The sequence below is a fragment of the Crinia signifera genome, chromosome 6, assembly GCF_055691185.1.
Source record: "Crinia signifera chromosome 6, ASM5569118v1, whole genome shotgun sequence".
NCBI classification, from domain to species: Eukaryota; Metazoa; Chordata; class Amphibia; order Anura; family Myobatrachidae; genus Crinia; species Crinia signifera.
The window spans coordinates 126,034,774-126,178,952 of NC_139222.1; the positions used below are offsets into that span (position 1 = coordinate 126,034,774).

General features: G+C 44.4%; 1 protein-coding gene across 4 annotated transcripts; it reads right to left on the reverse strand.

The window, feature by feature from the left end:
- Window positions 1–7,873: 7,873 nt before the first annotated feature.
- On the reverse strand, window positions 7,874–96,132 carry CALCOCO2 (calcium binding and coiled-coil domain 2). Of its 4 annotated transcripts, none has more exons than XM_083147051.1 (23): window positions 96,065–96,132; window positions 71,356–71,572; window positions 69,430–69,508; window positions 67,158–67,300; window positions 55,228–55,269; window positions 49,171–49,308; window positions 46,027–46,164; window positions 45,235–45,296; window positions 44,694–44,784; window positions 43,692–43,787; window positions 40,936–41,004; window positions 39,650–39,757; window positions 38,077–38,145; window positions 36,416–36,505; window positions 33,818–33,886; window positions 33,192–33,290; window positions 31,083–31,145; window positions 21,347–21,445; window positions 18,579–18,674; window positions 15,877–15,972; window positions 12,683–12,779; window positions 11,069–11,094; window positions 7,874–9,175 (listed from the first exon to the last, which is right to left on the reverse strand). In XM_083147051.1, the coding sequence occupies exons 2-23, from the start codon at window positions 71,551–71,553 to the stop codon at window positions 9,059–9,061; spliced, it is 2,085 nt and encodes a 694-aa protein (XP_083003177.1). In that variant the 5' UTR covers window positions 71,554–71,572; window positions 96,065–96,132; the 3' UTR covers window positions 7,874–9,058. The 4 variants fall into 4 exon arrangements, with proteins under 4 accessions (XP_083003177.1, XP_083003176.1, XP_083003179.1 ...); XM_083147050.1 differs by having other exon boundaries at window positions 31,083–31,151; XM_083147053.1 differs by lacking the exon at window positions 71,356–71,572 and having other exon boundaries at window positions 31,083–31,151.
- Between the last annotated feature and the right edge of the window lie 48,047 nt (window positions 96,133–144,179).

The window sequence follows — 144,179 nt, forward strand, 5'->3', positions numbered from 1 at the left end:
AATTAAGGAAACAAAAATAATATAGCAATGTTTGCAAACCAAATTAAATAGAAATGGAAGATATGAATAAGCTGAAATCTTTAATTATGTGATTACAGTTCTCTTTTGTGTATTTTTTTCTCCAATGAAGCATAAAAGTCTAGCTAGAATTACATGTGGTTAACCATAGCACAGCACAGGTTCTCAAACCGGCTCCTCAGGACCTCACACAGTGCATGTTTTGCAGGTCTCCTCACAGAAGACCTTATTCTGGTCCGTTCGCAGCCAGCGTTCGTTCGCATGGGGAACAATGTTTGGCGTATGCACATGCGAAGCCGCATTTCTGCGCATGTGCATACGCCGGGTGTGTGCGGCCTCGGTGAATAGACTGTTCACTGGGGGAATGCACACAAGGCTGCGGCCGGGGAGCTTGGGGTGGTGGTGGATAGACGTGCCCATGGGAACACTCAGCATTTCATGGGCCTTCCCATGTAAAAGCTGGACGTTCCCATGGTAATTGGGCCGTGACGTTAAGGGTGGGCAGCTGACATTACCGGATGTCAGCTGCCCGCCCATTTCCTCCCGAGTGTGCACACAAATCAAAGTGACCTGAGAGTCACTTATATATGCGTGCACGTTCCACATCATTCGATAGTCGTGACCATGGAATGATGTGGGTGTTCACCCACAGGCTGTGAATGGAGGTTTATGTTAAACCTCCATGTTCAGGCCCTGCGTGCGAACACACGCTGCGAGGAGGGGCCAGGCAGCCCGGCATTCGTGGGACGGGGTATGGTGCACTCGTAAGGCTGCAAATGGATGTTGAATGAATGGATGGCCTGCGAGGGGGATCTTTTAAAATGTCTCAATGAGTATTGAATGCACCTGCTGGGTGACCTGGAAAATGTGAAATGTGTGGGGTCCTGAGGACTGAGTTTGAGAACCCCTGATATACAGCACCAAGTGACTATATAAGCAATCTCCAACCCGGCATCAGTGCAATGAATATGCATGATGGGCCTGATTCGGGTTCACTCACAAAAGCAAATTCTCTTTCTAATGGGAAAAACCATGTGCACTGCAGGTGGGGCAAATGTAATATGTGCAGAGAGAGTTAGATTTGAGTGTTATTTTGTTTCTATGCAGGGTAAATGCTGGCTGCTTTATATTTACACTGCAATATAGAGTTTGAAGTATAATCTAGCTGTCTCTGCACATGTCACATCTCCCCCCCCCCCCCCCATTAGAGAGATAATTTGCTTTTGCGAGTGAACCAGAATCAGGCCTGATATGCATTGATCTGGAAAAAGTCATGTGACTCATGGAAGATTCATCTATTGAACCCATAATCAATAGCATTTGGGGGCTGATTCAGACCTGTTTGTTTGGGTCCGAATTCAGCCCCTTGTCCAATGATTGAGGGTTTGCGCATGCGCATTTACGGCTTTGGGGAATGGGGGCAGATTTTTTCCAGAGGGGGGCAGACAGGAGGCTGGAGCAGGGGAATGGCCAGTGTTTAATGGGCATCCCCCGGAGAATGCAGGCGGGCCTGCTCGGGGCAGCTAATGCACATGATGTCAGCGCCCACCACCTTTTCGGCAATCTCCGCCTGAAAAAAAAAAGTCAGTTTAGACAGACTAATTTCCGAAGGGTAGAAAAAATAGGATTTTAAAAACCTACCGGTAAATCCATTTCTCTGAGTCCATAAGGGATACTGGGGATTTACTTAGTATTATGGGGTATAGAACGGGTCCAAAGGATCCTGTGCACATAAAACTTCAAACAGGATGTGCTGACTCCATCCCTCTATGCCCCCTCCCACAGCTCAGTCTAGGTAAAACTGTGCCCGTAGGAGGAAGACATACTTGAGAGAAGATAACTTAAGATACAAGTGGTGAGACAAACGAACCAACACACCATTCATAATAGAAATAGCAAACTGTTGTAATAACAACTTGCAAGGTATGTATCAACTCCACCTGCAGAATTGCGAACCACTGAGGAGGGAGCCCAGTATCCCTTATGGACTTTGAGAGGATTTACTGGTAGGAATTTGAAATCAATCCTACTTTCTCTATAAACCATAATGGATACTGGGGTTTCACTTAGTACTATGGGAAAGTCCCAAAGCTTCCATAATGAGCGGGAATGTGGTGAGATGGTTGCAGCACCACCTGCCCAAACTGGTTATCCTCATTGGCCAGGGTATCAAACCTGTAGAACTTAACAAAGTGTTCTTCCCAGACCAAGTTGCAGCCCGGCAAAGTTTCATGGCCGAGATTCCACGGGCAGCCACCCAGGAGGAGCCCACAGATCTAGTCGAGTGGGCCTTAACAGTTTGGAACAAGCAAAGACGCCGAAGAATAAGCTTCCTGAGTAGTCAACCATAACCAGCAAGCAATTGACTGCTTTGAAGCAGGATAACCCTTTTTGTGAGCATCATATAACACAAAAAGGGAATCAGACTTCCTAGTCCCAGCCATCCTTTTAAGATAAACCTTTAAAGCACGTACATAAAGATTTAGGAATGTCCAAGGAGCCAGAATGAGCTGAAACAACAATCGGCTGGTTAAGGGGAAAAGCTGAAACCACCTTCGACAAAAACTGCAGTCAAGTTCTGAGCTCCGCTCTGTCCTCAAAAACTTCACATAGGGAGACTTACATGACAATGCCCCCAATTAGGAGACCTGTCTAGACGAGGTCAGAGCCACAAGCATGACCACTTTCCAAGTGAGGAACTTATCCTCAACAGACTCCAACAGTTCAAACCAGGAGGACTGCAAAAAAGTCAATACCCCAACAGGTCCCACAGAGCTTTGGGCGGTATGAAATGAGGATGGATGTGCAGAACGCCTTGTAAAAACATCTAAACAAGTTGGAAAGGGCTGATATCTGCACCTTGATGGATCCAAAATGCAGCCCATATCCACTGTAGAAGATGGAGATGGAGTATTTTTTTGTCTCCCTTCACACCACGACACATACCTCTTCCAAATTCAATGATAGGGTCTGGACGTCACCGGCTTTCTAGCTTGAATCATGGTAGGGATCATGTTTCCAGGAATACCCTTCCTGGCTAAAAAAACAGCCGCCTAACCTCCAAGCCAACAAACTAAGCCACCGTAAGTCCAGATAAACAAATGGCCCTTGCTGAAGAAGATCTCTTCTCAGCGGAAGAGCCTAAGGATTATCCACCAACATGGCCAGAAGATCAGCGTACCACACCCTTCGTGGACAGTCCGGGGCAATCAGAATTGTTTGCACCCTCTCTCTACTGACCTTGCAAAGTACTCGGGACAGCAATGAAATTGGAGGGTATAAATGTATACCCTCCAATTTCCAAGGCATCCACAGTGCATTCACTGCCGCCGCTTGAGGGTCCCTGGTCCTGGCACAGTAAAGCTGCAGCTTCTTGTTGAGCCAGGATGCTATCAGATCTATGTCTGGACAACCCCACCGGTCTGTGATCAGCTGGAACACCTGTGGGTGGAGACTCCACTCCCTAGGTGTAGGTTGTGGCGACTGAGAGTCTGCCTCCTAGTTTTCCACACCTGGAATGAAAATGGACGATATTTCCTTTGTGTGCTTTTCTGGCCAGAGGATGATTTTGGAGACCTGCATGCAAGCCCTCCTTCCTGACAATTGCTGTAGCATTGTTGGACTGCACCTGAATCACCTGATTTAGGAGCAGATGGGAGGCCTGAATCAGAGCCTCATAAATCGCCCAAAGTTTGAGGATGTTGATAGGAAGGAAAGATTTGTGGCTTGACACCATGCCCTGAAATTGTACCCCTTGGGAGACAGCTCTACAGCCTCTTAGGCTCGCATCCTTCGTTAAAAGGACCTAATTTTGGACCCCGAACTGTTGTCCCTCCAACAGGTGGGACAACAGAAGCCAGCACGCCAGTGGAACTCTGGCCCGAGGGGAGCGTCGTATCAGCTGATTCATGTGCAGGTGGGAGCCCGACCATTTGTGCAGGAGATCCAATTGAAAACTCCTGATGAGGAAACGCCTTATTGGGTGGACTCATAGGGCGACCACAAACCTTTCCAACAGGTGAATACAGAGATGTACTGAGACCTCATTCGGCGTAAGAGAAGTCTCTGGGTAGGTAGCATGTGAGATTTCTGGTAATTTAGAAGCCACCCCTGCTGGGACAACAGCTAAGTGGTCCGAGAAATGCTGGCTGACAGCTGTACCCTGGACCCCGCCTTTATGAGGAGATCTTCCAGGTAAGGAATGATGTTGATCCCCTGCAGCAGCAGCATCTCCACCATCACCTTCATGAACACCCTCAGTGCTGTAGACAGCCCAAAAGACAGTGCATGTAACTGTTACTGTTCCTCCAAAAGGGCAAACTGCAGGCCAGATAGGGATGTGCAGGTATGCATCCCTGATATCTAGAGGCCAGAAACTCCCCTTTCCAGGCCGGAGATTACACCCTCAAAGACTCCATTCTGAACTTGAACACTCGCAGGTATGGGTTCAGTGATTTGAGGTTCAGAATTGGGCACACCGAGCCATCAGGCTTTGGTGCTACAAATAGGTTTGCATAATAACCCAGGGAAGGGGAGAAGGGACTGAGACAATAACCCTGGTCTGAATCAATTTTTGTAATGCCACTAGTAGCATATCCTGAGTAACCTGGGAAAGCGGCAGACCTGACTTGAAAAATCTGCAAGGCAGGCAAATGCTAATCTCCAGTTTGGACCACTGGAAAATGACATTCCATACCCTGGAATCCTGGCAGGAAAGACGCCAGACAGAGCAAAGAACAGCAACCGCGTCCCCACCTCTAGTTCCCCCAGTGACTGAGGCATGGTATCAGGCTGAAGATTTGGAAGAGGTAGAGCTCCTGGGAGGTGGGTTTATGTTTTTCTTCCCCTACTACCCCTGGCGGTATTTGGGGCGCCCCTGAGCTTAATCTAAAACGGCCCCCATGAAAGTACTGCAATGGGGGTTTGGAAAGGAGTTGCTAAGGGTAGTAAGGTGGACTTTCCAGACCGTGGCTTTAGATATCCAAGCATCCAGTTGCCCTCCAAACAACCACTCCCCAATAAAGGGAAGTGCCTATATGCTATGCCTCTATCGTCCGGATCCTTCAACGCCACCCCAGGAACTGACAGGACCATCTTTTTTTGACAGATGTGAGACCAATGAATCCACTGCTGGTGGGATTTCCCAGATCCATCTACCTTCTGGAGCAAAGGGGAAGGTGGACACTACATGCTTGGGAATCTGGAACTTTTTATCCAGGGATGCCCAAGCTTTTCTGAAAAGGTCTCCTAAATCCTTAGAATCAGTAACTGTGACACTAGCCCTTTTCTGTGTTAAGAAAAAAGGATTGCTGCGCCTCAGATTCCTCAGCAGGTATATGTAACATATCTCTGATGGCCACAATAAGAGGTTTGAGGCCCTGAGTTGGATAAACCTCTTCCACAACAGACTCTACCTCCTCACCTTCCTCAGAGCCAACCTCTAAAAGCCTGCGCTTTTGTGGTGCATTAACACTTAAAGGAAGAAGCAACCGGTCTGTCAGATAAGACACCTGTAACTGATTCGTTTGGTGCTGTGTGGCAGCTATTTGCAGAGACATTTTTGCTGCATTATAGCCTTCATTGAACTCAGCCTCTGTGGTTCAGGAAGTCCCCCCCTTCCCCCCAGAGGACTCACTACATACCTCCCAACTGTCCCACATTCAGCGGGAACGTCCTGGTATTTGGGGACATTCCCGCACCCCTCCTGGGGCCCGCAGTTGGGAGGCTGGCCAGCAGCTTACGGAGACACTAGTCAGGCCCCCACAGTGCCGGAAAAGGGGATATGGTCTCATGGCAATGACTCAATGTATATACCACGCCCCCTTGTCAATAAGCCACCCCCCCCCCCTATTTTCAGGTGCACGTCTTTGGCGCGCATGGTTGTCCTCGGTGCAGGTATGAAAAGGTGGGAGGTATGCACTATGCTGAGATAGCTGGTTGTACTGATCACATATGAGAGTGTCAGCGGGGGGAGGGGAAAACTTGGTGTTACATACAGTGCACTTTCTCCCCATGATGAGAGAAAACAGTCACACTTGTACACAGATATACACACATTGAAAACACAGGGGGGATAGCAGCAAGTCTGCTCCAGCTTAATATTGCATTTAGCTCCCTCTCCTTGAGGCGAACTTCATTGGTAGAATTAAATAGGTGGAAATAAACCTTATGTATGTGAAGAATTGTGTCTCTCCGCAAGAATCTGTACCTGCAGACAGCTCTAGCTACCCCGCTCAGCGGTCGCCGCCTGTTGACGAACCAACGATGTCAGAGTGGGCAGGGAGCGAGCGGTCCGCTACAAGCCATCAGCGGTGTAAACAATCTGCGCAGACTCGTTCCAAGCCATTGGCGATGGGAAAGTGGACATGATGAAGCTGTCTGTCCCAGGTGGCCGATGCAGGTATTAATACAAGCGTGCAGCAGACAATGTAGGCCGTCAGTGCGATTTCAGCCCAGCACAGTATGTCAAAGGAGTTTAAAACCCTTCTAAATTGCTCAAAAGGACCTGAACTTTAATGTTATAGTAATATTGATATTTTAGTCATGTATTTGAATGCTTTGCATGGTAAATGAACCACTTATTTGCAGCTGGAGTGATGACACTCAAACGACAAGATACCGATCTATAGTACTTTTGGGGGGACATGTCAATGTTCAGGGGGGTTTATTGGGGTTTCTGGCCCATTTACCATTCTTCCCTATGATGATTTGGGTAAATTGACCCATTTAACATTGTTTCCTATGGGAAATCGCGGTCATCGCGGGTAAATTGAGGCATTTAACATTGTTCTCTATGGGGAAATCGCGGGCATCGCACCCGATTTTTTAGTGCATGCGATGCCCGCGATGGCCCCGATTTTACCCCCGATGACCGCGATCATGATCGTTGTGGCCGTGCTAGGAAACAAGTACCAAGAAATTACCTGCACAGAAAGATCTGAGCTGATACTTAATTGAGTGTTACACCAACGGCAGATATTACTGCTGGATTGGATGTCATGATTAGACATTGTCATAGTAGACCATGTAAGACCTCCCTATTGTATATCCATCTCAAACGTCAGCTGAATATAGAAAACTTGGTCTGTAGATCTTCCCGGTGTCACCTTACCTGCCCTCTTCACCGCTTTTATTAGGTTAAACAAAATTTTTGTTTCAGCCTCCTATTTGGAGGTGCAATACAAACTATTACATCAAGCCTATTATACACCGAAACTTGGGATGGTCACGGGTTCAGCGTCTAACTCCCATTGTTTCAAATGCACAATGACAGATGCCGACTTACTACACTGTATGTGGAGCTTCCCAGAAGTCAATGCCTTCTGGCTCACAATTGTTAAATATGTAGAGACCCAATTTGGCATTCTATTCACTCCTACACCCGAATGGGCCCTTTGGGACATTTCTCCTACCCCTAACACTTCTCGTCTGTCCTCAGGACAGAGAATATTTTTATCAAACTTGGCTGCTGCGGCACGTAACAAAATCCTCTCACAGTGGATCTCATCCAACACTCTCATACCTCTACCAAATGGACTGGCTAGAAATGTCACTTAATAAAGAGTCCAAGGCAAAGAAATTATTTGCAATATGGCTCCCGTAAGTTAAATCCCTACTCCTCCCTATTAAAAACTCTCTCAGGAAAGCTGTACAATTAGCGTCCTGGTATAACCTCGTGACTCTTCAGTTATATACGCCTCCATTTTGATTAAACCTCTTCCCTCATATGTTCTCATTGTCTTCTATTGCCTTTTTGAATATGCTTTCTGACATGTTATTTTACGTAAGAATATCGTGAGTACAGTACACTAACAACCAACAACACGATTCTTGATTTGAACTTCTGTTTATTTCTATATTTCTGTTATGATGTATACCAGATATATTCATTTCTCACAATAGTCTCTTTTTCTGTATACAGTACATTGATGCAATTCTTTAATAAAAATATTTAAAGAAAAAACTTTTTTTTTGTTTAAATAAAACATTTGGTTTAAACAATGGTTTAAACTAGCACCAGCACAGGCTGCTTAATTATTACCTCAGTTTGATTGTAACCACCTATGCTGAAACAGGGATAGCCCTAATTTCAGTGGGTCATGATGACCAGGTTTGGCAATCAATGCAGTTTAGTTTATTGGCGCACTGTAAGTATAATGTAAATTACACAGGCAACTTCATACCTCCCAACATGACCCTCTCAAGGAGGGACACAATGCTCTGTTTCTGGACTTCTGTCTTAATTTATGATTTGCCATCACCTGTTTACAAGAGGTTAATTGATAAGATAGGTGTTTCACCACAGGTGATGGTAATTATAAATTAAGAGAGACGTCCAGAAACCAAGCATTTTGTCCCTCCTGGAGAGGGTCAGGTTTGAGCTATGCATCTTTAGGTTTCGTAGTAAAAGGTTTGACCTGAAGTTTCCACAACCAGTCATGTTTTGTGGATTTCTTTAATCATGCACAGGTGAGGTAATCTATTTTTGCTGGGCTAGTAATTATCCGACCTGTTTCATAGACACATCCTTAAAACATAACATGTTGGGAAAACTTGAGGGTTGAGGTTGAGAACCACTGTCTTAAAATAAAAACCTCTGATTCTATTAAATGGCAACTATTGCAGAATAGGAAGTAGACATATTGTGGCTAAGCACTACTTCACCAATAAATAATAAAGACCCAATACAATTATAGAAGTTCGGTATTCCAGTTGTGGTGCCAGATGTACTAAACCTTAAAAAAGTGATAAAGTGGAGAATAATAAAATACCAGCCAATCAGCTGCTAACTGCAATGTTACAGGCTGTGTTTGAATTAAGACAGGTAGGAGCTGATTGGTTGGTACAGTACATTATCACTTTTCAAGGCTTAATACATCTGACCCTTACTATGAGCAATCAAAGAAAATCTGATGTTTGCATATAGATTTTATTACCCCAAATCTCTGACATTATTTCTTGCAGTAAAAATCACAAGGCCACTCTTTTGATAATGCTAAGTGTGGTCAAAGATACAAGTGGATATAATAGTGTGAATGCACTAGCTCTCCGTTTCATGGCACATCACATGATCTTCATACACTTGAAATTCATTAGGCTGAAATACTTCAGAACATTGTGGACATATTAAAGGATTTATTTGCTGCAAGCGTTCATTCTGTAAAAAGGAAATGAATAGACATTAAATGTAATAAAGATGTTTTCGGTAGTGAACTTTCAGTTTTGCTTTGCTGTGTCATTTGAGGGTTGAAATATAAATGTGAGGAGCCAATGGTACCTGGGTTAGATGTGCTTGTGCTTCTCCTATTGGTAACTGGTCTGGATTGACATGCTGAGGGTCCAGAATGTGTGAATGATGGCTTAGTATAGGTGGTGCCTTAACATGTTTCAACAAGGATGGCTAATACTGGGATCAGGATGGGCAGGATCCCAGAAATTGGCCCTAAAATTTGCAGGATCTGAATCCCGGGATAGGAGTTTCCAACCCTGGGAATTGGTGATTAAACAGTGCATGCACAGTCTATTGCCAGGCAGTGCATGTGGTTGAAGGTAATGCTGCGCAGCCCACCGCCGCACCCCCACACCGCCGCTCTGCTGCTCCCGGCCGCACCGCCACCTTGTTGCCGCCCGCCCCTCTCCCGGCCGCACCTCTTGCCCATGTGAGTAAATGTGCTGTATGGCCGGTTTGGAGGGAGGGGTGCGTGTTTTTTTTTATTGGGGAGGCAATCCCGGGAAACCTGAGATTGAGCATTTTTCAATCCTGAATCCTGGGATTGAACAAATGCCACAGGATTGGAATCCCTAGTTTCAATGTGGAACTGCCCACGTCTTCGTCAGGATCTGAGCCATCATTCACACATTCTGGGCTCTCAGCATTTGTTCAATCTTGACTGGCTAAGAATAGAAGAAGAATACCCAACCCAGGTACCATTAACTGCTATACCAAGCAAGGGCATTCTCTAACTGCACTTCACAAGCTTTCCAGTGTGGGCATTTTGCTCAGTTGCCAGCAGTAATAACTTTAACAGACTTTAGTTTCCCTAGGTACCTCCTTAAGTGCTGGGTATTATTCCGGGATTCTCATTTCCTAGAAGAGCACATTTATCAAGTTTATTCTGAGGTGTGCCAATACATTAATATATGTGTGTGTGTGTGTGTGTGTGTGTGTGTGTGTGTGTGTGTGTGTGTGTGTGTGTGTGTGTGTGTGTGTGTGTGTGTGTGTGTGTGTGTGTGTGTGTGTGTAACTACATTTATATCAATCAAGGTTCTCTATAGTTGATACTTGCAATTTATGTATTTTAATAATATTTCATGTTTTAAATAGAATAAATTCAAATTACACTATGTGGCCATATTATTTTTACCTCAGTGCTGTCAGATCATTTTATTTGCCCTTCGATCGGGTCTGAATTAGGCCTTTCACTGCATTTGTTACATGTGAGAAATGTATGCATGTGAGACTATTTTTTACATTGATTTGAGTGTGCCTGAAAATGTTGTTTTTCTGTCAAAATGCAATATGGAGGAACACAACGAAGGAGGTGCCATTAAGAATATCAGAAAAAGAGAACCAATGACTGGCAGCTCTGAGGTTGACAAAACTGAACTCCTTTGTCAGTCTAGAAATGGAATATCCTCTGATTTCTGACCATGCTATTGCAGTTCTGCTCCCATTTTCTACAATATATGTCTATATATATAAGCAAAAGTTTTCGTCTCTAATTTTCTGTTGTGCTCGAAGGGACTTGACCAATAACTGAGTTGCTCTGTCAAATATTGAGCCGAATATACAATTATTGAGTTCAAGCACTGGTATTACAATAGTTATATTTAAGAGTTAATATTTGTTATAGTTATGACTTAATTATCTGAATTAAAAGTTTACTGTAATTCCTATATTTTTTGTGTGACGCAAAATTCTGAGAATGGCCTAGGTGCTCTGATGATAGGAAAAGGTTGAGGAGCACTGATGTAGTGGATACCAACAATGTAAATAAATATATTAGATTACATTTTTGTAGGAAGACTATTACATGCTAACTCCACTTACCCCTCTGGATGAACTCATACTAGGTCCTGAATAATATATAAAAATGTTTGATTAATAGCATGGCATGACTAGTGAACGTTATAATACAACAGATCTATGATATTGAAAAACTACCGTTCATGAAATATTGGCTTCTACAGTATAAATAAGTAACAAAAAGTGTCATTCATCCAAGTGATGAAATGCAAACTGGAGGTCAATTAATTTTAGGCCATGGCAGGGAAGAATTAAAGATGTATACGGTGGTTTTTCACAATATTGTCATTTTACTTTACGTTAATGTATCCCATAACCCTGGTCCATAAGTTCCTCAATAAAACTACCGTGTCACATTAAACTTTTTTTATTGAACCGTTCCCATCATTTTAGCCCCGCCCCCTCATGGAATTTGGAAGGAAAGGGGTGGGGCTTGATTAAGTCAGAGAGATAGAGAGAGTTAGATTTGGGTGAGTTATTTTGTTTCTGTGCAGGATAAATACTGGCTGCTTTATTACTACACTGCGATTCAGATTTCACGTTACACACAACTCACCTAAATATAACTCTCTCTGCACATGTTACACATCTGCCCCACCTGCAATACACATGTCTTTGCCCATTTAAAAAAAAATTGCCCTGCGATAAAGTATGAATTAGGCCCATTGTGTAGTGTATGTGCATTCTAAATGACCTGTGCTATTGTTTATCCTGGTTACTTCATCCTCTTTGTGCGCGTACATATGCAAATTGTGTTGTGCAATAAAAAAATTGTGAACTTTAAACAACAACAACAAAAACTTCGGGACTTTCCAGTGGCAGAAGAATCAGCCCATTTGTCAGTTTGACAAAAATAATCACAGTGTTTTCCTAGCCTTAGATCATTTGATTGAAGTTGCATTTGTTAAGTGTGTGCACAGCCTGGTAAAAGGTGGTAGCCCTGGGTGCTGCTCCAATTACACATTGTTCCTGTCCTCTGCTCTTCTTATAGCCCCAGTTAACTGAGTTAAGAAACGAAAGTGGGAGGACCAATTATAAATTCCGATGAAGAGATTGCAGCTTTTTTCTACTGCTCACACTTCCCATTCCACATTTATTTTTAAATAATAATTTAACAAAACAAATATTCTAGTTCTGAATCTTTGGAGGGTAAAGCATCTGTACACATCACAAACAGGACTTCAAAAATATTCAAACTGACATACAGCTGACCATAACTATTACTTTAGAAGTGCCATAGTTCACATTATGCCACAAAGTGCACTTAATTAATATTATGCCACACTGTAGTGCACGCCCATTCACATAGGCGGACTCCAGCTTACTGTGTACCTTGCTGACACCTTAGTATGGCAGATGCCAGTTAAATGCCACATTATCCCACTTTCTAGTGATCAACTGGTCTGTGAGCTGAGGTTACACTCAAAAACACACATAATGCCATCTGACCTCTTCATATGTCTCTTAAATGCCTTTCAGCACTCTCTCCATGCCATCACCTCTCCCCACATGCACCTTAAATATCCATCAAAACATTATAAGCACTCATATCTGCCCACATGCCTTAAATACAACTCAATCCCTCCACATGCCATCAAACCACCCAAATGTTAGCGACCTGAGCCTATACAAAGCTACCTTGATATGGGTTCCTGTATAGCAAGCCTGAGTGTGGATTGGACATATCCATCTGTAGAAGTTGACAGTGCAGCTCATCTTTTTCTGTCTGATGCTTCTATAAAATGAAGAAAACATTAATTATACTGGAAATAAGGATGCATGTAAATATTGCAGAAATGATTTAGGACTGAAAATTCTAGCACAATAAGGGGTATAAGATTATAGCATTGACATATAGGGGTCAATTCAGTTAGGTGCACCTTCGCTTGTGCAAGCCTTTCTTAATACAAATTCACAATGTAAATTGCATTTTCAATTGAATTCCAAATACAATCTTCAGTGTAAGGTAAAACTGTCAGGACTTGTTTCAGGACCCCTTGGCCATCCCTTTAATGACTAATTAGGCATTTGGAAGTTTTCACTCACAGCTCTCCTATACTCAAACACTCAGTGACCATCTTCGTCTGCATACTCATCTCCATCATTGGCCTCAAGCCTCTAGTTGTATGTTGATTGAGTCCTCACTACTTATATGTAAGCTGTAATGTGTATTAAACTGTGGCGCTCTTTATTTGTACTCTATTTTTGTCATGTATTCAATGTTATGCCAAGTTTTGTCTCCCTGTACTGTTCCTTTGTACGGCGCTGCGAAACACTTGTGGCGCCTTATAAATAAAATTATTATAATAATTGCACGTCATTTAATTGCACTGCTGTTTAGATTTTGTTTCTTTCTAGAATTGTATATTTATGTGACCCACACATTATATACAATTTGTAAAATGTGAGCTTAATTGTAAATTGTGAAAGTTTCATGGGAAAAAATAAAGAAAATAAATCCTAAAATGCCTCTCCTGTGGTCCCGCGCAATGTCTCCACTTGCTTCCACACAGTGAATGGCTGTCAGCATTCTGATTGATCTGATTGATCAACCAGTCAGCATGTTGACAGTCACTCAGCCATTCTCTGTTTGGCTTCAGACTGGGAAGCAGGAAGAGAGTGCGTGTAATTCACAATCAGAGTGACCAGGCAGCATTTTCTTCTGCCTCTCAAGAAGCTCAAGGAGGCAGGATGTCCACAACTCAATCCTCCCCAGTTCAAAGGCCCCTAGAATTAGGGGGCCCATGGGAATCTGCCCATTGAGCCCATACATTAAGATGTCACTGGGTCACACAGATTACGAATTGGATCATTGTCAAACCAATTTTCTTAACTTGGGTAGACACTTAATAATGTGTGTACCCAGTGACATCTGGCAAGAAGGGACACGGTCCATGGCTGGCACCTGCATGTGTACAAACACTTGCTGATACCGGCCGCGATGAGCATGTACAGGCGATGGTAGATGCCGCTGACAAGGTGCGTGAGCATGCACACACATTGGACAACATTCTGATTTGTCATTACGACCCGTCAGAGTCTGTAAAATCCCTAAGAATGAAGTTCAGCATGTATCCAGCTTTAGGATGAGCAAATTATGGTATAATTGATAATTAAATAACCGTATCTAAAGCAAATTCAGTAACGTGTGCAATGATCATTGATCTGATGTCCAACCGAGTTATCAGATAGTTTATAGTATTCTGAAGATGGTACTTGTTTCCTAGCACGGTGCCCGTCGTAGGTGATCGCAAACCTTAACTTAAGGTATGCGATGGACGCGACCGACGCGATTTTAGGGCTATTTTTAGACTTTTCCCCGACAATGAAAAAATCGCGTCCATCGCATGCCTTAAGTTAAGGCATGCGATGCGACCGATGTGATGGACCCGATTTTACATAGGGAACAATGTTAAATGGGCCAATGGACCAGATTTTTCATTGTATACCCACCCTTATGGGTATTGTACATGACAAATGCCCCCCCATTGTTAACGCCACCCCACGATGAACGCCAACCCGAAGCGTGGCGAGCGCAGCGAGCCCACGATGGGCGGCGGTAAGCATCCTCTGACCTTTTCATACCCCCACTATCCACGTCGGCGTGGAGTTGATTTTATATAGTGTGGCGAGTGCAGCAAGCCACCGAGCCCGAAGCGTGGCGAGCGGACGCGTAATATCTGTGAAGTAATGCGCGTCCGCTCGCCACACTATATAAAATCAACTCCACGCCAACGTGGATAGTGCGGGTATGAAAAGGTCGGAGGACGCGTATCGCTGCGCTCGCCACGCTTCGGGTTGGCGTTCATCGTGGGGTGGCGTTAACAATGGGGGGGGGCATTTGACCCATCAGGGTTGGGAAACAATGAAAATTGGGGTCTGGGGGGCATTTAACATTGGGGCCAATGTAAATTTGGGTCGCAGGGACCATTTTACATTGATTCCAATGTAAAAATCGTGTCGATCGCATCGCATGCGATTTGGTTGCATGCGATGGAAGCGATTTTTGGGGTCCCGTTGGATACAATTTTTATCGCTGGCGCCGTGCTAGGAAACAAGTACCCTGAAGATTTTGTCCAGTTCTAAATGGGTTGATTTTGCATATGACCAGTATCAGGTTGTAGGTGCTGGAAGTGGGCTTTGTTTGATGAGAGTGCCAACATTAGTGCAGAATAGTCCAGTTCTAGCCAGTGTGTTAAAGAAACTGAGGGGGTTATGTTGGCTCACTTCTTCTGACAAATTCCTTATTAGATGGACAAAACCATGTGCACTGCAGGGGGGGGGGGGGGGGGCAGATGTAAAATGTGCAGAGAATTAGATTTGGGTGAGTTATTTTGTTTCTGTGCAGGTAAATTCTGACTGCTTTATTTTTACACTGCAGCATAGATCTCACTTTGAAGTAAAAACCCACCCAAATCGAACACTCTCTGCACAAGTAACATCTGCCCCACCTGCAGTGCACATGGATTTGTCCATCTAAGAAGGAATTTGCCAGAAGGAGTGAACCAAAATAACCCCCTGAATTCACATAACTTAGCATATCAAACTATGGGGTAGATTTATTAAGCTCGGTGAAGTGATAAAGCGACCAGTCTTTATCACCAGCCAATCCGCTCCAACCTGTTATTTTTCAAACCAAGCCTGTAACACCACAGTTAGGAGCTGATTGGCCGGTGATAAATTACCAGCCACATTATCACTTCACCGAGCTTAATAAATCTGCCCCTATATAACAAAGCATCATCCTTATACCCCAAATATTTGTCCTCAAATATATATACTAATATGCAAGCAATTTATTTGGTACTGCAAACCTTGTGTAGATGTTTTACCTTTTCTATATCTTTTAATTGCTGAATCTCTAGATCCTGCACATCTACTGTGGTTCTTAACGCATCTATTGCCTCCCTCTGTCTCCTATTTTCATCCTGGAAACAAAAAATATGTAAAGTAAATGTGATGACAATATGAGGAGCACAGGTGTCCTTTCTGAAATGGGGCAGGAACACCAGCAAAAATAGATAAATGTTGCAGGACCAGGGCTAATGTTACTAACAAACACGCCAATATGGTTGAATAAAACCTGGATCTGGTGAATATTTCATAAATATATTTTATGTAGATAGATATTACAGTGACCCCTTTAAAAAGACACATTTCCCAGACACAATAAATATGAGCTCACTTGCAACTCTATATCTGTGCTATCCAGGCAGTCCAGCTGGGTCAGTCACTCGTAGGGTATACAATACCTGCCGCTAGCATTGCAGCTTGGCTTACCATCCTGGTATGATGATGCTTAGACCCGTTGCTTCCATTGCGGCTTTGCTTTTCTGTCGTGGATTGCTGGATCGGTGATGCTATGGCCCTAGCTGGTGTAGAAGATGTACTCTGGGTTACCTGCTAATGATGTGGCTTACTTGTCTTGTATGAGTTGAATTATGCTGGAGTGTCTGCTGATGTAAAATACGCACTCCGTGTTTTGGCTTGTAATTGCTGTTACACAAGCAGTATCTCCTCTCCCCTGGTGCTCCGATTGTGATTGTGTTTGGGCCAGGGGAGATGTGCAATTGAAAGTCCTTGTATTCACCAGGCCAAAGAATAAAATAAATAGAAATGGGCACCGTTACCATTAGACTGACACGTTTCGCCCCCATATAAGCAGGCTTTCTCAAAGAGAAAAGGGCATATTGGTGTGTTTATTACTAATATTAGCACAGGTTCTAGTATATTGTCTTATTTGGTTCTAGTATAGCAGATTATTGGCATCTAGATCGACATACACAGGGTCGAGCACTCTTGCACTCTTGGTCAAATGCGTTTAGTTAGACACCTATCTATAGTCAACAGAATCTAGACCAGTGGTAGGCAACTGGCGGACCGGGGTCCATCTCCGGAGCGCAAAGGACAGAGATGCGGACTGCCTACTCACTCCTGAAACTGCAGTGGTCCCAGGAATGCATTGTGGCGGGTGCGTGGGTAACATCACCGCACACCTGCGCACCGCTTGTAAGGAGCTCAGTCAGCTCCATGTGGCGAAGCTGAGGGCCCAGCGGTAGCAGCAGTGTCAGGAGGGCACAGTGACAGCAAGAGGGCCCAGTAGGAGCAGCTGCGTCCGGAGGGAGCAGCGGGGATCGTGACCGACAACTCCCTGTAAGTTTTAATATATGAAGGGAGTATTGGTTTTTTTTAATGGCTGCTATGCAGTGTGAGGGGAATTTTGCTATCTACGTTACCCCAAATTTGATAAAAGTATTTATTTCAACAAAAAATAATGGCTTTTGGTCATTTTGTTTAAACATTGAGTTGCAGCAAATTACCCCAAACCAACTATTTTCTATTTTTCTTTGTATTTAACAAAATTCTTAAGCTATCTTTTTTATGCACTTTTCCCAGATTGCACACCCTTGCTGCGAATACTGCAAATATGCATTTCTTGGGTGCACACATTTGTGTGAAGTCTGCAAGTTTAACAAAATACTGGCAGACTCTTCGAGTCTGAAAATACACATCTGCAGACTGGCGCCTTATTGGATTTACTCCATAGACTGCTGTTTAGATTTTGTTTCTTACTAGAATTGCATATTTATGGGACCCACACATTATATACAATTTGTAAATGTGAGCTTAATTGTAAATTGTGAAAGTTTCATGGGAAAAAATAAAGAAAATAAATCATAAAATGCCTTAAAATAACCGAATCTAAAGCAAATTCAGTAACGTGTGCAATGATCATTGATCTGATGTCCATCCGAGTTATCAGATAGTTTATATTATTCTGTAGATTTTGTCCAGTTTAAATGGGTTGATTTTGCATATGACCAGTATCAGGTTGTAGGTGCAGGAAGTGGCCCTTGTTTGCTGAGAGTGCCAACATTAGTGCAGAATAGTCCAGTTCTAGCCAGTGTGTTAAAGAAACTGAGGGGGTTATTTTGGCTCACTTCTTCTGACAAATTCCTTATTAGATGGACAAAACCATGTGCACTGCAGGGGGGGCAGATGTAAAATGTGCAGAGAATTAAATTTGGGTGAGTTATTTTGTTTCTGTGCAGGGAAAATACTGACTGCTTTATTTTTACACTGCAACATAGATCTCACTTTGAAGTAAAACCCCACCCAAATCTAACTCTCTCTGCACAAGTAACATCTGCCCCACCTGCAGTGCACATGGTTTTGTCCATCTAAGAAGGAATTTGCCAGGAGTGAACCAAAATAACCACCTGAATTCACATAACTTAGCATATCAAACTATGGGGAAGATTTATTAAGCTCGGTGAAGTGATAAAGTGTCCAGTCTTTATCACCAGCCAATCAGCTCCAACCTGTTATTTTTCAAACCAAGCCTGTAACATCAAAGTTAGGAGCTGCTTGCCCGGTGATAAATTACCAGCCACATTATCACTTCACCGAGCTTAATAAATCTGCCCCTATATAACAAAGCATTATCCTTATACCCCAAATATTTGTCCTCAAATATATATACTAATATGTAAGCAATTTATTTGGTACTGCAAACCTTGTGTAGATGTTTTACCTTTTCAATATTTTTTAATTGCTGAATCTCTAGATCCTGCACATCTACTGTGGTTCTAAACACATCTATTGCCTCCCTCTGTCTCCTATTTTCATCCTGGAAACAAAAAATATGTAAAGTAAATGTGATAACAATATGAGGAGTACAGGTGTCCTTTCTGAAATGGGGCAGGAACACCAGCAAAAATAGATAAATGTTGCAGGACCAGGGCTAATGTTACTAACAAACACGCCAATATGGTTGAATAAAACCTGGATCTGGTGAATATTTCATAAATATATTTTATGTAGATAGATATTACAGTGACCCCTTTAAAAGACACATTTCCCAGACACAATAAATATGAGCTCACTTGCAACTCTATATCCAGGCAGTCCAGCTGGGTCAGTCACTCATAGGGTATACAATACCTGCCGCTAGCATTGTGCTTTGCTTTTCTGTCCTGGATTGCTGGATCAGTGATGCTATGGCCCTAGCTGGTGTAGAAGATGTACTCTGGGTTACCTGCTAATGATGTGGCTTACTTGTCTTGTATGAGTTGAGTGTCTGCTGATGTAAAATACGCACTCCATGTTTTGGCTTGTAATTGCTGTTACACAAGCAGTATCTCCTCTCCCCTGGTGCTCCGATTGTGATTGTGTTTGGGCCAGGGGAGATGTGCAATTGAAAGTCCTTGTATTCACCAGGCCAAAGAATAAAATAAATAGAAATGGGCACCGTTACCATTAGACTGACACGTTTCGCCCCCATTTAAGCAGGCTTTCGCAAAGAGAAAAGGGCATATTGGTGTGTTTATTACTAATATTAGCACAGGTTCTAGTATATTGTCTTATTTGGTTCTAGTATAGCAGATTATTGGCATCTAGATCGACAATCACGGGGTCGAGCAATCTTGGTCAAATGCGTTTAGTTAGACACCTATCTATACTCAACAGAATCTAGACCAGTGGTAGGCAACTGGCGGACCGGGGTCCATCTCCAGACCGCAAAGGACAGAGATGCGGACTGTCTACTCACTCCTGAAACTGCAGTGGTCCCAGGAATGCATTGTGGCGGGTGCGTGGGTAACATCACCGCACACCTGCGCACCGCTTGTAAGGAGCTCAGTCAGCTCCATGTGGCGAAGCTGAGGGCCCAGCGGTAGCAGCAGTGTCAGGAGGGCACAGTGACAGCAAGAGGGCCCAGCAGGAGCAGCGGGGATTGTGACAGACAACTCCCTGTAAGTTTTAATATATGATGGGAGTATTGTTTTTTTAATGGCTGCTATGCAGTGGGAGGGGAATGGGGAGGGGGGTCTCTTCAAAGTAGTACATCAAGTCCAGAACAAAGGCCCATTAAATTACCTACCCCCCGCAAGTAGGCAGAGAATATAATTCAGTAACAGGGCAGGGGCAAAGCTACGATCGCAATGTGTGATCAGACAAAATAAAATGAAAACACTTGTTCCATCAGATGGGGGGGGGGGGGGCTGCTAGGGGCTGTGAAAAATTGTATTATTGTATTATTATCATTATTATAACAGGACACCACAGGTTGCTCCCCCTGCATAATACCAGGACACCACAGGCTGCTCCCCATGCATAATACCAGGACACCACAGGCTGCTCCCCCAGCATAATACCAGGCCACCACAGGCTTCTCCCTCAGCATAAAACCAGGACCCCACAGGCTGCTCCCCCAGCATAAAACCAGGACCCCACAGGCTGCTCCCCCAGCATAAAACCAGGACCCCACAGGCTTCTCCCCCAGCATAAAACCAGGACCCCACAGGCTGCTCCCCCAGCATAAAACCAGGACCCCACAGGCTGCTCTCCCAGCATAAAACCAGGACCCCACAGGCTGCTCCCCATGCATAAAACCAGGACACCACAGGCTGCTCCCCATGCATAAAACCAGGACACCACAGGCTGCTCCCCCAGCATAAAACCAGGACACCACAGGCTGCTCCCCCAGCATAAAACCAGGACACCACAGGCTGCTCCCCCAGCATAAAACCAGGACACCACAGGCTGCTCCCCCAGCATAAACCAGGACACCACAGGCTGTTCCCCCAGCATAAAACCAGGACACCACAGGCTGCTCTCTCTGCATAATGAAAGGTCACAACAGGCTGCACATTAAAAGGGGGACACCACAGGAAACAGCAGAAATGTTGTTGCTGCAGCTCCGCGCTTCTCTGCCCTGCTTAGTGCATACTTGGTCGCGGCCACAGTCCCCATCCTCCCCGTAGACGGCGGCAATGTTTTGAAAGCCGGCGGCGGCAAAGGTAAAACGGCCGCGGCCCGCAAAACTCTTGTTAGAGTGGCCTAGGGGGCAGATGGCAGCCTGCCCCCCGGCCCAGCCCGCCCCTGCCTCTGTGCCCATATAACAGATATTTGATTTTCTGTTTTGTGGACCTTGATCAAAATAATTTGAAATATTCGGACGCCGTTAAAAATTACTTGCCTACCCCTGATCTAGACAGTAACAAAGGATAAATGCAAGCATTACCTTGACAGGAACGTGATAGACAGTTAAGTGTACAGTGTGCCCTGTAATCCATTATATGAAATGATGAGGAGGTATGTACATACATATTGTCTGCCCATGTTTCCACTATATGTACTGCAGCAGTCCAGTTGTAGGCATATATAGCTTTAAGGAAAAGGCGGCTGATATATATGAAAAATCTGAAGTCTGGTAATAAGGGATTATCACAAGCATATGGTATTTTTTTTATAACAGTAGAAATTAGCAATATTACTGAGGAATGTTAAGCATAAATTTACCTGCTGCTGAGCCAAATTTTCTTCCAGATTGGACATCTTCTCTTCAATGTATTTGAGCTGTTCTTGCAGTTCTTTCTCTGCAGCCATGGCTGTTTTATTCTGAGAGAAATTACAGTAAATTTACATGAAAACAATACATACAAAAAAAAATTAATAATAATAAAGTATATATAAATAACATAAAAACAGAGTGAGTGTTATGTCTGTTTCTCTTTCCATGTATATCACCACTAGGGGCATCAGGCACCTGTGGACTTATCTCTCTGGGCGGTATTCAATGACCTGAATCGTTGGTCACAGTGATTCAGATTTTACATTCGCCAGCCATTCACCGGTTTTTTACGTCGATTCGCCAAGCGTAGGGAGTCGCCGGGACTAGCTGTGTCACCCTATTCAACGTGGCTGAGAATCGCCGCCCCCAACGGCGATTCTCAGCCAATCCGGCGTTTCCCTAAACAGCTTCAGTACTGTAAGAAATTGCAGTGAAATGCAAGAAAAATGCAAATTACCCTGAAAAAACGAATCCTATACAGCAGACTGCAAAAGCTGTGTAATCTCCGCAAACGCCAAACGAAGGAGTGAGGTGGGGAGGAGAATCATGGGTAAGTGAGGTGCACCATGGGTAAGAACATTGCTTTGTGGGAGAAAAAAAAAATACGAGAAAAAATTAAATATATATTTGTATAGCACTTCTACGACCATCACATCACACAAGGGCAGCAAATAATAATACATTACACTTGCAGAGTTAAATTGAACACTTAAAACCAATTATTTCACATGTTCCGATAAAAGTTCACCACAAAAAGATGACGAGGGACACTCGGTGAGGAACGGCGATATGAAACAAGAAATAAGAATCGCCAACTTCTCATTGAATACACTTTTGGCGATTCCCGTCGACTACCGGCGAATCCCCATGAAAATCCCTATACACAAAAAACGGCGATTTGTAGAGAATAACATTTGGCGATTGGTGCTTCATTCACCGGTCGTCATCGGCGAATAGAAGACGTTGAATAGGGTGATTCGCTTTTTCAGCTCAAAAAATCGCCAGCACACATGAAAAAAACACAGAATCGCCATAAAACTTGGCGATTCTGCCTCATTGAATACCGCCCTCTGTCTCCAGACTCTGAGGTATCAGGTGCCTGATGATTGGAGGCAATCTGCTCAATTGGACACCTGTGAGCGGTCTATTTAGTCCTCCCCAGACCAGCACTCAGGGCTGGTCATTGTTCTATGTTCCTGTTGTGGAAAGGAGTGTTTCCCTATCTGCCTTGTATCCTGTGCCTCGTGTATTGTGCCTCAGCCTCAGCCTTTTACAGCCATTACCTTGTGTCCTGTGCCTTGTATCCTGTGCCTTGTGTATTGTGCCTCAGCCTTCTACAGCCGTTGCCTCGTATCCTGTGCCTCGTGTATTGTGCCTCAGCCTTCTACAGCCGTTGCCTCGTGTCCCGTGCCTCAGCCTCCTACAGCCGTTGCCTTGTGTCCTGTGCCTCGTGTATTGTGCCTCAGCTTCCTACAGCCTGTGCCTCGTGCCTCGTGTCCTGTGTCTCATGTCTTGTGCCTCGTGCCTCAGCCTAAGCCTCAGCCAACTGCTGGACCGCCTGCATCTGTACCCGGTACCTCTGTGTTTATTCTGCTATCCAGCCACTTCGTATTTTGTTTCATAAAGTTTGTTCCTGTTTTCTGCATCAGTTCCTGTGTTCTTCGGTTTTTCAATAAAACACCCCGCATTCCCCTGCATCAGTTTGTTCGTTGGTTTTGTTTTTCCTGGAGCACCAAGGGTTAACCTAACATGACCAGCCAAAACAGACAAGAGAATACTAAGGATCATGTCAGTCTGGATTCTCTAATTAAAACCTTGTGTGCAGAGCTCCCAGGTGTTTGCAGGGTTGCTGATGACTCCTGTGAAAAAACTGCAATTAACCCTTTGCATGCAGACATCATTTTATTGCGTATTCAATTGACTCAAGTCTGTGTCTTTTTTCCTGACTTTCTGAAGAAAATGTCTGCATTGTTACAAGTTTATTCTGCTTCTGGTATTCCTGGACATGTGACAGCAAAACAATCCTCCATACCGCAAGAAGGGCCTACCAGTTATTCCTGTCCTCAAGATACTCTTTTACCATCTGTCGATGTGGCTCCTAATGTAGTCCATACACTAACTGGTGGTCCTCGTGCTCCGCTATCGGTTACAGAACATGCATTTCGCAGGAATAACTTTTTGTGTTTATATTGTGCCAGCCCTGAACACTTCTTGAACTCCTGTCCTCATCGCAGGCCTAAAATTGGGGAACTTCTGGCCAATCCCCAGCCAGAGTCTCTACCCAGAGCTGCCCAGCCAGAGTCTCTACCCAGAGCTGCCCAGCCAGAGTCTCTACCCAGAGCTGCCCAGCCAGAGTCTCTACCCAGAGCTGCCCAGCCAGAGTCTCTACCCAGAGCTGCCCAGCCAGAGTCTCTACCCAGAGCTGCCCAGCCAGAGTCTCTACCCAGAGCTGCCCAGCCAGAGTCTCTACCCAGAGCTGCCCAGCCAGAGTCTCTACCCAGAGCTGCCCAGCCAGAGTCTCTACCCAGAGCTGCCCAGCCAGAGTCTCTACCCAGAGCTGCCCAGCCAGAGTCTCTACCCAGAGCTGCCCAGCCAGAGTCTCTACCCAGAGCTGCCCAGCCAGAGTCTCCGATGTCCCGGTCTCCGCCAGAGGGCCCGATGTCCCGGTCTCCGCCAGAGGGCCCGTCTGTCTAGCCCCAGGAGGGGGTTCCGTCTGTCTAGCCCCAGGAGGGGGTCCTATCCAGCCCCAGGAGGGGGTCGCTACTGCCCTGGCCTCCGGGCCTGAGGACGCTACTGCCCTGGCCTCCGGGCCTGAGGACGCTACTGCCCTGGCCTCCGGGCCTGAGGACGCTACTGCCCTGGCCTCCGGGCCTGAGGACACTACTGCCCTGGCCTCCGGGCCTGAGGACGCTACTGCCCTGGCCTCCGGGCCTGTTGCCTCTGTGACTCCTGCGCCCCCCGGTCTTGAGTCCGCTCCTGCTGATTCCGTTGGGCATAAATTGAGGGACGCCGTGTCGGCCGTCAGTTGCAATGTTTTTTCTTTTAGAGCAATTCCACCCGATGTGCCAGAGGTCTGTGAGGGTCCACCCGACGTGCCAGAGGTCTGTGAGGGTCCACCCGACGCGCCAGTGATCCGAGAGGGTCCACCCGACGCGCCAGAGGTCCGAGAGGTTCCGCCTGATGTGCCAGAGGTCCGAGAGGTTCCGCCTGACGTGCCAGAGATCCGAGGGGTTCCGCCTGACGTGCCAGAGATCCGAGGGGTTCCGCCTGACGTGCCAGAGATCCGAGGGGTTCCGCTTGACGTGCCAGGGGTTCGAGAAGGGGACACCAGTACCACAACCCCAGGCATAGTCTTCGATGACACGGGGTATATTCCCGGAACTATCTTTTTTGATGGGAATATTTCCACGCTTAGTGCCTTTTTCTGCCAGCCTTGGGAAGGTACAAATATGGAGGAATTGATTGGCCATATGCTGATGAGGTTTAGAGGGGAGGCACTGGCATGGGCGAATTTTTTGGTGGAGTCTAAAGATCCAGCATTGCACGATTTGACTGCCTTCACTGAAGCAATTACCAAAAGGTTCGGTCCACCCGAGGTTTGGGACATTCTAAAAGACTCCCTCCAGGCCGCTGGGCTCTGTAAGGCTGCCCCGTCGGGTACTAAGAGAAACAAGAAGAACAGGAGGAAAAGATGACTCTTAAGGCGTCTGGAATCCGCCTTCTTCTGGGGGGCATTATGTTATGTCTGTTTCTCTTTTCATGTATATCACCACTAGGGGCATCAGGCACCTGTGGACTTATCTCTCTGTCTCCAGACTCTGAGGTATCAGGTGCCTGATGATTGGAGGCAATCTGCTCAATTGGACACCTGTGAGCGGTCTATTTAGTCCTCCCCAGACCAGCACTCAGGGCTGGTCATTGTTCTATGTTCCTGTTGTGGAAAGGAGTGTTTCCCTATCTGCCTTGTATCCTGTGCCTCGTGTATTGTGCCTCAGCCTTCTACAGCCGTTGCCTCGTATCCTGTGCCTCGTGTATTGTGCCTCAGCCTTCTACAGCCGTTGCCTCGTGTCCCGTGTCTTGTGCCTCAGCCTCCTACAGCCGTTGCCTTGTGTCCTGTGCCTCGTGTATTGTGCCTCAGCTTCCTACAGCCTGTGCCTCGTGTCCTGTGTCTCATGTCTTGTGCCTCGTGCCTCAGCCTAAGCCTCAGCCAACTGCTGGACCGCCTGCATCTGTACCCGGTACCTCTGTGTTTATTCTGCTATCCAGCCACTTCGTATTTTGTTTCATAAAGTTTGTTCCTGTTTTCTGCATCAGTTCCTGTGTTCTTCGGTTTTTCAATAAAACACCCCGCATTCCCCTGCATCAGTTTGTTTGTTGGTTTTGTTTTTCCTGGAGCACCAAGGGTTAACCTAACAGTGAGTCCAAAAATAATGTCACTTCTACAGCCCAGGGGCGGGATGTTGTAACATCCGCAGCCCTCTATCGCCCCTCTTCGCCGGCCACCACATTTTTAATAACGGCATATGTTCTAACATATGCGGTTATTAACGCAAGGGACAGTTCTTGCGATAAGAGCTGTCCCTTGCGATGCGGTGCCGGCACTGGACTTCCTGGTCTGTGACCCGGGAGTCCATCTGCGCATGCGCAGAGTGATGCGCCAGCCGCAGAGCATGCTGGGAGGGATCCGTGACGGATCCCTCAAACAGCGCTGCGGTAAGAAGCCCATAGGCTTCTGCAGGGAATCGCCAGCTTTTGCAGCGCTGCCACTGCGGAAGGGGGTTAGAGCATACAGAAATGCGGTAAAAACCCTGATAACGGGGTTTTTACCGCATTTCTGTCTTAGAAAATCGCCCCCCAGATGATTTAACCCTGACATACTTCCTGGTTACTTAAAGTGAAACTGTGCTATTCATTTATATAGTTTTATGCGACACAACCATGCTTAATTGTGCTGTCTACTATTGGAAAAATATCCTTAATATAACCTGCCCTGGTGTCATAATTAGCCACACTGCTTGATTAATACTTTAATAATGTTTATGCTGCAATTAGTTATATTGTTACAGCGAGATTAGCAATTGTTCCACAGCATTTTGCATTTTTCCAAATGATCTTTTAAAAAGAGAGTGATGGATGAGTTGCATGTGCAGATGTGAACTTAATAAAATCTAATTGTGTATTGACATCTTGTTCTAATTGCCTTCCATATTGTGAATACGAAGGTATGAGGCAAATGTGTACACATAACTATAGTATGTTCTGCAGCACAGTTCAAAATTCAAAAAGGGGAGGCACAGCAACTGCCACCAATTGCATTTTCAAACTGGCAGTTGGTGTTTCTCCCCTATTTAAATTTTGGACTGTGCTGCAGCCACTCCTCTGCAGCCACCACTGGTCATATCTATTAGCACAGGGAGTGGCGGTGGATGATGTTAGATGACCGGACAACCTACTTTTTTTTTTTTTAAGCTGTAGATATATATGTATATTTAAAATTTAATATTTATGTTATTTATTTTATTTAAAAAAAACAAAAACATCATTTCTATTTGATTTTAGGGGGGAAAAATTTATCAATTAAGCGGTTAAAATAAATTTCTGGTAATCCATCCAGGAAAGTTGTGTTCTGCTTTATTGTTATTATTGTTGTTGTGGTTCCACTTGTTCACATTGTATTCTTTGGTATTTATGTGGCAAACTGCAACTCTGGTACTCCCCACAGCAAACTAAACACTCATTGCCAAATTTGGCATTTGTTATACACTTAACTGACAATTTTCTTCCCCTTGAACCTTTAAGAAAATGTTTATTTTTATTTTATTTAATAAAGTTAAATTATTTTTAAAGATATATTTATATAATTGAAAAAATATATATATAAACTTAAAGTGCAGATAATCCCTGAGTTAAATGTAAAGTGAACACAACTTTTGGTAGAACTAGATTCACCAGAACTACACCTGTTACAGGGGCAAAGGGACGATAGCCCCCCCGGCTAGTTTTGGGGGGTATTCCTGGTGGTAGGGTTTGCTCACTGACGCCGGCCACAACTCTTCCCGCGCCCTCTCCACCAGCCTATGTCCACAGAAATCAGGGAGGTAAGAGGACGACTCACTGATGGGCGGCAGTGCTGCCCATCATGGCCTTATATTTGCCCATGCTCTACCCTTCTCCATGCATGTGGCTGAGTACAGAGTGTTCCAGATCAGGTAGTCAAGAGGCTGTAATGGCTTCTAATGATATGCACGCTGGCAGGGCCGGCGCTACCCACTCAGCAGCTCCTGCAAAGCAGGGAGGCGCCATGCTGAAAAGGCGCTTTCTCCCTCCCTGCTCTGCTAAACCTGCCTCAGCCCTCACTGTCACTGCCTCCTGCATGCCGCCCGCAGCGCCTGTCTGACAAGCAGGCGGCGGTATGGAGAGGCTGAGCAGCTGCCTGCACCGCGCACACACTGTCCTCCTCCTGCGACCTGCCCCCTCTTCCTCACGGACACTTGCGCATAGGCATGTAACGCTGTCTGTGAATGCCTGGTTGACATGTCATGTCCGGATCCGCCCCTACCCATTGCTCCCTGCGCCTGTCAGCTGTCATCAAATGACGAACAGGCAGCAGTGCCGCCTCCCCTTCCCGCTTCTCAGTGTGCTGTGCCAGTGCCACTGCCAGTCCTCAAAACTCCACCCCCTCTATCTCCTCCCCTCTTCTTCCATCTCCTCCTTCTCTCCCCTCCTTTCTCCCTCAGTCACGAGTGGTGTAATGGTGTCCTCAGCTTCCTGCCTAGGCAGATAGAAGAGGAGGGACTGCACAAGAGTTAAACAGCAAAAGAACAGTCTTTTATTATACATGTTTATAACAATTTTTTTAATAATTGTAGATGTTTTTATATTAATTTAGACACTTATTAAATAATGGGCTGGGTTATGTGCCTAAAGGTGGCCATTCACGCTGCAACGATTTTGGATTGCATCACACACAGATTGCATGCATGCCGTGCAATGCGATCTAGCCCATAACGCATTAGATTCTCGCAGCTTATATGGGCACCTTTAGTGCCTGCAACATTTTGAGACACAGCACTGAGATGGTGTATGCATACATGTACATGCACCAGAGATCCTCCATAGGATGACATGTTGCATACACTCCCACAATCGGGCTGCAGCTTGTTGCAAGGGCAATGTGAAAGGGAGCAAAATGTATGGTTCGCAGGAGGGCGCCGGACACCCTAGCACCGGCCCTGCACGCTGGCCTCCTTCCTGTTGGGAACAAGTGTAAGGGGATGTGCCATTGGTTGGCTCCTGCCCCTTCATGGAAGAAGATGACAGATCTGCAGCTGCTGATTTATCTATGATATTCATAATCACACAAATAGCCACATGAGTGTACATGTAAAAGAACAAGAGGGCAGAATATGCACATTGTGCATTGCTAATCCTATATTAGGGGTGATCAAAGAACTGACCTGGCTGGTACAAGGGTGGCATAACAGGATTAACACACAAAACTCTACTTGTGTATAATCTAGGTGTAGAGTGATGTTGCCTTGTTGCATAATGCATGCAAGGGCCATTATGCACACATAATGGCCCTTGCATGCATTGCATGTCTCAGTAGTTTATTCCTCGGGAGCAGGATATATAGGTACGGGACTGGGAAGGGGAGGAGTCAGGACTGGAGGGGGGGGGGTCAAGATTAAACCATAAACTGCCACCCCTAGAAGAAAAGTCTAGATCTGCCCCTGACCTGTTATGATGGAAAAATAGGATGAAAGAGTTGCAAGACAAAGCTGCCAGTTCACACTGGCCAAAGCTATGGCCTGCAGGAATTAAACCATTACATGTATATCATCGTCAGTGGTTCAGTGACATTTTGAAGAGACTCCAAGACCAAATATAAGGCCATGAATAACATCATGGATAACAATACAATGGCTTAATATTAAGGTCTGTAAGATGCAGACACATGTTCACCTTTTACATGTTTAATGTTGTAAAGATACAGTAAGGGCAGAGTCACCAGAATTCATGCCCGTGCCTGTATTTCACAGGATATTTACATAGAGCCCCACATCTCTAATTTTGGGCCTGTCTCTATTTGAATAGAAAAGAAAGGATGGATAAAATGTAAATGCCTTGATCCAAGCTGATATGCAAGAAGAAAAAGGAGACACAAAAAGTGAACTGGGACGCGGAACTCCCCAACACTCATACAAAATAATATACACCACGCAAATCAAGCGGCAGATATTACTCTCTCTAAGGTCCTAAGCATGGTCTGGATGACCAAACTAAAGGAAGGCTTATTCGTAGCCATATATGGCTGTAAAGGGGGGGGGGGGGGGGGAGAGAGTTGTACCTGTATTTCTATAACCAGCACCAGGCTCCGGGGCCAGTCCTGGTTCCCAAAATCTGGGGTACAAAATGAATAGTGGTCCCCTCCGTATTTTGTAAACCAGCCACTGCTGAGGGAGACTTTTTATATAAGCTCCCCAGCCAAAGCATTAATCCCTGACTGGTCAACCCAGGCCGGGACCCTGGGGGGAGTGGGGACCGCCCCTGCCCGGGCTGAAGCTCAGGGATGTCTTCAGTGCCATCGGGCGGTGGGCACCCGGCTGATATTCTTTTTTTTTTTTTTTTTACACATTTATGGCTAACTATTGAGTTAAGTTGTGGAACTACAAGTCTCAGCAAGTCTACCCGCATGCAGTGACTTGGCGAACCACAAGTCCCAGCATGTGGAGCATTAAAGGGTCCGCTGGGTCTTGTAGTTCTACAACTTAACCAATAGTGAAAGTAAAAATCCATTAGCGTACCTGTGAAAGCAACTTATATTCACCATGTCCTCCGGCAAAGATTGCTTCCTCTTCATTCTATGTAGGCATCCACGGGTTAGAAAAAACAAACCGACAGTCCCAACACCATAATGAACCGGAGGAGCCCCTAGTGTGTTTACACTTGTGGCTCCTCCCTAAAACTGGGGGATTTCCCAGTGATGTCATACACGGGTCCTCTCCCAGCCAGTCAGCAGCAGGCTCCGGGTGTGCTCCTCGGCTGATTGGCTTTTTGCGGCTCCATAGAAGCCCATGTTAAAGTTTACCATTGGCGTCTGCATGTCAGTTTCAACCTGCTGGTATTTTTAAATCACTCAGTAATATCCCGTACTATACCACGACACTTTTGTGGATCACGTTCTTTTTGTTTTTTATGTCACTACCATTTTATGTTATATTTGTCATGTGATTAAATTGTTCTTCACTATGCATTGCCTTTGAGAATACTATCTTCACTGAATTGGACATTGACCTGACACTACTGATAATGGATACCATCAGTGATGAGACTGAACATAGCGCTGGTTAAGTGGATACTAGAATTTGCTTTGTATGCATGGCTAAGGGAAGAGGGGCCCTCCTGATAGTATCTTGATTGACATAGCATCTGCATGCGCATGACTTCTTTATCTCTATCTGTTTACTAGAAAATTTCTGTAGCGTCCTAGTCACATCACATTGCTACTTAAGACACATTTTCAGCAAAAAATGCCTGATGCTAGCAGAGTTGCACAGCACGTGCAGGCTCACACCAGCCAGGCACCTCACACTGCGTGGCGTATTGAGGCTAGATGCATGAGGACACATCTGTATACACATTCTCTAATTTATTGCAGGTCAAGTCATGCTACCCTCTCACCTGTTTCACCTGTGATTCCTGTAACTTTTCATTTTGCTTCTTCTCATTCTCCAGCATGGTCATCTGCACCTTATGTGATAGAGCATACATTTGATAACTTATAACAAACAACCTGTGAAATATGTTTGTGAAATAAAACACGTTCCATAAAGGAACATCCTCTTACTAATCAAAAAGTGTCACTATGGGCCTTATTTTGGTTCATTCTTTCTGACAAAATCCTTCTTAGATGGACAAAACCATGTGCACTGCAGGGGGGGCAGATGTAACATGTGCAGAGAGAATTAGATTTGGGTGAGTAATTTTGTTTCTGTGCAGGGAAAATACTGACTGCTTTATTTTTACACTGCAATATAGATCTCACTTTGAAGTAAAACCCCACCCAAATCTAATTCTCTCTGCACATGTTACATCTGCCCCACCTGCAGTGCACATGGTTTTGCCCATCTAAGAAGGATTTTGTCAGAAAGAATGAACCAAAATAAGGCCCTATGTGATGTTTATACAGGTTGAGTATCCCCTATCCGAAATGCTCGGGACCGCGAGCATTTCGGATAGGGGAATTTTCCGGTTTTTAGAATATTTTTTTTTAAGCCATACTTACCTGTCCCCGGGCGTCCCTCGGCGTCCACGCAGTCCCCGGGCGTCCACAGCAGGCCTCCGGCATCTTCTCCTGGTCTCCAGCGGTCCCAGGAATGCATTGCGCGAGTGTGCGCGCGCACCAGTGACGTCACCGGCGCGCGCGCACACTCGCGCAATGCATTCCTGGGACCGCTGGAGACCCTGGAGAAGATGCCGGAGGCCTGCTGTGGACGCCCGGGGACTTGGTAAGTATGAAAAGAGGGTTAGGGGTTAAAAAAAAAAAAATTCCAATGATTCCAAAAACCACGGTTTTTGGAATAATTCGGATAAGGGATGCACGGATAGGGGATACTCAACCTGTATTGGTTTATTTATAAAAAAAATGCAGTTATATAAAACAAATAGTCTATAGTCCTTATATTAATTGGTTCACTTTTACTATTGGTTTATGAGTGCAGTTTTTGGCCCTCGCCATCTGTTGCTCAATGTAAATGCAAAACAATACATGATTAGTTCATGCATATTAGAAAATTACTTTACATACATATAAATAAATATAAAATAATGTTTATGAAGACCAAGCACTATCCTTAAATCCTGGGAATAAGTTTTTGCTGTTGAGTAAACATTTAAGCGTACTACAGTACTATTCGGCATAACTTTTATATCCCACTGTCTGTTTCTTGCAGTGCAGCATCTCAGAATGTCAATGTCTTCTAATATAGTCTAGTAAGAAACACATATATCCTCTGTAGTCCTTTGTGAAATGGGGCAGAATCACCAGCAGATATAGTCACCTTGCATATTGAAATAAGGCTGGTAACCAGCTTTCACTAAAATAATATTATGTCAAGCAATACTACAGCAGCAATATGAACCTGGATGACCTTCAAAGAGTCTGGGTAACCTTCGCAATCTCTTACAAAACAGTGTCTATTTGGGTCCAAACTATAGCTGATCAAGTTTAATTGAAGGTGGAAATAGCCAAAATCAGAAAAAAATCACTTACAGACTGTAAAAGCAATTAATAAACATACTTTGCTGAATGTTTTACAGTGTACAGTATCCCAGTGTGCCTTACTGAGAACTGAAATATAATGAAAAATGTAAGCGCTCTCACATAAACAAGAAAAGTGTATCAAATTATTTACATGCAGTGGAGGTGGCAATGTCTTGTGTAGTGCCAATATCCATGAAAATTCTGTCTAGATCAATTTAGTAGGAACTAATGCTATTACTTATGTGGGCCATGCAGCTATGGCGCCAAATCCCCATTCTGCTGATCCGAGTGTCGATCCAATCTACTAACTGGTGACCATTGATGCTCGGTGATCCGTTGGCAGATCAGGAGAAACTGGCATGTTAAAAGTCCCCAACTAGCCAATCCCCAACAATCTTTGGACAGAATCCAATTCTGAGTTTTTTTTTATCCCCCGCCAACAGCAGAATGGAGAATTACCCTAATTTATACTTGTATGAACCCCATTAGTGATGAAATACTCTGTGAAGTGCTTAGCTTAAGTTCACCTGTTGCTGATCCAGCTTTTGTTTCATAATGGCCAATTCCTCCTCAGCAGATTTAAGGTGTTCTCCCATTTCTCTCTCTGCATCCTTAGCTGTTTTGCTCTGAGTGAATTGAAGAGTTAAATAAAAACAATAATTAAATCTGGGGTCAGGAGTTATTTTACATGACATGAAAATTGGCCAGAATAATGTCACCTCTTTACCATCTTCAGATGGCATTAGCCTATTTAAGTCAAGGAAAACCAGAAAGGTTTTGTTTGATACATGACTGGTCAGACTACTCAGTTCAGATGCATTGGGGTTTTACAGAGGCTTCAAAATGAGTCAATTACCAAATTCTGTTTTCATACAGATGGTGATTTAGCGTTGACTCTTTATAAATATACCCCAACTGAGAAGTTGGGATTTACAAATATGGCCTTCCCCTTTCAGTTTTCATCTTGGTGGATACAAACAGAAAAGCTGTTCCTGTTTACGGGAATTCATAAAGATACACAGATATCCTCTATGTAAAACACTGTTTAATTAGCTTTTATAGTAATATAATTTTATGTTTTAAAAAGGTCTAAAATCTGTTTACTTTTCAGTATGCTTCATTTAATGTGTGCCAAAGGCATGGCACTTATTACCTGTTTAGCCAAAGTTTCCTGTAATTTTTCATTCTGCTTCTTTTCCTCCTCTAGTGTCCTCATCTGCACCTTGTATGACAGAGTAGGGGAATTTATTACAATCACACTATTTCAATCTTTGTGAGATGTAATGGAGTGTATAAGCCACAACATTTGCAGCATCCTCTTACTAATCAAAAATAATCATGGTCACAAGTCAATTATTTGGTTCATATATGCAGATGACTGCAGTCAGGATATGAGCCTTATAACTGGCCCTCGTGATCCTGTACACAGCAATCTACATTTAGCCAATGTTTGTTAGAAAGTAACTCCACACTGTCACATTTCTATAAATATGGGGTGACATTGAATAGAATGCGATTTTTTTCGGACTTTCAAAATCGCCCGCTGTCGGACTTTTTAAAATCAAATTTTTTGCAGAGAATTCGCATATTTAATGAGGTGCATATTCCGGAGAAAAAAGTGTGATAATGTGCAATTTTTAGGCATGAAAATGTGCGAATTTGATGTAATGTGCGCTTTTGTGTTTATAAAAAAAAATGGTATGAGGTCCTCCTGAGCATAACCAGCCCTGGGCGAATTGAGCTGGACCTGGCTCCAAAAATACAGGGGACAAAAAGCGTAGGGGTCCCCCGTATTTCTGAAACCAGCCACGGACTCTTGGACCGGTCCTGGTTCCAAAAATACGGGGGACAAAAAAATCTGGGGGCCCCCTGTATTTTGAAACCAGCACCGGGCTCCAACAGCCTGTGGTGTCATGCCACACTTTTTTATATAAGGACCCCCGGCCGAAACATGAGCACTGTGCTCATGTTTCGGCCGGGGGACGTTATATAAAAAGTGTCCCCCGGCTGTGGCATGACAACGCGGGTCAGCCTTGGATGGGGTACCTGGAGGAGTGGGGACCCCCCCCAATAAAGGGGTCCCCCCAGGCTTCACCCGTCCAGGGCTGAAGCCCGGGGCTTTCACCGGCGTCCGCGGCCAGTGGAAGCCGGCCTCATAGTGTTAATTCTAACATTGCTTTTGCAGGAGAACTACAAGTGCCAGCAGACCTCCTCCGCATGCTGGGACTTGTAGAACCACAAGTTCCAGCATGCGGGGCATTAATGGGCCCGCTGGGACTTGTAGTCCACCTGTAAAAAAAAATTTAAAATAAAACACACACACACCAGAAAAGTATAACTTTATTTCACACACAAACACACACCTTCACCAATATATTTACCAATCCAGGATCCAGCACTGGTCTCCCTCCTGCATAGCCAGCTCACCCCATACTGACAGCGGGGTGAGCCGGCTTTCTCCGGTGCAGCTCTCACCTTCTGTAGCGCTGTCCCAGTGCTACAGAGGCTGATAGCATGATTGGCCAATGCGTCTCCATGGAGACGCATAGCTCAGCCAATCATGGAGACGGATTGGCCAATCACGCTATCAGCCTCTGTAGCGTTGGGACATTAAATATGTGAATTGTATACTTTTCAATGGGAAAACATCTGGATGCGAGTTCCGGCGTGACTAAAAATCACACTTTCACAATGTGCAATTTCACGTCAAAATCAGCGGTTTTTGCAGTTTTTTTGCATCTCGTTAAAAATGAGAATTCAGGGAAAAGCGCGATTTCTGCCGTTTTGGCAAAAAACCCGCAAAAATCAAATTTTTGCATCTCATTAAATGTCACCCATGATGTTTATTGCTGGTAAATTACGTTTTATTTTTTCCCCCAAATATATATACTGATAAGCATGAAACATGCCTGATCCATGACAACTCATGCAACAATATTAACATCTACATTTCATTAATTCCATAATCTCTTAAAGCCCACACATACAAGACGACCCACACCACGGCAATATAGTAAATGATATCAGCCGCAGGTGGACGAATTTGGCATACACATTGAACGATGTTTGTAAATGATATTGTTCAGTGACAACACCTGGACCTGCTGAACATACATGTTCTGCTAAAAAGGGGGAATATCTTTTACAAAAAGTCTGGGGTGTATGGGGCTATGTATTTGCTCAGTTATTGTGTATACTGACATTTCAATTATCACTCAGTTTTTACAATGTTTGTTCTAGAAAAAAGGAATAGTCTTAAGCTGTGTACACATGGTGCAATTTTAGCACATATCGCCGCTGGCAATAAGGTCGCTGAGCGACCATATTGCCAGTGATTTGTATGTGCTGTGGTCGATAAATCGCCGGGTGCGCACTGCCATGTTCAGCCCCTAATGGTCGCTGGTCTCAGGAGCATGCTCCTGTGACCAGCTATTTCACCCTGCGGCTCCCCGGCAGAGTCTCCTTTTTATCTCACAGCTTTAACTAGAAAAGTAGCAGAGATACTGTATATAAATAAGTAACTGCTGCAGTAAATATAATATAGGTTCTCAATAAACAGACAAACACATGAGTGGCGAAGCCTATTAATTCAGTAGGAACTAGTAGTTACTGAGAGATGCTACCGTAACGTTACTATTTCCTCTGAATTGATCCACTACATAATATCAGGTTGTCTGGCAAAATGGCTTCCTCTGCTGAGTGTAGGTGACAGGTACACTTGCAGGCCAATCTGTGTTAAGCTTCAATTCACCTGCTGCTTATGCTCCAGGATAGACCGCTTCTCTTCAGTCAATGTGAGCTGCTCTTGCAGTGATCTCTCAGAGTCCAGCACTGTCTTATTCTGTGTAAAGTGAATTGTGCAGTTAAATGGAAGCAGTTAATAAATCTAGCATCAGAAGATACTAATCATTACATGGAAATATGGCGGTCCTAAGAAACATGTTTGACCCCATTCAGTGTCACATATAGCTGCCCCTCCTTCCTCAGATCCAGAAGCACAATGGGCCCAGTGCTAAAGAGCTCAGTGCACACGGTCTCTAGTAAACCTCCATAACCTGTAACAAAAGACTGGGTAGATACAGCTTGCAGACAGCAAAGTGTCGACATTGACAAATGGTCAACATGCACAAGGAGGACATTGACAAAAAAGGTCAACATTAATTTTTCAAGGGTTTTTTGGTGTCAGGGTGGACACCTGAGTATGTGGATCCTCAGTTAGTGTTCCGTCTAGCTCACCACTCGCCATGCTTTGAGTTAGGTGCCTAGCTCAGCACACTTTACTGTTCCCAATCGGAATCCACATGGATGGGAAAGTATGAAAAAGCTAAACAATATACATATAAACAAAAATAACATGTAGACTTTTTTCTTGTGTTAACATTCCCAATGGTGGCCTTTTGCTTGGGTTAACCTTTTCAACATTGACCTTCCCCATGTCGACCTAGACATTGTGTGTCAGCCATCCCAAAAGACCGTGAGCTCCATGCAAAAGGGTCCCAACTTCAGGGTTAGTTCTGTTTGCTACACCATAGAAGAGACATATTGGGGATTAGAGGAATGGTTGTGGATAACACCTTAAAAATGATTATTTCTGTATATGGTGATACCATTTCAAGGGCAAAAACAAAAGGTGATCTGTAAACTATGGTAGCACTGCTGTTAGGTTATGTTATATATGATATTTAGTACCATTTGTTTAGCACTGTTAGTACTTTTAACATCAAAATCTGTTTAGAGTTTAATATCATATGGGGGCGGGGGGGGGGGGATTTAATGAGCTCCCCCAGTCATCCAGGCAAAGATGCTAGAATGCTCCAGGGTTCTGTGGACAGCCTGGACTGATGGCATTGGTAATATACTAGTCTACTCGTCGACCAAATTATAACAGAGTGGGCACTAACTGAGAAGTGAAGGTTTGCAAAAATAGATTCCCCTTTAATTTTCCTTTTGGAGACATTAATACACACAGAAACACAGTTATCCTGGCTACACACTGAAGCGATTCCCGCGTCTGCGGATATAGTTATATTATAAGAGCTGTGCCATGGTAGAATGATATAGCGCATACACACTGACCAATATCGTTCAGTGACGTCAACCTCTCCGTACATGCAGCCACTGCCGATATTGTCAGATTAAGCTTCATATACAGAAGTCAGGGAGGGTTCAGTGGCGTAACAATAGCCCCGCAGACCCCGTGGTGGCGGGGAGGCGCTGAGTAAGTGTGGGCGCCGGGGGCCTGCGGGGGCTATCCCTGCACTGCACCGATGCTGCCTGCTGGGACCTGCCTTACCCCTCCCCACTTGCCGCTACGTCTGTGGCCGGGACCCACAGATCTACTTATCTGCGATCCCGGCACGCCTCCTGGCTCCCTGCTAATGAAAAATAGCCCTGTAGGCCCGAGTCTCTTACCTGCTTTACACTTAATTCTTGTAACTTTCCTCTCTGCTTCTTCTCATTTTCTAGGGTTTTTATCTGCACCTATTGTGATAAAGCATAATGTTAGGCTGTGCAGACCTTTGTACAATATACTATTTCATCGGTGTGCAGACTTTAGTACAATGGGCCTGATTCAGACCTGTTTGCTAGGCTGCATATACTGGAGCCTGCTCGCCAGCATGAGAGTGGAGGTGTGTGCATAAACATCCACCCACATGCAGCTCACATGCAGCTGAACGGAAGAGATATCATGCCATGGTTGCTCACCATCGAATGATTTCTCTTCCATTCGCTAAGAAAGGTCACAGTCAAGATTGACTTTTATTTTGCCTGGAGATGGCGGAGTTGACATTGTGTGACGTAAGCCGCCCGCCCAAAACAGGCATCGACCAACCTGCGGTCGCAGGGGAACTCTCAGAGTTTTCATGGGCGCACTCACCATTTTTGTGGGCACACCCATGAAACGCCCATGCCAGAGTGAACAGTCCAGTGAATGCGAAACTCCCCGAAGCCGTCCGCTCTCAGGGTTTGGGCATGCGCATACCCCGAACATTGGGGACGGAGCCAAGTGAATTGGCCCCAATGTGCTATTTCATGGGTGTGCAGACTTTAGCACATTGCTCCAGGCACTTAAACCAGTACCGAGGGTATAACACCTATTAGTCATGGGTTTACCATAGGAGGAAATAGGCTAAACACTGATATTCTAATGCAGAAAGCATGGCCCACAGAATCCTTTGTACCATGAATGTATGTTATTTAAGTGTACAATAAAGGCCCATGGGGAAAATAACCATTTGTAATGTACTTTTAGTTTAATACTATCCTACTGTAGATATGTCTGCATGTTCTTCATACTTTATCTGCATTTTTCTTATATAGATACGGCTCTAAAAAGAATCATGCCACACAGACTAACACCAGAATGTTTAAATACATTTAATAATTACCCCTAACAATTATTAACCTTCCTAGGTGAAAATAAATCACCAGCATTTAATATTTGATTATTATAAAGACATGTTGACTCATGTTACAGAAGAGTCCACTGCTTTATTTATTAAACAATTTCTAAATAAGAGAGAACAGCCCTAAAAAATATCAGCCCCAGGGGTAAATGTAGAGGGTACCCCGGCCCTGAAGATCCCATCTTTCTTTTCCTGGGATTTCAATATCACCCACTACAAAGTATTGGGCACTTCAGCCACAATATGAGTTTATTGTTGCTGTAAATGCAACACCTTTGGCTGCTGACTCCAGTGCTTTTCTCCAACAGCAGGTTCCCTACAACAGAACTGTAGTCTGCCACCACCACAGCCATTCTCTCAAAACATGCCACTGCAATGTCCTAAACAACCCTCTACCCATAAAATTCCCAGCCAGCACCCATAAACATTAATCTCCCAAATGTAGCATTGACCCTTCCTACATGCACTGTTAACCTGCTGTGACCCCAAAACAAAGAAAAGTCCTCTGTACCAGAATCACGATACAGTTTGTATTATACTGTATATTAGTGATCTCACTGTGTAGGACATGTATGTACCTGAAGCACAGCCAGCTGATCTTGCAGGTTGGAAATGGACTCATTCGCACATGTGAGTTTTGTGCTTTTCTCCTTCAAACTGCATTCCAGATTATGGCACCTTTTTCTCTAAAGAAATCAAATCAGATCATTCTAGATAAAACATTGTCATGTACAGTGACTTTTGGTGTCCAAAGTGTTCCTCCTCTGTATAAACACATCTCTCTTCCCTTTTGATCTATGTCTGTCAGGCTTCAAAAACACTGTATACAGTAATTGCATCTCAAGATCTATATTTTGAATGATCATTGACACAAATGAGGAGGCCGCTGTTTATTAGAATGCAGCCTGTATTTTAGTAGAAGTTAGCATAATTTAGCTACTGTATGTGGCACAGGTTGATAGTAAACTGAAAGGCTGCTTTCTCATAATTTTGATTTAGGGGGTTATTCAGTCCGGATCACTGGGCTGCTAATTTGCAGAGCCCTGAAATCAGGTAGACGCCACCTAGATGAAGTGAAATAACGTCCTGTGCAAGGCTGCAAATTGGGAAAATTAGCTGGATCGTTGTTTTAATGCAAATCCATTTGCAAGCTGCTCACCATCTAATGATTTTTCCAGTATGTGCAATCTGTGCATAGCCCAGGTGTGTGATAGAAGCAGTGTGATCAGGGCCAGAGCTGACGTCACACGCCTTTCCCTTAAACACCCGGGCATGCTTGCGTTTTCCCTGACACTCCCAGAAAACCTGGGATGAAGTTACACCACTGCAGGGCGGGATTGAAAAATTACAGAAGCTGGTTGGCTAGTTTGAATCATAAAGAATATGTGCTACATGATACACCCTGCCCGATATAACCAACATGCAGGCGAGGTTCCATATGCGCGCACATTATGGAAACTGCCTATTTATACTCTTTACAGTTGTATTTGTGTCTAACTCTGCAGAACGCCCTTTGTATTTTGAACAAGAGCAAATGCTGTACATATATTTCTATAGTGCTTGTTGATGTTTGTGCAGCCATGTTTTATTATGAGAGCCGAGGACCAGTAGTTACTGAATGTATTGGTGTTTAGTGCTTCCCGCTGTACTCTAATAACTTTCCTTACAGCAGTTTTCAATGGCTGTGATAGTGCTGGAAGCAATGATTTTATTGTCCCCTAGATTTACTTATGTGCAGTAGCTCATCTTCTGTGATACACAACTTTATGTGGTGACATAAGCCTCATGCAGAGCTTATGTCTTCAGACGGAGCAGTAAGTTTGTGCATGGTCAGTAAGTCCATCAACCGTGCTTAGTCAATTACCTCTCCCTCCAGCAAATACTGTAACTCCTTATTCTGCTTCTTCTCAGTCTCAAGTGTCCACTCCTGCATCTTGTATTGGAAAGTGCAAAATAAACACTGATTGAGTTGACCAAGATGTTATTTTTTATGTTTAATATATAACCACAAGATAGACAAGACAATTTTCAAACTTAGGCATCATTCGTAGCTAAAGGGTGAAAATGTGGGCCGAAATACACTATGCAAGGGGAGCAAATGTTATTTTATTTTGAATGCCAGGAAAACCCACATACAGGGAAGTTTTCTTTTTACACTGCTATTTACAGTTGAGCCAGAAAGTGCTCCCCCTCCCAGTACTAAGTGGTGATAAGGTGCACACACACAGTGCGTTTTTTGCCCAGCGTGTATGCAGAGCGATGAGGGGGAAAATTGCATGTGCATCAGTGCTCATTGCCGGGCCATACACAATGGGCGGCTTTTGAGCTGAAAGCAGTTCAAATGGTAAAACGGAGCTGCTTTCAGCTCAGCATTGCCTTAACTTACTGTGAGGCCTTACTTACTGTAGGCGCACTGAACCTTGCAATGTGTATTCAGGTATTGTTTCAGTGGGTTTACCTTTAGTAAAGTCAGCCAGAATTCAAGACTCCAAAAGTGGTTAAGCAAAGCCAACCTACCTTTAGTAACTTTCCCCTGATTGTAAACAGGTGTGGTTCAATAGTAAGTAAGTAAAGTAAGTTTTATTTATATAGTGCACTTTCTCCAACAGGACTCGAGGCGCTTTACAGACATTAAAAATAACAATGCACATACTGCAATCCAAAGGGTTATCAGTACAAGGAACAGGCAACAATGGCTCAACAATAGATCTACAGTTAAATTTGATTTTGTTTTAAAAGCCTGTGTCAACCATTGTCCATGGCAACCTTTTAAATCTGTTGACCTTAAGCACTGTCCACCTGTTACCTGACAACCGTCTGACCCTGTCGACCTTTTCCATGTTGACCAATTGGGTCGACCTATTGACTATATTTTAACTATAGATCTATTATCAGATACCATTGTAAACGAGAGCTGATAGTAGCTATAATGCCAATTGTCATTATCTAGTTATGTTAAAGATAGGCAAAAGTTCATACAGGCATCACCTAAAGTCTATAAAGTCTATATGCCTCTCTTCAGTCAGCAGATACCTTTGTGCTATTTTTTATGAACCATCACAGAATTTGAGTCCTTAGGACTATGATGTTCCTAACGGAGGGACATTCAGGTGTTTATTTATACCATTTTCAGATCTCAATCCTGCGTCTGATCCGGGTCTGGCACTTTCACATTAAACTGGGTCAACCATTATACACAGGGCAACCCGGGTTTAACCCTTTTTATAACCCGGGTCTAATTGCTGGGTCGGACGACTTGGATTTTAAGCTTTGGCGCTTTAACACCGCACCTCGACCTGGGTCTATAAGGCAGCAACCTAGCAATTATCTGGGTCTGAGTGCGGTGTAGAAGGGGTATTACTAATATGGGAGTACTATTGAAGATGGGATGTTGTTATGGGCAACCAAATAGATTATGGGCCAGATGCACTAAGCTTCAAAAGTGATAAAATGGAGAGTGATAAACAGCCAGCCAATCAGCTCCTATCTGACATGTCACAGACTGTGTTTGAAAAATGTCAGGCAGGAGCTGATTGGCTGGCTGTTTATCACTCTCCCTTTTATCACTTTTGGGGCGAGATGTATTAAACCCCGGTTTTACCGCATTTTCCGATGTATCAAAACCTGGCCGCACCGATACCGCATTGTAGGGTATCGCCTATGGGCCTCTTTTCGCCGCCCTCCGCCTCCGACGCAAACCCGCCGCCTCGCCGACCCCCCCTCTGGCTTGCCTTCCTGAAGGGTCCTCCTGGACCCTGGAAGGTAAACCCCTCCTCCCCCCGAGTGAAGCAGCCGGACATCCTTCCGGCTGCAGGGGGGAGGAGGAGGCGCTGGGGACAGCCTGCTTAGCTGTCCCCGGCGTGAGGGGAGCAGGAGGTTGACGGAGATCCCCCGCACACCACAGTACAGGTATCGCGGGGGGCCTCCGTCACCGCACCGCGATGCCAGCCGCATATGTTAGTACATATGCGCTGGCATCGCGGCGGGGGGCCGCAAAGGGCGGCGAAGTATTTTAATACATCTCGACCTTGAAGCTAAGTGCATCTGGCCATATATCTGTTATTTTAAGAAGGTGCTAAATAAAAGAAGTAGATTCTGATTGGTTGCCCATAGTAACCTCCCAACCTCAATAGAACTCCTATATTAGTAAATAAACCCCTCAGTGTTTAGTGGGCCCTGTGGGCATGATCTTGGTATTGCAATGGATCTTTAACTATAAGCTACAGTATATAGCCATTGTAAGTATAGTACGGACACTCATTTTTTAATTTGCAAAGATATAGCGACGTCACTAATTTTATTCAATGCAACCTATGTTTTATTTTTAGTAACTTTAAGAAGACAAGTGGGCAAACAATATTATGCAGTCTCCTGAATATACTGTATTATTTGGAAGGAAATGGCTGATTTAATGCATAGCAAATTATGTGTAAAATAACTTTTTATAGTTTCTGAAAAAAGAATAAATACCGACGTGGAAATGTTATGCATTGGAAAATATAACGGTGTATGCAGAAGCCCAAAATAAGAGAAATACATCTTGCCCTTATGCACCACTGTTGTATGTATGCTGGCCATTGCAGCTCTTGTACTTCCTCCTATTCATGTATGAGCACTTACCTCATGGTCTGCTCTCTGTTTAATGAGATCTTGTTTGCATAGATTGAATGTTGCAGTCATGATGTCCAGTGCCTGCTGCTTGGCAGCGATTTCACTCTATCAGAAGAAAACTATATTTAGTGATTGCTGTCATTGTTACCAGAGGGTCCTAGCTAAATGCAGCTAACTGTCCTTCACCTGTCTGCATTATGTAGATACAGTATGTGTGTCTATGGGCCTTATTCTTGTTCACTCTTTCTGACAAAATACTTCTTAGATGGACAAAACCATGTTCACTGCAGGTGTGGCAGATGTTACTTGTGCAGAGGGAATTATATTTGGGTGGGGTTTTACTTCAAAGTGAGATTTATATTGCAGTGTAAAAATAAAGCAGCCAGCATTTACCCTGCACAGAAACAAAATAACTCACCCAAATCTAATTATATCTGCACATTTTACATCTGCCCCCCTGCAGTGCACATGGTTTTGTCCATCTAAATAGGAATATACCTAGTGTGCCCTCTCACTGGGACGCACGTGCGTGAGAGATGCTCACGCATTCCAGTCAGATGGAGCGCCGGCTCACCAGCAAGGGCATTCTGGCGAGCCCATGCGCTGGCTGAGAGGCGCTCCATCTGTATATACATGTGCAGACTGTTCTGAAACCACCAAGTACCTGCTGTACGGTATATTCTGTGTGTTCCCCCTTCACCAAAATGCCTGCCACTTGTTATATTCTGTACATCAGGGCCAGATTAAGGGCTCAATTGGTGCCTCTCTCATACTTGGGAGGAGGGGGGGGGGGTGTTGCCCCTGGTGGTGAGGGACTTGCTTCTGAATGTACACATAGTTTATGATTGGAAGCCACATGCACTGGATTTGCCTATTACATTGATCATAAATCATTAGAATTGGTCCTGGCCTACAAGCCCGAGGCAGCCCTGAAAGTGCTTTGGCACACAGTTTGGGAACCACTGTCCTAGAGTAATCCCAAAGCTTGCTTTCATCATGTCAGAAACTCACCTGCAAATTGTTCTTTTCAGCAACAGGCTTCTCTAGTAAGACTTCCCTTTCCATCCTTTCTGAGCGTAATATTTGCTCTTTATCTTTGTATCTTAAAAAAAATGAACAGATTATATATATATATATATATATATATATATATATATATATATAAAAATACATGATCAGCCAGCTGCACACTCAAAAATGGATAGTTAGGAAGGAAATATTGTTTTATGGATGCAAATGATTTTATATTATATTATTAACGGCTGCCTGAATAACAGCAACTTGCATGGCAGATATTGCAAAGGCTGAAGGGAATCTTTCAGGCAAGGCAGCGGATGACCAATCACGCATTCTGTAGTGCCAGCTTCAGTAGGCCCTATTGTTTTAAAGCACACTGAGCCTACCAGACATTCTACATGACTAATTGGTGTATGTGCAGTGCGGTCATCTGCTGTTAATCGCTCTGTTGCAAAAATGTCAGCTTTGTATACAAACACGAAGCAGGCCCAATATACATATAACATATATAAAACCATAATCTTTGTATACACACTGTGCCAACTCTGACTCCATCGTCTCCGTCTCTTCTTCAAGTAGCTTCATTTGATTTTGCAGCTTTTAACAAACAGGAGATACATAATATGCTAAGGTGTATGAAACAGTAATGAATACACATATTGTACTAAGAGTGGAACTGTAGTTCTGGGGGTTATTTCACTAAAGTTACATTTGAATCAATTTTATTCACTGGTAAGAATACCGATACAAGCATCCCGATGCTGGGAATCCTGTCAGGGGTCCATTAAGTATAGTGGCCCTCCCCCTGCCCTCTCCTAACTCTTCCTCCCTACATCTGAACCCTAACCCTCCTTCTAAGTGAATAGGGCTTCCTACAGCCTATCAGCCTATCCTTAACCTTCCCCCCTTCCCCCATGCAGTCTAACCCTAAGTCACCCCATATTTACTTATGGGATGCTGGTAGGGTGACCAACTCATCCCTTTAATCCGGGACACATATTAATTACACAGGTTCTGTGGCAGTTTAAAACCAGGTGAAATGAGTCTTGAGGTGTGGCAGTTTAAAACCAGGTGAAAGCCAGCCACAGAACCTGTGTAATTAATATGTGTCCCGGATTAAAGGGATGAGTTGGTCACCCTAGATGCTGGCAATCTGTAATCCGGTGTCAGTATCCTCATTGCCCGCTAGTGGGGATGCCGGCGTTGGTATTCTGACTGCCTTCATCCCAACCGCCAATATGTTAATTTCATACCCTGTAGTTTATATATATATATATATATATATATATATATTATGCTATGTGTAGCAGAGGCATTGTTGAGATACCAAATTTTCCTTATGTTGCTTTTTGATCTCTTCCTCAAGTGTCTGGATCTTGTCAGCCTGAGTCCGGTTGTTGCACTGCAGTAAGGAAATGGTGTCTTGTAGAGCAGACTTATCCTCGGTCAGCTTCTGCACCGTCTCCTGCAAGTGACAACACTCTGTCAACATTAAACATTTTCAAAGTCAATTTTAAAGTAAGAACATGAGGAGCTGCACATGAGTAGAGATGCAAGGGTATAGCTATCACACTTATACTGTCATTTTACATTTTCACTACTAGGCAGTAAGTATTGGCATCACTGAATGCAACGGATGCTCTCCCATCTTCTGTGCTTGTTACTGCTATTAGTTCCTTGATCATGTTATCCAGGGGCTAATATTTTATTTGTTTCTCCAGACTGTATAAGGCTTAAGCTGCCCATACATCATACAGCTCCTACCTGACATTTTTCAAACACAGGCCCTTATTAAGATCTGAGCTCAGTACAAATTTGTTCTCAAAATTGTCAAAATCATGTGCACTGCAGGTGGGGCAGTTGTAACATGTGCAGAGAGAGTTAGATTTGTGTGAGTTATTTTGTTTCTGTGCAGGGTAAATACTAGCTGCATTATATCTACACTGCAATTTAGATTTCGGTTTCAACACACCCCCATACCTCCCAACTGTCACGATTACAGCGGGACAGTCCCGATTTTCGGGTCCTGTCCCGCTGTCCCACCCGCGGCAGGCATTGTCCCGCTGCGGGGGGTGGCAGTTGGGAGACCCCCCAATCTAATAGAATAGACGCTGTGCGCATGCGCACAGCGTCTATTCTCTATGAAAATGAGGTCGCGGCCTCATTTGCCCTCATTTGCATATGCCTGCCCCCTTTTCGGGCGCTCGCGCGGCGAAGTATGCACCCCATCCAAATTTAACTCTCTCTGCACTTGTTACATCTGCCCCACCTGCAGTGCACATGGTTTTGCCCATTTTGAGAACAAATTTGTACTGCGATCAGATCTGAATAAGGGCCACAGTCTGTGAGATGGCAGGTAGGAGCTGATTGGCTGGCTGTTTATCACTCTCCATTTTATCACTTTTGAAGCTTAGTGCATCTGACCCTTAATGTCTGATCTGGCTGCTTGGAACAAAAACCTGGTAATATCTGAATGACAGTTTGTCCGTCTTTCACCATTTCAAAGCAAATGGTCAACCGTCATTTGCTTTCATCCATTGCCAGGTTTATGTTCCAACCAGCCAGATCAGACAGAGCTGCAGTTGGATACTTATGCAAATAGCATTGTTCAGTTTTTAATAAAAAAAAAAATCTGCGGACAACTAATGAATTATAAGTGTGAAAATGTACTTTAACAACCTACTATTCATAATGAAATACTCTGGAACAATGTGTATATGTGTTATTTGTAAATCAGATAAATCTGTTGACTTTTCATGGTGTTCAATGCTTTTACATTTTGTATACTTGTGTAAGCAAACTTCATCTCAGAAATGCTTTTAGTAGTCTGATTTTGGTGCCTTGTGTTATAATGCATCATTTTATCTAGGAGTGGAACATATGGATGATCGTCAGTGGGGATGTGGGTGGTCAGAATACAGATGCCAGCATCCCAATGCTGGGAATCCTGACAGAAGTCCAGAAAGTATACCCGCCCTACCCCTCCCATCTACTAACTCTCCATCCCACAAGCTAACCCGTAATGGCCAAGCCACAATACAAATGCTTACAAATGGCTTTGACCACAATCGGATGTATTTTCAACCTGAGAAATTTACAAATCTGACGAGTTCTCAAGATACTTTGTTTACCAGCAGCCAAATATGGATGACCCTGAAGCATTTGTAAACGTTATTAAAAATAACGGTACTTGTGTAGTGTCACGGCGGTACTGGGATCGCATCACATCGCATGCAATTTGCGTACGATGCGATGGTACTTGTGTAGTTTCATGACACCACTGTGTAAATCGCATGCGATTTGATTGCGTGCGATACGGTGCAATGCGATTTAGCACACCTCCACTATCCACGTCACCTCGAAGCGTGGCGAGCGCATGCGGTACGCGTCCTCCCAATCTGTTCATACCCCCACTATCCACGTTGGCGTGGAGTTGATTTTATAAAGTGTGGTGAGCGCAGCGAGCCCCTGCTGGGGACGCAGAAAACAAGCCTGAAGTGTGGCGAGTGCACGTGGATTACTTGATGTGTATTCTGCGTCCGCTCGCCAAGCTTCAGGCTCGGTGGCTCGCCACACTCTATAAAATCAACTCCATGCCAACGTGGATATTGGGGGTATGAACAAGTCGGGAGGATGCGTACCACGCTTATGGGTGACGTGGATAGTGGGGGGGTGCTAAACATGGATAGTGGGGGGGTGCTAAATTGCATTGCATCGCATGTGATTTGCGTGCAATGCGATCTGCGGGCAGTGGCGCCGCGGAACTACACAAGTACCATTGCCTCGCAACTAAAATCACAGGCGATCGCATGCAATGCGATCCCAGTGCCGCCGTGAAACTACAAAAGTACCAAAATATCCAGCCCCTGGCTCTTTGTGCCGGTCCTGTTTCTCGAAATACAGGGGACAAAATAACTGTGGTCCCCTGTATTTCAGAAACCAGCACCAGACCTTTGGACCGGTCTTGATTACAGAAATATGGGGGACAAAGAGACCAGCTCCTCCCAAAAATGTTTGTTACCAGGACTAGTCCAAGAGCCCAGTGCTGGTTTCTGAAATACAAGGCGACCACAGTTATTTTGTCCCATGTATTTCTAGAACCAGGACCATCTCAAAGAGCTCGGGCTCGTGCATTCGCACCCATTCGATCTTAGTACATTTCCCTACAAGTGTCTAACCCAAACCCTTGCAACTGATCTATAACCTTCCCCCTCCTCTGCAGCCTAATTTCCCACACACCCCAAGCTAACCCTAACACACCTGCATAATTACAAATAAAATACTGCCAGTCTGGATTCCAGCATTTGTATACTCATCAATGTTGGGATTCTGGCACCAGTCTTATGGCCGCTAGACGCGATGCCGGCATCGGTAATCTGACTACCAGCATCCCAGCCACCAAGATGCTAACCTCATTCCCCTATAGTTTATATATTCTATGCTATGTGTAGCACAGGCATTGTTGAGATACCAAATTTTCCTTATGCTGCTTGCTGATCTCTTCCTCAAGTGTCTGGATCTTGTCAGCCTGAGTCCGGTTGTTGCACAGCAGTGAGGAAATTGTGTCTTGTAGAGCAGACTTATCCTCAGTCAGCTTCTGCACCGTCTCCTGCAAGTGACAACACTCTGTCAACATTGAAGATTTCCAAGGTCAATTTTGAAGTAAGTACATGAGGAGCTGCACATGAGCACAAGGGAATGGCTATCACACTTGTACTGTAATTTTACATTAGCACTACAGTTGGTATTGGCATCACTGAACGCAACATATGCTCTCCCATCTTTTGTGCTTGTTAATGCTGCTTAGTTTTTTGATCATGTTATTCAGGGGCCACGGGCCAGAGATATCAAGCTTCAAAAAGTGATAAAGTGGAGAGTGATAAACAACCAGCCCCTAACTGTCATGTTAACGACTGTTGGAAAATGGCAGTTGGGCGCTGATTGGTTGTTTGTTTATCTCTCTCCACTTTATCACTTCTTGAAGCTTGATATATCTGTCCCTAAATCTCCACATTCTGCATGATTATTGGTTCTCCAGGATTTTTAAGGCTTCCTCTCCTGTGCTTGTCATAGTTTAGTCCGACTCAGTGTAATGATCCTTTGTTCATGTTAATCTTGCCCTTTCTGACCTGGACTCTCTTTGGAGTCAACTTCTCTCTCCTGCACTGGCCAAAGAGGTCAATTCTATTGTTTGCGAAGGGTCTCAAAGCTGGCAACAGCACCCAAACGCGCACGCTTCATGAGTGAAATCAGCCCGATTTGGCACAAAATTGCTCAGAGCCCTATGGGGCAACAAGCACTTTGTGTAAATTCAGGCCACCTCAGATTGTATATCAGATTTTTTCTTTAGCACAGCCTGGTCCAAGGTAAGGCTGCTTATTGGTCCTTGGCTTGTCACTGCCTGCCCCATGACTTCACATTTGGCTCCAACATCCTGCTAACATTTAAATCTGCCTGCCGCCAACGTTTTCATGTGTACTTCATCTTCTCTGTAAAATTCACAGATACTGCCTTTCCTGCTTGGGGTTCTTGAGTACCTTTGAGCATATAGGGCCTTATTCTAGTTCACTCTTTCTGACAAAATCCTTATTTGATGGACAAAACCATGTGCACTGCAGGGGGGCAGATGTAAAATGTGCAGAGAGAATTAGATTTGGGTGAGTTATTTTGTTTCTGTGCAGGGTAAATACTGGTTGCTTTATTTTTACACTGCAATATAGTTCTCACTTTGAAGTAAAACCCCACCCAAATCTAATTCTCTCTGCACAAGTAACATCTGCCCCACCTGCAGTGCACATGGTTTTTCCATCTAAGAAGGAATTTGTCAGAAAGAGTGAACCAAAATAACCCCCATAGTGCTGTATGGGGAAGGCACCTTCTATAGGTCAAAAATTGGCAAGGTATTTCACTCCATATGAAGTGGAAAAAATTATTTTATTCTTCCCCAATATTATGAAAGTGATATCAAATACTCTTATAACTAGTAGCTACGGCGAGGAATAGAATTTAAAAGTATCCAACGAAAGAAGAAAAAGTATTCCTCTTACAGGCACTTATACAATATAATGATCAAACACTACACTCCCTAGGTCTTAATGATACAGCCCTTTCCTGGTTCTCATCTTATCTATATGATCGCTCTTTCAGTGTTCGCTTCTCTGACTCTACTTCCTCTTCACTACCTCTGTCAGTCGGAGTTCCACAAGCCTCAGTCTTAGGTCCTCTGCTTTTCTCAATCTATACTTCCTCTCTTGGCAAACTAATCAGCTCTTTCGGATTTCAGTATCACTTGTATGCTGATGATACTCAAATCTATCTATCAACCCCAGAGTTGTCACCAATGGTTTTGAGCCGAGTCTCTAAAGGCGGGATGTATTAATATACATCGCCACCCTTCGCCTAACAACCGCCGCGATGCTGCCGCATATGTACTAACATATGCAGCTAGCATCGGGTTGCGATGACGGAGACCCCCGCGATACCTGTGATGTGGTCTGCGGGGGTCTCCGTCACCTCCTGGCGGCTGCCACGCCCCCCCTGCGTCTCCTCCTCCCCCTGAAGCCGGATGTCCTCCCGGCTGTGACACCTGGGGGAGTAGGAAATCAAAGGAGGACGGGGGGGGGGGGGGGGCGGCGCGCGGATGGTGGACAGCGGGCGGCAAAAGAAGTCCATAGGCTTCTATAGGGTATCGCCACTCTCTGGCCTAGCGAAAACAGGGCGGACGGGTATTGATACATAGGAAAATGCGGTAAAACAGTTGTTTTACCGCATTTTCCCGTTAGTACATCCCGCCCCCAATGTCTCTCTGCCATCTCATCTTGGATGTCTTCTCACCAGCTCAAACTCAATATTTCTAAAACGGAATTACTTATATTCCCGCCAACTACGAACAGTTACCATCCTGACATCTCCATCGCTGTTGACAACTCGACAATCTACCCTACCCCACAAGCTCATTGCTTAGGGGTCATCCTCGACTCAGATTGAATGTGGGGAAGAAAGGACAGGTCAGTCTCCAAATCATGTTACATGCATCTAAAAAACATATCCAAAATACGACCCTATCTCACACAAGACACTACCAAATCTCCTATCCATGCACTCATTATATCCCACATTGATTATTGCAATAATCTCCTATCTGGTCTACCCAAGAACAGACTCTCAGCACTGCAATCCATTTTAAATGCTGCTGCTAGTTTGAACTTCCTTGCAAGATGCTCATCGTCTCCTGATCCACTCTGCCAGTCCCTTCATTGGCTTCCTGTATCTTACCGTAGTCAACATAAAACACTTCTACTCCTATATAAAGCTATTAACCATAGAGCACCAGCATATATCTCTTTACTTGCACAATAAGACGCTCTACTAGTCTCCAAACTTTCAAGTGTTCCCTGAAAACTCACCTCTTCAGGCAAGCCTATCATATTTAAGTATTACACACATAACCCTCTGAGGCACTTATGCATGCAGGGCCGTTTCTAGAGGCGGACAAGCCGTGCAGCAGCCCGGGGCGCCGCACGGCTTGTCCGCCTCTGAAACAGCCAGGGCGCCCGGCAGTCTCCCCCCCAACACCCCGTAGCCGCTTCCGCCGCCGCCGTAGTCTCCCCGGCCGGCCCGACTACACGCTGGAGAGGGGAGGGAAACGCATCGTGCGTCTCTCCGTCCCCTCGCTCAAGTCACTGGGCTGCCGCTGTCAGCCAATCAGAGCTCGGGCGCGAGATATGAATGGCTGACGGCTCGGCTCAGGTACACACACTGAAGGGGAAGGAGAGAGGCAAGATGCGCTCCCCTCCCCTCGGAAGCAGCATAGACAAAGTGAGTTTGGCACTGTGGGGGCATATATTTGTGGCACTGTGGGGGCATATGTGTAGCACTGTGGGGGCATATATTTCTGGCACTGTGGGGGCATATATTTGTGGCACTGTGGGGGCATATGTGTAGCACTGTGGGGGCATATATTTGTGGCACTGTGGGGGCATATATTTGTGGCACTGTGGGGGGCATATATTTGTGGCACTGTGGGGGCATATATTTGTGGCACTGTGGGGGCATATATTTGTGGCACTGTGGGGGCATATATTTGTGGGACTGTGGGGGCATATATTTCTGGCACTGTGGGGGCATATATTTCTGGCACTGTGGGGGCATATGTGTGGCACTGGGGGCATATATTTCTGTCACTGGGTGCATATGTGTGGCACTGTGGGGGCATATATTTCTGTCACTGGGGGCATATGTGTGGCACTGTGGGGGCATATATTTGTGGCACTGTGGGGGCATATGTGTAGCACTGTGGGGGCATATGTGTAGCACTGTGGGGGCATATATTTGTGGCACTGTGGGGGCATATATTTGTGTCACTGTGGGGGCATATGTGTGGCACTGAGGGGGCATATATTTGTGGCACTGTGGGGGCATATATTTGTGGCACTGTGGGGGCATATGTGTGGCGCTGTGGGGGCATATCTGGCACTGTGGGGGCATATTAGTAAACGGCATCAGTTGTGCGGCAGCGGCACATGGGGCATAATGTGTAATGGGCATTACGATGTGGGGAGTATTGTGTAATTGCCATCACAGTGTGGGGTCTAATGGGCAACTTGGTGTGCGGTGTAATGTGTAATTGTCATCACGGTGTGCGGCGTAATATGTAATCGTCATCACAGTGTACAGCGTAATGTGTAATTGGCATCACGGATAAATAGTGTATAATGATTTAAGTAGCCTGTCATTGTTTGGCCTTGATCTGTGAGGCGTACTAGGTCACTGTGTGTGGCCTTCAGCCCGCCAACTTAAGTGCGGGAGGACAATAACAATTCCTGCAGCAACCAATGTCTGGTCATGCAGGTTGCAAAAGTGTGATATAAGGTAATTGTTTTCCTGCTAGACCACGCCTTACATTAAGCCACACCCCTTTTAAAATTAAGCCACACCCCCTATACCGCGCAATTTCTATGATACCATGTTATGTATTGGGGGGGCGCATTTTTTTTTCTTCGCCCTAGGAGCTAAATTGTCTAGAAACGGCCCTGTATGCATGTTATAGATTCCCTTCTGGACCTACAAGCTATGCTATTACTGATGCCATGTGTTTTCCTCCTATATCCATATAGATTGTAAGCTTGCAGCAGGGCTCTCCTACCTCCAAGTCTGTCTGTTGTTACCCAGTTTGTTTATCACTGTCTACTATTGTAAAGTGCAACAGAATCTGCTGCGCTATATACGAAACTGTAAATAAATAAATAAATACATTTGAATATGTCACATCAGAATCAGTTTTGTTGACCAAGTATACAAACATATACAAGGAGTTTTTTTCCTGGTTTTCCACATCATTTAAAAAATACATAAAACTAAACAAGAATTTAGATACAGTCAATATTCAAACAGTAAATACACCATTCAATGAGAAGAATTAGAAATAATTATAAAAATGTCCCCAATGCCCATGCTAATTATTTAACAAAGAAACCGCTTGTGGTATATAAACAGTTTGAATATCTAGATGTTTAAGTCCATAAATAGGACCCTCATATAGGAGGAGTGATTGATAAATACCCGTGTTTGAAGACAGATGGCGTCACTGACGTCAGACCTGTATATCATCGTTTAGTGTCATCTGTCAAACAACGACTATCAGAATTTAAAATAAATTAATTGTGTACTTTTGTTTTGGTTGCTGTCGGAAGTGAGCAAGTTTGAGCTTTTTCTAACTATGGAGAAAGTGCAGTACCTATTGGTGATTAGATTCTAGTTTTTTGATGGGAAGACGTGTGAGGAAATCAAAGATATATTGGAAGCAGTCTATGGGGGCCTTTCACTTTCGATGACAACTATCAGATATTGGTTCAATAAATTCAAGCGTGGTCATACATCTGAGCATAAAGCATGAAGGGCATCTTGCCCTAACAGCAAAACAGTGGCAGGCTGCACCGACTCCTATCTGACCGGAAGAGATGGGCTGCCTGGTCTCCCCTGCCATATCCCCACCACCATACAGGGTCCCGGCGCCTGTACAATGCAAATGAAAGTATTGTGCATGCGGATACCCCCGACTTCTATGGGCTGCTTCGGCTGCAGCCCATAGAAGCCAGCTAGGGCTGCACAGTAAGGCAGAAATGTACTTCCTACAGTAAGCTCTCTGCTTATCACAGCCCCAGATGGAGGAAACACCACCCAATGGGACTTCTTTTATTGTAGGTGACTCGCAGGTAGGACTTCTAATAGAAAGACTCTGCCAGTGAAGACGGTGCAGTCTCACGGACTACATCTGACTTCACTACAGCTGAGCAAGGTGATAGATTTTTACTGCCGGGGCTGCATGCCTGCAACCCATATGTAAAATCACAGTATGTGTAATTCCACAGCAGCTGAAATGTCACAGAATGCCAACCCTGCTATATTTTTATCCTCAGAGTCATGGCTATATAATACTGAGCAATGAAAATGTATAAAACTGTTTTCAAAAGCCATGTTTTTGGCCAGCAATGACAAATGTGACTCTATATGAATAGACATATTTTACCTTAAGTAAGATACACTCTTCCGTTGTCTTCATCATCTCCAGCTGTGGAAACATAAATAAAATATTACAAGAAAAAATATGCAGGCATTAAGAGGTTGAGATTAGGCACTTGGAAGAGGGTTCGTAGTTATGTCTTAGCCATAGACACTGCCACAAGTGCTAATGGATCCATCAGTAGTCATCATCCGAACTGACGGACCCGGAATATACAATTGGAGCCGTCGTACCTGGTAAATAAATCACTGCCAGACTTCTAGAACCATTTTATTGACATTATATCATGTTGACATTTTACTAGTGTTGTCAACCTGGTCAAAGACAACATTGCGGACATGCTGCACATCGACATTATGACCAAGTCAACATTCTCATGTCCACATGAGATAAGAGAGCTGATGGCTGCATGCAACTATAATGCTCTTAAAACCAGGAAATAAAGGTGCCATTTCAGAGGTGTATTGTATTTGCAACTGCAATTTCAGATGCTGCCTAGCTGTGAAAATATGCTAATGAGTCAGCGGCTGCCTTGTGTACCGTGACATCCACCACCACATAGGTACAGAAGACGCTACATCTGGAACATTGGCCGCGCCATCAAACTTCTGAGCAACCCTATGGTGTCAACTAGTACCTGTTCTGATAATAATACCACTTTTACACCAGAATACCGGATAGGACCCGGGAAATCGAACACGGGAAATTGCCAGGGCATGCCCTGCCATAGACCCCATTTACACTGCACTTCAATCCGGGTTATTCCCGGGTAAGGCCCTTTCACACTGAAAACGGATCAGCCCTGTCTTTCCTTGCTGGTGTCATTAAAAATGGACCTTTGGGCTGTTTGAGATGAGGTCACAAGAAAGGGAAAAGGGAGGGGGTGGGTTCTGCTCCCAGCATTGCAGCAAAGATGGCAGACGGAGTAGCTGTGTTGCAGTTTGTGCTGTACTTTTCAGCAATTGAGAGTTTGAAGCAGCTTCTCACCCTGTGCTACTTGCTTCACACTTGGAGTAGGAGAGCACAATTCTTGGCTGAGAGGTCTAGATCTCGACACCAATATTTGTGCCGCAGGAGAGCGCTGATATCATCTAGCCTTACCTCCATTTTGAGGCTGACGACCATGCGGGATCGCAGGATCTGGGTCAGAGAGCGGTGCCACGGAGAAGCTTTCATGCAGACCGTGGAATCTTTTCAGGAGGAGCAGTGGATGGCCCACTTCAGGATGTCACGTGCTACCTTCTATTATATCTTGGATCTACTTGGACCAGTCCTGACTATGCAGACCACCCACTACCGTCGGCCCATCAGCCCAATGCGGAGATTAGCCATTGCCATTTGGTGGTATGCTACCCCTGGGGAGTACCGCACAATCTCCTGTTTGTTTGGAGTCGGTATTGGCACTGTCTGCAGGATCATTTACCAGGTGACACAGGCCTTTGTGGATACCCTGTACCAGCGGTTCATCTGTTTGCCGGAAGGACAGCGCCTTGATGACACCATCCAAGGCTTCCAGAGGCGTGGTTACCCGCAGTGTGCAGGTGCTATAGATGGGACCCATATCCCCATCATTGCTCCCCGTGACAACCCTGCGGACTACTATAACAGGAAGGGGTGGCATTCTATTATACTTCAGGCTGTTGTGGACCACCAATACCGGTATGTACATATTTACAGTTTCCTTATTAGGAACCTTTGGAAATGAATTTTAATAGCTCTAACGATTAAAAAAAATTTTTTTCCCCATTTAGTTTTACAGATGTCTTTATTGGCTGGCCTGGGCGTGCACACGATGCTAGAGTGTTTGCTAACTCTCAGCTGTATGAGATTGGTGAGGACAAGCGTGGGGGATGGCTTTTCCCTAGACAGGTAAAAATATATTGTACACATTTTTTTTCTCTGATGGACCAGACTTGCCTGCCTGTTCCTCTCCGTGCATGATTGCTATCACCTGTGGTAATACACTTTTTTTTTAAACATTTACAATTAGCTCATCGCAGGTGATTGCAATCTTGCAAGGACAGGATCAGGTGTGATGGGCCCATGTTTTTTATTTATTTTTATTCTACTGTGGTTTAGACGTGTGTGGTTTAGACGTGTAATATTTCTTTATAGTAACTATACACTTAAGGCTGCTTTGTATAAATAGTGACATTCGATATTTTTTTTTTTTTATAGAAATCGATTTTCATAGATGAAGTAGAGATCCCAGTCCACATAATTGGGGATGCTGCTTACCCTCTACTACATTGGCTCATGAAGGGATACACACAAAATGTTGAGTTGTCCACGGAAAAGATAACCTACACCCACACCCTAAGTTCTGCTCGTATGGTAGTGGAAAATGCCTTTGGCCGGTTAAAAGGACGTTGGCGCTGCCTGATGAAGAGGAACGATGTGGACCTACAGTTGATGCCCCACGTAGTTGCAACCTGTTGTATTCTACATAACATTTGTGAAATACAAAAGGACCACTTTCTTCCAGAGTGGAATGTTCAGGACACAGGGGGCAATCCTGAAGCAGCAGATTATGAGGGTGAGCATGTTGGCAGTGCAGAAAGAATCAGGGCCACCATTGCAGCAAACCTTCCCTCAATGATTTAAAATAAAAATCAGTCAGAAATCTTCCAGTTGTTTGCTTTATAATGAAAATATGCATCAAACTGTACATACATTTCACATCTTGTTTATAGATGTTATTCATAATGAAAGACAAAGATATGAGAGTCCAACTGGGAATAGAGAACAAATGTAAAACTTTGTACCCATACAGTTTAACGTCATAGGACACATTATAAAATAGAACTGTATAAAATGGTGTCTGCTCCTATAGAGAATCACACAAATATTAACCCCTTCCCGACATTTGACGTACATTTACGTCATGGCCGGGAGGTACTTCCCGACACATGGCATAAATGTACGTCATGAGTTTAAACTGTCACTGCGTCTCGAGACGCAGTGACAGAGGGACGATGTCTGCTGTCCCTGACAGCAGACATGTCCCTGCATGCCCAGGGGGGGCTGCGATGCCGCCCCCCCGTCGGCGATCGCTGTGATTGGCTGTTCAGTGTGAACAGCCATTCACAGCGTTTTCCTGTGTTACCAGCGAATCAGACGCTCGGTAACACAGGTGTCAATCACCGCCGGGCGTCAGGGGGCATGAGGGGGTCATCGGTGACGATGACACCTCACCCCACCCTCACCCCACCTGCCCCCAAGGCTGTGATTGGTCCGTGGGACCCACGGACCAATCACAGCCAAGGCGCGACATTTAAACTGACGGTGACTGCGCTGCAGACGCCATTCCGGTCTGGAATAGCGTGCAGAACGGTCACCGTGCCTGCCTGCCGTGAATACCGACCTGATCCTTGCTAATACTTACCTGATCCTTGCAAATACCTTACCTGATCACCTTATCACTGCTTGTAGCGTGCTGGACGCTTCCTGGATCTGACTTCCTGAGACTTCCTGCTGCTGCTGCAGTGTGATAGAGAGATAGAGAGATAGAGAGAGAGATAGAGAGAGATAGAGAGAGATAGAGAGATAGTGACAGAGAGAGCTATATTTTGTGTCTGCTACCCCCCCTTTTTGGGGGTGCAGGGGTTTTCTATATATAAATAACTGTCAGTGCTGCTGCTGCAGTGTCATACAGTGATAGATAGTGATAGATAGTGATAGATAGTGAGAGGTAGAGAGATAGAGAGATTTGTGTCTGCTACCCCCCCTTTTTGGGGGTGCAGGGGTTTTATTTTATATATATAACTGTCAGTGCTGCTGCTGCAGTGTCCTAGAGTGATAGATAGTGATAGATAGTGAGAGATAGAGAGATAGAGAGAGATAGTGACAGAGAGTGATAGAGAGTGTATATTTTGTGTCTGCTACCCCCCCTTTTTGGGGGTGCAGTTTTTTTTTATACATATAACTGTCAGTGCTGCTGCTGCAGTGTCCTAGAGTGATAGATAGTGAGAGATAGTGAGAGATAGAGAGATAGAGAGAGATAGTGACAGAGAGTGATAGAGAGTGTATATTTTGTGTCTGCTACCCCCCCTTTTGTGCTGATCAGTATATCTGTGCTGATCAGCAACTTTTTGGGGGCGCAGAGGTTTTTTTTTTATATATATACCTGTCAGTTGCTGCCAGTTGCACTGTCAGTTGCACCAAAGGTTGTACACCTGCTGTCCCTCACTGGTAATCAGTGTCGCATCACTGATCACCTTTTTTTTTTTTTGTGAGTGCTGTGGGGTCTTTTTTTAATTTTTTTTTTACACACACTGATTTTGTGGGTGTCCTGTGGCCACTGTGCGCCGATCAGTGACGTACATCACTGATCAGCTTTTTCGGCACAGGGTTGATCAATTTTTTTTTTTTTTTTTGATCAGATTCCTGTTGCCTTTGAGCGCTGTTCAGTGACAGACGTTACTGACCAACATCTGTGCTCAATTTTTGGCGCAGGACCTTTTTTTTTTTTTTTTAACCCCTTCAATTTTTTATTTTTAACCCCTTCATTTTTTTTTTTTTTTATTGGTATAAAGTATTTTTTTTTTTCTGCACCACATACACACTACACACTACATACCCCCCGGATTGAAATAAAGTTTGTACCCCCCCCTACACTATACACGTGTTGAAACATTTCACTACCAGTAACACAAAAATAAAAATGGCATCCCAAATGTCCTCCCAAATGTCCTCCCAGTCATCCAGGAGAATGTATTCAGTGGAGGAGGCATATGCCATGCTTGCCTCTGACTCTGACACAGGCAGTGATGCAAGCGGGGAATTTGAAGGATTCGTCTTAAGCTCCTCTTCCTCCTCTGGTGATGAGGGACCCCCTCAAAGACGCCCCCGTAGATCAGCTGAGATTCCCCCCCCAATAATTGATCTAGTATGGACCCCACCACCAGACAATTTTGAGCCCCAGGTTCCTGAGTTTTTGGCCATGCCAGGAATCCAATTTGATTCCACAGGTCTCAGAGAAATTGACTTTTTCAAATTATTTTTCTCTGATGATTTTATAAATTTAATGGTGGACCAAACTAATTTATATGCCCAGCAGTTTATTGCTCAAAACCCCACGTCATCATTTGCTAGGTGGACCCCTGTAGATGCAGTAGAGATGATGACGTTTTGGGGTCTGGTGTTTCATATGGGCATAGTAAAAAAGCCAGAAATTAGGCAATATTGGAGTACAGATGTTCTGTACAGTACTCCATTTTACCGTATGGCCATGCCCCGGACTCGATTTGAGACAATTCTTAAATTTATACATTACACCGATAATGCACAGTGCCCACCCAGAGATGATCCCACCTTTGACCGGCTATTCAAAGTCAGGCCGGTCATTGATCATTTCAGTGCCAAATTTGAAGAGGTGTACATCCCTGAAAAATTTATTTGTATCGACGAGTCCCTTATACATTTTAAAGGAAGGGTTAAATTCCGCCAGTACCTTCCCAGTAAGAGGGCAAGGTATGGCATAAAAATGTATAAACTGTGTGAAAGCACCTCAGGGTACACCCACAGGTTTAGGGTTTATGAAGGGAAGGATTCAAGAATTCAACCGCCAGAATGCCCCCCCTCCCTCGTAGGTGTTAGTGGGAAAATTGTCTGGGATTTAGTGCACCCCTTCCTGGATAAAGGTTATCACCTCTATGTGGATAACTTTTACACTAGCATCCCCCTGTTTAAGGCCCTTGGTTCAAGAGGTACAGCAGCTTGCGGTACTGTGCGCAAGAACCAAAGAGGCCTCCCAAAAACGCACATTGCCCAAGTAATGAGAAGGGGTGAAAGCAGGGGAATATGCAACGAAAATATGTTGTTGGTCAAATATAAGGACAAGAGGGATGTCCTTATACTGACAACAATTCACGGAGACAGTACCACCTCCGTCCCTGTACGAGGTACCAGTACCCACACCTCAAAACCTAATTGTATCCTGGATTACAATAGGTACATGGGCGGAGTGGATCTTTCAGATCAGGTACTGAAGCCGTACAGTGCCCTGCGGAAAACAAAAATCTGGTACAAGAAGGTGGCCGTGTATATCATCCAGATGGCACTGTATAACGCTTACGTGCTATTCCGTTCTACCGGCCAGAGGGGGACATTTATGCACTTTCAAGAGGAAGTCATAAAGGGCCTAATATTTGGGAACCAGCAGGCAGAGGGCCCCAGTACTTCTAGTACTGGCCCCCGTATTGTACCAGGGCAGCATTTTCCTGATGAAATCCCCTCCACTGGAAAAAAGGGCAGGACACAAAAAAGGTGCAAAGTTTGCTATAAAAAGGGAATAAGAAAGCAAACTATTTTCCAGTGTGACACTTGCCCCGACAAACCCGGCCTATGTATAAAGGAGTGTTTTAAAATATACCACACATCTATGGAATATTAGGTTCATAATTTCACCGTGCTTCGGGGGTCTTGCTAATGCCACATAGCACCCACCATTCATTCCACCAGAATCTGAGCCGCAAAATCCAAAAATCACTCCTTCCCTTCTGAGTCCTGCCATGCACCCAACTGGTATTTTTTGGTCACATGTGAGGCATTGCCGTACTCGGGAGAAATTGGGGCACAGATTTTGGGGTGCTTTGTCTCCTTCATTCCTTGTGAAAATGAAAAATTTTGAGCCAGAACTGCATTTTTGTGTAAAAAAATGTAATTTTTCATGTTCACTGCCCAGTTTTATCAAAATTGGTGAAACCCCTGGGGGTTTGAAATGTACACTATACCCCTAGATGAATTCCCTGAGGGGTGTAGTTTGCAAAATGGGGTCACTTGTGGGGGGGTTCCACTGTATTGGTGCTTTGGGGGTCTTGCTAATGCGACATAGCACCCACCATCATTCCACCAGAATTTGTGCTGCAAAATCCAAATATCACTCCTTCCCTTCTGAGTCCTGCCACTTTTTGGTCACACATGAGGCATTGCCGTACTCGGGAGAAATTGGGGCACAGATTTTGGGGTGCTTTGTCTCCTTCATTCCTTCTGAAAATGAAAAATTTTGAGCCAGAACTGCATTTTTGTGTAAAAAAATGTAATTTTTCATTTTCACTGCCCACTTGTATCAAAATTGGTGAAACCCCTGGGGGTTTGAAATGTACACTATACCCCTAGATGAATTCCCTGAGGGGTGTAGTTTGCAAAATGGGGTGACTTGTGGGGGGGTTCCACTGTATTGGTGCAACATAGCACCCACCATTCATTCCACCAGAATCTGTGCTGCAAAATCCAAAAATCACTCCTTCCCTTCTGAGTCCTGCCATGCACCCAACTGGTATTTTTTGGTCACATGTGAGGCATTGCCGTACTCGGGAGAAATTGGGGCACAGATTTTGGGGTGCTTTTTCTCCTTCATACCTTCTGAAAATGAAAAATTTTGAGCCAGAACTGCATTTTTGTGTAAAAAATGTAATTTTTCATTTTCACTGCCCACTTGTATCAAAATTGGTGAAACCCCTGGGGGTTTTAAATGTACACTATACCCCTAGATGAATTCCCTGAGGGGTGTAGTTTTCAAAATGGGGTCACTTGTGGGGGGGTTCCACTGTATTGGTGCTTGGGGGGTCTTGCTAATGCGACATAGCACCCACCAAAATTCCACCAGAATCTGAGCTGCAAAATCCAAAAATCACTCCTTCCGTTCTGAGTCCTGCCATGCACCCAACTGGTATTTTTTGGTCACATGTGAGGCATTGCCGTACTCGGGAGAAATTGGGGCACAGATTTTGGGGTGCTTTTTCTCCTTCATACCTTCTGAAAATGAAAAATTTCGAGCCAGAACTGCATTTTTGTGTAAAAAATGTAATTTTTCATTTTCACTGCCCACTTGTATCAAAATTGGTGAAACCCCTGGGGGTTTGAAATGTACACTATACCCCTAGATGAATTCCCTGAGGGGTGTAGTTTTCAAAATGGGGTGACTTGTGGGGGGGTTCCACTGTATTGGTGCTTGGGGGGTCTTGCTAATGCGACATAGCACCCACCAAAATTCCACCAGAATCTGAGCCGCAAAATCCAAAAATCACTCCTTCCGTTCTGAGTCCTGCCATGCACCCAACTGGTATTTTTTGGTCACATGTGAGGCATTTCCGTACTCGGGAGAAATTGGGGCACATATTTTGGGGTGCTTTTTCTCCTTCATACCTTCTGAAAATGAAAAATTTTGAGCCAGAACTGCATTTTTGTGTAAAAAAATGTAATTTTTCATTTTCACTGCCCACTTGTATCAAAATTGGTGAAACCCCTGGGGGTTTGAAATGTACACTATACCCCTAGATGAATTCCCTGAGGGGTGTACTTTGCAAAATGGGGTGACTTGTGGGGGGGTTCCACTGTATTGGTGCAACATAGCACCCACCATTCATTCCACCAGAATCTGTGCTGCAAAATCCAAAAATCACTCCTTCCCTTCTGAGTCCTGCCATGCACCCAACTGGTATTTTTTGGTCACATGTGAGGCATTGCCGTACTCGGGAGAAATTGGGGCACAGATTTTGGGGTGCTTTTTCTCCTTCATACCTTCTGAAAATGAAAAATTTTGAGCCAGAACTGCATTTTTGTGTAAAAAAATGTAATTTTTCATTTTCACTGCCCATTTGTATCAAAATTGGTGAAACCCCTGGGGGTTTGAAATGTACACTATACCCCTAGATGAATTCCCTGAGGGGTGTACTTTGCAAAATGGGGTCACTTGTGGGGGGGTTCCACTGTATTGGTGCTTTGGGGGTCTTGCTAATGCGACATAGCACCCACCAAAATTCCACCAGAATCTGAGCTGCAAAATCCAAAAATCACTCCTTCCCTTCTGAGTCCTGCCATGCACCCAACTGGTATTTTTTGGTCACATGTGAGGCATTGCCGTACTCAGGAGAAATTGGGGCACAGATTTTGGGGTGCTTTGTCTCCTTCATACCTTCTGAAAATGACAAATTTGGAGCCAGAACTGTATTTTTGTGTAAAAAAAATAATTTTTCATTTTCACTGCCCAGTTGTACCACAATTGGTGAAACCCCTGGGGGTTTGAAATGTACACTATACCCCTAGATGAATTCCCTGAGGGGTGTAGTTTGCAAAATGGGGTCACTTGTGGGGGGGTTCCTAACTTTTAGCATCTTATGGTGCCTAGAAACCTACATGGTGCCTAAAAAATAATCTCATAAAAAGGAGGCTCCAAAATCAAGTAGGTGCTCCTTCTATTATGAAGCCTGTGGTTTGGTCACCGTGCACACTAGGGCCACATATAGGATATTTATGAAAACAAAAGAATTGGGGGAATCAATTTTCAGTCACATTTCTCTAGTAAAATGTACTGTGTTCCTTAGAAAAATGTATTAAAATTGCAAATCTGCAAAAAAAAAGAAATTTTGAAATTTCACCTACACTTTGTTTTAATTCCTGTGAAACACCTAAAGGGTTAACAAACTTCCAAAATGCTGTTTTGAATACTGTGAGGGGTGCAGTTTTTGAAATGGCATCATTTATGGGGGTGTCTCACATACAAGTCCCTCAAAGTCACATCAGAACTGAACTGGTCCCTAAAAAAATCAGTGTTTGAAATTTTCTTGAAAATTTGAGAATTTGCTATTCATATTGTAAGCCTCCTAGTGTCCCAAAAAATTAAAAGGAAGTTGAAATAATGATGTCAACATAAAGTAGACATATGGTCTATGTTAGTTATTCACTATTTTGAGTGGTAAGATTATTTGTCTCACAAGCAGAAAATTTAACATTTTGCAAATCGCTAAATTTTCCATTTTTTCACGATATTTTGGTATTTTTCACAAAAAAACACAGACTGTATCGACCCAAATTTACCACTAATTTGAAGTACAATGTGTCACGAAAAAACAATCTCAAAATCACTGGGATAAGTAAAAGCAAAAAAAAGTTATCCCCACTTAAGTGAGACATGTCAGATTTGAAAAAAAGGGCTCTGTCAGGAACGCAAAAACTGGCTCTGTCAGGAAGGGGTTAAGCAATAAAGTGCAACCTTTCTAAAGACTATAAAAACATGAGTGCAACCTTTCGAAAGATTTGAAAAAGAAGTAAAGTGCAACATTTTTGAACAATATTTTAAGACTAAAAGTTGAAACCTTAGCTCAAATTCCGGTACACGGAAAATTCTGGGGACTCTAGGATTGGCGGGTCACTACTAGCAGCACTATTGCCAAAGTTATAATTGGGCCCTCTGTATTCTGGTGTCAGCTGGTTTGGTTGGGTGTTAATAGATGTGGCAGGATTGAAACTGACACCTCTATTGTAATGATCATATGGGTTGGGTGGGTACTTAGGTGGGTGGTGGGGATGTGGTGCAGGTTGTGTGAAAAAACCGCCAAATGTACGTTCTAAAAAGGACATTTGCCTATCTTGCATAGCCAGCAATTGAGACATAAATGCTTGCTGGTTCTGTCTCTCAGCTTCCAAATATTTGTCCATGCGAGCATCCTCCTTTGCTTGGACATCAGTATCCAATTGGCGTAGATGGTCGACTATCACCGATGTCATCGCTTTAGCCGCTAGTTCAGACCTATTAAGCTTTTTCTTTTTGGCAGGAACGCTGTACACTGTAATTTAAAAAAAAAACAATAACATTATACTTACATGTTAAGTGTTATATAATAAACAGCAGTATTGTTTGCCAAAATGTGCTAGTGGCCTTCTTCCACCTGCTAGCAACATACTGCAACAGATACTGGGCCTCATCCCGCCCTAACCCCACGTTGGGTGTTTTTACTATGTGAAATGGGTGTAAATATATAGAATGTCTACTTACAATTAGAACGTAATGGAGTGCTTCGATTGGGGAGCGTCGTCTGACTGTTTTCTTCCACAACATCATCTGTGGCTGCTTGGACGCTGTCAGAATGCATGGAAGCATCCATCATATTCTCTGCTGCACCATCATCACCAAACAGCAGCGGTGAAGCCGGGCTCATGTGTGCTGACATCTGCGTGGCTTCAGAAGGCATTGAGACTGGCGGGGACAGCTGGGAAGCCTGGGTAGTCGGTACATCATGGCTGTCCTGGCTGTTGTCCGTCTGGCTGCAATGGGGTGCTATGGAGGAGGACAGGGCTACAGGGTTGCAGAGTGCCGTGTTTCCAAAAGCACTGTAGCACAGGTCATAGTGCACCCAATCGGGCCTAGCTGTACCACTTTTCTTGCGCTTCTGGTCATTCACTTTGCAGAACTGCTTCCGCAGAGATTTTAAATTATTTACAACCTGCTGTTGCGTGCGATGAATACCTCTGGATGCCAGCAATTCGGCAATATTGCGATACACCACTGCATCCCGAACGGTGCCGGTCATTTGCCGCCGAATCTCCTCATCTGCCCTGATTTGCAGGAGCTCACGTACCTCCTTGTCAGACCAGTTGGATGTATTGGACATTATGGTTCAGATCAGGTTTGGGGTCAGCCAAAGTGGAACACACTGCACAGGCAGTGTGTGCTGCAGCAGATGAGGCTGTGGAGTGTGCTTGTAGTGTGGTAGCGCGGTAACGCTGCTGCTGCGCTGCTACATGCGCCCTGTGCAGGTCTTCAGCAGATGACATCATCTGCCAGAGCCGCAGAAGCTCCAATCAGCTCTTCGCGCCCCTCTACCCACCAAATAACCCGGATAATGGCCATTTACACTACCCTGAGCCCCGGATAAGCCCCGTGTCCGACCCTGAACATTTGCCGGGTCAGATTCCCGGGGAACAGTACCCGTGATTTTTTTTTTCAGCCCATTTACACCATGCCCTGCCCCGGACTGGAGCGGCAATATCCCGGGTCCAAACTCTGGTGTAAAAGGGGTATTATATGAAATTTAATCATCTGATATATTGGTTTCAATTATAAACATTGGAATACTTTGTCATTTCTTATTTGTTCCAGAATGCATCTCCTTTATACTCCAGAACCTGAAAATGAACAGAAAAAATTATCAAACCTCTGTTGTCACCATCAAGATGTCATCTTCCTCTTCTGTGAGATTGGTATGGAACTGAAAGGGGACACTGGCTCCTCGCACCTCTCCGTTCTGGTCCACGTAACAAAACTGGTAAAAGTCATCATCCTTGGGCAGATAGTACGCTGTAAAAAAAAAAAAAAACTTGTTCTCCATCTCCTACATATATTTGAAGAGCCGGATGGATGAATGTGTTGTGTTTAGAATAGATAGTTATCTAATTTTATATATATATATATATATATATATATATATATATATATATATATATATATATATATATATATATATATATATATATATATAATTTATTCCGGTGCCAGTCGTTTTTTTCCCTATGCTGAATTAACCTCTCTATTTATGTGATTTTGTATCTGGCACAGATACATTGGACTACATGTATCCATGCCAGTCACACACACACACACATATATTTATATTATGTATACTATGTACAGTTGTGTCATGACCCAATGAATTGTAATATAAAAGTTATACAGTACATTTACCATACTTAGGTTTTACACAGGCTTCAATTATTTTAGATACTGAGGAAAAGGAGGGGGGGTGATAATATTGTAAATTGTAGATTCAATGTAAAATGTACATTTGTGTATCAAAAGCAATGTAAAGTTGCATACACACTGTACAATTGTTTTGACCAACTTTTTTGACCAATTTCATTCATTTCGGCTATTCTAAACTAAATTGGACAAAATATCTTTCAGTGCATTTGCGACGAACGACGAACGATGATGCGCATACCTGACAGTTGTTCATCAAGGTTGTTTGTCAACTGTGCATGCAGCTCAATTTGGATAGATTTCAAAAAGGGCCTATCAACTGTAGCCAAATCTTTCGTCAATATCTTTCGTCCAGGACACTGGGTTCAAGGGAAATGTCTTTCAACAAAATTTGTCAAAAAAAATGTACAGTGTGTATGCACCTTTAGATTCTTAATCCTTCACCCCATTTGTAATACATTCTTATCCCATTTTGAAAACCCAGAAGGACTGCATATGGAAGGGAAAGGCAGGTACAGACTAGTCAGGAGGGGCTGGGGTTAATCCTCTGCTCTGAATCAGAGCCCTTTCCTCCCATAGTGGAGGCACGTAGGCACCTAGGGAGTGGAGTTTCAGCTCAGACAGAGGACAAGGCACAACTACGCATGATACATTCCTGCCCTCTTCCCTATTCCCTGCAGACAGACTTGCAGGTCTGCAGCCAGAAAGAACAACTGTCTTCCCTGAAACACTTGACAGAAGTCTGTATGTAATGCTGGCAGGAAGCGTTGCAAATGTTGAGCTGTGTATCCACATGAAGCCTAAAAACTGCACAAAAGAAGAAAGAATAGGGACATTTGGAAAACATACAAAGAGCAAGTTGCTTAATCAATGTTATAGGCTGAAACAAAGTAGTGGTTTATTTAGACAATAAATGTTGCAAAACCTTTCTTCCAGATTACTGCACACCAGGAAGAAAGCCAGCATTCTTTATGTAAATAAAATGCAGAAAGATCTCAGTATTGTATGGTAGTTAAGCTCCGTACACATGGAGCAATATAACCGTTAAGCGATATTGGCTTAAAATAGCTCAGCAATATATTGCTCACTGTCCAGTTTTCTGCCTGCGGAATTTGCTGGTCGGAGCAGCATGCTCCTCCGACCAGCGACCACTCCAGGGCTAGTTGCGGGAGCGCCCTCCCGATGACCGCCACCCGTACACACAGGGATATGGTCGCTCAGCGACCATATCCCCAGCGATTATGGCTAAAATCCCCCTGTGTTTACAGGGCTTTAGGGGCATACACACAGGGCGATTTAAGCCCTATTTCTAAGCGATCTGACTAGATTGCTTAGAAATGAAGCACGGATCACTCCATGTGTACACCCTATAGATATGGCGTTGCATGCACTGTCTATCCTGCTTAGATTGCAAAACACTGTTCAGCACAGATCACTGAGCACATATTGCCAATGCATCACATGTGTGTAGTGATGTGTGCTGAGGGATCTTTGCATGAGCACCTCGCTAAGCACGCAACCGTGTGTACAGGGGTGACTTGCTTAGCATGGAAGAAACTGCTTAACACAGCTAAGCCCAAGCATTCTCTTACAATATAGTGGTCATTATGGAAATGTATTTAATAGTTCCTGGGCATTGGGCAAGGGGAGTTAGGGTGGGGGATGAAAAGCAGATTTTTACACTTGGGCCCATCACTTACTTGTGGCATAGGACAAGAACAGATTCTTACCTTTGAATACAACTGCGTCATCCTCACTGCTTGATGCATAAATCCAGGTGTAATGATCTCCAGTAGTTTTCCAGCAAACCTTGAGAAGAGGATTAATACAAAATCAGATGGCATAACAGCATGTAACTGAACTGGATGTGCAGAGTGTGACTGACCTGTCTGACTGTATGTAATGTGACATACAGAAGACCCCTCCTCTCCCCACATGGCATATTCCCTGAGCCTAGGGCTGGCCCGATCCTATTTATATGGGTAAACAAACATAGATTTGGGCACCCCTAACTGTGGCTACTGTGGGTCGGGGGGGGGGGTGGTAGTATCAATTGGCCCACTCACATAAAGCAAGATAGACATATACTAAAGAATACATAAACCGTGAACGGGAACAGCGACCAAAATTTAGGGCAGGACTTTGTGGGGAAGGGCCGTGGCCACATAATAGTACCAATTCACTTTACACCACACATTAGTGCCACTTACACACACTGCACCAGCTAGAGCCACTTTGACACACTGTGCCATGATTACGCACACCATAATTAATGGCCATTAGGTGTTATGCCCAGTACACAACATACCACATACCATAATGCCCAGTGCATATTAACTTTCGGGGTTTCGGCGGGCCCCCCCCCCACCGAAACCCCGAAAGTTAATATGCACTGGGCATTATGAGTGTAACCAGCGAGTGCAAGGGCTTGTATAATCTAATTATTGCATCTAATTATTGCAACAGATAGATTATATCCTTTTATCCAATACTGCCTGTCCCACTGATCTTTTACATAAGAACATTGGGCCTTATTTTGGTTCATTCTTTCTGACAAAATCCTTCTTAGATGGACAAAACCATGTGCACTGCAGTGGGGGCAGATGTAACATGTGCAGAGAGAATTAGATTTGGGTGAGTAATTTTGTTTCTGTGCAGGGAAAATACTGACTGCTTTATTTTTACACTGCAATATAGATCTCACTTTGAAGTAAAACCCCACCCAAATCTAATGCTCTCTGCACAAGTAACACCTGCCCCACCTGCAGTGCACATGGTTTTGCCCATCTAAGAAGGATTTTGGCAGAAAGAATGAACCAAAATAAGGCCCATTGTTATACTGGCTCATATACACTAGAATATACCAGTTTCAGGGCACTCATTTACATACTTACAGTTTATTCATTTTTTTTTAGCGCAGGTTACGATCACCCTATTATTATAATCGTCAGCATTACACAAGACCCTTCCCTTCCCACAGACCTCCAGCTTATATCTGCAGCCTCAGCACCAGCATCTACTATTAATCACCGCAATAAAGCAGAAGTGCTTGTTCCCGCACTGCTGCTTCAGTGCAGTGATTAAAAGTAGATGCTGGTGCTGCGGAGACAAGGAGCCGGCTGTCTGTGGGAAGCTGCTGTTGAAAATGAAGCCTTTGGAAGGGGGACTACTGTGACAGGGCTGCCAGACTGCCGTCCTCCGCGTCTGCAGCTCCCCCTCCACCCCAGTACCTTTGCCTGCAATCATCCTGCCATCTGTCCCCTCCACCGCGGTAAGACCTGCCCTGGCTGGAGCTCTGAGCAACTTTACATATGCGTATTCGCTCAGGGGGGGAGTAGGCAGGCAGATGACATCCGGTGATGTCAGCTGCCCACCCGCCGCATATCCGTCACGTCTCCCATATGCTAATGGGCCACCCCCCTCCGTTCGCAATTATGGTGCACCCAGTCACCGTGGACGCACTCACCAAGCATATGTGCAGATATGCGTATGAGCAATTCAAAAACATTAGCCCCGTGTGAACACACACAGGCTGTGTGAACAAACCGGAATAAGGTCCTGTAAACACAGACATAAAATTGTTAAATATATCTGTCCTGATTTGCAATTTTGAAATATCAAGACAAACCCCTTACCACTACTGCATGCTGACTTACCTTAAAGATGCCAATCCAGTCTTTCTTGCCAGGGATGAAGTTTTCTCTTGTACGATATCTGCATTTTATGTCTGTGTCTGGTGCATACATTTTTTGTACATCAATGAAGATCACTTCTGAAAATGTTTTTAGTTCAGGAGTAATAAGTGATATGGGTGGGCCATTTTCTTCATCCATATTTAAAGGAGAATTATCCATATTTAAAAGAGACTTATTTCTGTATATAGACAACAAAAAGTATAAGTAAAGAGATAAAGTAAACACACATATATATATATATATATTATACACAAATACATAACTGTATGTCCATGAACACCGTAAGTGCACAACAAAGACTGATATCTAGTTGGTGTACATACACCAAGATTTTAAAATTCAACATTGCCATTGGTTGGACCTCCTGGGATTGCCTGGTATCAACCCCCATCTACTTGCTGCCTGCCTACTGATTGTAACAGGCGCCCCCAGCTCAACTTTTTGAGGTCACAGGCTGACCTGAGGGGATGTACATGGGGGTGCTCTCTCTGGGCCTGGGATTCATCAAAAACCATTGGCTGGACTTGGCTCGGCTGCCAGAGCTCGGCTGGAGGCCAGGTGCTGTTTCTGCTGTTCTCAGGTGGTTCCTGCTTTGTCCTTTGGTGGCAATGCCTGGCTTCTGCTCTTCTCCCGCAGCTGGCTGTGAAAGCATTGGGACATGAGCCTCTCCTGCCTGTTGCCATCCTGCCCACATGGGCTCTGCTCTCTGACCCTGGCCTGGTGCCTATGGACTGTGCATGAGTCATGCTCCTGCCTTTTCCCAGTCCACTTCTGGCTGAGCCACTTGTGTGAGCTGTTGGACCCATTTGGAGCAGGCTGAAAACACTGACATGACCATTAATGCACAGAGACTAGTGTAGTAGCACTTGGTATATATTTGCAAAGTTTAGCGATACAATAATATTACCTAATCTCCAATGCAGAAGACAGAGGTTGTAACAGTCTGGCTCCCAGAGTTTCCTCCCATGTAATCGGAGGTATCACTGCCGTATTACAACTGCCATCTGGATCCGTCTAAGTGCTGTGTGGCATGAATGGAACAGCACAGGTCCTCAGGTAAATTATCGCTTCAAATGTCCAGTTTTTGATGATCATCCACGGGTCAATATACAAAACAGGGTTCTGTATTCTCTTAATCCTTTTAGAGGTGGAGATGGGGTATGATTGTTGTACTGCTAACTGAACTTTGCAAATATATACCCAGTGCTCCTTGGTTAGATTCTCATTATATTACTTCTCCAAAGAAGGACTTTTATTCAAGATTCCAATGTTACAAATTGATGCACTTATTGCATAGGATAAAAATAGGGATATTTACATTATATTTCTCCTGTATTCTAATTATATGGAGACTATGGGCCTGATTCTGGTTCAAAATCATGTGCACAGCAGGTGGGGCTGATGTAACATGTACAGAGAGATTTGGGTGAGGTTTTTACTTCAAATTGATATCTATATTGCAGTGTAAAAATAAAGGATGACTTACCAACAGTCAGGATTCCGACAGTCATTACACCGACATCTGAATACACCACCCCCCCACATGACAGACATGCAGCGGCTATTCTCCCTTGTGGGGGTCCACGACCCCCATATAGGGATAATTGAATAGGTGGCGAGCGTAGCAAGTCACTGTGCCCACAGCGTGGCGAGCGCAGTGAACCTGCAAGGGACTTCGTTGTGGTCACCTGCTGTCTGAGTCCCGGCAGTCAGATTCCAACATTGGGCTAATGACTGTCGGAATCCCAACTGTCGGAGTGCTATACCTGCAGAGAAACAAAATAACACCCAACTCTAACTCTCTCTGCACATGTTACATCTGCCCCACATGCAGTGCACATGCAGAGAATAGTGTTTCGCTTGAAAAAAACAAAAATGCAGGTGAAATAATTTACAGCTTATAAAATTTGAAGCCGAGAGCCAAGCTGAGATGTACCAGAGCACCAAGCAGACACAAGAAGGGAAGCTGCAGAATGCCAAAGGAAACAGTAGGCTGCGAAACAAGAGGCTGAATACAAAAACAAGAGTTAGACAAAAAACCTTAAGCGCTAAGTAAGTCCTGCTGCTGCTAGTCCATCAAATAATAGTCCAACTGTAAACTATAAAAATTCAGGAAAATATTCAACGTTTTAGGACCCTTCACAGCGCTGAACCTTTGGATTTAGAGCGAAATAGATGTTCAAAAATATCTCAGTATGATGTCCCAGATTTGAAGTGACAAAGTCCACTTTTCATTAAAAAAAATCCAAATTTTATTGCATTCAAAAAAATCTTTAAAAACTTCAATTAAAAATAATAATAAAAATGCCAACCAAAATTTTCACAAGAAATGTCACTATTCAAATGCACAGTCCAAGGGAAAGTTTTGGTGTAATAGGTCTGGTTTATTACATCAAAACTTTCCCTTGGACTGTGTATCTGAATAGTGACATTTCTTGTGAAATTTTTTTTTTTTTGTCATTTTTAGTATTTTTAATTGAAGTTTTTCTCTATTTTTTGAATGCAATAAAAATAGGAATTTGGTTCTCACCGATAATTCAGTTTCTCCTAATCCGCAGGGGACACTGCCTTAAACCATGGGGATTGGGATGTGGTCTGGAGAAGCCGGCACTTTAAGAAAATTTGACCCACTGGCTACTTCCCCGCCCATTCCCCTCCAGACTGCAGTCTTAGTAAAAAACTGTGTCCGAGAGGAAAGGAAACCCGGATACCTCTGGCAGGAACTTAACCAGACAGAAAAAGCAAAGTTAATAAGTTATAAACCATCACCAGTGAAACCATATGTTTTCATTCACACTAATGATAACCAAAAACAAAAATATATTACATAGGAGTGCCGGGAGGGCAAGCAGTGTCCCCTGCGGATTAGGAGAAACGGAATTATCAGTGACTACCAAATTCCTATTTTCTCACACATCCAGCAGGGGACACTGCCTTTAAACCATGGGGATATACCAAAGCTACCCCTACGGTAGGGTCAGCGCTACTCTCCTTGTAATACGGCCCGGCCAAAACTGGCTTGTGGCCTAGCAAAAGTATCAAATTTGTAGAATTTAACAAACATATTTGTTCCTGACCAAGTGGCCGCCTGACACACCTGGGACAAAGATACTCCTCTGGCAGCTGCCCATGAGGTCCCCACTGAACGGGTGGAATGGGCTGTCAGAACTGCTGGAACAGGACGTGAAGAAGAAAGATAGGCTTCACGTAGTGTCATACAAATCCAGCAAGATAATGTCGCCTTAGACGTTGGAAAACCTCTTTTTCCTGCATCATACAGGATAAACAAGGAATCTGATTTTCTGATAGACTCTGTTTGATTAACGTAAATACTTAAAGCTCAAACCACATCAAGGGATGATCAATCTCCTGACAAAACTGGAACCACAATAGGCTCATTTATATGAAATGCTGACACCACTTTCGGCAGGTAATCCTGACGCGTCCTCAGTTCTGCTCTGTCCAAATGAAAAATGAGAACTGGTGAACGACAGGACAAGGCACTGAGGTCTGAGACTCGGCGGGCCGAAGCCAATGCCAACAACATAAGCATTTTCCAAGATAGGTAACGCAAATCGACTGTTTCCAATGGCTCAAAACGACAGGACTGTAAAAAATTTAGAACTAAGGGCTGGTCCCAAAGTTCTGCCGGAGCCATAAAGGGTGGCCTTAATCGAAGCACCCCTTTCAAAAAGGTTTGAACCTCTGGGATTAGGGCTAACCGTCTGTGAAAGAACACTGACAAGGCCGAAATTTGGACCTTCAATGTGCTGACTTAATCCCTTTGTGAAACCGGATTGTAGAAAACGAAGACGAGCCAAAGAAAAAACTGCCTTTGGCAACTGACGGCTTTCACACAATATCATATACATCTTCCAGATCCGATGATAGTGAGCTGATGTGACCTCCTTCCTTGCTCTAACCATGGTAGGGATAGCTACCTGTGGAATACCATGTCTTTTTAACAATTCGGCTTCAACAGCCATGCCATCAAATGAAGACGAGGTAAGTCTGAGTAAATGCATGGTCCTTGCAGAAGAATATCTTCCCTGAGTGGCAATCTCCATGGATCGTCCACTAGCAAGCGTCTGAGGTCCGTGTACCTCCTCGGCCAACCTGGAGCGATCAGGATTGGAATAGAGCACTGTCGGCCTGGAGAGCTGAGGTACCCTCCATTCCGGAGTGTACTGTGGTCCTGAAGCATTGCCAACAGACGCTGAAATACCTTCACTCGGCCTCCCTACAGGAGGTACATTGGAAGGTTCTACATAGAGCTTATGTGGTACCTGTGCAGAGAGCACACATGATACCGGGGGAACCTGATACATGTGTCAAGTGTGGACAGAGGAGGGCCACTTTCTTTCATAATCTTTGGCAGTGCGGCAGGATCGCAACATACTGGAACAAGCTGATTGCTTTTATAAACTCATCATTTAAGCTGAAGGTAGTCAAAAATCCTGAGGTTTGCCTGTTGTTGGTAATAGGTGGCTGGGATTGGGGGGGTAGGAAAAAGTCTCTACTGCCAATTGTAACAGTAATCTTGGGTATAGCAAAAAAGTTGATTATGAAATATTGGATTAAAAAGCGGCACCTACCATCTTGGAAACCAAAACGATTATACTTAATACCTTGTATATGGAGAGACAGGCCACGGTGCCTGATGTGGAACATGATGAAATTCTACAAAAATGGGGCCCATATATAGAGACTTTGCCTAGCATAACCCAGACACAAATCTTATGCTTGTATGAAAATACATCCTGGTACTTGATTAGACAACTCAGTGCTCCATACGAATTACATAAATAATTATTAGAAACTATAGAAAGAGATTTGCTCGTCCGACATCCAGATAGTGTGATGCTTAACCTGAATTCTATATGGCGACACAGATGTCTCATTGCCCTTTCCCTTCTGTCTTTCCCAGTGTCCTGTCTTGTTTGTCTTGGTTTCCCCTATGTCCTTTCTTTGGAAAGAGTTGGATAGATGTATGTTGTAAGTGACGGTTCTTGTTACATTTATTACTCAAATACACAGTATTTTTGAGAATCTTACTATTTTAATGTGAGAGTTGACAATGTGTCGAATTTAATAGTTGTCACTATATGACTGTACTGTAATTTGTGTTACTATTATTGTTCTAGAAAAATTGAAAATTTGGTCACCCTGCGAGGTGCATTTTGTCTAACAAGGTAGAGATGTCACATTGGATTTTGCCTTTGTTTTCTGTGACCAGGTCAATAAAATGTGTTTGAAAAAAAAAAAAATAATAAAGTCGTAGCCCATGGAGGCTAAGCTGAGAGGGAATCAATTTGAGCCTGCAACACCTCTCTTTCTCTGCGAGAGGCAGCCAGCTCAGCTGCTAAATTAGCAAGAACTGTTGTGAGCTCAGATGACTTCTGGTGTGACCCTGTAGCTTGGGCTGCACCATAGCATGTCTCACAAACAGCAACACCTTTAAGATGCTGCTTAAACTGCACCTTACACTTTTTGCAGGTATACAATATTTGTGCCGCTTTTGAGGTACTTCTATCAGCCATAATAGACATTCAACCGTGCAAACACACCTCAAGTGAATAAACAACCTGAGCCTGAATAAAGAACAGGGGGAAAGCAGCCTTCCCAGATTCCACCCACACCAGACTTCTCCTCAGACCACCAACCTGGATGTATGGGCGAGAGAATGTTTTGCTTGATGTGCGCAGGGACCCTGCTACCGGGAGCTGCCGCCACCACTGAGAAACAGGCAATGTGTGGGCTTTCTGCGCCCTGTATTATACAGGACGCCTCCATCAGCTGACAGGTCCTATACAGGAAACTGCACTTCCGGCTTCCTGTTACCCTCTCCGGCCTGTAGTCCATCACTTCCTGTGACTTTATCGCCCGTCTAACTGCCGGAGAACATGCTGCATGCGTCTCCCGGCCTGCCTGTTTCCATTCTGGCATCTAGCAAGGCTGCCAGACACCACACAGATGCCTAAACCGCTCCTGTGCCCCTGGGGAAGTGTGGTATGCCATGGACCCGTAACACATGCTGCATGCAGCAGCGGCGGGGTCCCTGGGAGCAGTTCTTCCCCCGGTGGCTGAGCCCAGGAGGTTCACTGCATGTAGTGATGACCTGGCTCTCCCCAGAGACCTGTGCAGCCAAAAACACTGCGACAAATAAAAAATAAATAAATAAATAATCTTCAGTCTCCAGAGAGACCGGGGTCTGACTCCTCCAGACACTTTTTTCCAAAGACTGCAGTCTGGAGGGGAATGGGAGGGGAAGTAGCCAGCGGGTCAAATTTTCTTAAAGTGCCAGGTCCTCCAGACCACATACCAATCCCCATGGTTTAAAGGCAGTGTCCCCTGCTGGATGTGTGAGAAATTTTTATATTTTTTATGAAAAGTGGACTTTGTCGCTTTAAATCTGGGACATAATAGTGAGATATTTTTGAACATCTAGTTCATTCTAAATCCAAAGTTTCAGCGCTGTGAAGGGTCCTAAAATGTTGAAAAGAGGCTGAATACAGTTACCAGGTTCAATTGGTTAAAATCTACCCAAGATGGCAGCCAAAGACCCTAATATCAGCAGACCGTGTAGAGAGCATTTCAGTATTTTGGGGAAAGCTGGAGTTCTGAACACTTTGCTCAGGAAATGTGAAAAAAAAAAAAACCTTATAAGTGCTTGTGGTGCTGCAGGATCCCCATTGTACTCCGTTCTCACTGCTAGGCAAATTCCCAGGTCAAGCATGTCGACCCGGTAATTTGCCTTTTAACACAGGTTTTTTTTCTCCATGTGATTGGGTCAACCCGGGTCGAAATACCTGGGCCTCCAACCCTGCTTTTTACCCGGGTATGCCGACCCGGCTTGACCCATTCACACTGCAAAAAAAACCTGTGTTAAAAGGCAAATTACCAGGTCGACATCCTTGACCCGGGAATTTGCTTAGCAGTGAGAATGGGGGTCTGCCACTGCAGTCCCCGGCATTTAAATGCCGAATAAAAGCAGCCGTGTGAACATAGTATTAATGACATCACAAGGGGATTGAGCTCCATTCCCGGATGACACCAGTTGATGACTCCGCAGTGACAGCAACTGAGTGCTGCAGTGTTATATTTAGCGGCAGCATCTGGCTCCCATCATTGAGCCAGCAGTGTTACAGAGTCTTCAGTGGCAGCCCACATGCACCCAGAGTGAGGTTTCCCTGCTAAGTCCTGCCCACTTATATTTATTTTATTACTACTTACAAACTGCTTGGAAATGTCATCAGCGCTCCAACTGGCCACACCCTCTTCTGGAATGCCTTCGGCTTCTTGGCAGCACCAGGTATCACTGACCCTTGTGCCATCACTGGTACCCATGGAGATGGAAGTGCACTGATGTCATGTGCGCAACCTTTGACCGAATGCACTACTGTGCATGTGCAAGTGTACAGAGCGTTTTCCTCTACATCTTCCAAAAGACTAGAATGTGTCCATAGGTGTTTTCCAAGGAAGACAGACTACAAGGAGAGCTACATGTGTATTAGGATAGGGCATCTGGAACCTTTATTCAGGCCCTGGTGTCGCCACCACTAGATACTATATGCATTCCACTGCCACCACCTGCATTAACCAGCTCCTGGATTGATCTGTACATTCCTGCATTGTATACCGGCTGTATTATTAACCCCATGTAGATAGTATGCTGTGTTCTACCAGGTTTATAAACCAATCCCTTGATAAGCTATTCTTCATGTGGACTGACATCCATTACACACCACTGATATGAACAAATGTATAGGCTCTGTCAACTAACAATCAGTGGGAATACTATTTTACTGATATACTGTAGGAATGGAAATGATTTAGGAAGAACAAGCTGCAGTACCTTGGGCCTTATTCTAGTTCTTTCTGACAAAATCCTTCTTAGATGGACAAAACCATGTGCACTGCAGGTGGGGCAGATGTTACTTGTGTAGAGAGAATTAGATTTGGATGGGGTTTTACTTCAAAGTGAGATATATTGCAGTGTAAAAATAAAGCAGTCAGTATTTACCCTGCACAGAAACTAAGGGTGACATTCTATGGGATGAGAGTTGTGTTTTTTGGCGAAATTTGCGCAAATAATGGCCGAAATCCCGTTTTCGCATATTTAATGAGATGCGAAAAACGGCAAAAATCGCAGATTTTGCAGCGAAAGCGCCTTTTACAGAGTGCGATTTTAACTCGCGCCGGAACTCGTATCCAGATGTTTTCCCATTGAAAAGTATACAATGCGCATATTTAATGAGATGCGAATTTGGAAAATGTGTCTTAAATTCGCCAAAAAAATCAGACCAGGTTCTGATATGCGAGTTGGCCTGAACCCTGCACAGATCATTGAGATCTGTGCATGGTCCTGTGGTAAAAAATGTGTTTTGTTTTTTTTGTCTTGAAAAAAATTGCGTGGGGTCCCCCCTCCTGAGCATAACCAGCCCCGGGCTCATTGAGCCGGACCTGGTTCCAAAAATACGGGGGACAAAAAGTGTAGGGGTCCCCCGTATTTCTGAAACCAGCCCCGGACTCTTGGATCGGTCCTGGTTCCAAAAATACGGGGGACAAAAAATCTGGGGGTCCCCCGTATTTTGAAACCAGCACCGGGCTCCAACAGCCCGCAGTGTCATGCCACAGCCGGAGGACACTTTTTACATAAGGTCCCCCGGCCGTACCATGAGCACCGTGGCTGGTCAGCCTTGGACGGGGTACCTGGAGGAGTGTGGACCCCCCCAATAAAGGGGTCCCCCCCCCCCCCAAGGCTTCACCCGTCCAGGGCTGAAGCCCGGGGCTGTCACCGGCGTCCCTGGCCAGTGCACGCCGGCCTGATGGTGTAAAATCTTTCAATCCTAACATTGCTTTATACAGGAGAACTACAAGTCCCAGCAGACCTCCCCCGCAGGCTGGGACTTGGAGAACCACAAGTCCCAGCATGCGGGGCATTAATGGGCCCGCTGGGACTTGTAGACCACCTGTAAAAAGAATGTTAAAAGAAAACACACACACAGAAAAGTAAAACTTTATTACATACACACATCTCACTTTTACAACCACATACTCACCGATCCAGGATCCAGCGCTGGTCTCCCTTCTACTGCAGAGCCGGCTACCCCCGCACTGACAGCGGGGACAACCGGCTGTCTCTGATGCAGCTAACAGCTTCTGTCGCGTTGTCCCAGCGCGACACAGGCTGAGAGCGTGATTGGGCGATGCGTCTCCATGGAGACGCATAGCTCAGCCCTGATTGGCTGAGCTATGCGTCTCCATGGAGATGCATAAGCTGAAGAAGCTCTCAGCCTCTGTTGCGCTGGGACAGCGCAACAGAAGCTGTTAGCTCCATCGGAGAAAGCCGGTTCAGCCCGCTGATAGTGCGGGCTGACCGGCTCTGCAGCAGAAGGGAGACCAGCGCTGGATCCTGGATCGGTGAGAATGTGGTTGTAAAAGTGAGATGTGTGTGTGGATGAGTATGTAATAAAGGTTTAACTTTTCTGTGTGTGTGTTTTCTTTTAACATTCTTTTTACAGGTGGACTACAAGTCCCAGCAGGCCCATTTATGCCCCGCATGCTGGGACTTGTGGTTCTCCACCTCCCAGCCTGCGGGGGAGGTCTGCTGGGACTTGTAGTTCTCCTGTATAAAGCAATGTTAGGATTGAAAGATTTTACACCATCAGGCCGGCGTCCACTGGCCAGGGATGCTCATGGTACGGCCGGGGGACCTTATGTAAAAAGTGTCCCCTGGCTGTGGCATGACACTGCGGGCTGTTGGAGCCCGGTGCTGGATTCAAAATACGAGGGACCCACAGATTTTTTGTCCCCCGTATTTTTTTGGAACCAGGACCGGTCCAAGAGTCCGGGGCTGGTTTCAGAAATACGGGGGACCCCTACACTTTTTGTCCCCCGTATTTTTGGAACCAGGTCCGGCTCAATGAGCCCGGGACTGGTTATGCTCAGGAGGGGGGACCCCAGGCAAATTTTTTTTTTTAAATACAAACCCAAAATCGCACATAAGCTCAAATTCGCACATTTCCATGCCTAAAAATCGCACATTTTCATGCCGAATATTCGCCCATTATCGCACTCAATCGCACTTTTCTTGCCGGAACACGCACCTCATTAAATATGTGAATCCAAGGCAAAAATGTGATTTGAAAAAAGTGCGATAATGGGCGAAAAACTGACGTGGGAAAAACTCTCATCCCATAGACTGTCACCACTGATAACTCACCCAAATCTAATTCTCTCATTTTACATCTGCCCCCCTGCAGTGCACATGGTTTTGTCCATCTAAGAAGGATTTTGTCAGAAAGAGTGAACTAGAATAAAGCCCCTTGTTCCGCTCGGGTAAAGAGGGATGGGGGGGGGGGGGAATGAAAGTCCATTAGTCTTAATGAGAATGAGTTAGTTAAGATTGGATGAACCAATAAGGGCATTTTTGTAAGAACACCGTTCAAACCCCTTTCTCTGAGTCCAGTCTGGTGACACAGCTCAGGCACCTATGCTTCAAGTCTTTGGGAGCAGACTCCTCCCTCTGCATCCCACAATGCTTCAGTTCAACTTCAAGAGCACACTAGGATACAAAACTCAGTACAATGCCTGAACATCTTATATGCAACATCATAGGACCATAACGTGACAACACATGAACAGTATACTTAACTAAACGTGAGGGAGGGATCGCTGTTTCACCGGACTGGACTCAGAGAAAGGGGTTTGAACGGTAAGTTCTTACAAAAATCCCCTTTTCTCTTTCGTCCAGTCCGGTGACACAGCTTCACCTTGGGATGTTTACAAGTCGGTCCTTTGGGAGGGTACGCTCAGACTGACCGTTCTCATCACTGCCCGTCCAAATGAAGCATCCTCCGACACGAATTCATGAAACCTGTAAAATTTGGTAAAGGTGTGAACAGAGGACACAACTGTTCTGCCGTAGCCCCATGGCGCACCGCCCACGAAGCAACAACTGACCTGGTGGTATGTGCGTTTATCCAAGAAGGAACAGGCCTACCTGCTTCACAGTAGGCAAATGCAATGGTTGACCTCAACCAACGAGCGATGGTCTGCTTAGAAGCAGGCCACCCAATCTTATGCACATCATACAACACCAACAGCAAATCTGATTTGCGAATGTCCTTTACCCTATCCACGTAAATCCGCAAGGCGCAACCACATCCAACTTTTTTAATTTGTCACCTATGTCGTACCACTTCAGGGGGAGAAAACACCGGAAGAACAATGTCCTGGTGTAATGAAAGGACGACACTACCTTAGGAAGGAATTTAGGTACTGTTCAAAGCACAGCCCTGTCATCATGAAAGATTAAAAATGGTGATTTGCAGGACAAGGCACCCAATTCTGACACCCATCTAGCCGAGGCAATGGCTAACAAAAACGGAAGCTTCCAGGAAACATACTTAAGATCGGCCGATCTTAGAGGTTCAAAGGGAGGGTTCTGAAAAACTGACAGAACCAGCGACAAATCCCAAGGCGCTACCGGCTGCCTGTACGGCGGTTTAAGCCTAGTAACCCCTTGTAAGAAGGTCTGAACTTCTGGCAGCAATGCTACTCTTTTTTGAAAGAAAATCGACAAGGCTAATAATGACTGCAGGCTGAGTCCTGTGGAAAACCCATCCTGCAGAAAATCCAAGAGTCTTGACAACTTAAATCTAGACGTGTGAACTCTCTGGCGTTCGCACCACCTAATATATATCTTCCAGACCCGGTGGTAATTGGCTGCAGACACAGGCTTACGAGCCCTAAGCATGGTCTGAATAACTTCATCAGAAAACACTTTCTTTTTTAATAAGGAGATCTCATAAGCCACGCCGTCAAACTGAGACGAGCTGGGTCCGTGTGAAGAAACGGTCCTTGTATTAGTAAGTCCTGACGAGGAGGAAGTCGCCAAGAATCCGTCGACAACCTCAGTACATCAGAGTACCATGACCTCCTGGGCCAGCTGGAGCAATGAGAATTGCTTGTACTCCCTGACTCTTTATTCTCTTCAATACCCTCGGGAAAATGGGCAACGGAGGGAATATGTAAACCATGTGAAAATCCCAAGGAACTGTCATGGCGTCCACTGCACAAGCTGATGGATCCCTTGCTCGAGTGCAAAATCTCGGTACCTGACAGTTGTTCCTTGTCGCTATCAGGTCTATGTCCGGTAGACCCCAGCGATTCACAATCTCCCGAAACACTTCCTGATGAAGGGACCATTCCCCCTCCAGCAGAGTCTCCTTGCTGAGGAAATCCGCTTCCACATTCTTGATGCCTGGTATGAACACAGCCGACAATATGGGCACGTTGATCTCTGCCCAACTGAAAATCTGTGAGACTTCCATCATTGCCATCTTGCTGCGGGTCTCGCCCTGATGGTTTAAATAAGCCACTGTGGTGGCATTGTCGGACTGTACCCGCAATGGAGATCTTTTCAGGAACTCCTCCGCCTGAATCATTTCAATCCAGACTGCCCAAAGTTCCAGAATATTGATGGGAAGTGTGGATTCTTCTTCTGACCAGAGGCCCTGCAGCCGCAGATGGAGGACTACCGCCCCAACCCTTTAGACTGGCATCGGTCGTGATGACCAGCCAATTCCAGGAGCGTAGGGAACGTCCCAGCTGTAAACTCTCCACATCTGTCCACCAGATCAGAGAGTCTCTCGATTCCCGAGACAGGATTAACCTTTCTTTTTTTCTTTTTTTAATTCTTCGCGTTCCCCGACCAGCAAGATAGGATGTTCCATTGGAAGACCCTTGAATGGAATCTGGCAAACTGAAGGGTCTCGAATGTTGCCACCATTTTCCCAAGCAACCTTACTTCTTGCCACACTGTAGATGCAGGTGCTTGCAGCATATCCAAAACCATCTGCTGAATTTCCAATGCCTTGGGTTCTGGAAGAAAAACCCTATGTAGGTGGGTATCCAGGATCACCCCCAGAAATTTCAGACTCTGTGTGGGTGTTAAATGAGACTTGGACAAATTCAGTACCCAGCCTTGGTTCTGTAGAAATTGTGTTGCAATGCTCAGATGTTCCTGAAGATTCTCCGCCGATTCCGCCTAGAATAGCAGGTCGTCCAGATAAGGAATAATTATTATTCCGTTCAGCCTGAGGGCTGCAGCCATGACTGCCATCACTTTTGTGAACACCAGACTGAACGGCAGGGCCTGAAACTGCCAATGGTTCTCTCCAATTGCAAACCTGAGCAGGAACTGATGTTCCTTGTGAATCGGCACATGAAGATACGCATCCTGAATGTCCACTGATGCCCAAAACTCTCCAGGTTCTATGCTTAACAACACTGACTTCAGAGACTCCATGCGAAAGTGATCCACCCAAAGATGCAGATTTAAAGATTTCAAATTTAGAATGGGTCTGAATGACCCATCTGGTTTGGGTACTAAGAATAGGATAGAGTAAAATCCTTTCTTTCTCTCCTCCTGAGGTACCGGAATTACCACCCCTTTGTCCTTGAGAGACAAGGCTGCTCCCAGAAGCGCGGACCTCAGTGATGCGGTCCGTGGTAAGGGAGTAGGAAGAAACCTGCGAGGGGGAGGACCCCTGAGATTTATCCGGTAACCTTCGGAAACAATGGAAAAAACCCATGGATCCCCGGTGGACTCCTTCCACCTGTCCTGAAACTGTAGGAGGAGACCCCCCACCCTGATCCCAGAACAGGGAGCCTCCGCCCCGTCATGCAGAGGACTTGTCATCCCCTTTTGCTGTATGTTTCTTGTGAAAACTCCAAATTTTGACTTGTGAGTTCTTCCTCTACTGGCCTGGAATCTTCCACGTCCTGCCTGTCCCCGGTTAGACGCTCCTCCTGTAAAGGTGGAAGGAAAGGATGGCTTAAACGCTCCAAAATTCGAACCCGTATGCTTTGAAGTGGTGGGTAGAAAAGTGCTCTTTCCCCCAGTAGCACGCCCCCAGCTGTGTCGTCGGCGTGCCTGGTCCACCCCCCCATCGCTGGGGGACCCGTCCCCAAGATCCCCTTCTACACAAGGCGCTGGTTGGGACCCCTCGGAGCCCAGGAAAACCTCTATTCTGTGTTCAGAGGTAAGCGCTGTACAGAGGGAGCAGCCTCTTCCCTCTGTACACAGAGACTGACAGGACGCGCTTCTGTCAGTCTCTGCTGATCTCTCAGCATGTATCACTTCAAGTTGAAGTTACACGCTGGGAAAACCTGCACTAGTAAAAGTTAATAAAATAATAAAACCTAACTAAACTAATAAAAATCCAAAGAAAAAAATGCAGCTGCAGCACAGCTTCTCAGCATAGCACCCACTCCTGTGGGCACCTAAAACGAACTGAAGCATTGTGGGATGCAGAGGGAGGAGCCTGCTCCCAAAGAATTGAAGCATAGGTGCCTGGCTCCTGCGGACCCTCCTACATCCCATAGTGAGCTGTTTCACCAGACTGGACGAAAGAGAAAAAACAATGTTCATTGTGCAAACTGCAAATTTTCAATCGGATTGATTCTTATTCAAGTTCAACCGATGCTGAAGACAAAGTGTATTCAAATCACCCAAGGCGTGCGTACACCCAAGAGTGGGATGCCAATCTTATAAAATGTTCCCTGAAATAGTTTTACGTGAGATGATGAAAGGTGAAACGGTACTTGTTTCCTAGCACGGCCACAACGATCATAATCGCGGTCATCGGGGGTAAAATCGGGGCCATCGCGGGCATCGCATGCGCAAAAAAATCGGGTGCGATGGGCCAGACGCGATGCCCGCGATTTCCCCATAGAGAACAATGTTAAATGCCTCAATTTACCCGCGATGACCACGATTTCCCATAGGAAACAATGTGAAATGGCTCAATTTAGCCAAATTATCATAGGAACAATGGTAAATGGGCCAAAAACACCCCTGAACATTGAAATGTCCCCCCAAAAGTAGTTTACGCCACCACATGATCAACGTGAACCCGAAGCGTGGCGAGCGCAGCGAGGCCGCGAGGGGCGGCGGTACGCGTCCTCCGACCTTTTCTTACCCCCACTATCCACTAGGGCGTGGAGTGAGAATAGAATAGTGTGGCGAGCCCGAAGCGTGGCGAGCGCAGCGAGCCCCGCGATACCTGTGAAGCCCGCGAAGGGACGCGTTTACCTGTGAAGGTATCCGCGTCCGCTCGCCACGCTTCGGGCTCGGTGGCTCGCTGCGCTCGCCACACTATTCTATTCTCACTCCACGCCCTAGTGGATAGTGGGGGTATGAAAAGGTTGGAGGACGCGTACCGCCGCCCCTCGCGGACTCGCTGCGCTCGCCACGCTTCGGGTTCACATTCATCGCGGGGTGGCGTGAACTACTTTTGGGGGGACATTTCACTGGTCAGGGGGGTTTTTTGGGCTTTCTGGCCCATTTACCATTCTTCCCTATGATGATTTGGGTAAATTGACCCATTTAACATTGTTTCCTATGGGAAATCGGGGTCATCGCGGGTAAATTGAGGCATTTAACATTGTTCCCTATGGGGAAATCGCGGCCATCGCGGGTGGACCATTTAACCATTTTTAGGCGCACACGACGCGACCGACCCGATTTTTCACTATTTTCAATGCATTTCAATGGAAAAATCGGGGGCATCGCGTCGGTCGCGTCGTAGGCCACTAAAATTACCCCCGGTGGCCAAGATTTGTGGCCGTGCTAGGAAACAAGTACCGGTGAAACAGATACAGAATAGAAGGAAAAAATTGTCCTGTTCATGATCATCATTGACAAATCCTGCGAGTTATGCTGTAACTAGGTGCTTAACACAGCACAATTGCACTGCCTGGCAGCACCACCCGCTAGGCTGATCCTCGCCGCTCAGCTCCATCTAACAAACATTTCAAATGTGGTGCTGGCCACCAGCCTATCAGAGCTTTCGGTCCGGCAGGCAGTTACTGATTGGCTGCCGGACTACAAGCTCCATTTGCCTCATGAGCCGACGCCATATTTGAAAACCAGTTCTGTCCCTCTGCATTCTTGGCTCTCCTCCCAATCTTCAGTAGCAGCAGCGGGATGCCAGATGTCATGCCCAGGGCTGGACTGGATTACTACACAGTGAGCAATACTGGGGGTATACTGCAATGAGCACTACTCTAGGCATCGTGTAAGGGACACTGGTGGCATTATATGTAAAAGGCACTACTGGGAACATTGTGTAAGGGGCACTACTGTTGGAATTATGTGCATAATCAGGAGTACTTGGGGCATAATGTGATATGGGCATTACAATGTGTAATGGAATGTGATATGGGAATTACAATGTGTAATGGTCATTATAGAATTATTGGTACTGTTGTGTGGTCACGCCCCTTCCCATGAAGCCACACCCCTACATTTTTGCCACGCACCTTTGGCGCGCACTGTCCCTATTTTCACTATGGGGTGGGAATCAATTACCTTTCTGGCAAAGAGCACAAATATGTCTGGTTATGGAACAGCAGGATTGCACTCGCCAGGGGCGCCAGACAATGGGGGACACCACCTGTCTGTGCCCCCACTAGTCAAGTGACCAAAACAGATAGCAGTTCTGTGACAGAGCCCCCACTCTGCTGCATGTGAGGTCCAGAAGCTAGGTGCAATGCGGTCACATTAAAAAAGCTTACCCAGCGGCAGAGTCACAGTGACGTTCCTTAACATGCAGAATGTCATGTTCCCTAATGGTAGTGATGACATAGCCTCAGTTAAAGCAACTTGCAGTGTCAGATACTGTACCCTCTGGTGACTGCTGCTGGAGGGAGGGGGAGTGCTGTGCAGCTAGTGCGGAATTGTGAGTAGAATAGAGAGAGGTTTGAGGGCTACTTGTGTTGGAGTTGTGGGAAGTATGAGTGCTAATGTTAGAGGAGGTGTGAGGGCCAATGTTGGTAAAGGTATGAGGTTTAACGTTATGACAAGTATAAAGGATAATGGTGGTGGAGTTGAGGGACGTGTAAGTGGAGTTGGGGTTGGTATGAGGCTTAAAAGGTATTGGAGTTGGGGAGAGGTGTAAGTGAAGTTGGGGTTGGCGTGAGGGCTTATAGTGGTGGAGGTGTTACATAGTTACATAGTAGGTAAGGCTGAAAAAAGACTTGCGTCCATCTAGTTCAACCTGGTATAGATATCCATTGCTGATTTGGTAGGTTCTGGTATTTTACAGACAAATTATATTTCTTATTTTTACCCATGGATGTTTTTCTCCAGTAAATGTTTGTCCAACTTTGCCTTGAACGCATTTAATGAGCCAGCCGTTACCACCTCTCTGGGAAGAGAGTTCCAGAGTTTGACTGTTGTGACCGTAAAGAAATTCTTTCTACTAGCTGAATGAAATCTTTTTTCTTCTAATCTATACTCATGCACTCGCGTCCTAGATTCCTTTCTAGTAGAAAATAGGGTGTGTGACAGTTCCTTATATTGGCCCTTGATATACTTGTACATGTTGAGCATGTCCCCCCTTAAACGTCTCTTTTCTAATGTAAATAGTCCCAAATTGCTTAATTTCTCCCCGTAGCTTAAATTCTCCATTCCCCTAATAAGCTTTGTTGCTCGCCTTTGGACTTTTTCTAATTCTATGATGTCCTTTTTATAGTGTGGGGCCCAGAACTGTACTCCGTACTCTAGGTGAGGTCTCACCAATGCTTTATATAGTGGCATAATTACCCTTGAGTCCCTAGTTTCCATTCCCCTCTTAATACATGCCAGAATTTTGTTGGCCTTTTTTGTAGCTACATTACAATGGGCACTACATCCTAGATTGCTGTCTATTTGGACTCCTAGATCCTTTTCAAGTATGGACTTACCCAGTTCCTCTCCGCTAAGGTTGTAACTTGCACACTGGTTGTGTCTCCCAAGGTGCATAACCTTACATTTATCTACATTGAACCTCATCTTCCATTTTTTTGCCCACTCATCTAGAATTGCAAGATCATTTTGAAGCATGGTGACATCTTCTGGTGATTTGATGACTTTGCTAAGTTTTGTATCGTCCGCAAAGATGGATACATTGCTGAGTAACCCTATCCCAATATCGTTAATAAAAATGTTAAAGAAAATGGGCCCCAAAACCGAACCCTGGGGCACTCCACTTAGTACCGGTATCATATCTGATACGGCACCATTCACAACCACTTTTTGTTCTCTATTACATAGCCAATTCCCTACCCATCTGCAGATATTTTCACCCAATCCTAGGTTCTCCATTTTATTAATCAATCTCTTGTGTGAGACAGTATCAAATGCTTTAGCGAAATCTAGGAAAATCACATCTACAGCATTTCCATTATCGAGGTTTTTGCTAACCTCTTCATAGAACCCTAGTAGATTAGTTTGGCATGAACGATTTTTCACGAACCCATGTTGGTTAGTACTAAGTAGACGGTGATGATCTAAATATTCCTGGATACCATCCCTTAAAAATCCTTCAAATAGTTTTCCCACAATTGATGTTAAACTAACGGGTCTGTAATTAGCGGGATCTTCCTTTTTTCCTTTTTTGAATATTGGCACTACCTCTGCTATTCTCCAATCTTTTGGTACTATACCTGACGATAGTGACTTGCTAAAGATATAATGTAGGGGGGTAGCTAGTTCATCCCTTAATTTCATTAATACCCTCGGATGAATCCCATCTGGCCCTGGTGACTTATTTGTTTTGAGTTTGCTTAGCCTCAGTATTATTTCCTTCGGCGTGAAATCCACAATGAGATCTGGCTTATTTGTCCCTTTTGTGGTAAATGTTCGTTCCACAGTCTGCTCTCCCTTAGTAAATACTGATGAGAAGAACTCATTTAACAGTTTTGCTTTTCCCTTGTCCTCAGTAACACTTTTTCCACTAGTATCAGTTAGTGGGCCTATGTTTTCCTTAATTAAACGTTTACTATTTATGTATTTAAAAAACTTCTTTGGGTTGGTTTTGCTTTCAGTGGCTATGCACTCTTCATATAATATTTTAGCTGCTTTGATTACCCCTTTACAAGTTTTGTTTGATTCTTTGGGGGAAATTTACCAATATGAAAAACCTAGTTTTTCGTATTGGTATTTTCCCTACGACTGCATACGACTGTTTAAGTCGTATGCAAAGTCGTGTTTCGGAGGATCAGTTACAAAGCAGTCATATACGACTGCTTTGTAACCCTCCGATGGTGTAATGATTCGTATTAGCGGCCGTATATACGGCTGCTAATACGAATTATTTCTAGCAGTCTGCACGGATCAGTCAGATCCGTGCAGGCTGCAAGGTGTAAAAAAAAATAGAAAAAAAAATAAATTAAAAAAAAAAACGGCGTGGGGTCCCCCCCACAGCCGAAACCAGCACCAGGCTGACAGAGCCTGGAGCCGGTAATTAAAAATCAGGGAACCCGACAAATAGGGGTTCCCTGATTTTTAACAACCAGCCCCAGGCTCCTGCTCCGGGGCTGGTTCCCAAAATACGGGGGACAAAATGACTAGGGGTCCCCCGTATTTCAAGAACCAGCCCCAGGCAAAGCCAGCCAGCGGGTAATGCCACAGCCGGGGGGAGACTTTTTATGCAAGTCCCCCCGGCCAAAGCATTAACCCTACCGACCAGTCAGCCTGGCCAGGGGCCCTGGGGGAGTGGGGACCCCCCCAATAAAGGGGTCCCCCCCCTCCAGGACTTACCTGACCAGGCTGAAGCCTGGTGCTGTCCTCGATGCCCCTGGGCGGTGGGCATCGAGCTGATGGTTTTGTGTAAAAAATAGAATAAAAACCATTGTCTTTTACTGGTGAACTATGAGTCCCAGCAAGCCTCCCCCGCAAGCTGGGACTTGGAGAACCACAAGTCCCAGCCTGCGGGGCATTAAAGGGCCCGCTGGGTCTTGTAGTTCCACAGTAAAAGAAAGAGTTAAATAAACACACTGACACACGTGAAAAATAAAAGTTTAATACATACATAACACATACATACTGATACTTACCTATCTTGAGCCCGTAGGTAGCCCTGGTCCTGATGTCCTGGGTCGTCCATGTCGGCTGTCTGCGTCGTCCTCCAGGTCCATGTCGACGGTCCGTGTCGTCCTCCAGGTCCATGGCGGTGTCCGGGTCCGAAGAAATCCATGTTGGAGCTGTGGAAGGAAATCCTACTCACCTGGTCCTGCGCTGAAGAAGTCTTGTCTTGATCCGACGTAGTCCAGGTAATCTTCCTGCTGTCGCCGGTCCCCGCTGTCTGCGCTGTCTCTGCATCGCGCTGAGGAGAGATGCTGAGAAGTTTCATATTCGGCGCCTCTCCTCAGACTGAATTCTATTGGCCGCCTAGCAGGCCAATCAGGAGCCGAGAAAGTCGGCTCCTGATTGGCCTGCTAGGCGGCCAATAGAATTCAGTCTGAGGAGAGGCGCCGAATATGAAACATCTCAGCATCTCTCCTCAGCGCGATGCAGAGACAGCGCAGACAGCGGGGACCGGCGACAGCAGGAAGATTACCTGGACTACGTCGGATCAAGAGAAGACTTCTTCAGCGCAGGAACAGGTGAGTAGGATTTCCTTCCACAGCTCCAACATGGATTTCTTCGGACCCGGACACCGCCATGGACCTGGAGGACGACGCGGACCGTCGACATGGACCTGGAGGACGACGCAGACAGCCGACATGGACGACCCAGGACATCAGGACCAGGGCTACCTACGGGATCAAGAAAGGTAAGTATCAGTATGTATGTGTAATGTGTGTATTAAACTTTTATTTTTCACGTGTGTCAGTGTGTTTTATTTAACTCTTTCTTTTACTGTGGAACTACAAGACCCAGCGGGCCCTTTAATGCCCCGCAGGCTGGGACTTGTGGTTCTCCAAGTCCCAGCTTGCGGGGGAGGCTTGCTGGGACTCATAGTTCACCAGTAAAAGACAATGGTTTTTATTCTATTTTTTACACAAAACCATCAGCTCGATGCCCACCGCCCAGGGGCATCGAGGACAGCACCAGGCTTCAGCCTGGTCAGGTAAGTCCTGGAGGGGGGGGACCCCTTTATTGGGGGGGTCCCCACTCCCCCAGGGCCCCTGGCCAGGCTGACTGGTCGGTAGGGTTAATGCTTTGGCCGGGGGGACTTGCATAAAAAGTCTCCCCCCGGCTGTGGCATTACCCGCTGGCTGGTTTTGCCTGGGGCTGGTTCTTGAAATACGGGGGACCCCTAGTCATTTTGTCCCCCGTATTTTGGGAACCAGCCCCGGAGCAGGAGCCTGGGGCTGGTTGTTAAAAATCAGGGAACCCCTATTTGTCGGGTTCCCTGATTTTTAATTACCGGCTCCAGGCTCTGTCAGCCTGGTGCTGGTTTCGGCTGTGGGGGGGACCCACGCTGTTTTTTTTTTTAATTTATTTTTTTTTTCTATTTTTTTACACTGAAGCCTGCACGGATCTGACTGATCCGTGCAGGCTTAAAGCAAATAGAACAGGAAAATGGTGTTCTATTTTCCTGTCGTATTTGCGTGGGTGTTTCACACCACTAAGCAGCCGTATTGTCAGTACGGCTGCTTAGTAAATCAGAAACCACCATTCTTTGAATGGTGATTTCTGTCGTATTCTATCGATGGTGTAGACATTCGTATTTGTAAATACAAATACGAATGTTCCATCTTTAGGACTACGATTTGTTGTATTTTTGGGATTGTAAATCCCGAAAATACAAATTCGTAAAAAAAAGGTGTATTTCTCCCTACGAATACACCTTTTTTCTACGAATCCATTTTGGTAAATGTCCCCCTTTGTATTTTGCGAACGCCTCCTCATTCAAGTTATTTTTATAGAATTTAAAGGCTCTGGTTTTATTGTTGATAGCTGACCTTACTTCTTTGTCCAACCATGGTGGCTTTTTTTTGTTGAATTTACCTTTAGTTACTTTAGGAATGTATTCAATAGTTAGTGAATCAAGCACCTTTTTTAGAGTATCCCACATTTCCTCTGCATTTTTTCCCTCCATAACCGTTTCCCACCCAATTCCTGTTAGGGCTTCCCTGAATAATTCAAAGTTCGCTTTTCTGAAGTTTAGTATTTTTGCAGATCCTTTTTGATGTAATTTACTGAAGTTGATTTCCAGTGAAACCATATTGTGATCACTATTGCGAGTAGTGTTGGAGGAGGTATAAGTGGTGAAGGTTAATGTTGGTGGGACGGTATGAAATAAAGAAAGGGCAGATACAGCAAGATGCAGAACAGGGCTCAGAGAGACAGCTTGTATAGACAGCTGCACAGAGGGGCAGAAGGGCTTTGTTATTACCATGTGGCAGAGGCGGGGAAACATAGGAAAAGGAAGAATATTGGGGGGAAGGGGGGGTCCCTTAATTTGCCTGAAGGACTTACAATCACATACAATTGGGTATCTAGGGTAACAGGCATGTGTCCGGTCACATAGAGGAACATTTATTGATATAAAGTTTCTAAAGAAGTTTCATATTCCTATCTCCATTTCATTAATGATATTATTACTGGAACTCTGGAATGCATTAATAGAGAGCTATCATAGTTATAAAAGTACATATTACACTGCTGTGTAAAGCTAATATTAAAACAAATCAGATCAGCACCAGTGGCGCAAGCAAGAGGGGGTAAAGGACCATGTTCTGGTGTGTAGCCAGGTCTCCAGAGGGGTATGGCCAGCCACCACATTGGTTTGCCTAACCATTAAGATACATTAAGGTGCATTATCTGGGCCACTTGATAAATATATGTAGTAAATACTGCTAGTGCATGCATGATAATGTACCAGATTAATTTACAGTAGTGCCCTACAGAAAACACACCATAAATAAATGTATGTAGAAAATACATTTCTAAAGATGCTTGTACAATAAGACATCTTATAATCAGTTTTACCATAGAGGACTACCCTCCTGCATTCTGATGGAGACTCTCTGAAATAGCATCAATCTCCCTGTCTCCCTGTAGAGCAGGCATTCCCAACCACTGTCCTCAAGGCACACCAACAGTGCAGTGATATCCAGGCTTCAGCACAGATGGTTTAATCAGAACCCCTAAGATACTAATTAAGTCACCTGTGCTCAAGCCTGGATATCTAGAAAACCTGCACTGTTGGTGTGCCTTGAGGACCGTGGTTGGGAATGCCTGCTGTAGAGTCTAGCAATCTCCCTGATTTCACCTAATGGTGCGTACACACGGGGGCGATTATTGCAAATATCGCTGGAAATATGGTCGCTGGGCGACCATATTGCCAGTGATTGGAGTGGGCACCAGCGATAAATCGCCGGGTGCGCGCTCCCGTTTTCATACCTCCCAACATGACCCTCTCCAGGAGGGACAGATTGCTCTGCTCCTGGACTTTCCTCTTAATGTATGATTACCATCACCTGTGTTGAACAGGTTAATTGATAAGAAAGGTGCTGCAACACAGGGGATGGTAATCGCACATTAAGAGGGGAAGTGCAGGACCAGAGCAATTTGTCCCTCCTGGAGAGGGTCATGTTGGGAGGTATGCCGTTTTCAGCCCCTGAATGGTCGCCTTCCACTTCCCCTGCCTCTTCTCCCGGCAGTGTGACATTTTTATCTGCGACCATCTCTGGTCACAGATGAAAACGGGACACTGAGCAATATATTGCCAGCGATCATACTGCCCCGTGTGTACGCACCTTAACACACATTGTTACATTTTGAGGTGGAAAACAAGAAATAAATCCAAGATAAATACATTTCATTGGAATCATCAGTACCATTTCCTTGTATTGTTTATAAGGCACAATGGGGCAGATGTATTATGCCTGCACCCCCCCTCGCAGCGTGTGTTCCTACGCACAGGCTTTGAATCATACTTGCCTACCATGGGGAGAAAATGCTCTGCTCCTGGACTTCCCTGGTAATGTATGATTGCCATCACCTGTGGGGAGCTAGGTAAAGGTGTTTCACCACAGGTGATGGCAATCATACATTACCAGGGAAGTCCAGGAGCAGAGCATTTTCTCCCGCATGGAGAGGGTCAGGTAGGCAAGTATGAATTGGGCTGCATCGCCACCCTTCTCCGCCCTCCGTGATCCCACTATTAGCACTATTATGCAGAAATGAGCACAGCCCGACCATGATTGGCACAGCCTGACCATGATTGGCACTAGCCAATCAAATCCCAACTGTCATTTTTCAAACATAGCTGATTGCATACCTCCCAACATGACCCCCTCCAGGAGGGACACAATGCTCTGCTTCTGGACTTTCCTCTTAATGTATGATTACCCTCATTTGTGTTGAACAGGTTAATTGATAAGAAAGGTGCTTCAACACAGGTGATGGCAATCATACACTAGAAGTGCAGGAGCAGAGCAATGTGTCCCTCCTGGAGAGGGTCATGTTGGGAGGTATGCTGATTGGCTGGTGCATTATCAGCTTCTACTTTATCTCTTCATACATAATACATCTGCCCCATTGATCCCTATGGCTACATTTTAAATAAGGTTTCTCATGGCCACTTATATGGAACTACATGTAAAACACAATTCACCAGCCCTGCCCCTGACACATATTAGTGTATGTTCTTTAACAAGTACAATAGATCTTTCTAACTGCTTTGGGGATCATCCGTTTGGATATGTCATATGACAGTACTCTCAGATCTTGCAGTACATGTTCACGTTTCTAGACCCAACAATCTCCCTGCAATGCTTTCTCATATGTAGACAAGTATGTGTACAACATACCTTTCTAGAGATATTTGTTGGAAATAGACTTTACATTTGATATATGTACATAAATCTGTAAATACATTACCATGTAGATGTGTTGCGTATATCTTGCAGGCTGTAACTTTCACTTTCAGTTTACTTGCTGCCTTGGGCTGGGCAATTTGAGGAAGTAACATCATATAAACTGCAGGGAGTGGGAGTGGATTCCATGTGTAGATCTATGTGTAACCAATGCTGTCATCTTCTGTTAGTCCTAGTTTCTTTTCAGGGTTAATGCTCAATGTTTGGTTTGTACTGTACCACAACCAGTGTAATTAAAGTGTACCTACTTTGTTTGACAACCAGAGCAGACATCCGACTGATTTGTTTTTCTTTACAATGTGAATAAGGCACCTGTTCAGACTTACAGACATGTTCAGCAATTAAGAAGTGAAAAAGTCATGCAGCAGTGCAATCAGTCGTGTCATGACTATTACAACATGGCTAAAATAGATTTAGAGATAGTGGGGCAGATGTATGAATGAGCGTTAAGTGCAGAAATGCACTTAACACTGGTTAACTGGGGGGATTATGTTTATCCTAATGTATCCCTAGCGCACCTAACGTGCACTAGTGACAGCCCGCAGAGTTACGCTCGGCGGGGCTGTCCCCTGCAATCCACCCCCAATGATTAACGGCCGGGGCGAAGTATTAACAGCCTTCAAGGCATTACTTTTCCCCGGCCGCTTCGCCAGCTCAGGGCTAACGTTGTCCTATCCCCCACTGTGGGGACAACGCTAGCCCTGCTTCTGGCTTGGGCTGCGCTGGAGATCTTGCGGCTTTAGCGAGATCTCGCACATGCCCAGAAAGCCGGCCGGGGGGGGCTGCGAGTGCGCATGTGCGGGGTGGTGGGGGAGCTGATAAGGAGAGCCATTCACGCTGGGCATAACGGCTCTCCTTATCGGCATTGGGGGTATCATACATCTGCCTATAACGTTTGCACGCTTCCCCAGATTCATACATCTGCCCAAGTGATAGTGAAATAGATAGAGATAGTTGGCGGGATGTATTAATATACATCACCGCCCTTCGCATGGCAGCCGCCGCGATGCTGCCGCATATGTACTAACATATGCGGCTAGCATCGGCTTGCGGTGACGGAGACCCCCGCGATACCTGTGATGTCACCTCCCAGCGGCTGCCAGCGTCCCCCTGCGTCTCCTCCTCTTCCCTGAAGCCGGATGTCCTGCCGGCTGTGACACCTGCTGGGGGAGGAGGAGATCAGGAGGACGGGAGGGGGGGGGGGGGCGCGCGGACGTCGGGCGGCGATAGAAGCCCATAGGCTTCTATAGGGTATCGCCACCCTTTGGGTGACGATACCCTGCCAAGCGAAAACGGGGCAGACGGGTGATGGTAACTAGGAAAATGCGGTAAACCGGGGGTTTCAAGGTTTCCCTTTAGTACATCCCGCCCAGTGAGAGATTTTGGGAGAATTTTCCCTTTTTTTTAAGGCAATAATCATTTACATGGCAAAATCAACCTGGTTTTTCAGTGTAAGGGCGGGATGCTCTAACCCAGAAATGCGATAAAAACCCCGTTATCCCAGACGGACTCCCGAGTCTTAGACCTGGAAGTCCAGCGCTGGAGCCTTATCGCAAGAAGTGAGCATGGCAGGTATGGTCAGGACATGAGGCAGCAGGTAGAGAGAGAAGACAGACAAAGTAGTCCACTCCCTCCTCCTACACCATACCTCCCAACATGACCCGGCCTCTCCAGGAGGGACACATTGTTCTGCTCCTGCACTTTCCTCCCAATGTATGATTACCAGCACCTGTGGTGAAACACCTTTCTTATCCATTACCTAGCTCCCCACAGGTGATGGTAATCATACATTAACAAGAAAGTCCAGGAGCAGAGCATGGTGTCACTCTTGGAGAGTGTCATGCTGGGAGGTATGCTATCCTCCTCTCCCCCCTCCACCTGCACCAGTGGCAAATGCAGGATTTTTAGAGAAGGGTTTAAATATGTAATTCAAAATCTTCCACTCTGCAGCACATTGGAGTAAAGGTGTGTACACACGTGAGATTTTGGCAGGAGATTTTGACTAGATAGTCAAAATCTCCTAGAAGTTTAGCCAAAATCTCCCTATTTTTCTCCTGCTTAGTCAAAATTGTCTAGCATAGATTGACTATGCAGGCAAGGCAATTCTGACTAGATCATAGACTATCATTACTTAGAAAAAATCGCTTAGTCACAATCTCCAGTGCATCTAGCCAAAATCTCTCTCAAAATTGCTTATACTGCCCATACATATGTGAGATATTGCATGCAATCATTCGATTTCGGCCACATATGGCCGATAAATCGGATTATTACATGCATTTTGAAGGGGACATTCGACGCGATGCGCAGGCACACCGTCGAATGTTGCATTGATAGATATTATGTGCTGCACATAATATTTATCGAATTGCATAAGCAATCGCATGCGGTTTTTAACCACATGCGATTGCTCAAATGCAATCAGCGTGGGGACTGGAGCAGGGACCGGAGCTGGCAGCGGGGGACCGGAGCTGGCTGTGGTGGCGGCGGAGGAGCTGGCACCGGTGGAGGAGCGGGACAGGAGTGCTGGCAGGAGCGGGGTACATACTTGGTTGGGGACCGGAGCTGTCAGGCAGCGGGACTCAGCAGTGGCAGCATATGACTTTGAAACTCTGAATGGTCCTCTGATTGGCTGAGGCCGCTGAGAGAGAGCTGTCTCAGCCAATCAGTGGCTGCCTGAATGTGAGGCCTTGGCCAATTAAAGGGCCGTCCAGTGTTTCACATCCCTGCTGAGTCCCACCACCTGACAGCTCCACCGCTCTGGTCCCCAGCCAGGTACGTACCCCGCTCAGCGCCAGCGCTCCACACAGCCACTTCCAGCACCCGATGTCTGGCATGCGTCATCGGGTGCTGCACTGGGCACCACTTGATGCGATCAGATGCGATGGGACATCGCATCTGATCGCATAAGTGTATGGGCAGCATTAGTCAAAATTGGCCATTAGCCAATATCTCGCCGTCTGTATGTGGCTTTTGGTAACGGAGTCTGGGGGAGCAGTAACAGCCCTGAAAATTGGTCTTTTTATACACTGAATACAGTATGGAATACCATATTAATATTTAACAGTACAGATGGTCTATAGTATAGGCTGTTTTAAACATTTAAATAAGATAAATAAATAAATACACAAACATAATAGAACCAGTACTGCATTTTCTAGGCTCACAATCTCCCACTTCATGGTAAGGCTCCTGTCTCTTCATCCTGGCAGCCACTCCCTGGTCCATTGCAATGTTTAAGTCAGGGGTGGCCAAACCTGTCCTCAAGATCTACCAACTGTTCATGTTTTTCAGGCAACCTGTGGATCTATAGTAGGAATGAATGCATCATGTTTTCAAATGTGACAGTTCGTAATGACTACAGCTGTGCACCAGCTAGGTAACCTGGAAAACGTGGACCGTTGGTAGATCTCGAGGACCGGTTTGGCCACCCCTGGTTTAAGTGCTCAGATCCACACATAGGGCCTTATTCTGATCGGAGCGGCCAAACGTGCGTACGTTCGCTAATAACGTACGCTATCCGCACGCGGCCGTTGGGGTTAAGTCCACCCACAACTCAGCCGCATACGTACGGCCAGAAACAACGTCGAAAAGGAGTGGCGTACAAATGTGCGTACGCCAACGTACACGGAATGGGCCAGCCCTTACACTCCGACAACTGGCGTACAATTGAGCGTACACCACCGTTTACGGACGTCTCTCGGCCGTCTTCCCACCGACTTCTTGCGGCTATCTGAGCGTACGCCAGCTTGCACGGACGGGTCCCTATTGTTTTCAATAGAAAAGTCAGCTTATGGCACCGCTCGTGAGAGTGAGCGTACGTCCGTGTACGCTGACATACCCTTCACATATATGGACCAGCATATCTTCCCTTTCAACTATAATTATGAAAATTAATTAATTGATTGAATTAATTAATGTGCAAAATAGTGGCCATGGGCTTAAAACATTGCTGAAACATCCTTTGTAGGTGTTACATGTGGTTTATGTTATTGTATCCTAAATACAAAACCTATGTTTGTATTAGAGTGAACACGTTGACACATGTCGACTTGTGTCGATTGAGTGTGCTACTGTGTAAAGTCTATGAAAGCACGTAGTGAATGTGTATAACTGTTTAACAAATACCTACCTTTGCATATATAAGCAGGTCTTACAAAGATTCTTACCTTAAATTAAACAAACCTTTAAATGTAGAGAAGTATAGAAAGATAAGCTTCCAATGTGTTTGAGTGCTGTGTGTGGCTTGCAGGTAGTGAAATCATGGTTTGGACTTAATAGACTGCAGCATTGGTTATTACATTCAGGTGTATGTGTTTGGTAGTAATCCGCGTAAATTAGCTAACCCAGGCGCACGCTGGCATGCGGTATCTGTAGGGGTGGTTTGAGATGGCGGTTGGCGGCCGCCTGTTTTGTGTCCGAAATGAACGGTGCTTTAGTCGATCGTGCGGTAGTAGCACCGCTCATTTTTGGTGTACGCCCATATTTACGCCCATTTTCCCTCATTATTTCGGCCGCTCCCCTCATCACGCCCCTATGCCGCCCCCAATGCCCGTACACTCGCGTACAGGTTTTTTCGCACGTAGAGACCCGTCCGTGAGCGTTGTGAAGTGTTCGCGCCTGCGCATTAGCGAATGTACGCATGCGCAGATCATTAAAAACCCCGGGACGTGCGCGTACGGCCCGGCCGCTCCAACCAGAATAAGGCCCATAGGCCCTTATTCAGATCTGATGGCAGTACAAATTTGTTCGGAAAATGGGCAAAACCATGTGCACTGCAAGTGGGGTAGATGTAACATGTGCAGAGAGAATTACATTTGGGTGGGGTGTGTTGAAACTGAAATCTTAATTGTAGTGTAAACAAACAAAATAACTCACACAAATCTAACTCTCTCTATAGATGTTACATAAAACCAAGAGATTGCAAGAGCATACCTCCCAACATGACCCTCTCCAGGATGGACACAACGCTCTGCTTCTGGACTTTCCTCTTAATGCATAATTACCCTCATCTGTGTTGAACAGGTTTATTGATAAGGTGCTTCACCACAGGTGATGGCAATCATGCATTAAGAGGGAAGTGCAGGAGCAGAGCATTGTGTCCCTCCTGGAGAGGGTCATGTTGGAGGTATGCAAGAGATTGATCCTCCTGCACATAGGATAAATCTCAAGTCAATCAGGTCTAACTTGGGGTGTGGCCTAATCGTGGGAGGCATGACCAACACCTCCAAAATGTTTAGGGGGTGAAAACACACTTTAAAGTCGAGGGGGGTGTTATTGTCGCCCCCCCCCCCCCCAAGCAGCAGCACATACCTACAGCATGTGCTGTGCTCAATCAGCATGAGCTCTCAGTGAGATGCTCATGCTGAGCCTTCTGTCAGCACAGCACATGCTGTAGGTGCCGGGCAACCAGAACCCCCCCCCCTGCATTTACCTATGTGTACCCTTGACCCCTAACAGCCCTGCACTGTGGCCCATGCCACAACACACCCTGCTAGGGGGCACGAAGCATGCAGAGTGAATAATTATAGCACAGGATCGAGGAACCATGGCCTATGTACAATAATGTATTTCAGAGATTGTGTCAAAATGTAGAGAAGAAAAATAAATAGAGTTTTATGGTGTGTGCACACTTGTACAATCACCCTGCGATTCTGACTATATAGTTAGAATCGCATCGGGATCGCAAGAGTTTTAACCCTTGCGATCCCGATGCGCGCTCCCGTATCGCACGGCAGAAAGTATTGGCTGCCTTGACTATATAGTGCAGATCTGCACTATATAGTAAAAATTGTATGTCATGGCATGCATGCCGCATCGCACAACATACATGACATACATCCCTGTGGTCTGCATTTTTTTTTTTTTTAGCTAACGGTTTTGCACACAGGGAGAGAGGACAGGCTGCCACTGCCTCTCTCCCCAGCTCAGCACACAGTACTAAGCAGCGTGTGCCAGGCTGGGTAGAGAGGCTCTCCCACTGACCTGTTCTCTTCAATGGTGTGTGGGGTAGCGGGCCCCTCCATCAGATGCGGGCCCCCGTAAAAAGAACACCCCCCTCTCAGCATTACTATATAACACAGGAAATGCATATCCTGCACCACACCATAGACATCCTAAAAATACATTTGTTAAAATGGGATGTAGTGGGCATCCCGATAGACATACCCATAAATCTATAGGTGTATGGCCACCTTAACACTAACCCTCCCCCTGCAGCCTAACAATAATTCTCCCCAGCATACTTACATTCAGGATGTCGGCTGTTGGGTGCCGGAATTCCGGTGGCAGTCTTCTGGCCGCCAGCATCCCATCTATCCATAACCTCCAACATGACCCATTGCATTCGGTACACAATGCTCTGTTCCTGGACGTCCCTGGTAATGTATCATTGTCAGCACCTGTGTTGAAACAACCTTCTCATCAATTACCTAGTTCCACACACTGTGCACAGCACTTTATCTTTGTTTTTGCACGCCCTGATGACAACACTTAGGTCTTTAAACGTAGGCAAATGGCAACTTGAAATAAAATGTTTTCTGCTATACCTGTACCGTTGGATTGCCGCCTGCCTTATTGAAGATGCGTGTCGGCGCATAAGGACTTTGCATATATGACAATTTGAGGAAGGCACCACGGGAATTACTCTGTGTTAGCAGCAGTGCCGATATATATATATGCAAATGACCAGGCACTGTTCTGATGTATCTTAGCTCTGGTTCCCTCACATCCAAACATAGAACACAGAGTATAAATACCGTATAAGGAGCACTCAGATACTCCAATAACCAGCCAAGTCATTGTGTCAGATCAACGTTTCATTTCATAGCCAGAAATGTCATCAGGATACAAACAGTGTAAAAATTGAGCTCATATATAATAAGCGCTCCTGTATTCAAATGAAAATATATTTTGTGTGTGTGGTGGTAAAATGATGAAACTGAGGGTAAGTATCACTTTACATTTCACTTTACTAATTTGGAAAAAAAATGAAATAAAATTAAATGTAAAAGAAAGCGTGGAAAAATTGATAATGGGGTGTTGGAAAGTTGGGAAAAGTGAGCTGTTCTAATGGTCTGTTCTGGAAGGTTTGATGATTCCTCTTAATTGGTGTTTTATTCACACCTATATGGGGTTCCCCTTAGTGGGGAAATTTTCGTCACATTCCCTATTGGGGTTCAGGTGGTCTGTACTAGACTCCTTTACACTCCCATAGGTCTTTTTTTCTGTGGCCTGTGGTCTCCCTCTGTGACTTGTGATGAAAATGTGAATGGCATGAAAGTTAATAGTTTGTTTTTATAGTCAAATGTTGACACGTAGGAGGGGAGCCTTAGGGGTTTAGGGTGATTCACTATGAACCCCTTTACAATCCTATAGACTCTAGGTGAGCCTATGTCCTCTCCTGGCTGTGCCTATGTCTCCCTGTTTAGTTACTGATCCTGCCTGCGGCATCCCGCTGGGCAGGTAGTGGTGGGCAGTCTGTTTGGCACTCACGGTTTGTAGCCTCTGGCTGGGGTCAGTCCATCCGGTCCTGCATTTGCCTCCATGGGTCTTAAGTGCAGACCTCATTCGGTGGGCGGGTTCTGACACTGGCCAGGTGCTGGTTAGCCGGTTTGACTGGGTGACTAAAGTAATAGATCAAGGTGGGGCTGTAGATGTAGCTTATCTAGACTTTAGTAAAGCTTTTGACACTGTCCCACATCGCAGACTGTTAAATAAACTTGAAAGCTTGGGATTGGATTCTAAGATAGTTGAATGGGTAAGATCTTGGTTGCAGGACAGAAAACAGAGAGTTGTAGTAAATGGAGTACAGTCAAAGGAGGGAAAGGTTACAAGTGGAGTACCCCAGGGATCTGTACTTGGACCGGTGCTTTTTAATATCTTTATTGGTGATATTGCAAATGGAATTGAGGGTAAAATGTGCCTTTTTGCAGATGACACAAAGGTATGCAACAGGGTAGACACACCAGGAGGGGTAAAACAAATGATTGAGGATCTAGGCAGATTAGAGAAATGGTCAAGAGAATGGCAACTACAGTTTAATGCCAAAAAATGCAAAATCATGCACTTGGGTCTCAGAAATCCAAAGACTCAATATAGTATAAATGGCACTATAATGGAAACTACTGAGGGAAAGAGGGATCTAGGTGTCACTATTTCAGGGGACTTAAAAGCAGGTAGGCAATGTAACAAAGCAATGAAGAAGGCAAGTCAGATGCTTGGTTGCCTAGGGAGAGGTATCAGCAGTAGAAAGAAAGAAGTAATAATGCCACTGTATAGGTCATTGGTACGACCTCACCTAGAGTATTGTGTTCAGTTCTGGAGGCCATATCTTCAGAAGGATATAAATACATTAGAGACTGTACAAAGAAGAGCAACTAAAATGGTGCATGGCCTACATCACAAAACGTACCAGGAAAGACTAAAAGATCTTAATATGTATACTTTAGAGCAGAGAAGGGAAAGGGGGGACATGATAGAAACTTTCAAATATATCAAGGGCTTTAACAAGGTACAGGAGGGAGACATTCTTCACAGGAAGAGGAGCAACAGAACACGAGGGCATGCACTGAAACTAGAGGGAGGAAGATTCAGGGGAAATGCGAGGAAGAATTTTTTCACAGAAAGAGTAGTAGATAAGTGGAATAGCCTCCCAACAGAGGTGGTAGACGCAAATACAGTAGTACAATTTAAACATGCTTGGGATAAGCATATTGATATCCTTACAAAAAATAAGGATCAAATATGGTTTGAGGTAACATGTTTAAAAAAAGGGGCAGACTAGATGGGCCAAGTGGTTCTTATCTGCCGTCAAATTCTATGTTTCTATGTGCCTTTATCCCTGTTTGCTGTACTTCCGGCTGTGACTTGCGGGCTGCTGTTTGCGGCTCTCGCGAGTGTTGAGGGAATGGGTGGTGACCACAGCTCCTTCACCCCGGCGTGTTCTTATCTGTGCACTGATGAATGGGATATGGTTTAGGAGTTGGTGCCTTAATTTGGTGTATATAACCAACGCGTTTCAACCTTTTCAACATTGAAAAAGGCTGTTACAGCTGAAACGCGTTGGTTATATACACCAAAGTGCTCTGTGTGTGTTAAGCTTGCCAGAGGCTCTTGGTAAATTGTGCTTTCCAAAATGCTTCTTGGTCCATCCAGTAACATTCACGGATGCCTTTTTAGACCTCAAAATTCCTTTCAGCGCCATCGCGCTATCCAGTCGGATCACTTCCAGACAAACCCCTTCTTTTTGTCTGCTTCTTCAAGCCTTTTTTTTAAGTATCCAGTCTCTTTAATTTTTTTGCGATCTGATTGTCTTTGTTATTCCTCAAACTCTTCCAGAATTCCACCCCAATTATACAGATTCCTTTCATGTATTTCTGCCAAGTCCATGACCTTTATAATCCTTATACTCATACTCGATTTTTTAGACATGTGCAATTTTTGGTCAACAACTTTTCCAAAAATTGCACATGTAATAGGGTGCAAAATTCTGCTGCAAAATTCGCAGACTTTGATCTGGCGATTTTTGGTCACACTTCAATTCGCATCCAGATGTTTTCCCATTAAAAAGTATATAACTCGCAAATGTAATTTTTTTCTCCACACCCAATGAGGCTGCAATGTGGCTAGATAAAAAGCTACCGGGAACTCGGCAGCTGGCGGATGGTTAGATAACAGGGTTTTGTTTGTCTCTCCTGCCGATGCCTCTCTTTATACTCCTTGTTGGGAGTGTGGAAGGGGGGAGAGGGGTAGGAGGGCAATAATAAGAAATAAGCATGTCAGGGAGCCCCCTGCAAATTGGTGGCCCAACTGTTATAGCCCTTAGAGAAGAGGGTACAAGTGTGTAATGTCGTTTTTGTGTTCTTTTTTTTTTTTTTTTTTTTTTGTGTCTTCTTTTTGGGGGGAGGGGTTCAAGGGTACAGGTATACTAAGGGAGGGTTGGTATACAGGGAGGTGGGAGGGTATATGTATTTATGTATCTTTTTCTTGTGTGTTGATAAAAGCAATATATACAGTATACAATATAAAGCTGTGGCGGCAGGCAAAAAAAAAAAAAATGGAAAGCGGGCAATGGACGTGGATGTAATGGAGACAGGCGCGGGAACTATGGCCCTAATTTAAAATGATTAGGTTATTGTCTTGGAATATAAGGGGCATAAATGACAAGGTTAAAAGGTCGCTGGTGCTAAATCAGCTCAGGCACTATAATGCGGATGTGGTCTGCTTGCTCGAGACGCACTTGGTGGGAGGTAAACTAATGGCATTGAGGAAGCCATGGGTTGGATACTCCTATCATGCCTCCTTTACATCCGCGTCCAGGGGTGTCTCAGTGCTAATAAAAAAGTCTGTTTCGTTTGTTTGTAATAAAGCAAAAATCGATACCGGAGGTAGATACGTCTTTCTCGACTGCACAATCAATAATAAGCAGATATTTCTTCTTGCGGTATATATTCCCCCACCCTTCTCATATGAAGGCAGCTGAGTTTGCGGCCCTTGCGCCGCACGCCCCGGTTGTCTGCCTAGGGGACTTTAACAATGTGCTGGATCCTCAGGCCGATAGGAGGAGTGCGGGGCACGGGCAGGCCAGGGGGAACAAGGGGTTTGCAGAATTCATAAATAATATGGGGTGGGTGGACCCATGGAGAGAGTATAACTCTAAAACAGTACAATTTTCCTGCTACTCGTCTTCATATCGGACCTTTTCCCGGATAGACTTGGTTTTGGTCTCCCGAGGCCTACTGCCACATGTTAATGGAATAACATATAAACCAAGAGGGATCTCGGATCATTCCCCAATTATGGTGGAACTGACCGAGACTAGCATCAGAGGGCAGTGCTTCTGGAGACTAAATCCAAACTGGATAGAGCGGATAGGGCAGAGTGATCCCCTGATAACACAGTGGGGTGAGTTTTGGGATCATAACCAGGGGTCAGCTATGACGGCAGTGATATGGGATGCATTTAAAGCGTACGTGAGGAGTACCTTCAAAAAATATATAGCAGAAATGAAGAGAGAGAGTAGAAACAAAATTCTAGAAAAAGAGAAAAAATGTGAAGAATTAGAAGCAAGGTATCTGCAGTTTAACTCCGATGATACACGAAAGGAATGGCATGATGCCCAAAAAGTATGGACTGAGGCACTAGAAGAGGAGAATGTAAAAATTATGAGATACAGGGCCCAGAGGAGATACCAACACTCCGATAGAGCAGGTAATTATTTGGCATTCTTGGCACAAGCTGAAAGCCCCCCTAATACAATCAGCAGTATAGAAGATAGTAGTGGGGATTTAATGAAAACACCAGCTCAGATTGGCGAGGCCTTTAAAGAATATTTTAGCAGTATATACTCCACCAAAACGCAGCATAGCCAAATGGAAATACAAAGCTATGTTAATAAAATAGAGCTCCCAGTATTAAACGTGCTTGATAGTGCTAGTCTTGAAGCCCCCTTGACATTAGAGGAGGTTATGGCAGCTATAAAAGATCTTCCATCTGGGAAGGCCCCCGGTTTGGATGGCCTACCCTCAGAATTGTATAAAAAATATAATGATGTAATAGGGCCACTCCTACATGAGGCACTATGTGCAAGTTTCGATCAAAATAGTATAGCAAGGTCAATGACCCAAGCAAACATAGTAGTCATCCTTAAACAGGGTAAGGAACCGAAGTGTATGGACTCATATAGGCCTATCTCCCTTCTAACCTGTGAAGCCAAAATTTTGGCAAAAATACTTGCGGCTAGACTTAATAAACATATATTAAAAATCGTGCATCAAGATCAGACCGGTTTTATGCCGGGGAAAGCAACTTCACTCAATCTTCGGAAATTATATAGTCACCTCCAGAGGCCAGTGGGGAGTGAGGGAGAGCCAGTAGTGGTGACCCTGGATGCAATTAAGGCATTCGATTCAATAGAATGGCCGTACTTATGGATCGTCCTTAAGGCATATGGAATAGGGCCCAATTATATAAAGTGGCTGCAGTTGTTATATACAAATCCAACCGCCAGGGTCACCGTAAATGGCTGGACCTCACCAGCATTCACTCTTGCTAGGGGGACAAGGCAGGGGTGTCCCCTCTCGCCGGTCCTCTTCGCCCTGGCAATCGAACCACTGGCGTGTATTATCAGGAGCCACCCAAAAATTTGCGGCTTTGGACTAGGGGTTGAGAGAGATGTAGTATCATTATATGCGGATGACCTGCTTATATATTTATCAGATTACAGCACCTCTCTCCCTCTGGTCTTGAAATTAATCCATGAATTCGGCAACTACTCAGGGGTCAGAATGAACTGGGGTAAATCTCACATTCTCCCACTAGATGGCAAAATACGTGCCACACTTCCTCCCCCATACCCATTGGGTTGGGTATCAACATTCAAGTATCTAGGGATTATGATATCTTGCGATCCAAAAGAATATATACAGTTAAATATCCAGCCAATAATAGAGTACATGGGTAAAAAATTTAAATCCTGGCGAAGATTGCCATTAACAGTGACTGGTAGAGTAAATTTACTTAAGATGGTGATCCTCCCCAAACTTATATATGTTTTATACCAGTCTCCAGTGTTTCTTCCCGTCTCACTATTTAGAAAGTTGAATAGTATGATGTCATCATTCACTTGGAATGGGACCAGAGCAAAAATCCGGCTAAGCACCTTGATGAGAGAAAAGGCTGAGGCGGGCCTGGGGTTTCCGGATCTCAGAGCCTACTATGTCGCAACCCAACTGGCACAAATTAAGTGCTGGTTTGTGGAAGAGCAGAATAGTAAAATAACGGCAGCCCTTATAGCCTCGGTATCCCCAGGGATGAGTCCCTTGCATAAGATTCTTCAGGGACAGGTGATGACCACAGATCCCCCATTAGTAGTTCAGGCCGTCAAAATTTGGAGAGAGATGAACAAGTATATAAAATTTAAACAGATAGATTTAGATCACCCAATAGAAGATACCAGGATGTTAAGTGAATTACGGGAGCTACAGATAAGAGAGGTCTGGGGGCCATATACAATCGTTGCTCTTAGTCAGATATATAATGCGGATGGGATTAAGTCATTTTCTCAACTAAAAAGTGAATATGGGCTGCCACAGACACTGTTTTTCCGCTTCCTCCAGCTGAGGCATGCCCTGGAGGTCCAATTCCCTAATATATCCCCAATATTTGGAGAATCACCAATAAAAGTAATATTAAAATCAAGCGACAAAACTAAATTGGTATCTAGAATATACAAGTGTATCACTCGGCATAAAAACAGTGATGGCCTTATAGAATTAAAAGAGAAATGGGAAGGGGACTTAGGGGGTATGGGGGAGGAGGAGTGGAACAATGCAAAATCGGTAATATCTAAAGCGACAAACGCCCTTCGGGTGCAACAAGTCCAATTATATATATTCCATAGAGCATATATGTCACTGCCCAGGATGCTAAAATTTGCAGGTCGAACATCGAGTGTATGCCCAAAGTGCAAAGGGGATGAGGGTACTTTCTTCCACCTGTTATGGGACTGTCCAGAGGTTGCCGCCTTCTGGGGGAAAGTTGTGCAAGTATTGGTGGATACTGGAATTCCCAGAGAAACTATGACTGCGAAATGCTGTTTACTCGGTGTGATAAAGGGAACTAGCCTACAAGCAGGTGATAAACCATATATTATCAATTTGTGTGCCTTAGCAAAGGTTATTATAGCGAGGACATGGATGTCAGAGAAAAATCCAGAGATCCAGTCATGGAGGGCCCTGGTAAATTATACTGCCAGACAAGAAAAACATGTACACAGAAGTAGGATGACGCTGAATAGTTATACAAAACTATGGCATAGATGGATTACCTCAATATACTGGGAGCACGATGACCCCTAGCCAGGTTAAATAAAAAAAAAAATAAAAAAAAAATTGTGATTTAATGAAGGAAATCTAACCCGACATAAGGCCTAATGAGGCTAATCGCAGTGTGCTTTATCTTCTTCTCTGTCTTCTCTTACTATTCTTTATAATTCACATTTTTTGAGTGTTATAAAACATGTTAGTTGTGTAAACACACAGTCAGGATCAGGGGTTGGCTCTACGGTATGTACCAGAAGTACAGGTTGGGAGATTTAATGTAATATATGAAATCTAATCAGATATAAGGCCCACTGAGGCTAATCGTAGTGTGCTGTATTTCTTCTCCGTCTTCACTTACTATCCTTTATATTCACATTTTTGAGTGTTATAATATACATGTCAGCCGGTGTAATCACATAACCAGGAGTATGGTGGAATATAGTTGATATCCCAGGATATACTCTGGGAGATTTAATATAGGAGATTTAATTAGATGTATGGCCTAAAAAGAGGCTAATCGTAGTGTGCTTTATTTTCCTCTCCGTCTTTTCTTACTATCCTTTGTATTCACATTGTTTTGCGTGATAATATGTCAGATGGTATAAACATAAAGTCAGGATTGTGGTGGAATAGAGTTTTCACATGTTGGGAGACTCAATATATATAGGAGACTTAATTAGATGCATGGCCTAAAAGAGGCTAATCGCAGTGTGTTTTATTTCCTCTCCGTCTTCTCTTACTGTCCTTTATATTCACATTTTTGAGAGTTATTATATATATGTTAGCCTGTGTGCATGATGCCACTAGAACTGTATGCACAGAGCACTAGAGTAAGCTAGAGTAACACAAGAAAATTAGAAGAAATCCAGAGTGTAAAAAAAACAAAAAAAAAAAACACTATACTAGACACAAATAGTTTAAAATATAGAGGTTGGAGAGAGTCGTATGGAAAAGTTTAATAAATAAAGCAACAAGCACACAATTCTGGGGAGTTGGTATGAAGGTCGCTTTGCTCCTAGGAGTTTTTAGAAATAGTGTGACATCAAATGTCGAGTAACATAGCTCATCCGCCCACCCTTGCCTGAGCTTTCCAGAGGAGAATAGAACTTATTAAGGTATAGCCACCGCCATGGCTTTAGTACAGCAAAATCACGTTAAAATAAAATAAAAAATGTACGAATATGTATACTGTTAACTATATGTTATAGTGAGTGGTACGAGATGAAATACCCTAATTAAGATACTGCAATGCTGCTCAATACTGTATTTGTTATATGTAACTGTTTGTTAGTGTTGTTGTAAAATTTTATATATGTAAAATTCAATAAAAGATTATAAATAAAAAAATAAAAATAAAAAAAATAATGGAAACTACTGAGGAAGAGAGGGATCTAGGTGTCACTATTTCAGGGGACTTAAAAGCAGGTAGGCAATGTAACAAAGCAATGAAGAAGGCAAGTCAGATGCTTGGTTGCATAGGGAGAGGTATCAGCAGTAGAAAGAAAGAAGTAATAATGCCACTGTATAGGTCATTGGTACGACCTCACCTAGAGTATTGTGTTCAGTTCTGGAGGCCATATCTTCAGAAGGATATAAATACATTAGAGACTGTACAAAGAAGAGCAACTAAAATGGTGCATGGCCTACATCACAAAACGTACCAGGAAAGACTAAAAGATCTTAATATGTATACTTTAGAGCAGAGAAGGGAAAGGGGGGACATGATAGAAACTTTCAAATATATCAAGGGCTTTAACAAGGTACAGGAGGGAGACATTCTTCACAGGAAGAGGAGCAACAGAACACGAGGGCATGCACTGAAACTAGAGGGAGGAAGATTCAGGGGAAATGCGAGGAAGAATTTTTTCACAGAAAGAGTAGTAGATAAGTGGAATAGCCTCCCAACAGAGGTGGTAGACGCAAATACAGTAGTACAATTTAAACATGCTTGGGATAAGCATATTGATATCCTTACAAAAAATAAGGATCAAATATGGTTTGAGGTAACATGTTTAAAAAAAGGGGCAGACTAGATGGGCCAAGTGGTTCTTATCTGCCTACAAATTCTATGTTTCTATGTGTCTTTATCCCTGTTTGCTGTACTTCCGGCTGTGACTTGCGGGCTGCTGTTTGCGGCTCTCGCGAGTGTTGAGGGAATGGGTGGTGACCACAGCTCCATCACCCCGGCGTGTTCTTATCTGTGCACTGATGAATGGGATATGGTTTAGGAGTTGGTGCCTTAATTTGGTGTATATAACCAACGCGTTTCAACCTTTTCAACATTGAAAAAGGCTGTTACAGCTGAAACGCGTTGGTTATATACACCAAAGTGCTCTGTGTGTGTTAAGCTTGCCAGAGGCTCTTGGTAAATTGTGCTTTCCAAAATGCTTCTTGGTCCATCCAGTAGCATTCACGGATGCCTTTTTAGACCTCAAAATTCCTTTCAGCGCCATCGCGCTATCCAGTCGGATCACTTCCAGACAAACCCCTTCTTTTTATCTGCTTCTTCAAGCCTTTTTTTAAGTATCCAGTCTCTTTAATTTTTTTGCGATCTGATTGTCTTTGTTATTCCTCAAACTCTTCCAGAATTCCACCCCAATTATACAGATTCCTTTCATGTATTTCTGCCAAGTCCATGACCTTTATAATCCTTATACTCATACTCGATTTTTTAGACATGTGCAATTCTTGGTCAACAACTTTTCCAAAAATCGCACATGTAATAGGGTGCAAAATTCTGCTGCAAAATTCGCACACTTTGATCTGGCGATTTTTGGTCACACTTCAATTCGCATCCAGATGTTTTCCCATTAAAAAGTATATAACTCGCAAATGTAATTGGAGTGTGATTCTTGGTAAATCAAAAATCACAAAAAAAAAAATAGGCCAGGTTCTGACTGGCGAATTTGACAGAACTATGTCTTAAAAAATGTTTAACTGTAATAAAAAAAAAACATGGCATGGGCGTGTCTCTCCTGCAGCAGCTCACCCCGCACTGACAGCGGAGGTGAGCCAGCTTCCTACTTGCCCAGTGTCGTAACTAGGAGACAGATGCTGGGGGGGGACAGGTGCTGGACAGAGAGGGAGACAGATGCTGGGCAGGGAGAGGTCGACATGAGTCTAGGTCGACATGGGGTTAGGTCAACAGGTCATTAGGTCGACACAAGCATTAGGTTGACAGTGTCTAGGTCGACAGTCAAAAAGGTTAACATGGGGTTTTTCACTGTTTTTTTGAGCCGACATGTGCTGACAGGCGGTATTTCATGCCCTACCATCCACTAGGGCATGGTGGAAGAATGAAATAGTGTGCCGAGCACAGTGAGACACCGTACCCGAAGCATTGCGAGCGAAGCGAGCCATACAAGGGGATGCAGTCCATTCGAAATTGTGTCCATGATGACTGTGTCGACATTCAGGTAAAAAAAAAACAGAGAAAAACCCCATGTCGACCTTTTGACTGTCGATCTAGACCCTGTCGATCTAATCCTTGTGTCGACCTATTGACCTGTCGACCTAAACCCATGTCGACATATACCCATGTTGACTGTGTCCCATGTCGACATAGAACTATTTCGACCTTTCCCCATTTTGATCTAACGGTGTCGACCTAATGCTTGACGACCAACTTGCTGTAGACCAAACGATCCCAACCCAAAGCTGGGCAGTGTTAGGAGCTGCACGGGCAGCACCTGCGCTCGCCCGGCAGCCTCCTCTGTAGTCCCGGCGGTTGCTGCGTTGACAGGACGCCGTCGCGTCATCAGCCGGATACTTCCGGCAGACGGAGACGGGCGCCCGGCAACTAGGAGACAACCCCTTCCTCCCCTGCCGCAGCGGTTGCCTAGGCGACGGGGGACGCCTGGCGGCCGCAGGGAGGAAGGGGTGTACGTGACGCCGCACGCTACGTCAGGTTAGCGCTCTGGCGCGCTATTTAAACTGCTGCACCAGTACACTCAGATGCCGGCTATAGCTTTGGAGTTCGTGTCTCTGAGTGTTTCCGGTTCCAGGTCCTTGCACAGCGTTATTCCTGTCCCCAGTGGCCTTGTCCTAGCTGCCTCCTGGATCCTTGTTCCCTTCTGGTCGCAGATCCCTCCGTTCTCAGATAAGTTGGGAGTCTTTTCCACTCCCTGTCTCTCTTTGCTTTTCATTCCATTATTGTACCATCATTCTGTGTATTGTTACACCTGTCAGCGTTTATAGTATTGTGTCATCATTCTGTGTATTGTTACACCTGTCAGCGTTTATAGTACTGTGTCATCATACTGTGTATTGTTACACCTGTCAGTATTTCTTATTTGGTCCATCCTGTGTATTGTTACACCTGGCAGTTTGGGTTATTGGATCAGCTATTGTGTATTGTTACACCTCTAGGCTACAGCATTTGCCTAGGGAGTTACAGCTTAGAGTGTTATCCATTGACACCCTCCTCCATAGGGCAGGGGTAGTTCTCGCCTCTGGTTTTCTTAGATAGCGTTCCCCTTGTTTTCCTCTGGCCTTGGCGGCTGCGTTGTCACTAGTAAGACCAGGTGGCATCGGGGTGGGAGCCTGACTAACGGGCTCCCACGAACGCGGCTATTATTGGTGAAGGTTAGCTTAGCACGCACCCGCCAACTCCAATAGGTGACAACGGAGTTAGGGTTGGCGAGATCTCCCGTGTCCCTAACAGGCAGGCAGGGTTTGGTACAAATAAAGAGAGAGAGAGAGAAGCTGCAGGGAGAGTCAGGAGCTACAGTGGAGGCAGGGGGGCATACTCACAAGCAGGTCCATGCTGTGAGATCCATGTTCCAGGGATCAGATGAGCTCCTCCAATTAAAGGCACTTCTATTCAGCATGTGCCTGCTGAGCACCTCCAATCACTGATAGGCACTTGCAGTGGCGTAAATTCATTCAATGCGCCCGGAGGCAAGATAAAAGTTGCCCCACCCCCCCCCACCCCCCACCCCCTCCCTCCCTCCCTCCCCTTAAAAAAAAAAAAAAGAGAGAGAGAGACTTACCCTCAAACGCTGCCGCATCTCCCTCCCAGGTCCCGGCTTGCAGGTGACAGCTGCATTCAGACGACAGCTGCCGTCTGCTTCTTCAGTGGCAGTAACACTCGCACACTGGCTGTGTGGAGTGGACTGTCTGCGGCCTGGCTAGGTGACAGAGAGGAGCAGCGACACTGTCGCGCTGTGCACATGGCTACGGGGGAGGGGGGGGGAGCAACCCAAACAGAGGTGGGAGGGGGGGGGGCGACCGTATGCCCGCACGACGCACCACTAGTAACAAGAATACGGAGCGCCTGCCTGCGCCCGCCCACTGACCTGCGCTGGTACATAACAGCTGCACCGCTGAAGTGCGGCAGGCGGCAGCGGCAATAAGCGGAACAACGGAGGCAATGGAGCCAGTGCCCCCCTGTAAGCCTGGCGCCCGGCGGCAGTTGACTCCATTGCCTCCGGGAGTTCCGCCACTGGGCACTTGCTCATGCTGTTTTCCTGGTCCTGTGCTGAGTAAATGAGGGGGGAGGGGCTGGGCACCACAGAGAGGAAGGTGCTGGGACTTCCCCTGCTGCTGCTGCTGCTGTCAGTACCAACAGAAGTTCTCTCTCTCCTCTGCTGCCGGCGCTGCTGCTCTACACTGACAGGCGCAGCAGCGTCCGGAGAGCTGTCACAGCCCCCACATACATCCTGCCTCCGGCTCCCACAGGTAACTGCACTTTGACCCTGCGCCTCATGGTGCCAGGTCCCCCCCCCCCCCCCCCAGCCACTAGGGCTACCAAACTGCCTTTTTTTCCTGCCAGTATAGATAAGGACTGTCTGACATGTCTACTTGGATGCTGTCACCAAAGTAATCCTCCAGCACAGTGATGTGAAGGTCCGGCATGATGGGAAGGTCCGGCATCACAACCACCAACACCCTTTGACTCTCCTTGGGGATTTGTGATACCATGGGCGAAATGTAATAGGGTGTGATTTTTGGACATGTGCGATTTTGGGTCAAAAACGGCCGAAATCGCACATTTTCCGAAAATCGCACATTTAATAGGTTGAAAATCGCGGTAAAAAATCGCACTTTTTACCGCGAAATCGCACTTTTAGAAGTGCGATTTTTAGTCACATTTCAAATCGCATCCAGATGTTTTCCCATTATAAAGTATACAACTCGCAAATGTAATAGGGTGCGATTTTTGGTAAATGTTACCAAAAATCGCAAAAAAAAATAGACCAGGTTCTGACAGGCGAATTTGACAGAACCATGCACAGATCATTGAGATCTGTGCATGGTCCTGTTAATAAAAATGTGTAAAAGTGTTTTTATAAAAAAAAAACGGCGTAGGGTCCCCCCTCCTAAGCATAACCAGCCCTGGGCTCATTGAGCCGGACCTGGTTCCAAAAATACGGGGGGACAAAAAGCATAGGGGTCCCCCGTATTTCTGAAACCAGCCCCGGACTCTTGGACCGGTCCTGGTTCCAAAAATACGGGGGACCAAAAATCTGGGGGTCCCCCATATTTTGAAACCAGCACTGGGCTCCAACAGCCCGCGGTGTCATGCCACAGCCGGGGGACACTTTTTATACAAGTTCCCCCGGCCAAAACATGAGCACCGTGGCTGGTCAGCCTTGGACGGGGTACCTGGAGGAGTGGGGACCCCCCCATAAAGGGGTCCCCCCCCCAGGCTTCACCCGTCCAGGGCTGAAGCCCGGGGCTGTCACCGGCGTCCGTGGCCAGTGGACGCCGGCCTGATAGGGTTAAATTGATCATACGTTACATTGCTTTATACCGGAGAACTACAAGTGCCAGCAGACCTCCCCCGCATGCTGGGACTTGGAGAACCACAAGTCCCAACATGCGGGGCATTAATGGGCCCGCTGGGACTTGTAGTCCACCTGTAAAAAGAATGTTTATAAAAAACACACACACAGAGAAGTAAAAGTTTATTACACACACACCTCACTTTTACACCAGCGTTACTTACCATTCCTGGATCCAGCGCTGGTCTGGCTGCTTCACAGCCGGCTCCCCCCGCACTGACAGGCAGCGGGGAGAACCGGCTTTCTCCGTTGCCTCTAACAGCTTCTGTAGCGCTGTTCCAGCGCTACAGAGGCTGAGAGCGCGATTGGCCGATACGTCTCCATGGAGACGCATAGCTCAGTCCTGATTGGCTGAGCTATGCGTCTCCATGGAGACGCATAGCTCAGCCAATCGCGCTCTCAGCCTCTGTAGCACTGGGACAGCGCTACAGAAGCTGTTGAGGCAACGGAGAAAGCCGGTTCTCCCCGCTGCCTGTCAGTGCGGGGGAGCCGCCCCCAGACCGGGACTTAGCCCCGCCTCCCAGCCAATGATGGTCCGGGATAACCCCCATGCTGGACCATCATTGGCTGGTAGGCGGGGCTAAGTCCCGGTCTGGGGGCGGAGCCCCAGATGTAAACAGAACACCGGACCGTGGGAAGAATGCTGCTGGGCACCCGGAGAAGCGCTGAAGACGTCCGGTGAGTATGAATTCTCTCCACAGGCACCCCAGTGGATTCTACTGGACAAGGGGACCGATCCTTCGTGGCAACATAGGTGAGTATGGATGTATGGGCTCCGAATGTAATAAAGTTTTACTGTCAGTGTGTTTGTGTACTTTTTTAACTATTTGTACTACTGTGGGACTACAAGTCCCAGCGGGCCCTTTATTGCCCCACATGCTGGGACTTGTGGTTCTCCAAGTCCCTGCATGTGGTGCAGGCTTGCTGGGACTCATAGTTCCACAGCAATATACAATAGGATTTCAGCTATTTTTTACCACAACTATCAGCTCGATGCCCACAGCCCAGGGGCATCGAGGACAGCCCCGGGCTTCAGCATGGGCTGGTAAGTTCTGGAGGGGGGGACCCCTTCTTTGGGGGGTCCCCACTCCCCCAGGACCCCTGCCCATGCTGACCGGTCAGAGGGCTGAATGCTTTGGCCGGGGGGACTTGTATAAAAAGTCTCCCCCCGGCTGTGGCATTACCCTGCTGGCTGGTTGGGCCCGGTGCTGGTTCTTGAAATACTGGGGACCCCTAGTCATTTTGTCCCCCGTATTTTGGGAACCAGGACCGGCCCTTGAGCCTGGTGCTGGTTTTATAAAATGCACGGAACCCCAACTTGTTTGTTCCTGTGATTTTATGAAACCAGGACCGGCTCTTTCAGCCCGGGGCTGCTTATGCTCTGGAGGGGGGACCCCACGCCATTTTTTTTTATTTTTATTTTTGACCCAAAATCACATATATGAAAATGCGCACATTTTCATGACTGAAAATGCGCACATTTTCATGACTGAAAATGCGCACATTTTCATGACTGAAAATCACCCGAAATCGCGGCAAATCGCATTTTTTTGCCGCTAATTCGCATCTCATTACATATGCGAATTCGCAGCAAAAAACGTGATTTTTAAAGGTGCGATTTCTGGCGAGTTTGGAACTCGTCCAAAAATCACACCCTATTACATTTCGCCCCATGTCTTTAGAAGGCTGAGTTCTTTGCTGACTTTTTGTTGACAGCTTAACTCTCTTTAAATTTCTAGCGGGGGGGGGGGGAGAATGAGGAGGAGGGCTGTGATCATCGTGTGAAGCTGGACCACTAGTCAAGAACATAGGCCAGGGCCTTAGCTGTTCCTTGCCACTCCGTGTGGTAAATGGCATATTGGCAAGCTTACGTTTCTCCTCCAAGGATTTACATTTATTTTGTTTCTTAAACATACTCAACTTTGCCTTTTTGGATTTCACAAGCCCTCGATGATGACATTGGGCATCGGTATTGGCAGACGACGTTGATGGCATTTCATGTTCTATGTCTTGACTAGTGGCAGCAGCTTCAACACTTGGAGGAAGTGGTTCTTCTACTATTGTAGCCTCCATATTTTGGTTCTCCATTATCTTTCTGGAGTACAGTCACACAGCAGCAGACACAGAAAAATGTAAAAGGATTATTATTAAGGAATTTAAGTCAGTAACCCTTATTGTCCCAAAAAATTAGATTGATTATTTTGCAGCACCGATTACTTTGCAGCACCAGCGTGCACACAAGTGAGGTGAGACTTGCGTAGTACCCTGTCCCAGCTAACAGTCACACAGCAGCAGACACAGAAAAACTGAAAAGTATTATTATTAAGGAATTCAGTAACCCTTATTGTCCAAATACCCTGTCCCAGTTTACAGTCACACAGCAGCAGAGTAGCAGACACAGAAAAAAAAATGAAAGGGATTATTAAATATTAATCTATGAGGCACAGGCACAGATTACAGGTTAAATTTACTACAAAATATCACAGGAACAGACTCTGTTATACTAGTACTAGTTGTACCACAGACAGTCACAGGACTGGACTAAAGAAGAAGTGTACTGTACAGTACACGGAGTGACTGTGTATGTGCCACCTAGTAGTTCAACGTTACTAGTTGGTGGTAGGGACCGGAGGACAGGTAAATCAATCTATATGAGGCACAGGCACAGACTACAGGGATAAGTATTATACAACACAGACTCAGTGTACCACCACACTACACTACACTACACTAACACTAACACAGTCAGACTCAGCGGTATAGTAGTTAAAAGATTAAACTACTACACCACGCAGGTTGTCACTATCAGCAGTGCAGTAGTTAAAACTACTACACCACTCAGGTTGCAGCGGGGCGGGAGAGTGAGCACGTGGCGGGCAGCAGGGAAGACTGCCAGACACATGTACACTGTTCAATCTCCTAGATTGGAGTGAAAATGGCGCCCGCCCAGCCATCCTTATATAAATCACACCCTATTATATTTTACCAGTTGCCTGGAGTCCTTTCAAGTAATTCTGCCAAGTCCATAACTCTCATAGTCTTCATACTCATTGTCTCTTCAGTTCTTGTTTCCAACATATGTTCTGAATAAGGATTAATCCCAGCATTTTATGGGAGTCCCCATGAAAATTCTGAGGAACGTAGGTGGGCCAATACCTACCAGGGACAGGTGGCTGATGTCACATGATGTCGGCGCCCGCCCCCTCTTCGGCGGACACCAATGCAATAAAAGTCAGTTCAGACTGACTTATTTCCGAAGGAGAGAAATCATTTGATGGTCAGATGCTGTCCTACTCACGCTGATGCAGTGGCATGGGACTGTCACTTGGAGTTAGTCAGTGGGCAGCTAAGTGGTCGAGGTCTGTGTTGGGGTGGGTGTGGCACCCACTTCGACATGGACCTTGGCCACTTAGCCGCCGAACTCTGAGTGACAGACCCCAACTGCTGCTGGTCCTTCACTATGAGAGAGGCAAAGAGGCAGACAGTAGCAGCAGCCGACATGCAGTAATTGGAGATATGGCATGGCTAGTGCCAACAGTAATAGGATTGGGATTGGTAGTTGATCTTTCACTGCTCAGACTCTGAGCAATTAAAGATCAACTACCAATCCCATGAGGCATTGCATCCTTTACAATGGACTGTGCTTGGGTTATAATCAACACTTAAGGTGGCCATACATCAGAAAGATATTGTACCCAATCATACAATCTCCACTGATTGTAAGATGGATTGTATGCAGATTGTGTGCACATCTTATGTACATAATCATACAATCAATCAGCAGATGGATTGTATGACTGATTGTAAGATGGATTGTATGCAGATTGTGTGCACATCTTGTGTACACAATCATGCAGTAGATGGATTGTATGATTGATTGTATGATCGATTGTGTGTAGATTGTGTGTCCAAAAACCACCAAGGACTGCCGGGGATTTCAAGGGAAATTGTACACAATCATGAGCGCAATCGATCTTAAGATCAATCTTTCTGATGTATGGCCAGCTTAACTCCCGATGGCTTCTGTTAATAGGGTCCTAGTTACCCAGCATCCAGCTACCTTCCCCCCAGAGCCTAACCGTAACTGTCTCCCCAGTTGCCTCAGTCCACCCTTTTATGATTCCTGGCCCACCACAGTTTCATGACTAATACCTTACCTGCACATGACAGTTACCATACATAAGCTCATTGTATTCATATATACTTAGAGACCCCAGACACTGTTACACTACCTGGGTTTACTTAATTGCCATTTTTGCACAAAGAAGGTGAGCGCTTTGCTCAAGATATATCTATTACTTGACACAGAGTCTTGAAAACTCAGCTGAGCAGCCCCTTCATACAGAAAGTTACTAGAGCACAGGTACTTATCGTTTTAAATATCCACCAGAGTCTAACCAAGTTTTCTCACGGTGGAGGGGGCACCAAATTACTCCCTTGACCCGGGCACCAAAAATTCTAGTTTCGACCTTGAATATAAGCATTTGAGACAGAGATTATTTTCCTTTATTTATATGGCTCCACAAGGGATTTGCAGCATCCAACACCAACTATGCACAGACTACATAGACAAATAAGCAAATCAGGAATCCGTGTCCTACAGCTGAATAAAAGTACAGGGTACATACAGTATACATAGCTGCATCAGCAGGCAACACTGAAGTAAGTATCATCATTGCAGAAAACTGCAGGGTTTGGTTCCATCAAAGATGGTTTACGTAAGAGAAGGAAAAGCACATGAGGGAAGAGGGCCCTGCTCGTGAGATCTTGCATTTTAAAGTACTAGCTACTAATCCGAATTGAATGATTATAAGAATTAATAGCTGCTCATAAAGCTACTAACATATTAAATTAAACTACAAGGTGAACAGCTAGTTTGGGACTTTTTTAATTGTTTTATAATCATGTCTTTTTAGACATATGACTGTATGTGTTTGTGATAATAAATACATTTTATGTTTTGAAAAAATGTATTATTGTAGTATGTAAACTAATTGAAATAAGCAGCGCTTTTTAGTAGACAATTGTTTACTTACTTTTTAGTTTCTATTGAAGAGGCCCTTTTGAAATAACCTTTATGAGAAGTAACATCTTAAATTGGATTATGGACCTTATTCTAGTTGGCACGCTTCCCTGCATGTTCGCACAGTAGTGTGATGTTGGCACGCTTCCCTGCACGTTCGCACAGTAGTGTGATGTTGGCACGCTTCCCTGCACGTTCGCACAGTAGTGTGATGTTGGCACGCTTCCCTGCACGTTCGCACAGTAGTGTGATGTTGGCACGCTTCCCTGCACGTTCGCACAGGAGTGTGATGTTGGCACGCTTCCCTGCACGTTCGCACAGTAGTGTGATGTTGGCACGCTTCCCTGCACGTTCGCACAGGAGTGTGATGTTGGCACGCTTCCCTGCACGTTCGCACAGTAGTGTGATGTTGGCACGCTTCCCTGCACGTTCGCACAGGAGTGTGATGTTGGCACGCTTCCCTGCACGTTCGCACAGGAGTGTGATGTTGGCACGCTTCCCTGCACGTTCGGACAGTAGTGTGATGTTGGCACGCTTCCCTGCACGTTCGCACAGTAGTGTGATGTTGGCACGCTTCCCTGCACGTTCGCACAGTAGTGTGATGTTGGCACGCTTCCCTGCACGTTCGCACAGTAGTGTGATGTTGGCACGCTTCCCTGCACGTTCGCACAGTAGTGTGATGTTGGCACGCTTCCCTGCACGTTCGCACAGTAGTGTGATGTTGGCACGCTTCCCTGCACGTTCGCACAGGAGTGTGATGTTGGCACGCTTCCCTGCACGTTCGCACAGGAGTGTGATGTTGGCACGCTTCCCTGCACGTTCGCACAGGAGTGTGATGTTGGCACGCTTCCCTGCACGTTCGCACAGGAGTGTGATGTTGGCACGCTTCCCTGCACGTTCGGACAGTAGTGTGATGTTGGCACGCTTCCCTGCACGTTCGCACAGTAGTGTGATGTTGGCACGCTTCCCTGCACGTTCGCACAGTAGTGTGATGTTGGCACGCTTCCCTGCACGTTCGCACAGTAGTGTGATGTTGGCACGCTTCCCTGCACGTTCGCACAGGAGTGTGATGTTGGCACGCTTCCCTGCACGTTCGCACAGGAGTGTGATGTTGGCACGCTTCCCTGCACGTTCGCACAGGAGTGTGATGTTGGCACGCTTCCCTGCACGTTCGCACAGGAGTGTGATGTTGGCACGCTTCCCTGCACGTTCGCACAGGAGTGTGATGTTGGCACGCTTCCCTGCACGTTCGCACAGGAGTGTGATGTTGGCACGCTTCCCTGCACGTTCGCACAGGAGTGTGATGTTGGCACGCTTCCCTGCACGTTCGCACAGGAGTGTGATGTTGGCACGCTTCCCTGCACGTTCGCACAGGAGTGTGATGTTGGCACGCTTCCCTGCACGTTCGCACAGGAGTGTGATGTTGAGGGAGCGCTTGAAGGAGGTAAGGGAATCAGAAAGCCTGATGGGTGGTGGGCGGTTGTTCTAATGCAAGGGGGCAGCGCGAGTGAAGTCTTGGACACGGGAGTGGGAGGAGGTGAGATGTCAGGCGGCGGTCGGCGGCAGAGCGAAGAGGACGGGAGGGAGTGTGGATAGAGATCAGTGAAGAGAGGTAAGGAACGGTGGAGGAGGAGAGAGCCTTGTAGGTGGTGGTGAGGAGTTTAAAGAAAACTCAGAAAGGAATGGGGAGCCAGTGAAGAGATAGACAGAGGGGGGGGGGTGGAGGTAGGGGGAGGCGGAGGTAGAGCGGCGGGAGAGGAAGATGAGCCTAGCAGCGGCATTAAGAATGGATTGGGGAGGGGCTAGGCGGGTGAGAGGTAGCCCGGAGAGAAGGATGTTGCAGTAGTCAAGGCGGAAGATGACAAGAGAGTGAATGAGAATTTTGGTTGCGTCAGTGGAGAGGAATGGTCTGATGCGCGAGATGTTGCGGAGGTGAAAGCGGCAAGACTGTGAGAGAGCACGAATGTGGGGGTGAAAGAGAGGGAGGAGTCAATGATGACACCGAGGCAGCGCGTTTGGTCAGTGGAGGTGATCTCGGTTTCACCAATGCTGATGGAGATAGTGGAAGAAGAGGGGATGTTCGGGAGATGAAAGATTAGAAGTTCAGTTTTAGCCATGTTTAGTTTCAGGAAGCGTTGGGTCATGTAGGCTGAGATGGCCGTGAGGCATTCGGAGACCTTGGACAGGAGTGATGGAGATAGGTCGGGGGAGGAGAGATAGATTAGGGTATCATCAGCATAAAGGTGGTAATGGAAGCCGTAGGAGCTGATGAGGGTGCCCAGAGAGGTGGTGTAGAGCTCTGTGACCACTGGAGCTGGTGCGCATTTGTTATAACATCTTTGGCTCCCAGTGAAAGGGCCATAAGCAATTTCAGGGTACCTGTTTATATTTGTTTTTTGGGATTTTATTTGACTGTATCCCATATTTTTTATCAATAAAAATCCTATTTTTTGGACCACCTAAAATATTTGTGTATAAAGAAACTGAGATATGAGGAGTCACGCATTTTCAAATGTAAGCATACAAGTAAGCACACTAGATTTAAAGAAACCTTGATGTGTTTGATTACTAACCTACACATGTAAGCATACATGTACGAATATCCTATCTCTGGTGACACGTGGTGAACCTGTAAAAATTCTTTACTCGGAGCAGGCACAGTGGGGAAGAGAAAAACCCGGAAAGAGACTATATTTTTTCCATCCTGAGAGACCCCTATGAAACTTCAATTTGTTCTGTAAAAACTGGACTACACATTGTTTTGTTTCTGTTTATTCCTTTTAGTTTCATGGTCCATATGGAGAGAAATGAATGAAAATTAGTGGACTCCATTTGATTATCCCACAAAACAGTAAGAATCTTGTATCACTATAATTTAATCCTAACTTTTGGGCGCTTTACTCAACTACCTTTGTTTATATCTGTTCCCATATCCCGGGGAAGATAACCCCTGGGAGAGTTATTGCTGCCCTCATCAGCGCCAAAATTTGTATATCTGTATTTTTTTACCATTTTTTGCAATTCAAACAGTCTGTTTTAAATGTTTCAATTAATTGTAATTATTATTTATTTATTTTTATTCAAAAATGGTCTACACTGAGTAGTAAACAAAGTTAATGTTCTTATTTTAAAGTGGCTCCAGGCTCGGACTGGCCTGGCGGGGGAACCGGGGGATTCCGCCGGTGGGCACCGTTGGTTTGTAACCACGCCCCCTTGTGCAAGGGGGTGGGGCCTACAGCAGGCTAGCCAGCGTAGTAGTTATTGCCGCCAGATAGTCATCAGCTATTGACTGACCCGGCGGCAGCAGACTGCAGAAATTGCCGGCATTTTTCAGGCTCGATTCCCAGAGGAGCCTTGCGGAGTCACGTCACGTGTATTGATGTCTGCCGCATCATGACGTCACGCAGCGGACCCGCCCGGCGCATCACTCCCGCCCAGCGCAGCACGCGGTAATCTGTGCTAGGAGTAGCTGGTTGGTCCAAAAAACAACAACCAGCCTCAACCCCAGGACCACCCAGGTAGCAACCCTGCACACACACACCCAGCAGCCGCATCAAAAAAGAAGACAGAAGAGAGATCGAGGAGGAGAGAAGAATACTAATAAAGTAAGAAATGTGAAAAAATAATGACAGGAATAACAGTGAGAGATGGGGTGACTTTAAAGAAGTATAGGGGTGAATACGAGGAATATGTGGAAAAATTACGGGGAGACAGGAGAAAAATATGAAGAGAGGAAGAATAGTGGAAAGAAGGAAGAATAGAGGGACATGGGAGGAACTGGTAGAGACAGGAGAAATAGAAGAGTCTCAACAAAAATTTGAGTGGGGGGACCTATGTAATGTATTATATGGGGGGAGGCTATGTGCTGTACTATTATCTGAGTGGGGGGACCTATGTAATATATTTTATTGGGGGCCTATGTGCTGTACTATTATCTGAGTGGGGGGGACCTATGTAATGTACTATATGGGGGGCCTATGTGCTGTACTATTTGAATGGGGGGACCTATGTAATGTACTATATGGGGGGCCTATGTGCTGTACTATTATCTGAGTGGGGGGACCTATGTAATGTATTATATGGGGAGGGGGGGCAGAGGCGAATCTAAGGGGTGGTCCGGGGGTGCACCGTACCACCCATTAGACCACCAGCCGCTTAATATTCAAAGAAATGACAGCCGGCAGAGAGAGCTGTGTGCTGCCTGGCTGTTTAGTCTAAGGAATTGCTAGTTGCCAAGGGGGATGTCTTACGCCGCTGGAAGCACCTAATTGAAAGAAATGACAGCTGGGCAGAGAGCGATGTACGCTGCTCGGCTGTAGTCTAAGCAGTGGCATAGATATTTAAAATTTTCCCTTTGGACCGCCGGCAGCCAATAAGGAGCAGCATTGGTGGTATTGGTAGCTGCTCCTGATTGGCTGCCGGACCCCAGCGCGAGAACTGAAAATATTGATGCTCCTGCAGAGATTACAGCCAGGCAGCACACATCGCTCTCTGCCCAGCTGTCATTTATTTCAATTAGGTGAGTCCAGCGGCGTGTAATATCCCCCGTGGCAACAAGCATGTATTCCCACATGGCATTGAGCATGAAGCCCCCTTGGCATAGAGCAAGAACCCCCTAGCAATGAGCACGTAGGTAAGCGGCACTTATGTGTCAAATATGTAATGGGCATAACGTTTTGTTATATAGTATGTAATGGGCATTATGGTGTGTGGCCTTATGTGTAATTGGCATTACGGCATGTTGATTTATGTGTAATGGGTATTATGGAGTGTGGTCTCAAGTGTAATACCACGCCCCCATTTTGTTATGCCACGCCTCTGTCCCATGAGGCCATGCCCCTTTTCGCCGCGCGGCTTCGCCGCGCTAAGGTCCCTCCTGCTTGTACATTTGGATTTGGGACCACCCATTACCGTAATTCTAGATTCGCCTATGGGGTTGCCTATGTGCTGTACTATTATCTGAGTTCGGGGACCTATGTAATGTACTGTATGGGGTGCCTATGTGCCTATATGGGGTGCCTTTGTGCTGTACTTCTGAGTGGGGGACCTATGTAATGTACTGTATGGGGTGCCTATGTGCTGTACTATTATCTGAGTGGGGGACCTATGTAATGTACTATATGGGGTGGCCTATGTGCTGTACTATTATCTGGGTGGGAAGGACCGATGTGCTGTATTATGTGTCGGGGGACCTACGTGCTGTACTATTATCTGTGTGTGGAGAACCTATGTGCTGTAATATCTGGGGGGGCTATTTGCTGTATTATCTGTGGGACCTATGTGCTTTATTATCAGGGTGGGGGATTTACGGATCAGATGTCACACACCTGCGATTTTGCCCCGTTTTTGCCCGATTATCGTCCCAAAGTGCCGAAATCAGATGAAATTGGCCCAAAATTGCATAGTGTATAGCCACTCCTCTGGTCAGATGGCCACACCCCTTCAAAAAGACCACGCCCCTTGGTGGGCCCCTGTGAGTGCATTTCCCTGGTGGGCCCTTCATGCCCCAGTCCGACACTGAGTGGCTCACTATTGGATCTGCTACTAGCGCTCGGGCGGTTGAGCCCGACTAGACATGAAGGGGTTAAGTATATCCGTTCTTGAGCTCTGGTTAACTATTTAGTACCTTACCCAATTTTATTTAACCATCTGGACCCAAGAATCAGGACATCATTAAAACCTTGGCTGTAATGGTGGAGTTTGGAAACTGTATTCTACGGAATAGGTTTGCCAGCTAGCAACAGATCATGACATTGGTGATCAAACTTCGCAACTGCACTGGAAAGGTAACGTGAAAAATCTCACCTTTTTCACAGCTCTAGCTCAGTTTTTATAGAAGCTTGTCAATGGCAACCCCCATGTAGAACAATAGAAAGGAGAGAACTTTAAAAAATATATATATAATTATGATAAATGACAAGGAGCAGTTAGATTCAATATTATTATTATTGTTTATTTATATGGCGCCACAAAGGTTCCGCAGCGCCTAAGAATATACAAATGAGCAAAGACAGATATCAAATTACAGTACAAGTCAATTTAGGACAAGTATATGGTAAATATGGATAGACGCATCAGGGGACAGAACACTGAAGCAATCATTCGGTTGGCAGAGATGTATATATGAGGAGAGAGGGCCCTGCTCGTGAGAGCTTACATTCTAAAGGGGAGGGTTAGACAGACAGGGGTGACATAGAAGGGGAAGAAGTGAGCATAAACAGAAGGATAGGATGAGAGATGGTCAGGTTTTATGCAGGAGGGTGGGAAGAGGTCAGCTTAGTCTTTGATATTTTAAGTCTAAAAAGCACTGGGTCATCTAGGAGTAGATAGCAGAGAGACAGTTGGAGATATGAGTAAGGATAGAGGGAGAGAGATCAGGAGAGGAGCGGTAGATTTCAGTATTATCAGCATAGATGTGATAGTGGAAGTCGGGTGAGCAAATAAGCTCACCCAGAAAGGACATGTAGAGATAGAGAAGAAGAGGACCAAGAATAAAATGTTGGGGGACACCTACTATCAATGGAAGAGCAGGAGAGGTGAAGTCATTAGTGGTACAGCTGTGCATTTTCAACACTGATAGTGCAATTACAAGCATTAACAGTGATGTAAAAATGGTGATATTACGGCTGAATAGCCAGATTAAACAGCCAGGAGTAGTATGTATCTAACTCAATTTCACATTAACTGGAGACAACTGGGAGGTGATGATAGACTGCAATAATAATGTAATAATGAAGGAAATAGGGAAAATCTGGTCAACAGGGTTGTCAAGTGGGGGAGATAAGTTGTACGGGCCCAAGAGAAGTCCCCAATGCCCCCACTTTTCCAGACTCCATGAAGCAACAGCCTCTTTCCAGCTTCCCAGACCTGTACACATTGCTGTGAGCTGGGCTGCAGTGTCACCAGGGAGACAGCTGGCGCTAAACATCAGCAGCAGTGTCCTCTGTTTGCTCGAATGGGGGGGGGGGGAATCACAATGATTGAGACCCCCTGGATTTTGCCCTGCATAGGTGGGGAGCTCCCATGTCCCAACTGCTCAGTGCACAGCACCACTTTGCGATGCTGAAAGCACTTTTTCCTATTACTTATGTTATGCCCCCACGCCCCTCAATGTACCCAAGTCCACAGAAAGGGGCACAGAAAGGGGGCACAGGAAGCCTGCGCTGCTGTCTGCTATACTCTGCAGACAGCAGCAGCGGAGGAGGTGAATGGATGCCTGTGTGCAGCATCCATTCACCTTCCGGACAACCGCTGGGGGGTGCACGGGGGCAGCCCTGCAGCTTACCTTGGTGCTGGGCTGCCCCCAGCACGTCAATCGGTGTTTCCAGCGGGGATCCGTGGTCCCGGTGCTTGGAGATGATGTCATCTCCGAGCGCCGCCTCCATCTACACTGCGGGTGGGCACTGCAGTGTAATCGGTGTAAATCCCGGATCCGACCCTGGATTTTTGGTGTAAAAGGGGTGTTATTTATTAACAGGTTCTTATTTAGAACATAAAATTCTGTTGCGTTTTACAAATGAAAACAGTAATAAAACTAACTAAGTGGTTACAGACAACCAAAATGGTAGGAGGGCCTGCTCACATGCTTACAATGTATAAGGAAATTGGCAGGCATTGATACACAAGGGTAGGTGTTATTTATTGCATAATGGTCCAATAGACTGCAAAGGTTCATGGTGGGCTGTATGATACGGTGATCCTATTGGCCATGGGTCAGGAGGATGGGAAAGTAAGAGAGAAAATGTTTGGACTGTACATTGGGAGTGTAATCTTAATAAAAGACTGACTCAGTATTACCGCCTCACCAGTTGAATGAACCTGCACCAGAAAGGACAATATTTATGTTTGGATTCTGAAGAAGGGTTCATGTGTTCTATTCTCCTTTCATGTCAGTAATCACCAATTGGTCGGATGTGATTCCATTGATGGTCAGGGTACAGATACATAATCTTTAGTCAGGTGTAAAAACACTACCATAATGCAGGTAAATGTGTACATGGTGTTCAAGAGCCCCCCAAAAAATGAGTGTATGAGGGCCTATTGTCCTCATTCCATAGTTGGGGTGAATCAGCCAGTTTGTAACCTGTGTAAACTGTTGTCACCATTGTAATAATACTGTTGTTTCATACCTTTCTATATAATTTTTTTTCTTCTTCCTCCACCAGGTAACCTACTCAATTCACCTTAAATGGCTGCCTTGGATGGTTTGGTAATGAAACACCATGCCAGATGTAACCTACACAGTGTGCCCCAGATGGCTGCTATAGACATTTTTCTGCTAGATGTACACCCTGCCATATCTAATCCCAGATGGCTGCCTTGGATGGTTCTGTCTTGGGTAGGATGCACAACTCATAGATCTGTCCATTCAGTGTGTATCATGCTGAGTGTGTGCCTTCATTTGTAATATGTTTTATCTCACACAATGTAACCTTGATAGTGCATCCAAGATGGCTACCTTGCCGAAAACACTTGGATATAAAATACTTTGAACTGATGCTTATGTAAGGGTTCTAGTTTCAGTACACTTCCCCATTTTGTGTCACCTCTTCCATGTATTGCCTATTCTCCCAGGGTAACCTATGTAGTGCTGCCTGGCTTGGTGCTTTTAATGAGTAGATTATGTATCCTGTGGTATTTATTACCCAAAATGGCTGCACCGTCCATGCATATAGAGCTTGATTCATGATTGTAAGTAAAGCAAGCAGCTTGGTACAACCATGTACACTGCAAATGGGGCAGATGTAATATGTACAGAGAGATTTAGATTTGAGTGGGTTATATTTTTTTCTGTGTAGGATAAATAATGTCTGCTTTTGCATGTAGCCCAAAATATTAGACAGCATAATTTTTACACTGCAATTTAATTTTCAGTTTGAACACACTTTACTCAAATCAATCTCTCTCTCTCTCTCTCTCTCTCTCTCTCTCTCTCTGCACATGTTACATCTGCCCCACCCGCAGTGCTACATGGTTTTGCCCAGTTTTTTGCTTTACTGAAAAAAATTAATCCGGCTTTAAATTCATTATATACACTGTGTTCATTGTTTTTCGGTTTGTTTTCCACTTACTGTAATACTAAACCTCTGTGATATGTTTTTGATGCTTTTAAATTTACTACTGGAGAAAAGCACTAAATAAATAAAATTGTTATCTTCTTCATGCTGAGACAGTATAACAATACCCAGCTGTTCAGACGATACATTGAGATCCGGGTTCCTGACATGGAGGAAATATGCATGCACTGTCATCAGCTAGCACATTGACAAGGGACCTGTGGTTTGTTGTGGAAATAATCACATTTTTATGGATAGCGATGTTTATCTTTATTAAGGAGAGGTTTCCTTCTCTTCCTACTTCTATATAAAAAATATGCAGGATATTAAACCCAAAGAAATTATGGTAGAATGACCAACAAATCTTTATATCTATATCTTCTGGTATCTGAGTTTTTTTGTTAATTGGATGGAGTTTATGGCTCCTCCCAGAAAAACAAAATCCTGGCGCTCAATCTATAGTAGTAAGTTGATTTTCAAAGAATTATTAGTGGTTGGATAATTTGTAATCAGCTGCAGCAAGCATCAGATGAGGTCACCTGAGCTCATAAAAAAATAGACAGAAATTGCAACAAAGTGATACTAAGCGCTACTGATTTAGATAAATTGTATCTGCTGAGTGAATAAGATTTGGACACACTGCTTGGATTTATATAAATTTCTTTATAAAGGTAAAAAAGGATAAATTATACAGTCACATATAATAATAATAATAATTAATATAGTACAATATTATAAAAAATAATAATCAAAATATGGTACATAGTAATAAAAGATATATTGAATAAAAATGAATGATGGTATTCTGAGTATGAGGTCTCCAGTAGTTTAGATGGGGAAATAATATTGGTACTAATAGTACAAAGCTTTTGAATATAGTTCGTGTTTTACACGGTTATGGGTAATAGCAGATAATGGACCACTAATATTGAGAAGAGCCAGTCCTTTTAGCATGTAAATAAACACGCAAATACATTTCGGAGGCAGTTTGATGGCAAAGCACACATTAATTGTACATATTTTCCAAAGTGTAGGGAGCAAAAAAGATGGTAATAGGCTCACCTAATATATGCGGTATCCAGTTTGGTTGGTGCGCCGGTAATTAGGCAGCCAGGGCGGCTTATGGTGGAAAGAAGCCGGTGGAATGTTAAAGCTCTGGATTTACCCGTGGTGTTGAGGCGGGTATTGCACGGTGTCCGTGCAGGCGGGTATGATGAGCCGACAGCACTTCCGATGCGGGTAATAGTGTAGGCGGGCAGTGCACGGTGTGTGCTGAGCGGCTTGGATCCGTCTTGAAAATGTTTCCAGCATACAAGTGGTTATGAAACGCGTTGACGTCAGCAAAACCCAGTGTGAGGTCTCCTGTTTGTCCGACTCAGCTGGACCACGCTACACGCTATTTGCCATGACCTGTCTCGGAAGTGCTGCCGGCTCATCAAGCCTTCTAGCACGGACACCGTGCATTGCCCGCTTACATCGCCCTCTGCACTGGAAGTGCTGTCGGCTCACCAAGCCACTTCCGATGCGGGTAATAGTGTAGGCGGGCAGTGCACGGTGTCCGTGCTGAGCGGCTTGGTGAGCCGACAGCACTTCCAGTGCAGAGGGCGATGTAAGCGGGCAATGCCCGCTTACATCGGAAGTGCTGTCGGCTCATCATACCCGCCAGCACGGACACCGTGCAATACCCGCCTCAACACCACAGGTAAATCCAGAACCGGTGCAGCTTTAACAAACCACCAGCTTCTTTCCACCATAAACCGCCCTGGCTGCCTAATTACCGGCGCACCAACCAAACTGGATACCACACCATATATATATATATATATATATATATATAGTAACGTGTGGTCGGGTGAGGCAGGTGAGGCACAGCCTTTCCTGTCATACTAGTGTATATGGTGGTGTTTTGAATTGATAAAGTATGTCAAAAATTCAAATAATTTATTTAAAAATTCTTATTTTTATTATTCTAATAATTTTTATAGTCAAAACTCTGGAGTAAAAAGTCTATGGCAGTCAGTGGCGTAACTATATATTTTGCGCCCCCCCGCCAAACTTTTTCGGCGCCCCCCTCCCCATGCCCATACCTGACAGAGTCGCATCTGCGGTCACTGTCCCGTCCAGTCTCCCGGCGCCGGCTGATAATGAAAAGTGACTCTTAGAAAATGGCTGCCAAAACTGTCTGCAATACGGGGGCAGCCATTTTCTAAGTGTCAATTTTCATTATCAGCAGGAGCCGGCGCCGGGAGTGAGTGACGGGACAGTGACCGCAGATGAGGCCGGGCAGCAGCGCAGCGGGTAACTATAGCACCGCAGCCCCCCCGGCGCCCATAGTTACTCTGCGCCTCCCCGCCACGGCGGGGGCTGCGGAGGCATAGTTATGCCACTGATGGCAGTGCCTCACCTGGCTACATTTTCTGCACATCTCTTATCAAAACTCAGCAAATCTCCAGCAGTGTATACTGCTGCACATGTGTATAATGCTGGTATGTACCCCAGGGCTCATATATAGTGTGCATATCTGGCTCTGGCCAGGGACTCTTGAGCCATTTACCTCACCGCACGTCCCTGATATATATATATATATATATATATATAGATATAGATAAATATATATATATATATATATATATAGATATAGATATATAGATAGATCTTTACAAGAAAAGGGAGAATTTCACCACAGGCGCTGCAGAGGTCACCGGACCACCAAAACTGCAGTACAAAAAAGAGAGAGAAGTCTCACGTGCGCTTCAAGGTATAGTCCTGTAATATTGACGATCATTCACAGGGATCATATCCTTTTTAGTCACTCCAAATGTCCGTATACATAAAACAGGAACAGAAAATTGTAGTGAAACTATTGAAAATAAGACAATTTTCCTTTAAGGTGAAGCAGGAATCAAGGAGAATGGTGTTCCCAATAGTTTCCAAACGATCCAGGGTGAATTTATAGGGTCACCTCACACGTGCATATGTAAAATAATGCTCACATGTATGCTTGTATATGCCAAACTCTGTGTACTCCCATAAAGGTATCTTTTTGGAATATAACTTCAAATAGCCGGAATAAACCACAAACGAACTGGAACACGGTAATGACAGCCTTCATACCACATCAGATGTTACCCGGGTGTTTGATTATGGTACCAAACACTGCAACCAGTGTTCCCTCTAAGCTGTGCGCACGTGCGCGCGCACACAACTCGACGAGCGTGCGCACAGACATTACAACAGAGCGCACAAAGCAGCAGTGGTCCCTTTTTGCAGTTGTGGACTCAATTAATGTGTGTTTCACCCATTAACTACATTGTGTGCTGTGATTGGAAGGTTTAAATGTTTAATATAATTTTGAAGTAAAGTTAACACAAATGCTGAACGTCATTTTCCAGTTATATATAAGTGACGCACAAAATTTTTAATTTCCTTCCAAAGTTGCACAGCCAAAATCTTTTGCCGCACACAGCCTTCGTAAAATTAGAGGGAACATTGACTGCAACCACAATGCTCCACACTCTGCTGACTTTAACATTTTCAGACACTTGATTCTTGAGATAGATAGATCTATTTCACATCTCTGAAATGACAAATACAGCTCAGATGACTCCTACTTGTCTGGCCAAATAAGGGTCACACAAATAGTAAAGCTGGACACAAAATATAAAAGGGCATTTCTCATCGCTACCTTCCTCTTCCTTTCCCACCATTTTTGTCTTGTACTCCTAACTGAAAATAGAAAAACAGTGCAGTTATACTCGGATGTGTGACACCTCACCAATTTATGTTCCTGTTGTGCTTTACGATATACTACAAGTTATTATTTTGGCTGCTTGCCGTATGGCTTTGAGCCATTGTGTAGGTCTCTTTCATGCTTTGAATCCAAAAATAATATATTTTCTAAAAAGCAAAAGTTTGCACTGATTAGGGAGGTTTACATTCGATAGTAGGCAGTATTTTTATGCACCTTTCAGTCTTGAAAGCTATTGTAATAAACATGTGGCGAGCGCACTGCGACTATTTGCATTTGGATGAGATCACTTGTTGGGGTAGGAACTTAGTTATGTGCTCCAGGTCATACAGAGAGGCAGTGAGCTTGGTGCTGACCTGTGAAGAACAGAGGAAGTAACAATAAAGGCTTTGCACTATAGCAGGCTCATGCTGTATTGCCTGTCAGCTCCATGCTGGTCATGTAGAACATTTGCTGCCTACCTGATAAGGAACATTTGGCAGATTTAATAGAGTAATGGAGCTTTCCACGCAATATAATAGTCTTTAATATACGTGCTCTAATTTTTATATATCATGAAGAATGTTTATTGTTAATGCCAGTTTTTTGCATTCCATAAATGGCTTTTCTAGTAATAAAAATATAAAATTTTACTGTTCTTTTCCTAAATACAAATGATTCAAAACTGACATTTTATATGGCAGATTTCATGTTGATTCTATTTATTTATTTATTTATTTATTTATTAACAGTTTCTTATATAGCGCATACATATTCCGCAGCGCTTTACAGAGTAAAGTTGAACATTCACATCAATCCCTGCCCCAGTGGAGCTTACAATCTACGTTCCCTACCACATGTACATGCACACACAGACATTCTAGGATTCATTTGTTGGGAGCCAATGAATCTACTTCTTAAAGGTGCCCACAGACGCTACAATTGTACTGTGCTATGCGTTTTTGTCTGTACAAAGGTTCTATACAATTTTTCTTCCAGCTTGCGATGCAATGTGCACTTGGATGCATGCGATGCGATGTGATGAACCCATGTTTGTAATGTTAAATTTCAGATGTAGTCTAAAAGTACGTGCAGCACGTACTTTTTTAGACATACAATATCGGGCTCCCGGGAACGCGCATCGCACAAGCCCATAACCACCGTCCAATAATTGTACATAAGATGCAATTTGTGCTTAAAAAGTACAAAACGCATTCGATTATTGTAGCGTCTGTGGGCACCTTTAGAGATCATGTAAGATTTCCAAGGTAGGTCCATGTCTTCTGTGCACTGAGAGAGCTTAGTGGGGTTCTGGCATGAAGACCCATCAATATTGATTCCACATACTGAAAGCTGATACAAATGAAGGTGCACATACACATGGAGGCATTACAGTACATAGCGTTCAAGCTGTAAAGTTTTTTGGGGAGATATTAGGAAGTCCCCCAGAACATTGAACCCCAGAGGTATTCCTTATTATATATTGCTGAAATTCATGCATTCTCTCTTTCATCTATCAATATGACTATATGATGATCATCATCATCATCATCATCGTTATAAAGTAAGAATATTCCATTTGTTTTACAATATTCCAACATTTGCTAAATAATTCTATACATTTGAAATATAATAATATATACCTTTTCTTTTAATATAGAGGTGTTATTTTTTATTAAATAACGTTCTTAACCTAGAGAAGAGAATATATTAGTTTCTTCTATAATCTTGTCGTTTTTCTTTGTTATTTTATTTTGTTCATTTTCTTACATGCTTGGAGGGTCTGTTATTTCCTTTTCTTTTATTCCCAGGAAAATGTTCATTATGTGATTTGTTATTTATACAATTACATTATATTCCAAAGAGACTCTCTATTGTTTTTGAAGGTAAGGAAATTATTGCTTAATATTTAACAACACATAAAAGCTTGTTTTTTTTTAATTAAAATACTTTTTGTAAATCTCTTGCAGAAATGCTTCTGAGATCATTGCCTTATTTATGAAAGGGTGCAAAATGTTCTTTATGTTGTCATTATTGTTTTCTATTGTGTTTCTTTAATGCATCAGATGACAAGGCTGGCATTATTCTGGGCATGATAATATAGAAAATGACAAGGCGTGCACAGAGCAAGCAAACTTCCTGCGGTCACTTGTACAGAAGAATAACATAATAATACTGGATTGCACAGTAGATGGCACTTTAAGGCAAAGAACATGTTTAACCCTTTGAGTGCCAAGTGTATTTTGCCAAAATAGGTGTGAAATTTACCAAGCAAACATTTGTGTGCATCATAATGACCTGTAATGTTTACCTTATATAGGAAATATAATATTTTTTTACACAATATTTTTTCTTTGAATTTATATAACAAATGTGAGCGATTCTGGCATTTTTAGCGGATATTTTGCGCATCTCTTAAAGAGATGATAGCACTCAAAGGGTTAAGGTTACAGTGCCTATAAATATTTGCTCCTATCATTTATTAAATAAGATCATTCTAGAGGACTGTTAAAGATAATTACCGGCTGATTTACTTAACTCCACAAATTAGCTTTTGTTTTTGAGTTTGATGCCAATCTTATATACAGTAAGGAGGTGCTTGCATATACACATCTTCCATATGTTACTGGCAACATATCTGACTGTGGTAGGAGGTATCAAACCTTGGAGAGAGATAGAGTGGAGAGAGAGAAAGTACCGCCCAATCACCTTCTGCAATTTTTTTTCAAAAACAACCTGTAATATGGCAGTTAGGGGCTTATTGGTTGGTACTGTATCTCTACACCTTTTCTCTCTCCAAGGTTTGATACATATCCCCTGTGTGCTTCCAAAGTAAGTAAATAATGCACTTATATTACAGCAACCCTTTCATAAATAGTTGATTAAATACTTATACATTTTTAATAAAATAATGATCTACCACATGTCCATACAGAAGTTCAACAGCAGTGTAATAGAATATGCCACTGATGCCTGCACAATGCAATACCACGTAACTATAGCCACAACCAAAGTCACTGCAACTTTAGGAACTCTATAGAACTCTCTATAGAAATGGAATTATGTTACATACAATTTATATTTATAAACACACTTATACACATTAAAAGTATATGTAAATATTTAAATAGTAATGTGTTGTAACTATATTTATTATGAAAGAAAATATATGTCTACATTTGTGTCCATGGTACACATGTGTTCTTCTTACAACTATAAACAGAATATGATTTTGTTCTACTATCTTCACACTCACTTCTAATATCTATCTATCTATCTACCTAACTACCTACAGTCTCTCTATTTATATACCTACAGTATTTATCTCTCTCTCTCACTGTCTCTCTCTCTCTCTCTCTCTCTCTCTCTCTCTCTCTCTCTATATATATACATGCACACTCATAGTATATACTGTATTCTATACATGAAGAATTATTCAAAACAAAACAAAGGTACTGGAACTCACCCAAAGATGCAAGTTAATAAAAGACTTATAGCGCCTACAGTACCCGGGATAAGTAGTTTGCAGAAGTAAAGTATAAATACTGTGCCAAGCTTTCGCACTTTTATATTACAGTAGTAATGTTATTAACCAGTGTAGAAAGCTACGTCATACTAGTAATAGTCATTAAAGACATGCTAATCCCAATGATGAAAATGACACTGCACAGTGCTTCCTGTACTAATAATTATTTCTTATCATTTTTCTGAGAGCTACCCCCTAATCAAAAACCCTTTTGAATGAATGGCTGGGGTGCTGGGCACCTAGTTACAGTCTTTAAAGGGCTAAACAGAGAAATAAAGGGCAGTACTCACCTTCAGCCTAAAGTTACAAATTGGTACAAGGCTTATATTAGCTTTCACACTCTGGCATGCCTGCAGATGCTTCTTTTAGTCATTTCTGAAACGATTTTATTCTGGTGATTCTTGATCCAGTAAAAAAATAAATAAAAGACTAATTCAAACATAGCAAAAAAGTGTCAATTCTGTGAATACATAAAATAATACTACAAATATACTGTATGTGTGTAATGTATGTATGTATGTATGTATGTATGTATCTATGTATGTATGTATGTATGTATATATTTACCAAACTATCTACTTTGTTATCAAGTTATACTAGGCTTTTTATATGAGATAAATAAATATATTGATATGTTTTGTGCCTATGATTTATATTTATTTTGGAAAATGGACATTAGGTGGTTTTCTATATATATATACAAAATAGCTATAAACTATGTACATTACAACTAGGTTGATCATTATATGCCTTGTTTTTTTTCTACTAAATCCATTTATTGAACTTAAGATAAAGTATTATTTTAAAAGCAACATTTTTACTGCAGCAATATGACACTGAAAGCTGTGAGATGATACAATTTTGAAAGGAAAAAAATATTTTATCAAAGAAAAATAGTCAGCTCTGAGAAAGCATGGTGTGTGGGCGGGTGCTTTGTTAAATGCACAAATATCCGATATATAGAGGCCATTTTCAGCCATACTGTACACAATTAGGACTCCATTCACTACGATTCTTTCATGAATTAAACTTCTTACAATCACGTGCTTGTCTCTATAGAGCACCATGGAATGATCAGGTAACATAAGGAAACGTCGATTTTGCTGTTTCTCTTGGAATAAGAAAGCAGTGGGAAAATGTCGCCATTTCATTGTCTGTAACATACTTTGAATAAGTGTAATAGTTAAATGTATATCCTTGGCCAAAGCTCAATATAGAGAAAACTATTTCAGCCAAATAAACTATAAGAGCTACTTCCCCAGATCCAAACCATTGTTTCCAAATGGGAAACAATGAGTCCTGTCCCCAGCTGCATGCATTGTATGTTTATATGCTATGTCCATTCAATTCACTTTACCTTCCAAACTTTCAAGCAATGTAATAAAACTGAATTTCCTTAACTTTTGCATCGCTACAATTTTCTTCTTGGTAAAATTCTTATAGTTTCACATCATAGTCACCATACAAGAAATGACTTTAATATGAAGACCTCAGTGCAGCAGCCGCTACAGGATCACCCTCTACAATAAGTGGAAGCTGAGTTTTTCTTTCGCTCCGTTTAGATATTTCTCTCACGGGTACAGTATATTCTTACCCGGGACTTGACACGTTTATCTGCAGTAGGCGCTCCCTCTGGCGGCCAGAAATGATATAACATCCTTTACTATTATGCGTTAACTGTCTTTAAAAAATGAAACAATGTTATTTTTGTAGAATTGGTATCTAAAATAAATCCCAAATATTATGAACCCAGCCCAGTTATAGCCACTCTTCAGGGAGCATAAGTAACCAGCATTATTAGGGGCTGGGTGACGTCAGAGTTCCTGTTCTGTATATTCAGGCATATCCGCACAGTTATGTTGTAATCATTTTACTATTTTCATTGCTGACAGGTATTTCCCAACTATATCCTTTTACATAAATTAGTAATATGCAATTCCTCTCTTTTTAAACATTATTTTAGTTTTTTTAAAGATAATTCTCCAATTTCCTCTCCAATAGTATTTCATATAAAACAAAATCATGCTGAAATATATTTTCAATACGATTCTGCATCTCTTAAATACAGTGAGACTACATTCATTCATCTACTGCAGGGTTTCCGGGTTACTGTGTATATATATATATATATATATATATATATATATATATATATATATATATATATATATATATATATATATATATATATGTAGCAATGCCTACACTTAGACTAGACATTAATACAATTCTGCCTTGAAACCACTGATTATTTGGGTAATTTGTGACTCAGCATACCGAACTATGATATTTATTGTAAGCAAAAGATGCCACAAATCCAGGTTTTTTGTTTTTTTAACTATTTACCCTGGTAATTAACTATGGATTAATTTTAAAATAGTTTTGCAATATATTTTAATCGTATTAAATAAGTGCAGTATTGTATGTTCGCTTCAGATCAATTAAAATATTATTATTCGAATTGTTATTACATCTGTCTTGTCTTGTATATTCAGAGAGGGGTAAGTGATACTGAGTTAATACCATACCGTAGATGTACAATTAAATAAATGTAGTCCTGCATGCTTTTTTTTTTAGATTTGCGCAGAGGTGTTTGGTGGGTAACTGGGTTCAGAGGTTGACCAGGAGATCTGGTGTGGGATAGTAAATAAGTTGTATTTCTCCTCCTCCTACTTCCTTCACACTAGGGTTATAAAGTTTAACAAAAGATCCCATGCAGTGGGAGAGGATGGTTTAGGAGTGCAAGGTTCCGACTGGTAACAGATTAAAGGGCTGGACAGTCACTGGCTCAGACAGTTTAATGCAATTTTTATGAACAGAAGGGATCAGATCTGCTGGGGTTTGTCCACTGCTGGTGGTAAGCAGGAGGGTCGTTAAACGGATCATATTTTATTATGTATTTTCTACGGCAATCGATACTTGTTGAAGTGAAAAGAAGACCACTGTAACTGTGACACTGATTTAGAGACAGCATGTGCATGGGAAATGGCAGCCAAACTAGTGCATTAAAAGTTTGTAGCACTGTCTACAGTAGTCTCCTGTATTATGAAAGTGTGTAATAGTTGTTTTGTATGACTTCTTATGTGTCACTCAAACGTGTGTACAGTGATGCGTAAAGGGAGCCGGACACAGCACCGGCGGTCACTGTGTTGTGTCCTTGTGTAATGTGCCAGCTTTCCCTGAACCCTGAGTGTTCCTGATCGGTCACTGAGCTGATCCAATCTCCTGCTAATCTGGTCATTAAAATTAGTTCGAAGACTTTTCATGAATCATCGAGGTCCAGCCCTGACCCTACGGGACTCCAATGTAGGAAGTGAGAGTATTTACCATTTTACAATAGTGGCTGTATAAGGAGAGATGAGACAGCTTTTATGCCATATGCGTCAATAGATAAACACAAACATGGTTCTCTTCTCTATCTCTCTGTCTCCCTTCACCTCTTCCTCTCATATTCACCCCTCACTCTCTCTTATATATATATATATATATATATATATATATATATATATATATATATATATATATATATATTTGCATGTATGTATGTATGTATGTATGTATGTGTGTATCTATCTATCAATCTATCTATCCATATATATATATGTGTGCGTGTGTGTGTATATATATATACGTGTGTGTGTGTGTGTGTGTGTGTGTGTGTGTGTATGTATATATATATATATATATATATATATATATATATATATATATATATATACCGTTTTCCTTCTGTGAACAACAGTAAATACGGGTCATGTTTGGGCCAGATCACAAGGTCTTCCCCTGTTTTATACGTTTCTGTGTTTTGTTTTTATTAAAAACATTGCATCATTCCTTATACACCGTCACTATTAAATGTGAGTTTTGTTACAAAGTGAATGCTATTGGCATTACTGGATGTCTGACCTGATATAACATTATCATTATCTGCTAATAACAGAAATGATCGGTGCAGCTTTTACAAATGATCTGATGGGAAGGAGTAGTAGTACAGCATCAGCCACTCACTGCAAGTGAGCAACTTTATTTTAGACAAATTAAAAACTTCAATTACTAGCACACATGCCAGAGCAGTGACTCAGTTGCTGTGTAGGGAAAGAACCATTGTATATTGTTATAAAGCCATAAAATGTTATTCCTGACACACAGCTTCTTTACAAAACTATTCTTTGTAGCTTTTTTTTTCTTTTATCAAATTATAACACGATTGAAGACAAAGGTGGCACAGAAGTTTTTTTGGGAAGAAGTATAATATCTGTAACATGGGGTTATGAGTAGATGTATAATTATTTATGTTTTTATTTATTTGCTTCATTATTTACTTAGTAGTTACTATGAAACAGTCGTTCATCTTCCTGGAACTACAGATGTAGATAATGGAATTCATGTAACTTTGTGATATTTTTTCAGTGTGAAACATAACAACAAAAAAGTCGTTATTTCCCCCATAATATAAGTGTAAGGAATACATGGAGTACGCACAGTATAAATTACCTGCTGTCCATGATAGGTTTTTTAAATATCCATTAAACTGCAAAATGTTTAGATAATACCATATCATATGTTTCCTTTTACCAGAAAATCCTCATATACTTTGATGCAGATTGTGCTTGGTTGTACTGAGTAAAGCAGATTTGTGTTATCTGTAAGCATAAAGAGAATACATACAGCGACTTGATATAGGTGTGTGTGTGTGTGTGTGTGTGTGTGTGTGTGTGTGTGTGTGTGTGTGTGTGTGTGTGTGTGTGTGTGTGTGTGTGTGTGTGTGTGTGTGCATAAAGGCACATTATAGTATTCATTTTCTAGTTGTACAGGACAGGTGGTTAGGTACAGATAAATAATGCAGGCAATGTTAATATTAATATACAGGCTGTTAATATTAATGCTGAATCAATGAAGTGTGATGATGTTTTATGCTGAACCAATCCATTTAGTATGTCATATATAATAATGTAGTATAGTCTGAGACTCTGTTATGCATTCAGTTTTGTAGAACAAGGATTGACGGGCTGTGCAACTATTCCTATAGTAATGCTGTGTAAGGGCAGACTGGAAAATGTGTAGTTATTGCAGAGAAAGTTATACAAACTCTATTTGTTACATTTACTGTATGCAAAATAGTGACAGCTTGTGGTAGTAATCATTTAGGTGAGAGGTTGAATGTCATTTAAAGCAATAATGGCGGACTTTACCATCTATCTGCCTATGTATGTATGTATGTATGTATGTATGTATGTATGTATGTATGTATGTATGTGTGTGTGTGTGTGTGTGTGTGTGTGTGTGTGTGTATGTATGAATGTATGTATGTATGTATATGTGTGTGTGTATCTATCTATCTATTTATATTTATAAATGATAGATAGATAGATAGATAGATAGATAGATAGATAGATAGATAGATAGATAGATAGATAGATAGATAGATAGATAGTGACTGTTGTATTTGGTCATCTTAACATTTATTGTAGTTTGTGTTGATAATAATCCCTGCTGTAATGTAAGTATTGCTTGGTGTGTTTAACTGTTGTGTATATGTGTGTGTGTGTGTGTGTGTGTGTGTGTGTGTGTGTGTGTGTGTGTGTGTGTGTGTATATACAGATAGATAGATAGATAGATAGATAGATAGATAGATAGATAGATAGATAGATAGATAGATAGATAGATAGATAGATTAGATAGATAGATAGATAGATAGTGACTGTTGTATTTGGTCATCTTAACATTTATTCTAGTTTGTGTTGATAATAATCCCTGCTGTAATGTAAGTATTGCTTGGTGTGTTTAACTGTTGTGTGTGTGTGTGTGTGTGTGTGTGTGTGTGTGTGTGTGTGTGTGTGTGTGTGTGTGTGTGTGTGTGTGTGTGTGTATATATATATATATATATATATATACATATAGATAGATAGATAGATAGATAGATAGATAGATAGATAGATAGATAGATATTATATACATACACACGTTCACATACAGATACATATCATGTTATATCACTGTCATTACTGTAATACTGCTGATCTTGGTCACAACAAGACAACAAAATAAAACAAGATAAAGTTGTTTAAGAAGGTATTTGCAATTCACATGTAATATGTGGAACATTTCCGAACATATCATGACTAAGATAAGATTCTTATATATTATTTTATTGTAATACATTTGCAGGGCGTAATGCA

Coding starts and splice junctions, on each gene's coding strand:
- CALCOCO2 (XM_083147050.1), bottom strand. CDS start 71,553: ATGGATAATTCTCCTTTAAATATGGATGAAGAAAATGGCCCACCCATA. Junction 33,887..36,415: donor TCCTGGAGCATAAGCAGCAG/GTGAATTGAAGC, acceptor CTGTCATACAAG/GTGCAGATGAGGACACTAGA. Junction 9,176..11,068: donor GTATGAGTTCATCCAGAGGG/GTAAGTGGAGTT, acceptor TCCTTTTTACAG/AATGAACGCTTGCAGCAAAT.